Source organism: Acinonyx jubatus, chromosome C1, assembly GCF_027475565.1.
Source record: "Acinonyx jubatus isolate Ajub_Pintada_27869175 chromosome C1, VMU_Ajub_asm_v1.0, whole genome shotgun sequence".
Taxonomy (NCBI): domain Eukaryota; kingdom Metazoa; phylum Chordata; class Mammalia; order Carnivora; family Felidae; genus Acinonyx; species Acinonyx jubatus.
The window spans coordinates 143295695-143439873 of record NC_069381.1 but is presented as its reverse complement, the minus strand read 5'-3'; the positions used below and the strand labels follow the sequence as shown (position 1 = coordinate 143439873).

The following is a 144179-nucleotide window of genomic DNA, read 5'->3' as shown; positions in this document are numbered from 1 at the left end:
ATCAATAATGGAAAAGGTTCTCACAGGGACTATTGAAGACACTTCCTTAGGGAAAGGCTGAGGAGATGCCTGATGTTGGAAGCATCAGGCAAGCCTCTCAGATGGAATCACAGGGATAGAGAGGAATACTTGACTGCAGTCCAGGTTCGAAAAAGTATTGGGTGGGACCTCAGCCTCACGTGGCTGGCCTCCATTTCCTTTAGGTTCAAATCCCAGGTGGCTGTTGTCCAGTACCACTTTGCTCATTGATGTGTGAAGTAAACAAATGCCCTCCCTTCCAGCATCCAAGTGTTCACTAGTAGTTAGTGAAGGCTAGCATCACACATGAGGAATAAAGCTAAGCATATGCCCATGTTACATCTGCCCTCTAGTAGGAAGCTATGTTTTCTTAACATATATGCATACCATAGAGACTATGTTTACCTATAACAGCTAATAACACTATTAATATAATTATTAATACCAGTGGAAAAATAATTGAAAACAACCATAGTTAATATAGATTGAGTCACACATTATTAAAATGTGTTATCCTTGAAGTTTCACCACAGTTCTGTGCAAGTTGTTGGAATGTGTGCTATGTATCGGGAAGAAAGGGCACACCTGTGATGTGCTGTATTCTAGAGTCAGAGAATATAGTGGAGAATAGACAGATGAGGCTTCTACTGTCTTAGAGTTAACATTCAGAGTGATAGAAAACAAACCAACAAGATAAATATCAGATGGTTATAATTTCAGTGCAGAGAATTATAAAAGAATAATGGGATAGAGAACATTGGCGGCTACATTAGATTAGCTAGTTTAGCGTTTAATTTAAGATACAATGTTCAGAAAATTGAAAATGGCTGATATGTCTGAAGCATAGTGAAGAAGGAAGATAACATAGGAGAGGTCATCAAGAGAAGAGCATAGGGTCAGATTGTGTGGAATACTGGAAACAGCTATAAGATAAAGAGCATAATTCCATTTTTAGTATCATGGGGATTCATTGGAGGTTTTTAAACAAGAGAAGGACATAGCCCTACATTTTGGTTTGAAAAGCTGGGTGAGTGGCAGTCATCTTGACTGAGTGAGGACAACTCAGTTTGAGTGAAGAAGCAATTTTACCAAGAAAAATTAAAAATTATGTTTTACCATGTTAATTGGGTTCGACTGTTCAAGGGGCAGGATGAATAAAACAGCTGGATGTGAGTTTTGAGTTTTAGAGAGATAAAGACTGAACCTTAAAATCATTATGTAGAACTATGGGCCTGAATGAGAATCACCTAGGAGGAAAGTATAGAGAGGAAAGAGAAGGATATATAAGACAGAGTTCTGCAAGTCCTCAAAATTTAGACTGAAATCTGAGTAAGAAAATCCAGAAAATGACACCATCGAATGGCCATCTGTGGAGCAGAAACAAAACCAAGAATGTGGGCATGCTGAGGTCAAAAAAAGAAAATATTTTTAGAAAGATGACAAGGTCAACTCTGCAAATGCTCGTGAGGGCCTAAGTTAGATAAGAATGGACTGGATTATTGGATTTGAAAATATGGTGCCCTTAAAAGCAGTCTTAGTGATGCTGTGAGAATGAAAGTATGATTGAATTAGGTTGAGCTTAGAGCCATAGGAGAGAATGTGGAGAAGTTGAATACAGATCTTCATTTCAAGAAACATTGGTGTGATGGAAACGATAAAGAAGTGGGCTAGAAAGAGAGCTAGTTGTTTTCCTCCCTCTCCTCCTTCCTTCTTTCCTTTTTCCCTTCCTCCATCCCTCCCTCTTTCTTCTTTCCTTCCTTCACTCCTCCCCCTCTTCTTTCCTTCTCTTCTTCTTTTAATTGTGTGCTAATAGAAATGATATTATAGGAATAGAGAAACTGATAATATAAGAAGCATAGGACATAATTAGGAAGCAAAGTTGTCCTCAATGTAACGGGTGGGAAGAAGGAAGGATCCAGGGCAGAAGTGGAGTGGTTTGCCATTGACAGGCAGAAGGGCACTTCATACCTAGGAATAGGTGGGACAGGAGAGCCTGTGATGTTGACTGGTTGGTCATTTCGGTCAGGGGAAAATAAAGGAATTGTTGTGATGTAGATATTAGCAAAAGAGAGTGATTTTATTGAAGAAGAGAGTTCCTAACCTATTGACACAGAATGACAGAAACGAGGATGTAAGAACAAATTAAGTAGGAAAAACTAGAACTTACTTTTGCTTGGCTATCTCTTACAGGCACATTTGGAGTCTTTTAACGTGAAAGTTTCCAAAGACACCATTCATTTGAATAGTGATCACTGTCGGCAGATCCCTCCATCTTATTTGATACTTATGGCTAAATCAGCTTTTTTTGGGTACAAATGTCATATGTAAATGTGTTCTATCTAAAACCTCTGAAACCTCACACAGATTTTCCTTGGTTTCGTAGTGTTACAAATCATTTCTTCATGTATTTGCCAATCTCAGAATTCTATACTTGAGTTCGGGGACTCCTTACATTATTGGAATGTCAGTATTCCTGTGGAAGGCTATCTACTCGTACGCACCTTCTCCCTGTACCCCCAACTCCCTCATTGTCCTGAGTTTTTTTCCTGTAATGCTTTAGTCTGAACCATGTAATACCATGTTTGATTGTATATGGTCTGTCCTGTTATTTGATTTCTCAGATACACCTCTCAGTGAATTTTAAATTCTCAGGCCAAAGAGCCATCTGGCTGATTGCTAATCTCCCACTCCTTCTCTGGCGCCTTACCTAGTGTTTCAAGCATTGTCAGCGTCCAATATACGCTTGTTGAAAAGCAGGAGTGGATGTGGATCTAAGACGAGGATTCCTATTTTGACATACCTTTTTAATATTTTCTTTAGAAGAAATAACATGCCTATGTTACAAAAATTCAGTAAAAAATCAAAGTCACGGTAAATAGGTCTTTTTGCCCCATAACCTCTTGTGGCTCTGATTCTGCCCCCCAAAGGCCCAGCCACGTCCACGTCCCTTGCACCCCTCCTGGTGACATTCATCTTACCCTGCAGTGTTCTGGGTTGGCAGGCAGCCCTCTTTCTCTCCAGACGGGGTATGTGTGCATACCAAGAAAAGTTCTCTTTAAGTTGAGAGACTGGTTTATTTTTTAGCTGCTGTGAAATAATTAAAAATGAATGGATACGGTTGAATTGGAGGAAGCGTATTTGTTATTTGGCGTAGTTATAAAAAAAAATTCCTTGAAATTAAAAATCATACTTTGAACAGGTCGATTAGTCAGATTTAATTTTTCTTTCACTCTCTTATATTGGTGTAAATATTTTCATCTGTTATGCATAACCAAAAAGTATATTAAACTGTCAAAACATAAATGATTTCCTTTTGGCCACCATGGCTTGAGGGATTTATTTCAAGTCTGTTGTACTACTATTTGCCCCTAGGATGTGTAATCTATATTTTAGGGGAATGTGGCTTACTGCAAGACACCTGTATTATTTATATGTGATTAATATTTGCGTTACGGTGAATGAGGTCTTTTGGCCTTACTTTTCTCTCATAGTGACTTAATCATTTCTCACAAGAATGTAGTCATTGTAATAAAACATTCCACGTACCAGTTTGTTTTTCAGCAGTGACAAATGCAATTGTTGTAAAATGTGAATTTTCAGTTATTAAATATGGCATCATGAATGTAATTTACTGGGCTACATCTACAAGATGCTGCTCTGTGGCACCACTGAAGCTGAAACCAAGCCGATCCTTGTTTGTATGAATTTAAATATAAACACTGGTGAACGACATCTTTAAATCACAATGCTCAGGACACCAGACCTAATTTTGTGGTTCCGGAAATAAATCTGTAAACAGTACAACTAGTTGGTTATATGGATGCCCATTAAATTGGTCTCATTGTCGTTTGCAAATTTGCAACAAATTATGAAGATCCTTGATCATCCCTGACAGATAATATCATGTGCCAAATTAGGACGTATTTCAACGTTCCTTTCTGTGGGTTATAGGACATGACATTTTTCACAACTTCCCTTCAGAAAAAGCACTTATGTCAGGGGAGTGAGGAATTGTAAGAGTTCCAAAATCTCCAAGACTAAAATTCAATTAGATATTAATGTTACCTGCCAGAACGGTCTTCCTTCACAATGGTACAGTAAAACATATTGCTTTTAGCAGTTATTACACAGATTTGGTGGCATATGGATTATTCAACAAAAAAGGAATTCATCTGAACATGTCCACAACGAGTCTTTTAATCGTGTTTTGGTAAGCTTTGCCAAATGGCGAGAAAGGAGCTATAAACATAAAAGGTGATGTATTTATTGTTAGACAGCTTCTCTTTGTGAATACACGGAAGCAGTATTTTTGTTGCTGTGGCTTAATGTCATATTACTTCAAATTTGAAAAGATGCAAATTACTCAGAAATTGAGAAGTTCTTTTTCTTTGCACCTTGTCCGTTATGAGAGCTGTGGTTCGATTTTTACTCTGTAATGTTGCCAATGGTGAATATTTTTGAAAAAAATAAAACCTTCCGTACTTCAGAGAAGGGATTAGGATACGTGTCTACTAAAGGTGCAATAGAAGACCCTTCCGTGTACATGTTGGCACTGAGACACATGAAATACTTTTCAGGTATCCATTAAAATTGTAAAAGTGCGCAGACTTATCGAGCTTCCAGAGGAAGTCATCAAGAATATTAAAGAATGATGTTGATAATCACACTAAATTCAACCAGGATACGGTGGACAAGGGCTTTAAAACTTCAGAAACATCAATTAAAGCCCAAGTTGTGTGCAATAAGCATCAAAAATTGATAAAAACTCAAATTTAGGTTTTTAGAGTTAGTGTTTAAATCAATCAACTGCAAACAAGATTTAATTAAAGAATATTATTTCAAAGTGTAATTACCTACTGGGATTAGAATGAACCTCTATTGCCCATAATGTTCTCCTACTGTGATCCCACACTGAAAAATGTTGAGTTTTAGATTAATATGCATCTTGTAAGTACAAGTCCTAATCTCAATCTTAAAGGACATTTAAAACACACTTGGAACCTTCTATGCAATCAAGCCCAGTGTGACTACTCTGTCCACCATGCTAAATTTGTGATTACATTTTTTATGTGCATGATTTAAATCGCTTTAGCAGCAGTCCAGGGAGCATTTTACCCTGCATATTAATTACACAAAGGCTTTGTCATGTGAGGGTCTCAGTGGTCATGGTCTGTAATCCAGCTCATTTGAACTGTGAGTACAGTTTTTGAGCATGCTGTGCACATCAAGCCCAGCTTTAAAGCTAGAATAGGCTGAGATGGTTAACAGGTATGGTTCCTGCTTAAGGAATGAATGCCATTTATTTAGTGACATCTGCAAACTAATTGCTTAAAAATCCAAAAGTGAATATGTGTGCTCAGAAGGCTGTTATTAAAACATAAGGAGAGAGGCTCCATGTCACGGCATCCCAGTTCCTATTGTCTCAAGCTAGCATTATCCAAACAATCATTTGCTTCTTTATAAAATTCTTCATGTTACAGGAAAGGGCTTTTGGCGTCTCTAAATTTCAATACTTTTATCATCATCGGCATATTTACGTGTTTGGAACCATTAAAAAGTGTCATGATTTAAAGAGGAATTAAGTGTATGTTGTCAGCGTATTCATGTATCTTCAAATATCAATGAGTAAAAAATAAAAGTGAAAGCTCATTAAAAATCACAGCACCTCAACCAAAGAATTTCTAAATATCCAGGGCTTTCGAATGCATTGCTTTACTCTAACAGGGTGGTTCTAAAAAGATCAGAAAATTAATGTAGCCTTTGTTCCACATTTTAGAGGTTTAGCTATATACCATCAGTATACTGAATAGTTGAAAACTAAAATGGAAGCACTCACCTGATATGACCCTGGAGCCTTGATATCACAAGAGTCGCACTGGTTCTTAAGTATGAGGCAGAATAGGAATTATTTGAATGAATGCCACATATAGATACCCAGGACCCATGACAGAATTTTAAAAATCCAACTAATAAAGGATATGTTCATGTGCAAGTGTATTCTGAAAAAAGGCCCTGAGATTTCAGGACCACTGCTGGTTAGCTGAGCAATTTAATAGAAAATAGCTCTGCTTTAATCTCTGTCCAAAGAAATGTAATGACAGAAATACAAAAAAAAAAAAAAAAAAAAGACTATAATAAAAGAAAGGCAAATGTTTCAAGATTCATTTTGCTGGGAAACTCCATTGCATCTCTGCCAACTAATGATATAGCAAGCAATCTTTTAATTGACACATATTTCTGTATAATCACACTTGACTGGAAGAGTAAGAAAAGTGCAATATTTTTAAGTGTTAAATTATGTCTTAAAACATAAAATGGACAGGCGTAGTCAGACAAACTGAAATGCTCTATGAAGCCTAAATGTAAATAAAGTAAGAGTATTTAAGTTTAAACAGGTGTGGGATATCTATCACAACCACCAATATCTGAAGAAGGAAATAATCATTTCTCAGAAAGAATGACTATCTCTGTTTTAAAAAAGGTTTTTGCAATGATTTATGTGTAGCTTTTCTTATTCAAAGCAGTGTACCTGTTATTTTCGAGTCTCGGAATCCCAGATGCAGCTAAACTATTTGAAATTCTTGCAGAAACTCCTTGAGAAGTTCTATTCATTCAACATTCAATACAGGTATTTTCTGAGAACATGTTCTATGTACAAGGCAATATAAATGGTGTTGAGGAGAGAAAGATAGCCAAATTATGATATATGCCTTAGAAACTCCGAATCTATTGGAAGCAGTGACAAAAATAAATAAATAAAACGTAGTATGACAAGAACTTTATAAAAAATGAAGAACCTTATTCTTCTGAGGCTCTCAGTATTTTGTTGTCAGATTCATTTTTCTTCATGTGTATTTTGAAAATAAATTACTTGCCATATTCTTTGAAATAATTACTTTGGAACGAAAACAGAGGAAAGTTGTTATTAGCCTTCACCAGAGTATGCATTCTATAGATTTATTCTCATATAATCAGCCTAAAGTTCATAATTTGAATGAAGTAAGTTCATTCTGAACCAAAGCGGAGAACTTTAAAATGAGTTTTTGCTGCAGGAGGAATCGTGTGTAAGTTTAACATTAGGTTACGATATGCAAAGGGTATGTAAAGTTACAGATATATTTTTGTGTGTGGAATTGGCTCGAATTCATCCTATGGATTGAGTTGCATATTTGAAGGACTTTGTGATATGGTATTTGAGGAGTCAAATGCTGCGTCGACTTACACTTATGCATCATTGTATTATAAAAAGATCCAAGAGAAATTTGGCTATGCCATTTAGCAGGTCTGACAGCCTTTGTAGGAGTGTGAACACTCAAGAGGCCATGTAAAAATGCAGTGTCTATGTCTGAACATTTGTGCTCTCATACTGTTGGTTTGGGTTACAAAGGATGATGGTGTTTTTTAAAGGAACAGCATCAGTTCAATCAGTTTTAAATATTTCAGGATTCATGTCAATTTTGCCATAACTTCGGAATGAAGTTTCAGACAAAGATCCAGGGAATTCAAATTCTACAGGCACACTTAGCATCAGTTATCCGAACATCTTACTAAACCAGAATTATCATTAAGGTGACACTTGTTTCTGTTCTTCACTCCCCATTTGGCAACGTTGATGCCACGAATGATGACTATTTGGAAACATCCTCGGTGATTGAGTTTTTCACGTTTCTTACGGATGTTTAGCATCACACAGCAGTCGTCCTCACTGATTTCTGTACCCTTTACAATGATTTCCTCACAGAGAACTCTATTCCATGCAAGGCATATTTTAAGAGCCTATAACTGAAATCAGTTTGAATACTAAATCCTGATGTCATTCAATTTACATTTTATCAAAGAAACACAGCGTTTTCTTAAAATACTCTTAGTCTTCTAGTAACTGCCTAACACGATTCACAACACAGCATAACTCTTTCCAGACAAATTCACTGAAACCTATGCTTTTGTGATCATTTATTTAAACTCACCCATTCTCTCAGAAATGTCTTTCCTCCCTTAGAACTGGTCTGAAAGTTGGGTAATTCGAAGTTCAAATGCCCTTTCGGAGTTGATGACTTTTCTTTAATGTACTTTCTCTGGTTCACCTAATAGAGTTGTGCATTAATAAAAATCTATAGATTAAAGCTATGTGGTTATTTTTCTAATGAAAAGCCTCCCTAAATATCTGGCATTTGGGATCAAATTTTAATGTTTCCAGTTTTGAAATCTCAGCATAAAACTGTTGATGTGGGTCCCCTTTGATAAATTAGAAAGGTAAACTTTAATGAACATTGAATGGGATCACCTTTGCTACTTGGGGTAATAGAATAAAATAAAACAAGCAAACACATTTTTCTTACTGCCACATGCCTCTCCTTAATAATAACTTTTGTCTCTTCTGCAGAAATAGATGCTGTGTAAGTCTCATTAAATTACCTGACTGATGGAATAAATACACAGCCCATAGCTCGGCGGTCCATAGTAAACCGAGCAAGGGTCTTGATATCTCAGAGTTCTGCTTATTTACACATGCCTTGGACTCTTCTCACAGATATGTAAATTATTCTGGTTAAAACTAAATGCTAAAGTCTACACCATTAGTCTTCCACTTCATGATCTCCACATGGGGCTGTTAGAGGGATAATGTACCATACAATACACGGTTTACTTTTAATTAATAGAAAAAAAATGTGAAATGAATATTAAATGTAGCTTAATGTGAAAGAAAGCTCAAAGCAGTTTGGTTGTTATTTATTTATTTAAAAAAATATTCAGCCCTGCTTTATCATTAGAGAATAAGTAATGCCTTTGAGGACCAGGAGCCTTGCTGGAGGCTTTGGAAGAAAAAAGGGAGCTGGGAGAGGTCTTAACAAACCAGCTAATGGTACCAAGCCTGACACAGAGAGGGGGTGCTGGATGGAGAGGCTCAGGGGTCCTGCTCTGTGCCTTTTGGATCCTAGCAGAGCTTTTCCACTGGAGTCTCTGTATTCCCTGCTAAGATGGTCCCCTGCTCTATACCATACGAATTGTAGGATCTGGTATTAAATCTTAGACTAAAAAAGCTCATCAAATAGAGCATTTAATTAAAACACAAGATCTGTTTGTCTGTGTTATAATTCAACGTGTCAAAATTAATGCCTCTGTTTTTAATAAATAGAATTACCAATTCGCAAACGGTTTATCACACTGTTCCCAAGCACAGAATGGAATTTTAATTATATAACATTATTTATGGCAATGAAATGATCGTGTTTCATAATATTTGCCAACAGCACAAGTTAGGATTTAACAGGAAAAGCTCTATTAAATAATCACTTCCTCTAGTGGATTCCCTTTTGTCTCATTTGGCTCACCTAGGATCAGGTAAGGACCTTGGGAAAAGACAAAGAACATGAACGACTCTGGCTAGGCTTTAGGAGATCACAAAGTCCTCACTGAAGGCACTTATTTGCAAGATTAAAGGGTTTGAAGTAAAGCCTGAAATTAGTAACTTTTCATCTCCTTTTACCCAGACAGCCAGTGTTTTGTAATAAAATAAAGACCTTGCACTTTCCAACCTTCGTGCCAGACAGACTGTGAAACTGAATGCTACTCAACTTTAAATTATTCATACATTCTTAATTGTGATGTTATCCTTATAAATGATAGTAATGGTACCGTTGAAAACCTAAAAACCAGCAGGCACCTGCCAGTGAAACGGGTTCATTTAAAGCACAGCCATTGAATCCCTAATATGAGAGGCTATTGAGAAGACTCAGCTAGGAGAAAGTCACTAAGACATTTGATTTTACAGTTAGGAATTAGGTAGCTTGACGTGATTAGCAGAAGGGAAGTGAAATGCCAGTGCTTAATTTACAGAGAATTTACAGACCATTTGGAAAAATCACCCTGGGCTTGGAGAGTACCTGCAGAAAATTCTACTAACTCTCCTTATAAGAGCATTTGCTGCAAACACTTGTTTTCCTATTATTTAGCAGGGATCAGAATACATCGCCAGGCAAAAAAGATATGTGAGATCATGAGTAAAATGACTTGCTCACTTTAAAAAAAAAAAATGAGTGAGTGTGTGTGTGTGTGTGTGTACATCTGTGTGTGAGTGAGAATGCTTAAAAAATACGTTTTGAGAAAGATCCATGTAACTGTCCAAATAGTTCTTTTGAGTATTAAGAGAACTGAGTTAAGAGTCTGTAAAAACGAAGGTCTTTACGAGACATATATACCAAAATCATTTTACTTTCTCCAACATTTAAAAAAAATTGATGTTGCTTTGAATTCATTTTCAGAATCCTTTTAGTGATATCAACACTTGTCATGGTGTTGGGAGAAGAAATGTCTCTCTGAAATGTGGCCATATTCTTTTGGAATATACTTGTTAAAAAAAATAGTAACTTTTTGAGGTTGTGTCATTTTTAGATGGACATTTTTATATGCATCAATTTCTGTAACCTTTTAAGCAGTTTTTTTCTGCTCTTTTTTTTTTCTGTTGGTGATTTCACATTAAAAGTCTTTAATAGAAAAAAAAAGAATTTAGCTGTTAAATATTTTATTCAGCTCTCAGTTTTCAGACAGGCTAAATAAGTAAAGGAGATAAATAACAGATTTCTATGCATCCAACTTTGAGTCTGAGACATGAGTATCTCCAGGACTCTAAAGATACTGTTTCAGGTATCATTAAATGATTCTAGCCGTGCATATCATTAAAGGCTTAGAAGAATTGTTATTAGTGAACCACACTCGAATGCCCAGAAATTTGTTACGTATTTCTGAAGGCTTTTCTTGTATCTATCAAGAGAAGGTATTCTTATGTCCACAAGTCTCGAGTGACTAATATGAGATCTTAACACTATATTCCACAAAGCTTTAACCAAAAGGGTGTTTGTTATTATTGTTCTTTAGTTGTCTCTTAGATTGCTTGTGTCTGTTATGTGGCCTCAATGAGATGAATTGCTTTTCCTACATGCCCAAATACTGACAGTATTTATTTTTTAATTAGGGTAATAGACACAATGGTCAGATAGGAAACCTATCAGATTACACCATTAAAATAAGGTGTCTCAGATTTGAAATGTATCCTTTGCTTTGAATTTGAAATTTTAGAATTTCAGAAAACGTAGTTGACACATTTCAAGCATGTTTGCCTGATTGAGACTCCTTGGGTTAAAATCCAGGATCTGCTGGATTCCTTACATCTCGTGTGTCTTTTGACTTAATGGGGAAGAAGTAAAATCATACAATGAAAGCATTTGCTTCCTAGCAACTGTTCAATAGCTATGAACTAGTTTGAAGGTCAGTTTTTGGAATAACCAGCTTTGTACATTGTTCTTACAGCCTCACCAGCAAATGATGGGATCATTAGCATATTGAAGAAACAAAATGCAAGAAGACTGATAATGGAATCAGCTTTATTTGGTTGTCCAGCTGTCCTGTTAAATCTTTTTGTTGGGGGTGGGCAATTCTTGCCTTGCTTATTTTTCTTTTTAATGTTTACTTATTTATTTTGAGAGAGAGCGAGAGAGAGAGTGAGCTGGGGAGAGAGGCAGAGAGAAAGATTGAGAGAGAACATCCCAAGCAGGCTTCATGCTGTTAGCATGGAGCTGGATGCAGGGACTTGATCCCACGATCATGAGATCATGAGCTGAGCTGAAATCAAGAACCAGAAGCTAAACAGCCTGAGCCACCAAAGCACCCCTCTTAACTTGCTTCTTGACGAAAGTTCCAACAGGCCCCATGATTTCCTGATTATCTTCATGTTTGAAAATAAAGTGATCTCTTGCTTTCTTAAGTTCAACATTCAGTTTCAATTCTCTAATTACAAATATCCAGTTCCAAAAAATATTTAACCTAATTTAATTTTTTTCATAGTATTTATGTTTTTAATGTCTACCTATTTATTTTGAGAGAGAGAGAGAGAGAGACCGAGCAGGAGAGGGGCAGAGCGAGAGAATCCCAAGGAACAAATACACACAACTTGGATTAATCTCCCACAATGATGTTGAGTGAAAAAAGGCCAATCCTCCAAAGATTCCATACTGCATTATTTCATTTCTATAAAATACTTGAAATGACAAAATTACAGAAATGGGAAGGGGATGGGAGAGGGAATGTGTGTGGCCATAAAAGGACAAAGAAAGAAATACTTCTGATGATGGAACCATTCTGTGTCTTGACTGTATGGATATCCAGATCCAGATTATGGTATGATGTTACTATGGCGTTATGTCAGGTTACCACTGGGAAACTAGGAAAGGATACATGGAATCTCTCTATTATTTCTTACGATTGCATGCAAATCTATAATTTTTTTCAAGATAAAAAGTTTTGTAAAACATATGACATATGCATGGAGGGTACAATCGGTGTTATCTTTAGAAGATATGTGCAGACTTCATCCTGGTCTTTAGGACAAATTATTTATGTAGTAATTTCTGTTGAGAGAGTTGTCAATCAAAAGAAATGTCCAAATTTATATATATGTTTGTATGTGTGTATGTGTGTGTGTGTGTGTGTGTGTGTGTGTGTCTATCTATTGTGTGGGCATCTATACAGCCCATCTTCCCGCCTTCCATAAGATGCATTTAAACTTACTTGCCTATGTGTGAAGTATATAGCAGGACGAAAAATATTCTGACCAGAATTTTCTCAAAGTTTACTCTAATAGTTTTAACATCAAGAAAGGATGTGAGGCTAATTCTTCAAATCCAAAATTATAAATGGAATTTTTAAAATTAGTGAAATATTTGTATTCAACATAACAAAGATAGCTCATTATAGAGTTAATATACATAGCACTGTTACAGATGGGTATTTGCTGCTACATGGAATTCTGCAATTGAGAGAATCTGCCTGCTGGTCTCGTATACTAATGAGTAATTCATAAAAGTTTGGTAATCTCAATACATTCGGAAGCAGAAATGAAGCTCACAAGAAGAGGACTTAACAGTTGGTCACATTTATACTTCAAGTCACATATAGAAAGTATTTTTGATTAGCACCATAACTACAATGACATAAACAACACACATAGGTGAAAATGACTGAAAATAAATTTTTAACATGTGATTAGTGATCATGTTAGTAAGAATATGGCATATACATGACCTTCTTTCTGCATCATAGCAGACATTATAATCAATTATAATTGATACAATTGATTTGGCCAGACATGACCAAAAGCTCTTTTTCAACTCACTGCCTTGGAGTCATTACAAATCAGACAAATTTGGCAGTGAAATTAACATATTTTTCCTTCCTTTGTGAGAAATGTATTATGAGTTATGTTGTCGATTTTTAAAAACTTCTATGTAGTCTATTATATTTTCATAAATAAGTCTGTCACATATTAAGTAATTTAAAATTTTAAGCCAGCATCAGAAATATGCAAAGGAAATAAACTCCTTACCATAACAAAACTTGCCTAATGACAAATTTGCACTATCAAAATTAAAAGAATTAGCAGTTTAAATTTTCCAAGAAAGAATAATTCCAAATATGGAATACAGTGCCAGAATTGCTTCATAAACTAAAAACATCGCACACAAATACTTACATGCTGATTGTTAGAACAACAGAGGTCAAGTGGTTTCTAAGTGTAAATTATTACTCTGCTGAAAGTAAACATCAATTCAGTCTGACCAAATGCAATCGGATGGATGTCCTAATAAAGAAATATACAGACTGTCAAGGGAACATAAAACATAGACAGTTAGTCCTGACTGGAGAAATCAAGGAAAGCTATATGAAAACAGATAACAGTGAACTAGCCTGTTCTTAAAAAACAAAATAAAGTTCTTCAAGCATACAGATGAGGACATCCTAGAGAGAAATAATGCACAAGTAAAAGCATCATGTATAGAGTTTTCTTATCCCCCTACTCCCAGCCTCCACCTTTTGAACCTGACAGAATCAGAAACCTGGGTCAGCAACCTTGGGGGCTGAGGGCACCACTTGGTGGGGAAAGAGCAGACATCGATGTCCTTCCACTTCACAGGCCAGCCAATGTGCTGAAGTAGATTGAAGTAAGGACTGGGAAAAGATTTAACATTAAATTAGGTTGGGGGCACCTGGGTGGCTCAGTTGGTTAAGCGTCCAGCTCTTGAGTTCAGCTCAGGTCGCGATCTCACAGTACCTGATATTGAGCCCTGTGTCAATTTTGGTTCCTTTTTGGTGCTAAGCAGTATTCCAGGGTAGATATACCACAGTTTAGCCATATAACCATTGAACATGTCTGGGTTTGGTTTTTTTTTTTGTTTGTTTGTTTGTTTTTGTTTTTTTTTTCCATTTTCTGGCTTTTACAAATAAGCTGCTGTGAATATTTGTGGCCATTGTGAACATAAATCTTCATCTTTTTAAGATGAATACCTAAGAGTTCAATTGCTGGGTTATTTGGTAGTTGGTTGCACATTTAGTTTTACGAGAAACTGCCAAATATTTTCGAGAACAGCGTAGCAGTTTGCATTTTCACCAGAAATGTCTGAATGATCCAGCTTCTCCAAATTCTCACCAGCATTTGATGTTGCCATTATTATTTTTTTCTTGCCATTCTGATAGGTGTGTAGTGATAGCACATGGGTTTTAAACCACATTACCCTGATGGCTGATGATGCTGAATATCTTTTCATGTGCTTATTTGCCATCTGTCTAAACTTTCACTGAAATATCTTTTATGCATTTTGTCCATTTTCTAATTACTTTTTTTAAATTTCTGAATTTTGACAATTTTTTTAGTATATTCCAGAAATGAGTCCTTTATCAGATGGGTGGTTTGCAAATATTTTCTCCCATTCTGTATTGTTTACCCTCTTCAGGTGACCTTTAACAGAGAAAAATTTTAAATTCCAATGATATCCAATTTGTCAATTTCTCTTATGGATAGTGCTTTTGCTGTCAATTATAAAAACATTTTGCTAACGTAGATCCCAAAAATTTTCTCCTACTTTTTTCCCTAACTTTTTTTTCTTTAGCTTTTTCTAAATGTTTTAAATCAATGATTTATTAGGAGTTAAATTGTATACAGTGTGAGACTTAAGTTGAGGTTTATTTTGTCAATTATGGATATGCAATTTTTCCAAGCTTATTTGTGAAAAAGGCTAATTTTCCTCCATTGGAATTTTCTTGCATCTTTGTAAAATTTAGTTTGGCACATTTGTGTGAGTCTATTTATTTTTGGGGTCTCTGTTCTGTTCCACTGATCCTTGTGTCTAGCCTTCTATCTGTATCTCATAGTCTGTTTCTTTTTTTAAATTGTTTTAATGTTTATTTATTTTTAAGAGAGAGACAGAGACAGAGTATGAGCAGGGGAAGGGACAGAGAGAGAGGGAGACACAGAATATGAAGCAGGCTCCAGGCTCTGAGCTGTTAGTACAGAACCTGATGCGGGGCTCAAACCCATGAACTGTGAGATCATGACCCGAGCCACAGTTGGACTCTTAACCGACTGCGCCACCAGTGCACTTCTCATAGTCTTGATTATTGTAATTATCCAGCAGGCCTTGGTATCTAGTAGAGGGTTTCCTCCCACTTTTTCTTCTTGCCCATGATTGCTTTAGCTATTCTAGGGCTTGTAGCTTTCCATAGGAATTAAAAAAAATTTTTTTGAATGTTTATTTATTTTTGAAGGAGAGAGAGACAGAACATGAGCAGGGGAGGAACAGAGAGAGAGGGAGACACAGAATCCAAAGTGGGCTGTAGGCTCTGAGCTGTCGGTACAGAGCCCAACACGGGGCTCAAACTCACAAACCGTGAGATCATGACTTAAGCTGAAGTTGGACGCTAAACCGACTGAGCCACCCAGGAGCCCCTCCATAGAAATTTTAGAATAAGCTTGCCTACATCTACAGAAAATCTTTCTGGGATTTGGATAAGACTGCATTAAATCTACAGATCAATTTAGGAAGAACTGACATCTTTACCATGCTGAGTGTTCCCACTTGTGAACTTAGATTCCCCTTTAATCAGCATTGCATAATTTGAAACATAGAGATTACGTACATATATTGTTAGGTTTGTACTGAAGTGGTTAACTTTTTCGGAGTAATTATAAAATATTTTACGTTTTTAATTTCGATTAATGTTGTTTGAAATTCTTCAATTGTCTGGTGGTCCTTTTCTTTCTCACTTTCTATTTAATTGGAATGGGGACTCTAGGATCATTCATTTTTGGACTATGCTTAGGCTTCCTTACCCCAAGCGTTTCTTCCTTATCCTAAAAAGTTTATAACGCAAAACAGAAAGCAAAACCTAGCATGACTATTACTAGTAGAAATATATAATGCTTTCTAAGCCCATATATAGTCATATTGTTTGAGAGAGTGAGGCTAAAACAAATATGGAAGACATAAGCTATTGGACAGAATACAGGTTTATATGATGGCTGATAGCTTACATGTAATGTTAGCTTGTTAGAAACTGGCTTCCATATTTTGAGATGGTGCATTTATATCAGTATAACTTTTTTTTTTAACTTTTTTAACGTTTTTATTTATTTTTGAGACAGAGAGAGACAGAGCATGAACGGGGGAGGGGCAGAGAGAGAGGGAGACACAGAATCAGAAGCAGGCTCCAGGCTCTGAGCCGTCATCCCAGAGCCCGACGCGGGGCTTGAACTCATGGACCGCTAGATCGTGACCTGAGCTGAAGTCAGACGCTTAACCGACTGAGCCGCCCAGGCGCCCCTCAGTATAACTTTTTAAGCACCCCCATTACACACACACACACACACACACACACACACACACACAGAAAACATGTGGGTAATGGTACCTCAATGCATATTATGAAATAGGCACAAAGCATCTCAGAAATTTTTAACAGATGAGACAAACATAAATAGAAGTTTCACACTGGCTTTCTCTTATCTCAAAAGATCCTTTGCACACTCAAGAAATGTGTGCTTTGCACAGGTTTAATAGCCATGCCCTACAAGAGGGCAGTGTCCTCATCTCTCTTGTTGACTTTTCATGGCCAGGGCAGTAGGTTCTCACAGAGTGAGTGAATGGACACTGAAGAAATAGAACTTAAGAAAGAACAAAACTGGGATGTGTGTTTGGACCCATATTTGACTTCAAAAATTAATTGTATATAATTTCCTTCAAAGAGAGGATTTGCACTTTTTCTTGACTGTAAATTTGTATGAAGCAGCACTGCTGTGGCTGAAAAAGCAAGTAGAGAAGTATCCAGAGATACTTTTAGGTGATACCTTTAGTGCATTATGTTCTCATTAGACAATGCCTGAGGTACTGTGTTCCATTTAGGTGTCATATACATCTATATGCCTCGGGGGGTTGTTTTTCACTAAGGTGTAATTTGATTTCGATATAATTCACCCATTCTGCATGTAGTTTGACATGCTAATTTTATAAAATCATAAATACCACTACTATTAAGATAGAGAACAATTATTAGAGTGATCATTTAAGATCAATAGTTGAAGTGTATGTTAAAGAAAATCCTAAGACACTAGGGAGTGATTAGAACTTATGCATGATGGACATCAATGGAAGGGACTGAACATATTTTGACTTGGAGAAAATGCAGGAATGAGACATGGAAATGTCCTTCATATATCTGAAGGAACATTGTTTGAAAAAAAAAAGGATTAGATGACTTTTCTATGTCTTTAAGGAGCAGGGCAAGGACCAATATATGATGATTACAGATAAGTAGATTTTAGCCAAACTATGAGGAAGATGCTTTAGGAATCACTTCATTGCACGGTAATGAGCTTCCCCTAGGTGCAAGTATTTAACCAACAGTTAAGTATGTCAGGAATTTCATGGCAAAACTTCTTAAATTGCGTAGAGGTTAGAGAGGGTGATCTCTAAACTGGCTCTTACAAAATATTTGTTGAATGAGATCCTTGATTAGGAGGCGCCGGCAGTAGGGTACTCAGAGGAAAAATGGGATTTGAGTTGAAATAGGGAGGCCTTGGGGGTTTCAATGAGGTACAAAGGAACATACTCGAAGGTATATTCAGATGAAAAAGTATTAGAAAGGCAAAGGTATGCAACAACACATTTCCAATCAGTTTGGATTGTTCTAAATAAGCACTTGGGTTTTATGGATCACAGACCACTGAAACAGGAATAAAGAGAGCACTTTCTTACATTGCTTTCCTTACCCTCCTCTCTATTCCTAAAATGTAAGAGAGGAAAGATTTTTATCCACTTGCACGCAAACTCCCTGGTCTCTTAAGCAGGACTAATGATCTTAAATTTATAAATAGCATACAGCTACAAACAAATATATATTTTTCATTTAAAAACACCATGTAGGTTTGCTTTTCTTTCAGGCAGATAATGCGCCTTTTCCCCCTCATAGTTCAACTGACAAAGAATTGGTAGATTTTCTCTATAATTTGCTATTATCCTAAAACTCAACAGCAAACCCAAATGCCATCAGTGGTTATAAGCTGTGATGTGTTTGAAAATGGAAATTTGACCACTTCAAATAGCAAAATCTTCATTTCCATTAGAGTTTTATGAACGGTCTGATTGTAGATCACGATAAAACGTACACTATTCTGTAGCCTGCTACGATGCACCAGGCAAGATGATGAAAACAAAAGCAATTATTTGTACTAGAAATAGCATATTTCATTAAGTATTTCATGCATGAATATAGCCACAATGGTACACATTACTTTTTGTTGGATTTCTACCCTCACACTTAGAGAGAGGTCTTCTATTTTAGTTAAGGAGATTTGCCTCTGAACATCTGTTTTGTATATATCTTTTAAATGATGCATTTAAGCTACAATATTTTATAAACCACCAACATTTAATAAGCTAAGCGGTCAATTGCTTTGGTCATCATCTTTCCCTTCAACTCATGAAAGTTTACCCAATAAAAAAAAATAGGTTATTCCTAATTAACAAAAGAAGATCAGGATAAAATTGATTAAATTCTTTTTAGAGGATTAAACACAGGTAAAAAGCAAAGTTTAATAAATCTTTCAGAATTGACAAGAGTGATGAAATATTTTATTAAATATCAAAGGATACGGGGCACCTGGGTGGCTCAGTCGACTAAGCGTTCAACTCTTGATTTTGGCTTAGGTCATGATCTCACAGTTGGTGAAATTGGGCCCCATGTCAGGCTCTGCACTGATGGTATGAAGCCTGCTTGGGATTCTCTCTCTCCCTGACTCTCTCTGCCTCTCCCTCGCTCATTCTCTCTCTCTTCTCTCTCTCAAAATAAATAATATATACACTTAAAAAATAGAAGGATCTAAATATGGTTTTGAAAAATAATCAGAAAAATTGAAAAAGTCTTACTAAAAAAATGATGAAAACGTAATCACAAAATTATGGTTATCCAAGCGAGTTATCAAATCTGACAAAATCTAGGCTGTTTGTTTTTCCTATTGAGATAAAACAATGTGAATAGAAAGGCACAAGTTTTAGACTTTTGTTCTTTGTGAGGGAACTGACAACAGATATTCCTGAGTGGAATATAATTGCTTGTCCAGACTATTGGCATAAATGAACATTCTCAAAATGGGTCCACTGGAACATTTCTCCTTTTGTATAGTTCAGAAATACAAGATTTAAAACGATGAGATCTTTCTTTAGATCCAAGGTCTTCATATACTTCCATCTTGGATGTAGGAGCCTACATGGTGATTTTTATTGGCTGGGAATAGATTATCTGGATGTTGGTCATCTAGGCCTGCTGGTGGATTTGTGTTATTATTGTAAATTGAGATATCTTCATATCCGTGTAACCCCTAATGCTTTTTCTTGTGCAGTAGAGTTATAATATGTTAATTTGGGGCATATTTGGAGGTTGAATCTACCACTTTTTAGCTATGTTACTTTGGACATATTACTTAACTCTTCTGAGCTTCAGGTTTTCATCATAAAATTGGTTAATAAAACCCACCTGAGAAAGATGATGTGAAGATTAGAGAGCATGCATGTAAAGCACCTAGTGTAGTATTAGGTTTATAACACATAAAACAAAAATAAACTATTATATTTATTATTAAGAGAGATATAATTAGAAGATCATCATCATGTGTGGACAAAAAGAAAAAAAAATGTGACTCATTTGTTGGTTATTTGGTCAAACCTGAGAAGTACCATACTCAGCTATAGCCGGGACTTCAACACTCTTGGCTTCAAATATTCTTATCTTCATTCTTGTTAGTCATTCATTCACCAAGCATCTATTAAGTGCCCACTGTGTTTCAAGCACTACTCTCAATCTGATCCAATGAACTTTTACCTGTTACTACTGTATATGTGTTCATTAATGAAAATGGTCATTACTGATCCAAAAAATTTTTTGTCAGTTTCCCCTGAAATCTTTTGTTCTACGTAGGAAAAAATACATTTATAAAGTGATTTGAAGAGTCAAATACAGCTGTGATTTTGTGTCTATTTAAGTTTTCCTTCAAAAAACTTCTTTTGCTATTTATGGAATTATACTATGCAAATGTGTATGGTATATATGCATTTTCAAATAGTAAAATTAAATACTTGTGTCCCCCAAGCCTAGTTTAAGAAATAAAGTTTACCAAGATCTTTTAAAGTCACTGGTGCACCTTCCTATCACATTCTATCCCTGCACTAGTATGCAGAATTTTGCATGCCCCTTCCTTTATTCTCCAGAAGAATTTCGTAGTCTTGCAATTTCTTTGTTTAAGCTTTTCCCCCTGCCCCCATGCCAATTTAAGACAGGATTAAGATTTGTAGTGTCTACCCTATGTCTGATTGACATACATGAGAATATTCCCCAGTTGGTATTATAGCACAGAGTTGGTGAGGTGAAAGCACATTTTATGTTAGCACAGACTCAGAAATACTTGGAGCACTGGAATGCACATATGTTATCTTTGAACTCCTGCCAAATCATAAAAGAATGTAAAGAAATAGGAAAACTCCTATATAGAATGAGATATTGTCATTAAGATCATACATTCTTTGGTATCAGTCATTCATATTTTCTTTGAAACAATTTGAAAGAATTTTTATATTGTGACTACTGAGAGACTGTAAATATACTTTCCAAGGTCAATAGTAGCCATTTTCTAGGTCTTCTTTGACATACATTCTACATAAAATAGTTCTAGAAAGTCCTTTAAATAGTGCCCGGCACTGAATGAGTATGCAACCAATGCCAGCTCAAAGTGTTGCTGTTGGTATTATTTCTGTTGCCACCTCCGCTTTTCCAGTAATATACTACTTATTCTATGGAAAGAAATACAGTGGTGAGAGATGTTACTGTATAAATTTGAGGGAAATCTTGCTACATTAGTGGTAAAGCACTTACTTTCAATATTCTGATATTTTGCATGAAGGTGGAAATTCGGTGACCCCACAACTAAATTTTTGTGCAACCCTTCTCTTTCCATTCCCATCCGTGTAACAATCCCATATCAGGGCATCCTTTTTGTGTTGTTTAAAACATCAAAGCAGCAGTGATAGATGCTACTATGGCTTATCAATATTTATTTTCTTCCGGAGTCCTCGGAGCCAGCCCTGACATAGCTTTGGGGAGGGCCACATGACTGACTTGAGCCAATGAGGTGTGCCAGTTTTGGATGAAGGCAATAAAAAGCCTCTGCGTGGGATTCTCCAGTCTATTCCTTCAGCAGAAATCATGGAAATTGTGGGTTGAGAGGGCAGAGCAGCAGAATTAAAACACCTTAGGTTGTCAGGCTGCCACACACAGTACAGCGGCCCAGGAGGGTGACCTGACCTATACATGCATTTCATGAACGAGAAATAAATCATAGGTGCTAAGCCACTGAGACTTTGAGGTTGTTTGTTACCTAGTCTGTCTTGACTAGCACAAAATACTGCATTATTTTTCATGCACAAATAACACCGGCATTCTTAAAGAAAAAGAACACATTACTCATCTTAATGGACTATCAGTGTGCTTATACTAAAAGGATGAAAACTTGGGAGATAAATATTCATTACTTCTGGAATTCACTTGCTCTTTATTCAGTATTCTAATGGTTGTTTCCAGATATTTAGGAACGTAATACAAACTGACTAGCATTTTACCAGTTGAAGACATAATACTGATCATCAGAATAATTTATTGCCAGGATTAGTATTGGTTGTGAACACATATAGACAAACATATTAATCTCTAATCCTTGTGATATCACAAATGAGGTCGTCTAGATGATGATAGCCTTGCTATGACTTATGAGAATATTACCTCATTTTGTATCTAACATCAAACTCAACCAGGTTAGTTTGCGGACGGCAGATATTTATTTGTTGGAGGAAAATCTTTACCCAGAACTGAACAAACCACAACAAATACTGATTGGACAGAGTTTAGGGCAGACAGCTTAGACTAAATTATACTCCAGGAATAGCCTCAAAGCAAGGGGCTTACAACACGTTTACTACTCACTTGTACTAATATCCAGCCTGGGTTAACTATGACTCTCCTCTGAGTCATCTTCTTCCAGAGAACCAGGCTGAAGCAGCAGCTGCTGCCTGGGGCATTGCTGGTTTTGCGGCAGGGGGAATAGAAAATATTAGAATCCCTAGATCATTTCCCTTAGAAGTGTCACACCTATCCTTCGTCGAATTCGACAGGACAAAGCCAGTTTATATGGGCAAATCTGTTATCGATGGGGCAGGGGTAGATAATCTCCCACAAGAAAAGGCAACATGTATTTTGAACCGTAATACAATCTGGTCCAAGGTTTAGCGGGAATTATGTTAAGCTAAAGGTAGGATCAGAAGAAAAAGGAAAAGGAAAAGGAAAAGAAAAAAAGAAAAAAAAAAAGTCTTGGAGCACCTGGGTGGCTCAGTTGATGACTGGCTGACTTTGGCTCGGGTCATGATCTCTCAGTTCCTGAGTTCAAGCCCTGCATCGTGCTGTCTGCTTTGGATCCTCTGCCTCCCTCCCTCTCTCACCCTCCTCAGCTTTCTCTTTCTCTTTCTCTTTCTCTTTCTCTTTCTCTTTCTCTTTCTCTTTCCCTTTCTCTTTCTCAAAATAAATAAATTAACTTAAAATAAATAAGGAAAGAACAAAGCCTTTTGGCATTTCCAAGAGCACATGGTCAGTATCAGCAATGCTTGTAGAAAATTAGATAATTGAGAAGTAATGATGAATATAATCAAGGAGTCTGTTTGAGAACCTGATCTTTATCCCACGCTAAAATCAGAAAATAGGAAGCCCAGAAAAGTAAGACAGAAAAGAAAAACAAAAAAACAAAAAACAAAAAACAAAACACCAGGTACATATTGATGGGATTAAGACCAAAAAAATCTGAGGTAGATTTCCAGCTTCAAATAAGATTTTAATTAAAAACAAAATGCAAACTTTGGATTATATACTATTTCAAATATATCCACAGAGGGAATAATAATGAACCCCTTATACATTTATTGTTCGTATTTGACAATTATTAATGTATGGCCAATTTCATTTCATTGCTCTCATTCTCAGAATTCTGGTCAGATTACCTTGGATCAGTTATTGAACAACATTGCCAGTAGGTTGTATTTTCAGAAAACACCACAATACGTTCCACCACTCAATGAAAAGAATGTGGTAGAGTGGTTTCTGGTGGAGGTTATAGAAAGACATACACCTTCTGCTGACTTTCTCTCTTTCTCTCTCTCTCTTTCAAGATTCCTGCCTTGGGAGCTCTGAGCTGGCATATAAACTTGTCTTCCCTGAAGGTCTCAAGCTGGTGAGACCACACAGAGATAGAGACATGCCCAAGTTGTGCAAGCTGTTCCATCTCCTAGCTATTTCAGTCTTTCTAGTTGGCCACCAACTTCGAAATTTGTGAGGCTTCAGAAGATTCTAGCCCCCAGGCTCTGAGCCATCCTAGCTGACATTAAGTGGACAAAAGTGTTTCAAACCAAAAATAAATATGTTGCTGTCTTAAGTCACAAAGTTTTAAGGAGATTTATTACACAGCAATTGATAAGAACCATCAAGGAATTCAGTTCAGTTCAGTTCAGTTCGACAGGTATTTATAGATTTTCTACTATGTGCAAAGCATTGTAGAAGGGTATAGAGATTCAAAGTAATTAAAGCATGATTCCTGCCATCATGTAATTTACTCTTTAACAAAGTGAAATATAAGGGTCTCAATTTTCAAGGATCTATGAAGTAAAATATTAAATTTATAAATAAATATAAATGAATAAATAATAAAAAATATTTGCCATTTCTTACACATGCATCATACTGTCAGACATTATGTTAAATGTTTTACACAATTATTTCACTAAGCCTGAAGTGAATCTCATGAAATAAGCCTTAGGAGCCTCACTTTGCACTTGAACACCCTGAAATTTAGAGAAAAGAAGTAATGTGTGCAAGGTAACTCAGTAAGGGGTATAGCTAATTTCTATCTGGATATGCCTGTCTGTTGTGAATGCATACTGTTGTTCTTCTGTAATAGAATCTTTCAAATTTTTTGAAGAATCTGTTTCCATTGGGCAAGGCAAGCATTAGCCATTTCCACATTAATTCCACGCTTATCCTAAATGATATTTAAAGTGTATTCTTTCTTAGTTCACAGTGGCTGCATGGGGTTTGGGGGGCCCTCAGCAATGTCTCAAGTTCTAGCAGCTAGGGACCAGGGTAGGCAGTGACGGTGGCCCGAGACGGTTGCACGCACACACCCAGCAGTGAGGTCCAGCTGCAGGCGCTTGTGTAATGGTAGGGGCCAACTGCAGACACACATGTGGTCAGAGTCAGGGTCAGCAGTGCAGGTGCACCGACAGCCGTGCAGGTCCTGGCTGTCATGTATGCTCCTGTGGCTGCACAGTCTGGCCACAGGTACATGCACAGCCAAGGAAGTTGGTGATGAGAGTTTGGCTGGCAGGGTGTAAGTACATAGCCAGAGGGGCTAGTTGCAAGCAAGCCTGGGAGTGCAGGTCAGTGACAGGGGATAACCCGAGGCTAGACCTACAAGCAGCTGAGAGGTCCTGGTGGAGTTCACCACTGTGACTGCAGGGCTTCACCAACAGTGCATGGCGGGAAGGCCAGTGTCAGAAGTCAGGCCAGGGCCAGTGCAGGCACAGAGCTGGAGAAGCTGGCTATAGGTGAGCCCAGTGGTGAAGGCCAGTGACAGAAGATAGGGTTGCACCTGGGCTATCAGCGTGTACTTCTGTGGCTGCGGGATCTTGCCACTGATGCACACACAGCAGTGGAGGCCGGTGGCTGGGCTTCTGACGGTGTGCAGTGACACAGCTGGCATAGCTAGACCCAAATGCACGCACGCGGTGGGGTTAGGAGGGGGTCCCCTAGATCCCCTAGAGGGATCTAGGTCCGAGTCTTGCACTCCTGCTGCTGGTGCAGATCCCAGGTTTAGGCAAGGTGGAGGGAGAGAGCAGGGAGGGGTTCAGGGCTGGTGTCTACAAAGGCAAATATCTGTGGGCAGAACCTGGTGAAATCTACAGTTGGGTTGATTTCTTCAGTGGTGAAAGTTGCCGGGGTTCTTCCGCAGAGCAGGTCACGCTAAACCATGGTCTCCTGCTAGGTGGCTGATAATGACAGCCCCCACTCTTCTTTCTCATTCTTAGCTATCTCTACACATCTCAGCTTTGCCAGTCTCTGAGTAGGGTGAAACCAAAGCGGGTACTTCATGTGGTGCCCCAGAAGGCTGGCGAAGCTGGCTCCGTACCCCTCTCTCCCTTTCCCAGTGATAAGAACTCTTTCTAGCTGGGGTATTTTCTCTTGATACTAAGCAGTACTACCCTGGAGGATGGGATGATGCAGGGAACATGGAGCTGTTCTCCCTTCCCTTTTCAGTTATTCTCAAGGTTTTTGTTGTTGTTGTTGTTGTTGTTTCACTGCATTGCTGAAGTTTCTTAACTTGCTGAGCTCTCTCCGAACTATTTTTGTTTATAGATGCCTAATCGTTTTTATGGCCATGGATGCTCCTACTCACCCATTTGGGCCACTTTGCTGCTTTCTTGAAATGCTTTTCTTTATTTACCTCCAGGGATACCACAACATCATAATATTAATGACTTCACTGGCCTTTCCTTTCCGTCTCCTCTGTTTGCTTCCTCTGTTCTACCTTTATCATCAGCGGTCCCTCGGGGCACGGTTCTGCTCTCTTTTATCTTGTCTATCTATATGAACTCCTTAGGTGAGCTCTGTAGTCTCAGGGCTCCAAGGAATCTCAAATTTATCTCCAGTGCTAACTTGACATTCTCAAAGGCATTACTCTAAGACTGGGTAAGTCAAAAAATGGCCAAAGCACAATTTTCATTCTCCTTTTTCCAAAGAAGTGGTTTCTCCCGTAGTCTTGTCTGTCTGGGTAAATGAACTCACATCTACTTGTTGATCATCAAAAATCTTGGAATTATCCTATAATCTTCTTTCTCTTGGTTCTATTCCCACCTCTTCCGTAAGTATCTCCTATAAACTCTGCTTCTAAAATATATTCCAAATCCATCCAATTCCTTCCATTTCCACTACCTGTTCCCCATCCACACCACCAACTTCCCTTGCTTGGACTATTGCATCAGCCAACTAACAAGCTGTTTAAATCCTGATTCTTCAGTTCTTCCCACTGAAGCCTGGGGAAACTTCTAAAATCCAATGCTGTACACATATTTCCAAGCTTAAGAACGTCCAGGAACTTCTAATGGAACTGAGCTTATTTTTGCCTTTTGACCTTTTCGCTAACTCTTCCTTTTACTTGAAATGTTCTTCCCATAGATTTTATCACAGTTAGCTCCTTTGTGTCATTCAGATCTTCACATAAATATCACATCCTCAGAGAGATCTTCTTAAATCCTCAGTCTAAATTTGCATTCACTCTCACATGCACTCTTAATTTTCTGCCAAATACTTAGAACTACCTGAGAATCTCCTTGGTTATTTGTTTGTTGATAATCTGCCTCTTGTAGTGCAAGCTGCATGATAAAAATGACATTCTCTGCTTCTTTCTCCCTATGTCTGAGAATCTATATCTATTGCTGTAACCTAATGAGCACTCAGTATATCTTTTTTTATTAAGAGAAAATGATCGCACCTTCCAAGCAGACATATACAAAAGTTATAAAAATAAGTTAGGATAAATTTATCCTATCTGCACTAACAATCAATATATGGGGAACAGTATTCACATTCTAAAAACTGATGCTGTAGGATGAAAAGCAGCCACAAAGTTCTGTTCACTTCCGTAGCTGTGAAGTGGCAAGAACCTAGAAAAAAACAACGCAGAGAAGAAGCACGCCGGTTGCAAGGTTGGCAGAAACAAATCGATGTGGCCTGAAGTTCCACGCTAAAGTAAAAGTTTACAAAAAATTTGAGGCACATAAGCACATAAGCTTATTGTGTGAGGCACATAAGCAAATTTTATGAACAGCATTTATGAGTCACAAATAGCAGTGGATAGAAAGACAAGACACTAACCACAAGGTCAAATGTTGTCACTGAAGACAAGTTAAGAGTGATCTTGTTGTACTGGAACAACAATGGGAATTGACAGTGTAACATCATAAGAAGTGCATTATGTTGAGCTCAAGAAAAAGGCCAGATGAATAGAAAATATTGCACAAATAGCAAACAGATCACCACAGAAGAAAGTCACCTTCATTATTGGTCTTCCAGATGATTAGGTGATGCATTTTGATAGGCAAAGTTTATGGAATTAAATTCTCTCTACCCATACGGGGGCCACAGGAAACTAAACAAATATAATTTTTTTTTCTTTTTGTTAGTGGAAGCAAAGAAAGAACATCTTACTGGTTAATTTGACTGAACTGATTAACTAATTAATTAATTAGTATAGCCAGTGTCAGGGGCTCCGTTTAACAGACTCCTGAGATTTATAGTTCATCCATATAAAAATACTTACATGAATATTTAAGAGTTGGTTAAGAACTCAGCTTGCGAAACATTTTTTTTTTTTTTTTTTGGTCTATGTATTTTAAACCTGTTGGATTGTTGCAAAAGTATTCTGTGTTAAGTGTCATGAGATCCATTCCTTCCACCTCAAGCAGTGGAGATTGTGATGACTAAGCCTTGCCATTCTTCCTTAGCAGTGTGCCCACTCTTGAAAACAAAACAAAACAAAACAAAACAAAGCATTTCAATAGAAAGGTCCGGGAAAACAAGAAAAGCCACAACTCATCAACACTATTTAAGTAAATCCCCAGCCTTTAATATGACTAAATAGAACAGTTCTTGCAGTAATCAGAGGGTTCTTGACTGTTGGGGCCTGATTTGCATTGCAAAGGATGAAGTAGATAGAAGGGGTGTGTGCATGCAGGGAACAGAGTTCAGAGAGTCTGAGGAGAGGAAAAGATTATACTTAATAATGGATATATTTTTGAACTCCTTAGGAATGTTTTGTTGCCTCGTGACTGCAGAGCACTGTGGGATTTTGCTGTACTGTCTCCCTGGGGTCTTATCAGGAGATGGTTACCTAATTAGCACACAGCATATTCTTGCCTATGTTCTATTTGCACTGCAGATGCTTTCATTTCATACATCATTCACAACCTGCAGCAATTACAAAGTGGTAAATGACCTTATGCGATAATTACACTAATAGATCTGTATTGTTTCATTTGGAGAAGACTGGAGGAGTGGGGTGTTTCGTGTGTCTGAAGAGTGGTTGCAATTTTGATCTTTCCTTAAATCTGGAATGCAAAGCAAGAAAAAGATGACTTTTGATCGTAAAAGTTACATCATAAACTCAATCAGATGAATTCCTAGGTAGAGAGATTTCTCCTTGGAATGAATATAAACTCCTGGTCAATATCTCCAATGTACTTTTACTTGGACAAGCAGTACCTAGATTTATCAATTAGATGTGATATTTTAATAAATAATAGTATTCTGGACTGTTAAAATCAGGAAAAGAGAGAGAATGACTATTTTCCCCTAAAACTACTTAAAAAAAAAAGTCTTGTACTAATAGTTGTAAAGATTCGTAAGTAAATTATAATCCTAATCTTTAAAGTGGTTGCAGTTCAAACCAGTTGCCATTTTTGAAGGAAACATACACTCATAATAGATGAACGCCAATACAGAAGAAAAAAAGACAAAAATAAATAGTCGATGCTGGTTTCTTACCCACCTTCCCCCCCTTCTATACAATGAGGCACCTTACAAAGTTGCCTGGAGATGATTTCCAGAAAGAATTTGTATCATCTGAGCACATTAATTAAATAATCTAAATTTTTTATAGCTAATTATATACATAGAATTTCTAAATTTTAAATTTAGTCCACAGAAATATTCTCTACCCACACTCTCTGGATCTATGCTGACATATGTGAAACACTCTGAGGCTTACTCTATGAAATATCAATTAAAATGGAGTTTTATCAACTAATTAAATATAATATTTTCAGGGCAACTTTATATACAAGCCTAAAGTTCAGAAAATATGAGCTGTCTTCACTGATGAAATTCACAAAATATTGACTCAGTTTCAATTTTACTTTGTGCTGGCCAGAACCATAAAAGTGAGTGAAGGAAGCACTGTAGTATTTTTTCTGTAACTTTATTTGTCAATGGGTGAAAACAATAATTAAAATGATAAATATGATCGAGTGGAAAAAATAGTAGCTTAATAGTTACAAAAGATGTGTTCTAGCCCTTGTATAGCTTGTATTTCAGGATATTTGAAATAAATAAATAAATAAGAAAAGCTGAACTTGTAATAAGATTCCTCCAAACTTCCATCATATCCATGATCTGCTCCTTGGGAATTCTGTTGTTGGCTTGGATCTCAGTCTGGAAGTTTCTTGTCCAACAGAGGTGAGAATATAAGATGGATCATAGATTTTTTTTTTTTTTTTAATGTTTATTAAAGAGAGAGAGGGAGACACAGAATCTGAAACAGGCTCCAGGCTCTGAGCTGTCAGCACAGAGCCCGACGAGGGGCTCGAACTCACAGACCGTGAGATCATGACCTGAGCCGAAGTTGGACGCTTAACCGACTGAGCCACCCAGGTGCCCTGATTTTTTTTTTTTTAAATTTTTTTTTCAACGTTTTTAATTTATTTTTTTGGGACAGAGAGAGACAGAGCATGAACGGGGGAGGGGCAGAGATAGAGGGAGACACAGAATCGGAAACAGACTCCAGGCTCTGAGCCATCAGCCCAGAGCCCCACGCGGGGCTCGAACCCACGGACCGCGAGATCGTGACCTGGCTGAAGTCGGATGCTCAACCTACTGCGCCACCCAGGCGCCCCGATTTTTTTTTTTAATTTAAGTTTATTTATTTATTTTGAGTGAGAGAGCATACACGTGCCTAGCACAAGCAGGAGAGGGGCAGCGAGAGAGGGAGAGAGAGAGAATGCCAAGCAGGCTCCATGCTGTCAGTGCGAAGCCTGATGCGGGACTTGAACTCACGAACCATGAGATCATCACCTGAGCCGAAATCAGGAGGCTACTTAATTGACTGAGCCTCCCAGGTGTCCCATGATGGATCATAGATTTAACAATAGTTCTGTAGGGAGGCATATAATAAAAGAAGAGACATGGAAAGGAAAGGAAAGGAAAGGAAAGGAAAGGAAAGGAAGGAAGGAAGGAAGGAAGGAAGGAAGGAAGGAAGGAAGGAAGAAAGAAAGGAGGGAGGGCGGGAGGGAGGGTCGGAAGAATAAGAAAGGAAAGAAGATTTTAAGAAAATATATAGCCTTGTAAAATATATACTTTAAATATAAATGCACTCATATTTCAGAATTGTAAAAATGTGGACAAATAAATACATGATATATAATAAAGGGATTAAAAATCATTTTCCTGGCTATGGCACAGACACACTCACACCCTGTGAGAACACCTCTGACAGTGACTACACTAAGGTCATTGAAGAGTCATTTAATTTGTTTGCAGTTACAGTTTCTTCACCTAAAGGTGACTGAAGCAAGAGATCACAATTTTCTAACATGACTCTCACCTTCAGATAAATGATTTCATTCCATGCTCATGGAAGAGTAGATTTTCTTCTTTTGTGGAGCAAAATCTGGAATTCATATAGGTAGGATACCCACAAATCTCAGGGGCCACCAATCACATATTTCATTTCTATTAGCAAATGAAAAACACTTAAGTGACTCCACAGAGCTTTTGCTTGTTTTCTTTACTGCTCTGGTTTTGCTCCATGAGGTTTTCTGTTATACTTTTAATATGGTCACCATTAAGGTCAAGTTTGTTTTCAGGCTGCTTGGCAATTTCTTTTTGCCGCTCACCAGTCGTTCTCACAGACATTTTCTTCGAGTCTTTCTCATTTAGTCACCCAGTGCTTTGGTGACCCTCACTCCTACAGGGGAGGTTTAAACTTTGCTTCTTTTGTAATTGCAGGGTTTTTTTTAGATTCTGTTTTGGTAACATCATGGGACTTGCTCCCCCTCCTCGGTCCCCCACCCCAAACGAGCTGCCATCTAACAGAATCAGGGATTGCATTATTTCACTCTCTTCTCATCATCACTATTGTTATTTTATTTATTTATTTTTTAAACCACACATTGTTCTTTTCTGCTCAAAGCTTGGCATTCTGAACTCTGAGTAATATTTCAAACAGGATGAAATGAGGTAGTGGGCCATACTGTGCCAAAACGAAATGCCTGCCCCTTCTAATCCATGCAGTTAAATAAGACAGACTTTGTTGAATATCTTATTATAAAGCATTCCTAAGTACACATTTTACATGTAGCCGAGTGAGTAAACAATTGGAGTACTGTAAGTTGCTTCACAGCATAAAGCTGAATAACACATTGAAACAACCTCAAGTACCACAATTCTCTTTTTGAGAACTGTGTTTTTCTTCATTAGAAAAGCCTTTTTGATATGTCACATTTGGGGGAACTGGGAATCTTAATTTAGGCATTTTTCATTTGATGTTCCTTGCCCCTTTCTTTTGTTTGATGATCATAACCGAGGTAATCAATGACTCAAAGGGATTTCTATTAGCCTTGCTAATCATGCAGAGACCCTTTCTGAAGCCACCCTACATTTTTGAGGGCAATTTTCCCCTTGTTTGGTAGTGGGAGGGTAGAGGGAAGAACGAAGGAGGAAGGCAACTTGAAAGAAAATTGTAATGAAGGCAGTCTTGGTGATCTAGTTTATTGGGTACCCATGAGCTAGTTTCTGGTGGAGGTGGAAAACAGCCCAGGAATGCGTCAGAATTCATGTATGGGCTTAAGGGTTGGGTGAATCAATTCAATGTCCTGACTGCCATCTACTAGACTGATGATTTGGACCAAACCGCTCAACTTCTCTAAGTCTCAGATTCATCTTCTCTAAAATGGGATCATAAATAGTTCCTACTTCTCCAGATTGAGAACTTTAAGTGTTACTTTCTTGTATGTTCACATCTGCAACAGCCTACAAACGCACAATACTGGTTATTCCTCATTAGGGCTGCTGTTCTTGCTGTTGTATGGAGCTTTAAATATACATGATCAAAAAATGACAAGGACAGTTACATTACTTCAGCCAAGTCCAATTATCAGGCAGATGTTACTTCACTCAAAGAATTAACTGGAAGGAAATGCATTACTTCACACATTTGTTTCTTTACCTAGTATCCTCCTTCTTAATTTTGATGACAAATTTTTAAAAACAAATGGGTTAGCAATGCCTTTCTGGAAAATATAAACTTACAAAATGAAGCTTAAGCCCTGTCAGGAGAAGGAGAAATTCTTACAATTAAAGGTTTATGAAACATTGATTTTGACAAAATGTTTACTTTCTTTTTCTTTTTCTTTTTCTTTTTCTTTTTCTTTTTTTAAATGTATTTCAGTTTCTTCACTTGAGAAAATAATCCCAGTTATTTTTTGGCCTATGTTGAAATGTCATGAGTAGAATGGAACAGCATAATTTTTCTCCCCTGGGGTTCAAGAGTTTATTCCTTCTGATACAACAATAAATCAACTGACAAAATGGAATTTCTTTGCAATACATATGCAACAAGTTAGGTTGCATGGACAAGTTGAGTTTCAGTTTAAATATAGAAACTCTGGAACATTTTATTATAAAGGAATAGTGCTGGGAAACTCCTTAAAGAATGACTACAAAAGGAACTATGAGAAGAAGATAATAAGATTAACACTAGAGAACCTTGAAAAGTGATAGCAGCAGCTATGGAAACATCTGCTTGCCAAGCAGTGCTATATATATTGGGTGAGTATAAAATAATGCTGATTTAATGACTGTTTCTAACACTGTTATTTCCTTAGAATGGACAGGCTGGTAGAAAGAAATGTTATATGAATTAGCATAGTTTTGTTTTATGCTCAAAGAAAATTGAGTTTTTGGATCTTAGAGTCCAGGCTCAGTATCACCATACCTTTATGTCATCATGTGTTTGGAAACCCCCATAATCGGATCTGTCTCTTCAAGAGACAAAAGCCCACTTTGTAGTCATAGACAAGACACAAACGTTAAGCCAACTCATATTTTCCTATAGCTTCTCTTTCTAGTTAAGTCTGCAAACTAATTTGGATTAAACTAAAACAGACTTTTGCTCCAAGCATTTTGGAAGTTTAAAGAGTTTGGCTAATTTTGGTTGTCTTTTCAAAATATTTCTTATATGGCTTCATGTCTGCGTCCTGGAAGGGGACCAATATGTGCTTAAATCTTTTAAGAAGTTGCTCTTTTCTTCTGCCCAGGCTTCTGAAAGGCAGCAAATACGCTGAGGTTCTAAGGATTTCTGTCTGCTTTTATCAAACGGATGCTGGACAAAGTTCACTGCCACTAGTATTCAAAATCACTGGGGAAGAAATATAGAATATACATTTTAAATATACTATACTTTTTCTGATATTCTAACACTTAGTAGACATGTACAGCAATTTTTAAGAGAAATAAGAACAGAGCAGTAGGCTTCAAGTCCTTGTTCATCTTTGTTTCTCCCTCTTTCATATTCACTATGACTTTATTTCTTGCCAGTTGAACCTGAAAGCAGGTTATTTTCATTTCTACTTTAGATTCTGTGCTATCATTGGTACATGGTACTACATAAGAAATCTACTCTTCTAAAAAATCTTTGCCACTGATGCCACATACAAATACCGTATGGACTAGCTCTCAGAGCCAAGGCAGGAAAAATCGCCAAAGGGTAAAAATAGTTCTTGATATGATGATATGCTGCTAAAAGCCACATGGTGTTTGGGTGCAGCATTTCACAGTCAAACAATCATAATTTCATGCCTAAAATGTGCATGTTATTTCAGGAAAATACAAAATCTGAGCATTGCACATTTGCTACAGAATGACCAGTGAGTGTTGCTATAATGATTTGTTTTTCTTTTACAAATGAATATTTCTTGCTGAGCCTTTTCATGCCATATTGCCTGGGGCGGCAATGGGAGTAAGGACAGGCGGAGGTGAGAATAGGAGGGAGTATTGAATATATCTGGTCTTCTCTGCTAAATTCTTCCAATTCTGCAAACTAGGTAGGATATAAAATAAGCCTCCCGTCTTTCTCCTTTGAAATGTAGGTACTAGAGTCTTTATCTCAGAAAAAGTGAACTTTCTGAAGCTTCTCCCTGATGGTAGGGAGCTTTTCAGTAGGAAGGTTTATATTCTGTCCCTAGGAGTCCTAGACTTCTCATGTAATTATTAATAAATATTTATCACAATAAAACACACTCTCCCTTAAAGTTATAATGGGCTTGAGAGAGCTCAACTGGTCTGAGGCCATGGCCATTGCAATGTGGATGCAAGAACATAATGCCAGTTCCAGTAAAATACTCATCATATATTACTTAAGCTATAGGATTCTTCATACTCAGGTGACAGAAGCAGAAGGACAGTGAGGTACAAGGAGGAATTGACAGGGGACAAAACCTAGAAACAAAAAGGAAAAATAATTAGGGTGTGTTTTTGCTTTGTTTCATTTTGTTTTGGTAACAAAAACATTGCTTACTCAAAGACAAAAAGGAAGCCCAAAGTTGTTATTAAGCAAAAATTAAAAGTTTGTGGTATCTCACAAACCAGAGAAATTTTAAAGGCCTGGAGACAAAGGAATCTGTTGAAAGGTCATGGTACTTGTGAGGATGAATGATTAATCCAAGGGTCAAATCAGGATAAGTGGAAAAGGGTCTGATTCCCTTACCATAATAATAATTAATGGCATTATGTAAAGTTTAATGTGTGCCAACCACCGTAAGAAAATCAACTCACTTAATTCTCTGCAAAGAAACTTTGATAGGTATTATTGCTATCCCCATATTACAGATGAGAAAACTGAAGAAGAAGGTGTCACAAGCAGACCTCTAGAATATTGGTTAGTTGGTAAGCTGGCTAGCTTTAAGAATAGTTGAGAACTAAGGCTGAAGGTTCAGGCACACACTGTGTCCATATGAAGTCAACATGGAACTGAAACTGGGGGGGGGGGATTACCAATTATTAGGTTAATAAAAGAAGACTATATTAAAAGGAAATTATAATTTAAAAAGTGTTTCATATAATTGAGTGATGTTACTCTGTACATTTATCATCTACTTTAACTCAAGACTGTCTAGCCAAGCAAAAACATATTTTAAAGCCGGGGAGGAACTTACCAGTCATTTAATCAAGTGGAATTCAACAATCTTCTGAAAGATGGTCACCTGAAGGTCAACACTCACATGGAGAGCACACCCTGAAATGAAGAAGCTGAGGGCTGAAGAGATTAACTCAAGGCTTTGCAGTTAATTGAGGGTAGGGTGTGGTGAAGGATAAGACAGTAACTCCAAGATCATGTTGTGAAAATGGCTACTGAGAATATTTAGTGACTATCTAACATGTCTTAAGTGTTGTTACCATGCACAGATGTAATTCCAATCTTCATGTTTCCATAACTAGCAAAGGAGTTGGACATGTTGGACAAATTGGACAGTTGCAATACAATTGTAATTGGACAGTTGCAATACAGTGTTCACAGACCATGTAAAACAAATGCCAAATCTGGACTCACAGCTTTGAGGGAGGTTTCCCAGATGACTTCTGAAAAATGGATGAGATTTGGTCAAGTTTGGAATTAGAGGAAAATATATCTAGACAGACCTGAAGAAGAATTGTATGAGGGAACAATTGTATAAGGGAACAACTTATACAACTAAATTGTATAAGTTTTGTTTGACTTGAATGCAGAGTCTAATGGGGCATGGCTAAGGTGAGGCTGAAGGGATAAGCAGGGGCCAGGCAATAGAGTTTTCAATGCAATATTAAGCAGTATGAACTGTATCTCAAAGATCTTGAAAAGCATTTAAGAAGATAGTGATATTCGTCAGATTTAAATTGGAGCAAGATCGCCCAATTTGCAATGACAATAAACTCATGACAAAGAAACCAATGAAAGAGGCTATGTTAACAATCCAAGTAAGAAGGGAAGTGGCTTATACTTTCAGAAAGCCCATGATGATGGAGAAGAATAAATAGATTCAAGATGTTTAAGAGGTAGAATGGCAGGTACTGTACTGACAAAGTCTGGATGGTAAGAAAGCGAGACATAAAATCAAAGACAGTGCTAATTTTTTTAGCCTGAATTGTGTTCCCCTAAAATTCATATGTTGATGCCCTTACCCCCAATATGACTGTATTCTGACATAGGGACTTTATGGAGGTAACTGAGGTTAAACTAATTAAATGGGGTCATAAGCATGGGGCACTAATCTGTATAGAACTGTTGTCCTTGTAAGAAGAAAGGACGAGGGTGCCTGGTGGCTCAGTGGGTTAAGTGTCCAACTTTGGTTCAGGTCATGAACTCATGGCTCGTGGGTTCATGCTCCATGTCGGGCTCTGTGCTGACAACTAGGAGCCTGAATCCTGCTTCATATTCTGTCTCTGTCTCTCTTTCTGCCCCTCCCCTGCTTGTGCATTCTCTCTCTCTCTCAAATATAAATAAACATTTAAAAAAAATTTTTAAAAAGAGGAAGGTACATAAAAGCTCTCTCTCTCCATGCTTGCACAAAAGAAAAAAAAAAAAAGCCATGTGAGGATTCAGAGAGAAGGCGGCTATCTACAAACCAGGAAAAGAGCCATCACCAGGAACTCAACTGGCCAACACTTTGATCTGGGACTTTGAAGCCTCCAGATATGTAAAAAAAAAAAAAATTGTTTGTTTAAATCATCTACTTTATGACATATTGTTATGGTTGCCTAAACTGACTAATTTTTATAATTTGTCATTTATTTTATCAAACCTAGTACATAACAGTGACATTTGCCAATTTTGGAAACATGGGAAGTGAGTTTCAATTGTAATTCTCAGAGAAGGAACCTCACAAAAAAGAGGTTTAAGAGAAAAATTCTCAGTCCAGGGTCACAGAAGTCCAGAGAAGAGAACTTCAAGGAAGGAGTGGTCAACAGTGTCAAATGCAGCAGAAAGGACAAGAAAATTAAGGACTAGAAAGAGTTCATTGGTTTTGTCCATTGGAAGCTTGGATGAGAATGATTTAAATGGTGGGGTATGACTGTTGGTAAATTACAGGAGGCTGAGTGTGTTGTCAAGAAAATGTCCCACTTTAGTATTCTGCTTCAGGAACAGAACTGAATGATGGCTCCAGGCATTGTCCTTCTGGATTTACCACCATTTCAGCAGAGGCTGTAATTCCCATTGGCTGCTCACAGCCAATGACTGAGCAGAGAGGATATAATGTAGGTCCAGTCTTGAGAGACCTGGCATTCCTTAAATGGGTAACTTTGGTTTGAGGTGTCCTCATTTGCCAGGTTGACACTATCCTACAGTTATGCAACAGTCTGAGACTCTTCCTAATGAACCTGCATCCTTGAATGCTCTCTCTTTCAAGGGCTCATATCAGCATCACAGTCTGAAAGCTGTCCTCACCTTCTTGTACTCCCTTCCCTTTCTCCTCTGCAGGCATCCCTCAAGAAATCTCTTTTTGTGCACTTAATCTTTTTTAATAAAACATTTTCTCCTCTGAAAATGCAAACTGACTGTGGAGGATCAATAGGATGAAAACTCTAGACATTATTATGCAAATGACATTTTTCAGAAGTATGGCTACAAAGGAGTGAGGGTAGAATGGGTAGAGTGAGTACTGTGAGAAGTCATAAAGGGTAGAATGTAGTCCAGCAGGTAGGTAGCCTGAGAAAAAGGAGATCTCTTCTATTTTCTTTTTTTTCAAATGTTTATTTACTTTTGATAGAGAAGGCCAGAGTGTGAGTGGGGGAGGGACAGAGAGAGAGAGAGAGAGAGAGAGGGAGACACACAATCTGAAGCAGGCTCCAGGCTCTGAGCTGTCAGCACAGAGCCCCATGTGGGGCTTAAACTCACTTACAGTAAGATCATGACCTGAGCTGAAGTCGGACGCTCAACCGACTGAACCACCCAGGCTCCCCCCTGCTTTTTTTTAAATTTATTTTAAGTTTATTTATTTATTTTGAGAGAGGTTAGGAGAGGGGCAGAGAGAGAGGGACAGAGAGAGAGAAAATACCAAGCAGGCTCCACCCTATGCTTAACCGACTGAGCCATCAGGTGCCCCCCTTCTATTTTCACACAAAGTGGATGGAAAAAGGGATAAAGATGCAGGTAATTTTGTAGGTTTCATGGCAGGGTCTTAAGACAATCTTCGCTTTCTGGCTTCTTTGTGTTCTGTGAGTTAAGAGTAGAGTCTCCCCTGAGAGCAAAGGGGATGGTTAGGGGCTTGATGAAGGAAATCTGAAATAGACACCATGGTCCATGCAATGTAGAGCATTAGATAGAAAACAAAGTAAGGAAACACCACAGGACTTTGGGGCAGATACAAAGGCCAAGGTGGATTTAACTAATTGCTTTTCTCTTTTGAGATGAGCTCAGTAATTTTGTTATAGAGTGAGAGAAGGCCAAGAGTTGAATTTCAACTTCAACTTCCCTGTTTTCAGAGAGTGCTTCTGACTACACACATCCCTGGCACTCTGCTCTCTTGTTTGGTCAACTTGGATGAAAGTGTTTCTGAGATTTTGAACTAGAATGGCAGTTGAGTCAAGATCCTTTGCTCTTTACAGACCTTGAGAGAGAGTCCCTGTATCAGTACTAAAAAGATTCTTTGCCTTTGGTAGGAATAGTGCTACCTGAGTTCTAGTTCTTGACTCATACAATTCAAAATGCTAAAACAAAAACATTACCCTCAATCTCTTCCACCTTCCTGTGCATATGTCTTCTGAAGCATTTCATGTCTTCCTGATGGACCCACCATGTAGTCCTACCATTCCTAAATAATAGACCGCCCAAAGGGAACCCAGGAGGGATGATCTGTCACCTTATGGGTAGCCTAAAAATATATTGTGATACTTGTAATTGCAGTTCTGTAGCATCCTATTTGTAGTTTGGACAAAGGAATGAAGAGAACTGAATATTTAAAGTATCCTACAGCAAGGAAAAGCAATTATTAATAACAAACTGCTGATAATAGGAATCACAGATACTTATGAGTTTTATTTTATCTTATTTTATTTTTTTAATGTTTATTTTTGAGAGAGAGAGAGAACATGAGTTGGGGAAGGGCAGAGAGAGAGAGGGAGACACAGAATCTGAAGCAGGCTCCAGGCTTTTAGCTGTCAGCACAGAACCCAACATGGGGCTAGAACCCATGAACTGTGGCCACCAAGATGCCCCTTATTTTATCTTATTTTAAAATTTATTTATTTATTATTGGGGTGGGGGGGAGAACACACTAGCGGGGGAGGGGCAGAGAGAGAGGAGAGACAGAATCCCAAGCAGAGCCTGATGCAGTGTTCCAATTCATGGAACTGTGAGATCATGACCTGTGAGATCAAGAGTTGGCACTTAACCTACTGGCCACCTAAGTGCCCCTGAGTTTTAGTTTTTTAAGACATAAATGAAAAGGTGATAGGATTAGCTGTGATATTGACAGTGGATATTGTTATATTGCACACAGAAAAAGTGAATATCAGTTTCTTTATTGTATTCGTAAATCCCATTGGCAAAATTATCAGTAGATTGGGGGGTAAATAGAGAATTTGAGTACAAATGTACTTCTTACTGTTAATTATGCATATCATTTACTGAAAATTCCACTACCTGAAAGCATAATCAAATATGAAAAACAAAGACTTTGACCTGACCCCATAACAAAAAAAGAAAATGGATGAGGTGTTACAAGACAAAATAACAAAAGATAATAATGATTAGGAGATAAATCAATCCTAAATATGTTTATTATATTCCTAGAGACACTAAGTAAGAACTATCTATTAATGAAGCTTTAATAACCATAAGTGAGTACACATTCTATATTTTATATTCTTCCTTCCTTTGTATGACATTTATTTGGTTGCTACTACATTTATGAAAGTAAGGGATTTATGTAAGAGATTTAAGATAACACAAATTCACACTTGCTTCTTTGGGAAAAATGTGTGTTTATGCATACACTGAAGATTTAAGAATCATTGTATATTATATGAGATCATCATAAAATGCTGTAGAAAATAGGTATCCTTATTCTTTTCACGATCAACATATTTTGTTCATCCTGCCTTTATTTCAAAATGAAGAAGATGCCTTTACTATTTTCAATTTTTAACAAAAGAGATGCATACTTTTTTTAGTTTTTAATTTTAGCAAAGTCTTACCTAGTCACTGTGCAAATATAGGGTAATAAAATTCAGTAGAACTTTCCAGAATTGATTGAATTAGGTATGTGTGTGATACCAAGAAAATAAAATGAAATGAAAGATATTTTAAAAAGAAGTTTTCAAGGTAAAAAACAAATTTATCTTAATTATACAAACTAAGTTAGTGCTTGAAGATAGTCACGCATTTGAGATGCCATAAGATCATTAAAACTTTCTGGGTAATTTTTTTTAAACATTTATTAACTTTGGAGAGAGAGAGAGACAGAGCTCATGCAGGGGAGGGGCAGAGAGAGAGGGAGACACAGAATCTGAAACAGGCTTCAGGCTCTGAGCTGTCAGCACAGAGCCTGAGGTGGGGTTCAAACCTGAACCCTGAGGTGGGGCTCATGACCTGAACAGAAGTCAGACCCTTAACTGACTGAGCCACCCAGGTGGTGCCCTTGATTTTGTGAGCAATTTGGAAAAAAAAAAAAAAAAGAAATCTTAACGTTTAATATAGTGTTTGTGGGAAGCATAGGTTACTTCTTTCTTAATAATACATGCATGTTAACTTTTCTTTTTGGATATGTTAACTTTTAATTATCACATCATTTTCAAATTATTTCACTTAAATAGTTTATGCAATAATTTTAATTTTTTTTATTTTAAAAAGAGAAAGTGTATTTAAAATTTTCACAAACTGTTTTCAGATAGTAAATTGATATTTAATGTTAAAGGCTTAGTATGTAAATATCAGACATTTTTATAATAATGAGGATGATGTCTTTTCGATATTTACTTTAAATTCTCAAGAACAGTTATCCTATTACCACCAACCTAAAAATTTTATGTGTAAAGCGTGCAAATTGATGGTGGTTTGGAACAGCAAACAGAAAAACTTAGAAGTTCACAAGCCAGCTTTTATATTCATGACCTAAATTTATGTAGCTTATTTAACTTTTATAGGCTCCATTTTGATTCCTGTGATCCTTGACACATCTAATGTTGTTTGTTATGAGTAGATTCAACATTTTTATATCTTTCTTTAATATATGAACTAACTCATTTGCAGGCAAATTTAATACAATTATGAATAAACAAAATAGACACTCTCTCAAACACATAACCATGTAGTTACAACAGAAGCCTCACGCTACATGCTAAGGGAGTTTTTATACCTTTATTCTCTTTCTAATGACGTTGCCATGATGACAAAAATAAAAGAGGGTTGACCCCGAGTATTTGAGCATTGTCCCCGCCCCCCCCCCCCGGGGCCCCGCCCCGTGATTTCTTGATGAATCGGTCTCTACTTTGGACTCTGGCACTGTGTGTTTTTTATTTCCTTTTGAGAACATTTACTGGGAGTTTGTTGTTGTTGTTGTTGTTGTTTTTAACTCAGTGCAACTTCATGAGGAAATAACCTACGAAATCACTCTCAAAATTCAGAGTCACACCATTTTGAAATCAGATTTGAGAGTGACAGGCTAGCCCCTGGCAGGAACAGCCTCCGCAGAGGAGGAAGCGCCTGGGGCCCAACAGCTGAATGCCCCGGGCAATCTGTAAAGACACAACTGCTCTCTGACCTGGGAATGTACCTCACTGGACAGATTGGCTTGTTGGAGACTTTTTTTTTTTTCTGGTTTTGAATCAAGATAGAGAAATCATTTTGCCATGACATTAAAAAAAAAAAAAGTCAGACAGGACTTAACTCGTGAGGTGTATATTCTCTTCTGAGTCTGTGCCTGTAACTCCCACTGACAGCCATGGCAGTTAGGCAGGTGCATGCGGAAGAAAATAGACTCTTTTTAACATTAAGCATCAGATTTGGGTCTCCCCGGAGAATGCTGGTTACTGGAGTGGCTGTGAATGATGCATTCTCGTGGAATGTTTAAGCCATAAATCAATCCCGAATCATACTTTTCCTAGAGTTCTTTATGTCTTCTGAAATCCTAATGTGTCACGCACGCCCCGACTCTATTTCAGACTGAGCCTAAACACAGTTGCCAAAATAAGATTCAAATAATGAAATGTGACTTTTATAATTGTTTTCCTCTGAAGAACCAGAGCCTTAATCTGGCTCTGGTTAATCGTTTTAATTTGACTTATGATACAGTGTCAGTTTATTTAGTTGGAATTAGTTTTCCATTTCTCTCCTTTTTGTAAGCGCTGCCTGTTTACTTAACAATATTTGGCTTTGCCTAATGATATGTACAGAAGACAGTGCTAAGTGGAACATCAGCTGTTTACATCAGCTCTAACAATTAATGCATGTTAATTTTTAATTACACTGATTGTACTAGAGGCAGAATGTATGTTTCTTCACAGAACAGATGTACTAGTCAGCTTGGCTGGTGAACACGCATATCGATCAGATGTTGATTCTGCCAGCAATTCAGCAAAGTCTGCTGAGTGTCGGCTTCTAATGTACTTACAAGTTTACGGCTCGGAGTCCTGGTGGAGGCAATACAGCTCGATGCTATATCCTCTAATGTTTACAGATAATCACAATATGTCTGTTTTGTGGTTAGCATTCGACAGTGTATGACTAGAAGATTGAATAGGTATGAGGGGATCCAAAGGTGTCTTCACTTGTGGACTGCTTTCTCTACTCTTATTTTGAGGCAGTGTCTTCCAAGATTGTACTTTGCCAATAAGATTAAAAAGCAAACGAACGAACATGGTTCTTGTGTTAATGTTAGCTTGCCTGCCACAGGTGACCACTGTCAGTGCAAGGAGAAGTTGAAAAGATAATATAGTTACTGTACTTGGAAAGACAACCATTTTTTTTTTAATGGGCAAACAACTTCCACCAGGATCTAAAAGAAACTGTTAATTTGGCCGACATATGAAAAGATACTTGACATCATTAGTTATCATAGAAAGACAAATTACAAATTACAGAATGAGATACCACCATAGCACTACCAAAAGGGCTGAAATTAAAAGGGTCAAGAAACGCCAAAGGTTAGCCAGACTATGGAACAATTGAAACCCTCATTTATTGTTGATGGGAGTGCATATTGGGAAAATAATTTCAAGAAATTGGCAAATGCTACTAAAGGCAAACATATATATCCTATGACCAATGAATTCCATTTCTAGGGTTAGGCTAAGAACAAACACTTGTTTATGTCCACCCAACAAATGTCTGAAAAATTGTCAGAGGAGGTTTATTTATAATAGCTGAAGACCAGTAACATTCAAGAGGATAATGACTAATTAATGTATATTCATACCATGAAATATTGTTGCAGGATTTTTTACCTCAATAACGGGGATCTGTTGTCTCACCGCTTTGAAGAATGAAGAGGTGGACACAGAATAAAACGAGCCTCAGGCAAAAGTTCATTACAGCAGAAGATGAGAAAGTAAAAATAGTATGAAAGTGTTGTTTACTGAGAGGGGGCATTTGAAAGTGAACGCCTTCCCACTTGTTCCTACTCCCTTGTTTCCTCTCAGGTTCTACCCTTATTGGCTAGGTAACTCTAAATGCCTAGTCACCCCTTTTGATTGGCTCGTTTCCTTGGTATGAGGGGTGGTCTATGGCCATACCATTTCTTGTGGGTCATAACTTTTATGGTCTGTTGATTTTTCGTCAGGTCTTTTGTCAAATTCCTAAAGGGGAGTAGGTGGTTTCTGTTACATTCTTCAGAGGAACTTTGCTCCTGAGGGAGTTTGCTCGAGGTCAGACATTCCCCAGAAGAAATGTTTTCAAATACTGTGTTTTTCCCCACCCAGGGACCTTCAAGCCCTAGCCTCTCCCTTTCTGCATACTGAATCCTGTCTTTTCCTATCATAACATTACCTGCAGCAAAAAAGAAGAAACTACTTCTACTTGCAACAACACAGTGGTATCTCAGAGGCATAATATTGAGGGAAAGAACCAGACGTAACAAGAGTACATCCATATGATTCTATTTATATAGAATAGAATCTATTTATATTTTTGCAGTTAAAAAACAAGCAAATTGGGAGTTTTGCTTCTGGCACGACTGTATGAGGAGCTCTGCAATCCAGAAAAACTGGGGAAAATTATAAATAAAAATAACCATTTAAAGTTTCAGGGAATGGTCCTAAGGACATACAGCAAATGAAGAAACATTTAATCAAGAAAATCTACTATAACTCAGTAAGAACTGTGAGAATGTGTGGTATTTGAACAAAGACCCATGCCCTTCATCTCTCCCTCCTCCTAGTTCAAGAAGACATAAACCTCCATTTCACACTAGATGAGAAGGAGACCTGTCTCCTCCCTCCAGCAACCAGTTGAAGGTCCATCTGTCCTAAGGGTACAGAACATCAGCGTTTCTAATCTTGCTCCCAGCTAGATTTGCTGAGGCGAAGTTACAGGTGAGTGTGGCTGAGAGTTGGGGGCTCTCTTCATCTGTTTAGCCCCCACTCATGGGACAGAGGCTCTACCTTGGGCATGGTGCTGCTGAAAATACTGGAGACCCCAGTCGCCCTTATGCTGGCCCACTAGGTGGCGTTCCATGCCAAGAGCAAGAGAGGCAAACCAAAGATGCTGGCCCCTTCTTATCCATTGAGTGTTCAGCTCCTGAAGTAAGATGTCACTTAAAGAGAAGCTCTCCACTAACATCTGCTACCAGCTCCAAAGCCATGGCTTACCGATTTTGCTTGGGTGGGTCAAGCAAGCTACCGAACAGTGAACTCCAAATTCCTCTCTAAAGGAACTTGACTTTATGTGCAAGACTGAAGAAGTTAGGCCTAAGGGCACTCTCAAAAAATGATGGGCATTTTGGTGAGAGACAATTGATAAGAGATGAGGAGATTTATGGATATATGGGCTAAACTGTAGGACAGTTTACTGGAGAGAAATGGGACAATAGATGTCTGAAAGAGCTCTCTAGGGATCAGAACAAATCTTTGACCCTAGGAAGATAACTTCAAGTTCCCCAAATTTGTAAGAATAGTCTGGAAGGAATTTGTGCCCCAGGGCACTACGGAAAACAATAGAACAATGAGCCAGCATTTAGTGGGGCTTTAATACCAGAATGTGGTCAGGGAAAGAGACAATCCAAGAGTCCTGCCAAATACATTGTCATCAGAGGGCCTGTGTAAGCATACTGAAGGCTGTGACCTTGAAGAGTAACATCGGAGACTTCACAATGGGAGGTTTGAGGTCATGATCTCATGGTTCATGGGTTTTAGCCTCGCGTTGGGCTCTGTGCTGACAGCTCAGAGCCCGGAGCCTGCTTCAGATCCTGTGCCTTCCTTTCTCTCTGACCCTCCCTGGTTCATGCTCTATCTCTCTCTCTCAAAAATAAATAAACATTAAAAACTTTTTTTTTTTTTAAAGAATCAATATTGATCTAATCTTTCACCCTAAAGCACTGGAAGAATAAACCTAGAGCATGCGGGAGGAAGGGAATAATAAAGATTAGTATGGAAATTAATACAATTAAAAGAAAATTAGAGAACATCAAAACTAAATCCATTTTTGTTGTTGTTGTTCTTATTGTTAAAGAATAAAACATTGGCAAACCTTGAACTAGATTGACCAAGAAAAACTCAGATTACTAGAACCAGAAGTCAAAGTAAGAACATTACTAATGACCTCATACAGAAAATTGATTATAAGATATAGTACTGACAACTGCACACTAATAAATTTGATATCTCAGAGGAACTGGCCCAATTTCCAAAAACCCACAAGCCACTGAAGCTGAATCTAAAGGAAATAGAAAACTTGAGGATATTTATACCACCTAAAGAGATAGATGTCAAAACCAAAAAATTTACCACACGGAAAACTCCAGGCCAAAATAGCTTCACAGGTAAATTCCACTGAGCATTCAGAGAAACATTAATTTCAATTTTTCACAAGTTGTCCAAAAAAATAGAACAGGAGAGTACACTTCCCATCTCTTTCTCTGGAGCCAGGATTAACCTGATACCAAAACAAGACAAATATTTCACAAGGATAGAAAACTACAGACCAATATCTTTTATGAATATGGATGCAAAAATCTTCAACAGAATACCGGCCAACCTATTCAGCAACATATAGAAAGAATTATACACCACGACCAAGTGGGTTTTATCTCAAGAATGCAAACTTGGTTTAACATCTGAAAATCTATGAATGTAATAATATATCATATCAGGGGTGCCTGGGTGGCTCAGTCTGTTGAGCGGCTGACTTCTGCCTAGGTTATGATCTCACGGTTCATAGGTTAGAGCCCTCTGACAGCTCAGAGCCAGGAGCCTGCTTCATCGATTCTGTATCTCCCTCTCTCTCTGCTCCTCCCCCATTTATGCTCTGTCTCTCTCTCTCAAAATTATCAAATAAAAACATTAAAAAAAAGTAATATACCATATCAGAAAAGTAAAAAAACCACATTGATCTTACTAGACACACCATGCAAAAAAAAAAAAGAAGAAAAAAAAAAAAAAACACCAAAATGCAGAGAAAGCATTTGACAAAATCCAATGCTCTTTCATGATAAAAACATTCAACAAACTAAGAAGAGAAGGGACCTTCCTTAACCTGATAAAAGGTTAGTTAAAAAAACAAACAAAAAACCAACCCACAACTAACATGTAATAGTGAACGAGTGGATGTTTTCCTCTTAAATCAATAAAAAGGGAATGATGTTCATTCTCATCACTTCTCTTCAGCACTGTACTAGAGGTTCTAGCCAGGGTAATTAGGTAAAAAAAGAATTTGAAAGTAAGAAACAAAATTCATATGGAGTTGCAAGGAACTCAGAATAGGCGAAATAACCTTCAAAAAAGAAGCAAAACTATGGAAGACTCACACTTCCCAATCTCAGAAATGACTACAAAGCAACACGGTAAACAAGACATTGCGATACTGCCGTAAGAATAGTCATATAGACTTGAGAGTCCGAAAATAAATCCACGTGTTTATGGTCAACTGATTTTTGTCAAGGATACCAAGACCCTTTAATGCGGAAGCAGTTGTGTTTCAACAAATGGAATGGGAAACTGGATATTCACCTGCAAAAGAATGAAATTGCACCTTTATCACACCATATCCAAAAAGTACCTAAAAATTTTTCAAAGACCTAAATACTATCATACCATATACAAAAAGTAACTAAATTTTTTTTTAAAGACCTGAATACTAGAGACATATCTATAAAGGTCTTAGTAGAAATGTAAGGTAATTCTGTACTATTTTAGATTTGGCAACGGATTCTTGTTTATGACAACAAAATGTGAATAGCAAAAGAAAAAAATAAATTGAACTTCATCAAAATTAAAATCTATATTTCAAATGATACCAGTGACTGAACTGTTTGATGCTTTTAAAAATTTTTTTTAATGTTTATTTTTGAGATGGAGAGACAGAGAGTGGGGAAAGAGGGGCAGAGAGAGAAGGAGACACAGAATCCGAAGCAGGCTCCAGGCTCTGAGCTGTCAGCACAGAGCCTGACATGAAGCTTGAACCCATGAACTAGGAGGTCATGACCTGAGCCAAAGTCAGACGCTTAACTGACTGAGCCACCTAGGTGCCTCTGCAAGTAACATTTTAAGAACATAATTGTCTTTGGCTCTTCTTATTTTCTGCTTATCTACCTTTTAAAGATGGTAGAGAAAGTTAATTATAAATAGCTTAACAGAAGACTTGTAGCTAGTTTTGTCATAGAATGATTTTACTCTCTTTACTGAATCTTAAAACATATTAAATACCTTAAAAAGCAGCAATAACTAGAATTGCATTGTACTGGCACAAAGATCAAAGATCAAGAAGATCAATGAATTCATGGTCCAGAAATACATTCAAACACCTGTAAGAATCAGGTCTAGGACAGATAAATTTTTAAATAAAAAGTTGTTAGATCATTTTCGGGGGAAAAAAAACCCTTAAAGCCGGATCTCTAATTTATTACTTACAAAAAAAAAAATTCTTGGTGAGTTTCTAAATGTAAAACACTCAACCCAGGGACACCTGTGTGGCTCAGTTGGTTAAGCATCTGACTTCGGCTCAGGTCATGATCTCATGGTTCCTGAGTTCGAGCCTTGTGTCGGTCTCTGTGTTAACAGCTCAGATCCTGGAGCCTGCTTCAGATTCTGTGTCTCCCTCTCTCTGCCACTCCCTACTCATACTCTGTCTCTGTCTTTCTCTCAAAAAAAAAATAAATAAACATAAAAAAAAAAGTAAAAAAAAAAAAATCAAAACATTCAACCCAAACAGTCCTTGAAAAAATATAGGCCAATGTCAGGAAAAAAGCAGAAACCCTATTTTAGCCTTTACTCTAAAATAAATTACACATTTCATTATTTGTTTTGCTGTGCAAATTTTTAGCTTGACATAGTTTTCCTTGTTGATTTTTGCTTTTATTTCTTGTGTTTTTGGTGTTGTATCCAAAAACCCATTGTCAAGACCAATGTCGAGGAAGTTCATTCCTATGTTTTCTTATAGGAGTTTTATGGAATCAGGTTTTATGTTTGAGTCTTTAATCCATTTTGAGTTAATTTTTGTGAGTGTGCAAGATAAGGGTTCAATTTCATTTTTATGCATGTGGTTATCCACTTTTCCCACCACCATTTGTTGAGGACATTATCCTTTCCCCATTGGATGTTCTTGTCTCTCTTGTCAGGTACCAGTGACTTTTTATTTCTGTTCCATAGGTCTGTCTATTTTTATGCCAGTATCATACTGTTTTAACTGTATAGCTTTGTAGTATAGCTTTAAATCAGGAAATGTGATTCCTCATTCTTATTTCTCAGGACTGCTATAGCTATTTGGAGTCTTTTGTGGTTCCATACAAATATTAAGATTGCATTTTCTATTTCTGTGAAAAATGCGACTGGAATTTTGATAGGGATTGCATTGAATCTGTAGATGGTTTTGTATAATATGGACTTTATAACAAAATTAATCATTCTTACAGAGTAGAAGAACATATTTGCCAATCATATTGGATAAGGGATTAATATTCAAAACACATAAAGAGCTCATACAACTCAATAACTAAAAACCGCCAAATAATCCAGTTAAAAATGGCAAAGGAACCAAATGGACATTTTTCTGAAGAAGGCATCCAAATGGCCAACAGGTACATGAAAAGATGTTTAATATTACTAATCACCAAGGAAATGCAAATCAAAAACACAATAAGATATCACCTCATGCCTGTCAAAATAGCTATCATCAAGAAGACAAAATGTTGGTGAGATTGTGGAAAAAAGGGAACCCTTGTGCACTATTGGTGGGAATGTAAATGGGTTCAGCTATTATGAAAAACTCTATGGACACTCCTCAAAAAATTAAAAATAGAACAATATAATCCAGAGATCACACTTCTGGGTATAATGAAAACAGGATATCAAGGAGTGCCTGAGTGGCTAAGTAGATTAACTGTCTGACTCTTGATTTCGACTGAGGTCATGATCTTGTGGTTTGTGAGTTCAAGTCCCGCATCAGTGTCAGTGTGCACTGTCAGTGTGGAACCTGCTTTGGATTCTCTCTCTCTTCCTCTCTCTCTGCCCCTTCCCCCTCTCAAAATAAATAAATAAACTTAAAAATAAAAGAAAACAAGATATCAAAAAGATGGCTGGGCGTTCTTGGGTGGCCCAGTTTGTTGAGCGTCTGACTCGTTATTTTAGCTCAGGTCATGATACCAGGGTCATGGGATCAAGCTCCATGTTGGGCTCTGCGCTGAGTCTGGAGCCTGCTTAAGATTCTCTCTCTCTCTCTCTCTCTCTCTCTCTCTCTCTCTCTCTTTCTCTGCCCCTGTTCCCCACTCACAATGCTCTCTTTCTCTTAAAAAAAAAAAAAGTCTGCAGAAGAGGTATCTGCACTCTCATGTTTCTTGTAGCATTGTTCACAATAGGCATAGTATGGAAACAATCCAAGTGTCTGTCAATGGGTGAATGCATAAAGAATATGTCATGAAATATTATTTAGCCATAAGAAAGAAAGAATCTTGCCCTTTGTGATAACATGGATGGACTTTGAGGAGATTATGCCAAGCGAGACAAATTAAACACAGAAAGACAAATACTGTATGTTATCACTTAAATGTGGGACTATAAAAGCTAATGTCATAGAAACTTATAATCGAATGGTGGTTACCAGGGAGTAGAGGCATGAGGGGTGGGTGGGGTAACTGTGGAGATGTACCAGAGTATAAATTTGCAATTAGAAGAATAAGTTCTCAAGATCTAACGCACAGCGTAGTGATTATAGTCAACAATATTGTATTATATGCTTAAAGTTGAAAAGAGACTCAGTCTTCAATGTTGTCACCACAAAAAAGAAACGATAATTGTGTGACCTGTAGAATGCTACATCAGTCATCATATTGCAATATGTAAATGTATCAAATCAACATGTTTTACTCCTTAAACTCACACCATGTTTTATGTCAATTAGATCTCAATCCAAAAATAAATAAAAATAAGATAGATTGCATGTGATAAAATAGCTAATTAACATACAAAAATTTTAACTTCACTTTAAGAAGAAACTATATGTAAATTTTGTCTTTTTGCTCTTCAAGAAAGTAATTCATAAATAGTAAAATGCCCTGAAGCTTTATCTCTTACTTGATCTCTTGCAATATTCTCACAAATATTCTGTTTCAGCCTTTTTTCTCAACCTCTATAATCTTTTCTCTGTAGTGCAGGTAGAATGATTCTTTAACATTAAATCAGACACAGTGTTCAAAATCTCCCAATGGCTTTTCACATCATCGCCTATGATATTCTACCTGGTTTTATACCTGCCTCCTCTCTCACCTCATTTGTTTCTCTCTCCCTTTGATCATCTACTAAGCCTTTGGCCTCTGCCATTCTTCACACACATTCAGCACTATTCGACCTCACTCGCTGTTTCTCTGATTGGAGACCTATCCTGCACTTCCTTCTGGTGTCTGATTAAATGTCACCCTCTCAGAGAGGCCTTCCTCAACTCCTTTATGTAAATGAGCAGACCCATATCCCCCAACACTTTTTGATTCTATCTCCTGCTTATCCTTTGTACAACACATTTATACAATGTTTGTGTATCGCATTTCAACAGATTGTAAACATTTCTAATCCTTTTATATTTCTGGCTCCTAGAACACAGTCTGGCACAGTGTAGGTACCTAATGATAAACAGATAAGGAAAATAATTTTTAACTATATAAATCTTCAAAAAAATTAATAAGCAAAATAAGCAAAGTTGAAATGGAAGACCAACATTAAACTAGGTAAATTACTTTGGGGCTGCCTGAGTGGCTCAGTGGGTTAAGCATCTGACTCTTGATTTTGGCTTGGGTCATGATCTCATGGTTCATGGGATCAAGCCCCATGTCGGACTCTGCACTGAAAGCTTTGAACCTGCTTTGGATTCTCTGTCTCCCCCTCTCTCTGCCCCTTTCCTGCTCTCTCTCTCAAATATAAATAAAACATTTTTTAAAAAGCTATTAAAACTGGGGGAAATTACTTTCAACCTCTATCTAATTTATTACACAAAGCGCTCTTGCATATCCCTTGGGAAAACACCAATACAACATATGCAAAAACATAGTTAAATGAAAAAGTAATGATAAGAAAATGCAAAAATACATAAAGTTTGCAAACCCACCAGTACCTGAGGAAACGGAAGTAGAAATACCAGTTTTTCCCAGTAAGATTAAGAAACATTTAAAACATGTTTTAAATGTCTGCAGGGTTGATAGGTTGTTTGGGAGGATAGAAACACAGTCTTTGTGTCAAAGCATGGCAAACCACATTGGAAGACAATTTGGAAATATTTATTAGCATTTTTTTTTATTTAAAAAAAATTTTTTTTTAACATTTATTTATTTTTGAGACAGAGAGAGACACAGCATGAACGGGGGAGGAGCAGAGAGAGAGGGAGACACAGAATCGGAAGCAGGCTCCAGGCTCTTGAGCCATCAGCCCAGAGCCCGATGCGGGGCTTGAACTCGCGGACCGGGAGATCGTGACCCGAGCTGAAGTCGGACACTTAACCGACTGAGCCACCCAGGCGCCCCTTTATTAGCATTTTAAATGTGCATCTGTTGCACTTTTAGAACTCTTTATAACCAAAGCACTCGAAGAATTACACAGCCTTTACCTGGCAAAAGTCCATTTAGTTTCTTGAAATAGTAGCGACAGGGAACAAAGCCTACATGTCGTAAGGATAACTCCATTCCCTGGTATGGCATACCAGCACATTTATTCAAGAGTCTGTTCACATAGCTTCCACTGCTTCCTTGATCACCTCATCTAATGTATACTCCAGATTTTGTCTTGTGTCCCAATGGGTGAGGAGAATTCCAATATTTAGTAAAAGAAATCTATCAATACTGTCATGAAAGGATAGTCCTAATATGTTATCAAGCTTAAAAAACAAATCATAGAAACCTGCAAGAACATAAAGCAATCTATGAACAATGATTTCTTTAGAGGAGTGGAATGGGGACGTGGCCCTTTTACTTTATACTACACTTGGCTGCTTGATTTAATTTTTACCACGGCATGTGTTCTTACTCGACACTTTAAAATACCCAAGAACAACAAAATGTTGACATTATCTTTAAAATACATGGCTATTTGTAATTACTAATATCCTTCAACAGTTTCAAATTGAGGTTGGTGTTTGGAATCATAACTTTATTGCTTTACATTTTCTTTCTCTCAAGAATGAGGGCATGGGGGAGAGCATGTGTGTGAGCACAAGAGGGCAGGTAAGCATACGTAAGGGTGTCTGCATGTGAGATGTTCTTCTCACTTTATCTCCACTTGAGAGGTGTGGGGCATTTGGGGGCCAAACACAGAGGAATTGTGGTGTACACAAGAGAAAGGAGAACTCGAACTTTTTGTTTTTTACTCCTACAAAAAGCACCATGCTTCACCATGAAAACAGTATTTAAAATTTTTTTTAATGTTTATTTTTGAGAGACAGAGAGAGACAAATCATGAGCAGGGGAGGGGGCAGAGAGAGAGAGGGAGACACAGAATCTGAAGCAGGCTCCAGGCTCTGAGCTGTCAGCACAGAGCCCGACGCAGGGCTGGAACCCATCAACTGTGAGATCATGACCTGAGCCAAAGTCCAACGTTTAGCTGACTGAGCCACCCAGAACCCCCCTCCTGTTAATTTTTTTTTGTTTGTTTAATGTTCAGCATTTTTAATAGAGAAAATGGAAGTTGTTAGCACTTGTTCAGTATTCCCATGAGTCTCTGTTAGTGTAGGGAACTTGTATTATACTCCCTGTTTTGCTTGTTTGTTTTTTTGTTTTTCCATATTGTTAGTTTGGACTTATCTAGATGAAACTTATTTTGTACCAGTACATATTGTTTTTTAAAGACAGTTTTTTAATATAAAGGATTGAATGGAAAGTTTTCACCACCATTTATAGATACTCATGACATAGTATCTCAACTATTACTAGTATTAAGCAGGAGTTTTGGAATGTCCTTCTGGTATGGAGCAGGATTTGAAATCTATAACAAACATGAGGTTCAAAAAAATGGATAAGAACTCTACCACATCTGTTTCTAGTACTATGACTGTGACTAATCCTAATAATAGTCATTACTATTTCTAGCATTTATTGAGTGTTCAGATTTTACCAGAAACTATTCCAGGTGGTTTATACATGTGTAGACTCAATATATGTAAAGTATTTAGAAACGGGCTTGGTGCATATTAAATGCTCACAGGTATTAACTATTATTATTATATACAATAAGGTGGGAATTATTACAATTGTACATTGGAGAAAACCTGAGATACTAAGTTTAAGGAAATTTCCCAGGGCCATGCAGCCGACAAATAACATTATCAGGATTTGAACCAAGGCAGTCTGACTCCTGAGTCCATTCTCTTAATATTACCTACACAATTGTTTTCAGTGAAAGAAATCTAACATGTTACAATGTGTCATGTGAATGATTCATATTATTTGATCCTTAAATTAGGTGAAGGTACCAAGAACATTGCGAGAAATTGGTTCATTTGCCATCTTTTGCCAGAAAATTCCAAGGAAGTCAGAACTAGCCTCTCTAAACATTAGAAGAAATTATTTTAACTCAAACTTAAAAAGCATTCTTGTGTATGGTGTAAGAAAGTAGGCTTTAAGTATAATAGAGCTATGTTGCACAATAATCTGCGATTAAAAAGGAAAAGACTGGAGTTTTTTTAGGTTGGTAGATTGTAATTACCTAATTGGAATATTAATTCCGTTTGTCTTCCTTTGAAGGATGTTTCATCTTTTGTTTTACTCCTTGGTGGTACATCCAATTACTGAAAACAGGATGTGCCTGAAAAAAAAAAAAAATCCAATTCCCAGCATTGAGGAGCAAAAGCACATCTACTACTAATTGTTGTCATTGAAACTAAGTAGCACACAAAGCCAAACAACAAATGGTAATGCTAACAATTAAAGGAAGAAAAAGAACAGTCTCATTACATTGCGTAATAGGAAAAACAGGGAAAATGTGTTTCAGGATTTAGGCATGCTTCCCCACGATTGAGACTACTAAAAGGGGAGAAACTTTGGAATGAGTTAGTTGCACTTGTCAGTTTCATTTTGTCTTGTTTTGTGAAAAAGATACAGAGGTGGTACAGGGCTCATATATTTACTGGACACCGCTCCACTGAAAATGCTGAAATCCACATACCCACCGCTCATCTCAACTGCAACAGCATTATTCACAGTGGAAAACTTCTCCCTTTGGTTTGTTTCTATAATGATAACAGAATGCTTGGTTTAAAACTCAATGCACCTACAGCAGTCAGATGTCAAAGGAGGGGGGAAAAATATGCCATTTTAGTATTTTGCAATAAAGTGTTAAAAATCCTTCAGTAAAAAAAAAATCTATTATCTATCTATCTATCTATCTATCTCTCTATCACCTATCTATCCATTATCTATCTATCTATCTATCTACCTATCTGGTAGAATCAAGACTAAATGAGACCCTACCATGCTTTCAATCAGGTCTGTGTTTATATTCTACTGAACAGTAGAAACTATTCCCAATTACTTAATTTATATACAAGGAACTTCCAGAAGCTCTTTCATGAACTTCAATGATAAGATGTACAGGACAGATATTACTTACTAAATGTATTTATTGATGTTGTACAGTTCTACAAACTGTAGAGAGAACATTTTACTTTATCATTTGTATTGGGGTGCTGCCATTTAGAAGGAACTAGAGCTGTCTCAGGTGTTTTATTTAGGGTTCAACCCCACACGTAAACAAACAAAGGCTTTTATTAAGTAATTTTCTTTTGAGTTTGGCACACTTAGGTTCCATTCTGCAATTCCTTAGCCAAACCTTTTCTAAGCATTAGAGGATTCCGTTCCTTGAATGTCTTGGGATCGTGTATTTAACTATTTCAAATCTATGTCCTGTGTTTAGAGTGCATATAAGTTTCTTAGGTGTGGGATTTTCTATATGTAGGGATTGTGCCTGTTATCTTTTCTCTACAGAGGTCATGACAGTTGTTAAGTTGTGTTTTCTGATGCTGATGCTGAGGAAGATGACACCAGGTTAAGCATGGCCAAATATTTTCAGAATGAAAGATGGGTGCTTCAGCTCATGCTCCTCTCACATTTGGTGGAAGGAGCAACAGTTGATATCATGGTATACAAGTCAAGTAGCTGCAGTTGCCAAAGGTCAGGGCTGGACTTGGTAACAAAGACCCTACCTTTAATTTCATTTTAATTAATACTTGCTTGATTTACCCTTTGTAGATTTCCCAAGATCCTATATCTGAATTCTAGTGCTTTTGATAACCCTCTAAACTTTGTGCCATCTTGAAATTCAAAAGATATGTTTTCTTTACATCACCCACTGGAAAAAAAATATAAGTGAGAGGTTAACAGAGTAACATACTTCCCTTCCGAATGTTGTCAGCCCATTCTTCTGGACTCTTATTGAGTTATGATTGTTCAGTCAGTTATCCAACTAATTTCTCAGGTAACCAACCCTTATTGCTTCCACTTTACCAGTGGTTCCACTACCAGATGGGACTGACAATCCTAAAGGTCTCAGTGGCCATGTCAGGTTTCTACTGTTGGCTACCATTTACTACCATTCAGTGGCTCAAAACAGCATACATTATCTCACAGTGCAAATAGAGATCTCTTAATAAAGCAAAAGTTTTAATAAATCAACACTTTACCAGAGTCTTTTCCTGCAAACAAGAGGTTGGTCAGGCTGCATTCCATTTTAGAGGTTGAGCTCCTCTTCCAAGTTCATGTGGTTGTTAGCAGAATTCAATTCCTAGGATTGTTAACACTGTAGGCAGAGCTGTTCTCCTCTGAGTTGGTTAGGGGCTATGTTGAGGGCCTAGAGGCCTCACACAGTCTCTCGCCAAAGTATTGTTTTTTGGGCCATTCATACCAAAGCAGCTTTCATACTCAAGGCCAGAAAGAGTCCCTCCCCTGTAGTCTGTTAAGGCAGAGTCATTTACAGTGTAACATAGTCAAGGGTATGCCGTCCCCTCACCTTTGCCAGATAGCAGAACCTAATCAAGGGGTTGACTGTCCCCTCACCTTTGCGTATTCTATTAGTCAGAAACAAAATAAATAATTCTTGCACTCGAGGGATTATGCATGGGTGTGACTCATCAGGAGTCACTTTAGGCTGTGCATGCCACAGTGGTTTAACAAAATTAAGGGTTAATTTCCTATGCATTCAAAATTTGCTACAGTATTTTTGTTTTAAGTTTATCTATGTATTTTGACAAAGCCAGAGAGAGCACTAAAGCAGGGATGGGGAGGAGAGAGATGAGGACAGAGGATCCAAAGTAGGCTCTGTGCTGACGGCAGAGAGCCTGATGCAGAACTCGAACTCACAAACCATGAGATCATGACCTGAACTGAAGTCTGATAGTTAACTGACTGAGCCACCCAGGTGCCCCCAAATTTACTGCAGTTCTGAGTAAATATACAGGGAAGTTTTCCTCTGTGTGAAGATACAGTCACCCAAGCTGCCTCAATCTTGTGACAATTACAACTCAACTCAAGATCATGACCACCATGGCAAGGGGCACAATGATGGAGGGTCTCAAACCAACAGTTAAAATTATCACCTATAGCTACAGCACAAAGGCCAAAACTAGTCACGAGTCTCTACCTTTCTGCAAAAAGATAGGGCATGCAATCTTCCCAGAGAAGAGGGAGACCTGGTTTCTAACACAGTCATCTTAAGAAAACTTCCTTTCAATTTTTGATGGTATGTATATGAATTTATTTTATTATCAATATGCTTTTTATGGATTGAGTTGTGTCTTCAAAATTTATTTTACACTTCTAACTCCCAATGTGACTATACAAGACAGGCGTTTAAGTATGTAATTGAGATTAAATATGGTTCTAAGGGTAGGCCCCTAATCCAATGACTGGTGTCCTTATAAGAAGAGGAAGAGACTTTAGGAATGCACATGCATAGTGGAAAGACCGTGCGAGGACACAGCAAAAAAGTGGTCATCTGCAAGTGAAGGAGAGAGCCCTCAAGACAAACAAAACCTGTTGATACCTTGATCTTGGACTTCTAGGCTCCAGAACTGTGAGAGATACATTTCTATTTTTTGAGCCACACACTCTGTGATATTTTTTACTACAGCTTTAGCAAACTAATACAACACAAAAGAAAAAGAAATGTAATTAGCCTCATATTTAAAGCTTTATAACTCACTTTCACCTATTTGCTTATTGATTTGGGTAGCCATCTTGTGAATCATACATTAGTTTGTTTGTTTTTAATTCCCATACTATAGATCATTATTAGGCAGAGACTCTGGAGAGAAAATGTAACTTATGCAAAGTTACCTACCTAACTAGTGTATCAAACTCAATACAATGTTTACTTTGTGTTCTGGGGTAATTCAAATTTTCAGTAGTAAGTCCTATCAGCAAAACTGGTTATTTAAGTAGCCTGTAAAAACATTGGCTTTTGGGCATAAAAGGATATGGGACCTAAGCTTACTATCTTAAGTTTATTAAGATTTCCCCCATGGAAATGTCTATTTAATTGAACATTCCCATACAGCATTAATTTTAGCAACTATGGCTTTGAGTTTAACAATGCTTTAAAATTTTCTATAGTCTTAGAAAACAATATTTGAGGCAACTAATTGTAGCAACAATGTTTTCTAGTGCTATTACTAGGGGACATATGTTAACAGCCAAATCTCTATGAATGGAATATCCAGGGATCTCACTTTGGGTAGCTTTTATTAGTAGAATTGTAAATATGACTGGGGGAGTGAAGAGATTATTGTTTGAGTAATAAGGAAATTCCTCCCACCCCCATTAAATGTTTGGTCTTGTTAAGTGCACTCTTCCACAATGTGGGCAATCACGTTTCCTTGGTACATTTAACATAATTAATATATGCATTTGTATTTGGAAAGATCTTTCTTCTTTCCTCTTTGCTCATGACATGAACCTTACCTTTATACCTATTTTCTTTACTGGCTACTCTCATCTGTCCTTAAAATCTACTTTTGTTCACTGAATATTAGATTATCGAATTTGCTAAAATGCATAGAACTCATTTACGCCTCATAAACATTTTTTCCTCTATCTCTCTTTCTTATTGTCCAAAATAGTTTAAACTACTTGCTTAATTCCTTTTGTGTTAATACACATACTTAGTGCCACTTGACTACAGTTTTCATGAGATTTTTTAAATAACTTTAAAGCTTAACCATTCACATCCATCACTGCATCCCGATCTCATTTTCTATGAGACTTGCATCTGTTTTGTTTAATTATGACAGAAGTTCATTTTCTATTTCTCACCGCCATCATCCCCCATTAACATCCCAAGTCACTTTGGTGTCTATTTGAAGATTCAACCAGCTATACCCCATCCCCAAACATCGGCTGGGGCTGCAGTCCAGCCTCATGCTGGAACGCCCATCGAAACTCTTGCTTCACTCTGAGCCGATGATACTCTCAAAATTCAGAGGCACCTCAGGCCGACCCCAGGGACCTTCAGCAAGTGGTTAGCCACTATTTCCAGCCAAGTCTATGGGGGTTTGTGTGATGGAGGTTTGGCTTTAGGTTCACAGACTGCTGCCATGTTAATAAAAACATATGCAAAACTGCACACACAGTCTTTTTTTTTTCTTAAATAAGTGCCCATTAAAAATAACTATATGATAATTAATGAGGAAGGAAAGTAGTACAGTGTAGATGGTTTGTCAATATTGTAGTTAGGTCATTCATCTGTGGAGCAGTGATACTCACCTACTTTCTCCTTTGTTTCAGAGAGGTAGAGTTAATATTTCACTTCTTATTTTAGACACTCTCTCAAGCATTATTTTAAACAAGCAAACAGGGACCACTTCCAAGATAAAGAAAGTCGCCATTCTTCGATGATGAATTCATAATGAAGGGAATCCTCACTCCAAATGGACTTCTGTAAGGCACCATTCCCCTGAAACTCATGTTCCTAAGTATGTGAGGAGACCCAGTTAATGAATGTTAAATTAAGTTGTAGCATACTTAGAGACATGGGCAATGTTTATGTGACACTAGTTTACTTTAAAACACTCCCTATTGACCTTTACAAAAATAATACAATAGCAATTTGAGATGAATATTTACAGTGGGTGGAAATAGTTCGGAAGTGCTAATTCCCAAACCACTGTTTGTGAAACGTCCTGCTTCTTTGATCTATATTTTCTCAGGCTTCTTCAGGCAGAAACGGCAAAATTGCCAAGTTCCACGAGACAATTTCTTACAGGAGAACAGGCAGGACCCGCGGCCCTGAAAAGGTAGCAATGAAGCAGACCCGGTTGCTAAAATGAAATCGCTTAATTTGTCACGTGAGCGTGCCTACCCAGAAACTATTAGTTGCGTTGGAAGAAAGACTGAAAATACGTAAACTCTAAGAGAAGGTATCTTTTCAGCGAAAAATCTGACGTAGTAATTAATACCTGGCACTTTCATATCAAAAACGCTCTTTTAAACATTAGTTTTATTGGTTGATGAATATCTCTGCAGCGTGGCTCTCTCTATTCAGGCCTCATATATGTGTAAGTTGTGAGGGAAATATTTTAAATCAAAGCTGTAAAATAACCATAGTTAGAGAGCTAACGTGAGGATTTTTACTTCATTTACATTCATTACATATTATGAGTTTAATTACCTTCCTCAAATAATACCAGTATGAAGGAAAGATGCTGAAGAAGGCGTACTTCTGTGATGATTTTATTGATTGTGACTGATGGATGGCACCAACATTTCATAGTGAAGAATCATGGTTTTGTTACATCAGGAAAATTAAATTGGGAGAGTTATTTTCTTTCCCAGTGATAGTGGCAGTTAGAATATTTCACCTGTAATGAGATGTGTGCGTTATGTGCCATCGTGAACCACGGCTCAGCCATTAAATATATGTAAATGAAGAGAAACACAAGAGAGCCCGGGCATAATAACGTGCAGAACAGAGAAATGGATCCTGGAAAGTGATTAATTTATTTGATGATGCCTCAAGTGAGGAATTTTAGGTCACAAATGAAGTGACAGAATGACAAATTACCATTTTAAAGAATTTACTGGGCATCATTACTGAACAATTGTCAGGTAGTTTATGGTGGCTGAGAAGATGGTATAAATATAGATCTTTTCCTTATCTGAGATGAATTATTAATCACCTTTTTAAAAATCTCTGTGAGTGATGGTTGGCTGTCTGATTGGAAATAATGTGTTCTACAATTTTAACTAAATTCTAATATGATATGTAACAGGAATCTTTACAATTAAAGTCTCAGTGGAGAGTGGTAAGAGGTTTACAGTCAGTTGCGGTTTTAATGTGACAGAAGAGGATGAATCCACTCGCATATTTCAATAGATTTCCTTAGGTATATTATCCCTGCTGTGCTGTTATTCAAATGTTTACAGTTTATTTTCATTTGAAAAATGACATTCAGATACTTAAATTGTTTTCCCTGGTTTATTAGTTAATGAAAATGAAATTCTAGTAATTACTATAGTTTTGCAGCCTGCCACATTATTTAAAGCGAAGTGACTGCCTTTGTCAGCGGCATTATAAATGTCATCTTCCTGTGTTTCGTTCAATCTTTGTTTGCTTTGTCCGTGTTATGTCCCTTCTCTGTTATAGGTCACTGTGTCTAATACCAGTACCAACTGGAGTGTGGAAGACAAAGTTACAATGTGAAATAAAGACATTTTCTCAAGTTTGGGGGTGTTTTGGTGTATTTTGATAATTAAAGTACGCACCGACCTACTTTGTACATAGCACTAACCATTCCAAAAATAAAACCAAAATTCTCTATTACGAGGTACGCTGAAAAATCCAAACACATTTTAAGATGTCTGTGTCAGGCTGTTTAAACCAGAGTTTATACATCGATTCATGTCTGATCAGCTTCTTAGATCAAATGTATTTGCTGTTGCAAAGTGTTTTATTATTATTGTTGTTATTATTGATAAGGCCTAAAGGCAGCAGTTGTTTTTTAAACAGTGTATGCTAGTTATCTAACGGAGTAGAAATGTCTGGAAAAACTATGTTTGACAAGCTTGCTCTTAAAGCAAGCGGATAGCAGTCGCTATTTGAGAAGGTCCTAAAAGGCTAATCTTTCACCTGGAAGGAAGTCTGAGATTTTGCTCCTTTTTCCCCATTATGTGCACCTCCTCGTTTTAATCTTGATTCATTCTGAGAGTATATGAAAAATTTAAATAAGTATTCCCTGTGTTACCCATGACATCTTATATTGCTGAATTGGCAAGAAATTTAAATTTTGAATGTACATGCTACTTTTTAAAATCATTTTGCTTTTATCCTCCCCCAGCCCCCATAGTGGGTGGTAGAATTTTACAGAATCTTTCTGTCGGTAAAAGAAAAAAAAAAACCTAAAAGAATTGTTTGCTTTTAATTTCAGGTCCGGTCTCTACATGGCATGCTGAGTTTAGGGAAATCTGCATGCTGCTTTCCTTTCCCACAAAAGACGCTGAGGTGTCCCTGGTGTGCCTAACGGCACATTTCAGGTCAGTCCACTCTGGCGTTTTTCCATTAGAGATGACCTGCACCTTTCAGTTGTCTTTTATTCTTGCCTGCCGCAGAAAATATAAACATACAAACAAATGAGTGAGGGCATGCCCCTCTAAAGAAAATTCAAGTCCTGGATGAGGTGCTAGAGGGAGACTGGGCTTGTTTAACCCGGCACGGTTCAGAGTGAGCAAGAGTGTATCAGAGGGGAGAGTCACTGTTGTGCGTGAACTCAGCCCTTCTGCCACACTTTAAATACCTTTCGTCTTCTGCCAGCTTACATCAGCTGTCAGACAGAGTTGCAAAAATGCAGTGGAGATGCCGTTGACTCCAGTGTATTGAGAGAGCAAAAAAGATCCCTAGGTAAAATGGTGAAGAAGAGATTTTAAATGAACTTACAGACATGGAAGAGAGGATGCTTTGTGCAGTCATAAGACTGATGTTTTGCTACACTCATTTTATCACACATGTAACCATCCATCATCAATCCATCTGGTAATCTTTTTTTTTAAATTTTTTTTAACGTTTATTTATTTTTGAGACAGAGAGAGACAGAGCATGAATGGGGGGAGGGTCAGAGAGAGAGACACACACAGAATCAGAAGCAGGCTCCAGGTTCTGAGCTGTCAGCACAGAGCCCGACGCGGGGCTCGAACTCATGGACCGCGAGATCACGACCTGAGCCAAAGTCAGACACTTAACCGACTGAGCCACCCAGGCGCCCCCCATCTGGTAGTCTTTAAACATATTTCCAAGTAAGTTGCAGACATCATTACATTTCCCCTAAATACTTCAGCATGCCTATAGTTAACTATTATTTTTGTGGTTTGTTTTCTCTTGAACTAAATTTTACACACGATGGAATATATTCTTATTAAGTTTCAGTAAATGCACACATTTGTATAACACAGACCCTTATCAAGATATAGGACATCACTATCACCCCAGAAAATTCCCTCACCCTCTTTCTGATCAGTGTCCCACCTCCACTCTCATCAGAAGAAACTGCCATTCTGATTTTTTTTTATAATAAAAATTGGTTTTGCCAAGTTTTAGAACTTCCTATAAAATGGAGTCATACAACATGTTCTGCTATGTGTCTGGCTGCTTTCACTAAGGAATTCTTTTGAGATTCACCTACATTGCTGGTTTTCTTTTTATGGCTGAGTTGTGTTATATTCTCTGAATACAATGCAATTTGTCTACCTATGTTCCTACTAATGGACATTTGGGTTATTTCTAAAGTTTTGGGGTATTACGTTTTTTTTTTTTTAAATTTCTTTAATTGGGGTATTGTGAATAAAGCCACTATAGACATTCTTTTTATGAACATAGATTTTTGAATCTTTTGGATAAATATCTATATGTGGGATTGCTGGCTCATAGAGTGTATGGTTGTTTTAAGGAACTGATATATATATGTTTTTAACAATATCATTATGCCAGTGTATATTCCATCCACAATAACTAAAATTTTGGTCATTTTACTTCTTTGACAACATCTGGTGTTGTCAGTCTTTTTATTTAAGGCCATCTTTTGTTTTTACTTTTTTGTTTTCCTTTCATCTTTCATGTGTCTTCCATCACTCTCTTTCTTCAAGATGATGATTATGTCTTAATCAGCCTTCAAACATGCTCTGGTGTTCTACTCCTTACAAAACAAAGAACACAAAAAAATTTTGACCAAAAATCTCCCTCCAGCTACCAAATTATTTCTCTACGCTCCTTAACAACTCAGCTTCTGCACTTTATCAACTAAGCTGCTTCTACTTTATCACTTGAAACTTCCTGACTTCTGGATGTTGGGGTTGCTCTTTAGCCCTTGGTCCTAGACCTACCTACGTTCTGGTTATGCATCTTTTCCTTAAGAATTGTGTTTCCATGTTTAAACCAATCCCAATGCCAACAATTCTCAAACTTATATCTCTGGCCTGAACTTTCCTTTGAGTTTCACCTGCCTACTTTCCATTTCCATTTCCACATTTCTCTGATGCTGATAGCTCAAAGTCACCATACCTGATTTTGATCTTATGCTTTTCCAATTATGCTGTTCCTCCAGGATTCTCAGTCTTTGCCAGGATTCTGCATTTCTTCTTACTCTGAGATTTAAAAAATCTAATAATTTTTACATCTAGTTAAACACACTAAGACATATACTTTGGAAAAAGATTAAAATAATCTAAAAGAAGTACCTAAAATATCTGATGTCTAAAAAGAAATTAGTCAATACCTAGAATGAATTATACAGCTATTTACCAATACTTAGTGAATATAGCAAAAGTCATTCACAGTGAGTGGAAAATTTGCAGGCTAAAATATTTATTTCATAAAAGAAGAAGGATGAACATGGATGAGTTAATAGGTAATTCAGATAATAGAAAAGGAACAAAAGATAAATCTCAACTAAATGAATGATGAAATAAATGATGACCAGAAAAGAATACAATTGAACTCATATAAGAAATAAAACAAGTGGCATGATCAAAAAATGATTATAGGATGATCTTAACACTAAGTTGCATATTATGAGAAACTTAGTCTCTAGACTCATTCTAAAGGTGGAGGGATATTATAGAAAGTAGAGCTCTAATCTGATAGAACTGATGTCTTTATAAGCTGAGGGACAGACACCAGAGATGGTTCCCTCCACTTGTACACAAAGAAGAGGTCATGTGAGCACACAACAATATGGCAGCCACCTACAAGCCAAGAAAAGAAGCCTCAGCATCTTGTCAGCACCTTCATGTTGGACTTCTCAGCATCAAGAACTGTGAGAAATAAATTTCTATTGGGCAAACCAGCCAGCCAGTATCATTTTGTAATGGCAGCCCAAGCAACCAGTACAAAGAAGAAAGAGTGAGGTATTTTGCTATTCCTGAGTGAGGGAAGATGATTTAGGGATATAAAATGATTTTACTGCAGAGGAGAAGGAAAATATGAGAAAATCCCCTGGGATGATTTTTCCTGTCTAATATCTTCAACTAGGAAATAACTGAAAAGAGCCCTCTGAAATGTCTCTGAAACAGATAAGTCATAGTAAAATGATCTGACAGAGTTTGTACTCGATAGCTGCCAACAGCTACAAAAGGTGGTCACAAAATATTTGGAAGATTTTAGAGGGCGTGAATGGGAGAACCAGCTTAGCATTAATAAATGAGTTCCAAAGCATTGAGAGAGTTTCAGTGGGAAATGAACAAGGAGAAATAATCTAAGATGTCTATGTCCTAATCCTAAGAATCTTCTACCTTATGTGGCAAAAGAGGCTTTGCAGATATGATTAAGGTTGCAGACCTTGAGATAGGAGGACTATCCTGGATTATCCTGGGTGAGTCCTATCTAATCAAACGAGTCCTTAAAATGGAGAAACTTTCTTAACTATAGTCAGAGAAAGAGGTGTGATGACAGAAGTTCTTTGGAGATGAAGGAAGGGAACCATAAACCAAGGAATGAAGTGGCCTTTAAGAAGCCAGAAAAGTAAAGGAAACTGGTTCTTCCCTTGATTCTCCAGGAAAAATGTCAGTCCTGCTGACACCTTGATTTAGTGCAACCCATGTCAGAATTCTGTTTTTCAAAACTATAGGATAATGCATGTTGTTGTTTAAGCCAGCAAGTTTGTGGTCATTCCTTATGGCAGTAACAGAACACAAATACAAATTTTGTTCTACACCTTTGGACCAGAGCATAGAAAATAAAGAAACATGAACGTAGTTAAACATGCCAAAACTTGACATCGCACACAAAGAAAATATTTGTCCACCCACACTTCTACTATGAGGATGCTGTATACTAAAATACCTATTAGCTTATATAATTCATACTATGTATAAGAATGTAAGTGTGTACGCTTTGTATATACCCATATTTAGACAGAAACATACATATAAAGAGTGATCGGGTAGATTAGAGGAGTTTAATACTAGAAAATACTATCAGTCATTGCATTGCATCTCATAATGGTCACAAACCCATTTAGCACAATTTTATGTGACAGGTGCGTTAAGTGCTTTACACATATTAAGAATTTTAAATCTCACAACAGTCCTATGAGGTAAGTGGTTTATTTTTATCCCATTTTGCAGGTATGCAAACTAAGACCAAAAAAAAAAAGTTCAGCAAACTGGCCAAGGTCTACCAGCTTGGCGGGTGATAGAGGTGGAACTTAAATTTAGGTATTGTGGGTTTAGAGAAGCTGCTCTTAAACTGTACTGTGGAGACGCTGAAACACTAATAGATGTTGATGTATGTCAATGCCTTTACATATACGCGGTAGAATACAGATAAATTGAGATAACCTTTCAGCAATTAAAAACATCTAATACATGATCGGGGCGCCTAGGTGGCTCAGTAGGTTGAGCATCCGACTCTTGGTTTCAGCTCAGGTCATGATCTCACGGTTCGGGAGCTCGAGCCCCATGATGGGCTCTGCGCTGGCAGTATGGCATCTGTTTGGGATTCCCTCTCTCTCTTCTTTCTCTGCTCCTCCCCGGCTCATTCTCTCTCACGCTCTCTCTCTCAAAAATAAATACATAACATGAAAAAATCTAATACCTGACTGTGTATTACTAGTTAAAATGTATTACCAGTTAAAGTGTATAAAATAATCTATTATTTAAAAAAATATTATGTTCATAATAAGGTAATAGAGGCACTCCCATTAAAATCATAAACCAAGTAAGGAGAACTGGTCTCATAGTAACTTAACCTTCTTGTGCACTGTTTGTTTATTGCTCTAAGGCATAGTGAACTTAAAACATGAAAATACAATTATATGCTTATACAATATTAGAATTCTAAAAGGAAACTCCGCAGGTTAATGAGAATATTAAGAAGGTGGTGGAATAAAAATAAGTTTCAAATGTCAATACATTAGTTTCTATGCTACAAATACTGAGGATAGGAAAACAAAAAATCTCAAGTGTTATTTATCTATTTATTATTTATCTATTTATTTATCTATCTATTTATTTATTACTTTTTAATGTTTATTTATTTTTGAGAGACAGAGAGAGGCAGAGTATGAGCGGGTGAGGGACAGAGAGGAAGACACAGAATCCGAAGCAGGCTCCTGGCTCTGAGCTGTCAGCACAGAGCCTGATGCAGGGCTCGAACTCATTAATTGTGAGAGCACGACCTGAGCTGCAGTTAGCTGCTTAACCAACTGAGCCATCCAGGCGCCCCTTGAATTTGTTTTAATAGAACGGCATGATTGTTTTACTAAAATGTGGACAATGAAAATCTACATGCTAATTTTTGCTAATGCAATATGTACGAAACCTCACATAGAATACTAGCTAATTTCCTGCAACATGTTATTTTAAATAACCCAAAATGACCAAATATGTTCATTTTAGGAACACGAAGAATATTATAGTAGAAAATCTATTAATGTGACACAACACATTAATTACTTAGAGGAGATAAACCACATTATGCTCTCTAGAAATGCCAAAGTGGCATTTTGGATTTATTTAGCACACCCTCCTGAATTTTTCAAAGTATCATTTTATCCGAGGAGCTCCTTACTTCCCCAAAGCATATGCTGAACTTTCTAAGAACAGAGGTTTGTCCTCTGTTTGGATAGCATCTAAGTTTCTCCCCAAATGTTCACCTTCCAGTATTAGCATTTAAAATCGGTGAGAAAGAGGGGTCTTTGCTAATAAAGATTAGTGGAACAGTTGACTTAGCAATTTGGAAAATGCTAGAATTAACTGTCATATCAAACTTTTCCTCCAAGTAAGTCCCAGATATACTAAAGATACATTAATGAAATAGAATGTAAGTCATAACGTCAGTAGGAGGAAACCTTAGGCATTGCTAGGAAATAAAAATGTCTCATACAGAAGGATAAACAACTTTTTAAATAAACAAGGAAAGTGAAAAAATAAGTAAAAAATATTAGTAGCTGTAATGACAAGAACACAAAAAAGAGAGTGTATGTCCATACCTAAATTAAAAGGACAATGATAATGTAGGGAGATATTGCCGAATATTTGACACAAAAATTATTGATAACCTTAATATTGAAAAAGCTTCTACACCATCACTAATAGGAGTAAAACGTTTTCTGTGTGCAGGTAATTCATAAAAGACAGCTGGAGAGATACAAGTGGTCTATAAACGTGCAAAAAATATTTAAGAGTCTCCCCAGATACACATTGATATATGATTTTTCACCTCAAATTAACTAAGTTTAAGAAGAAAAAGAGAAAAGCTTCTCATATCTAGTGAAGTTTGCGTTAAGTAAGGATGCCAACTTAGGCACCCTCGATGGAGTGTAAATAATGCAGCATTCCTAGCCAGAGGAAAATTTGGAAGTGTGAACTAAAGAATCTTTAAAATTTCTCTTATTGCATTGACCAATTTTAATTAAGAAAAAAAAATTTCAACATATGTGGTAGTGATTTCAATTTTAGAAATGATCAAGATATATGACAACATCCAGTTATGAAAATTGTCACCAAAGCATAATCTACAAGAGTTAAAATTATATTTCTATACTCAATATCATATCCGTTAAATACACTGTGCAAGGTCTACAAAGGGATATTATAAAACAATTAAGTGTACTGTTTTACAAGAAACTTTAAAGTCTTGAGAAATTTTAGCAACAGGTGTTCACAAAAAAAATAATAACCCATTGGATTTATCACACAGTTATTGAGAATCAGGAAGATACGCATGTATTGTACATACACACAAACTCTGGCATGGAAAAGTCTTTCTTCCTTTGCTGCCATATGAGATTTCTACCTGATCTTCTCCTATGTGTCTCAGTTCTTCCTTTCTTCTCTTCCAGGTGAAAATCCCCTTTCCCTTTTCCCTCCACCCATGTCCTTACCTTCTCCTTAGCATCTCTCTTTCTTTCTCTTTTTCTCTCTCACTCTCTCTCTCTTTCTCAAACTATTGGGTACAAACTACGAATTCCTCTAATTCTTCAACGCAGAACAGTTCAGTCCTGCTTTGTTTTCTACTCCCTCTTTCAAGAACTTTGCCTTTTATACATAGACCGTGTTCCAGTAAATCTCCCACAAAGAGCCAACTTTTTGGTATAAGTTATACACTTTCCTAAATTTGAAAGGCAGATGCCAATGTCAGTCAGGGTTTTTTGAGAAAACATTTAATAGCATAGTTTTCTTATTGCTTCTACATAGAAAACTATGCTAAAGCACAAGTGACAAATGCAAAGAAATACTTATCTATAAAGATGTTCATCAGTGTTTTTTTTTTATATATTACTGTTTATAATATATATATTTTCCTTTTTTTCATGTTTATTCATTTTCTAAAGATACAGACAGAGCATGAGTCGGGGTGGGGAGGTGGAGAGAGGGAGACACAGAATCCAAAGCAGGGTCCAGGCTCTGAGCTGTCAGCACAGAGCCTGACACAGGGTTTGAACCCCTAAACCCACAAATGGACGCTTAACCAACTCAACCACCCAGGCATCCCTATAATACTTTTCTAAAAGAAGTAATGTAAATGTAATTGACTTAATTAATAGATGCATTTTACATCTGGTCATCATTTCGTTATATGTATATTATGTTATATATATATATATATATAATGATGTTATACAAAATTATATATAATATCAGTTAACATATAACTAACATATTAGTAGTATATATAACAACATTATTACCATATATAACAGTAGTATATAAATGCATACACATGGCATGCACGCATACACTGTCATGAGTTGATTCAAACAGATCAATCAATTGGTCTGGGATGAGTGTAAGAGTTTCTAAAATTTCTAATATTTAATATGATAATTATTATCATCAGCTAAGTTTGAAAAAATTAATTTAATAAGATTAACTTATATCAGGGGCATCTGGGTGGCTCAGTTGATTTAGCGACTGACTCTTGATCAGGTCATGAACTCATGGTTCAGGAGACTGAGCTCTGCACTGATGGTGTGGAGCCTCCTTGGGATTTGCTCTCTTTCTCTCTCTCTGACCATCCCCCATCCACACATGTGTGTGCACGCACACACATTCTCTCTCAAAATAAATAAACAAAAAAAAATAATAAGATTAACTTACATCTCGTATATAAATACAGATGAGCTGTTTGGAGAGAAAGAGAAGTAGTTTCCAAATTTGGAGGACAGGTAAGTAATTTTAGGTAAGTAATTTGAGATAGGACTGAGAAGTTGGGAAGTGACATAAGGCAATGTGAGCACATCAGGACTTTGAGAACAAAAAGAAAATTATACTTTGAAGTGGAATGGTGCAAAAGAGATAACCAAAAAAAAAAAAAAAGTGTACACTTTTAAACTTTTTCTTAGAATGGCACCGAGGCATCCTTTAATTTCCCTCTTATCCTCTCCTGTCTGTAATATCCAGATCTCAAATTAGTGTTTAAGATTTATAGATTAGTCCCATTTTAATTGAAATAATCTAGTGTGCGACATCCTGGTCTTATCTACAATTCTATGCAAAGTACATTGTAAAGTTTGAAGAGTTCTCTTATCAACATGTGAAGCATGGTCAAGTTTAAGTTGATACTCCTTTCCACTTAATTTTACCAATTTATTTTAACTATCCTTCCCCCCTCTCAAAATTTGGGAATATGTGAACAATGACCAGCTCTTCAGCATTCAACAAATATTTATGATCTTAATCTTAAGTGTCATAAAATGACATGATGTGTAACAGTATTTCCTTGTCATTTCTCTGATCAGCAGTGAAGTTATCTGAGTTTAACATCTCTTTCAATTCTACATTTCCTCAAGGGATACAATAGCCAATTGTAAAACATTATAAGGCCAAATGACTAAATTAGTAAGCATATAACAGAAGGTCATAAAATCTCGTGAAAATTTGCAAATTTGGACTTCCCATATAAAAGCAGAGTGAGCTCAAAACCTGAGTGTCTCAGGACCTGACAACAATTTGAATGAGCGTAATACTTCTCTGAAAGAAATGTAAGGCTGTGTTCAATTTAGATTTCTCTATGTTCCTGTACTGAGGAAGGCAACAATTGTGTTTTAAACTATATTCTTTTTTATCAGTGTTTATTCTAGTTTATATTACATGAGTGTCCCTATAACTTTAAGCAAACCGTGTAATTCCTTGTATTTTATCCTAAGGCTACAGGCAAATAGACAAATGCAACTTTACAAAATGTTCTTTGCAACAATCGTTAAAATGAGATAAAAAATACTATAAATATATGATCGTTTGCCCTCTCCACTAGTTTACCATAAACCACACTTGTATTTATTTAATTTAATTATTTAATTCATTATAAAATAATCTGTACACCCATTTATTAGCTCTCCTGAATAGTAGGGCATTAGTTATAACACAGTGATGATTCCAATTCTAGATCTTTGCTAATCTTTTCGGTGTGACATCGTATCTCACTTTGACGCTTAGCAACCTCCTGTGTGCTACTCTTTCTTTTTCTATTAATCCAAGAATAAAACTAGTATCAACTCTTTGTACTTATATAACATTAGGTGCTATTTACATAATTTTAAAAGGAGAATCATGGTGAGTTTGACCAAGAACTTTTTTATGACTTACACCTAGAAAATTTTCTTCTCAAATCTCTATTTGTAGAGAGTAATCCATTTTTGTCACTCGTTATCAGCACAGTGCTCCTGCTTCTTATGTATTTTATCCTTTTTTTTATACAAGAATTCTCAAAAATAAATATATTTGGGGGCGGGGGGCTCATTCACGAGAATGATAAAAATGGTTGTCATTGTCTTTTAATCTTCTATATATTAACCATATATATATATATGTATATAATATATGTCAAATGCCCTTTGTGTGGTTCACTTGTGTTTTTATTTGTTCTGTTCAATTCACCTCTATCTTTTATGTTATTGAAAACCGTATTAATTAGTTTAAAATCGTTCAATCCCTAAGCTACTTTCAATAGCTTAATGGTCCTCATTTCTGTGATAACTGCTTCTGAATCATTTCTTCCCCTCTTCAGATTAGATTTCTTTTGACATCATGTTACTTGCTCTTTTAGTTGTTATTTTTTGTTTGTTTCTTAACTTTCTCCCCCCCCCCGCCCCCAAAACTCTTCAGTTTGTTTGTAATTTCTCAAGTTAGTCTTCATGTGTTTAGTCTCATTCCTTGTCCTATCACTGCCTTCCACTCATTTTTTTTTCCCACGATGAAAGTTATCAATAAATATTGCTGGATTTTGTGGTGAAATCTTTTTCTTCTCATCATAAGACCCTTTTATCTCCTCTTAATTTTTTTTTAATGTTCATTTATTTTTGAGAGACAGAAAGACAGAGCCCGAGTGGGGAAGGGGCAGAGAGAGAGAGGGACATACAGAATCCAAGGCAGGATTCCAGGTTCTGAGCTGTCAGCACTGAGCCTGATGCAGGGCTCGAACCCACAAGCTGTGAGATGATGTCCTTAGCTGAAGTCAGACACTTAACCGACTGAGCCGCCGAGGCATTCCTTATTTCCTCTTTAATGGTCACAAATTCTACTCCCAAATCTCCCTCCCACTCTCTCTCTCACCCACCCATCCATGTTTTTCCTTAGGAGTTATGTACTTTATTCTGTAAAGTCAACTGATTTAAACATTTTCCACCTTTTGTCACCCTGGAAGAGAGATGTTGTCTGTCTATTCTGAAATGTTTCTATTTTTGTTCAGTCACACTGAGACACAAGCTGTATTATTACTTCAATTTTCCATATGAAGGATGTGATGATTTAGCAATTTGTTTCCAGTGGTATAGCTTGCTTATAACAGGCCTGAGGTGAAAACCTAATTTTAACCATTCTTAACTCAATGACTATGCTCCTATACATTTATTCTTATTTATTTTTTTGCTAATACAATAATTTGGAATTTGCTGTGGGATATTGAACAAACCATGTAACTTCTCTGGTTTAGTTTCTCTATCTATAAAATAAGGTAGGGTTACATTCCTTGGAAAAGGTCTACAAGCAGAGTGCCATTTCACTTATTTTATTTACACTTGTACCAATTTATACTGGGTCGGTTAATTGAAAGGACTCAAAAGATTTCACAGACTGTATTCACCAGAGGCTATAAGAAAGGGGAAGTGTATAGCGTACTACAGGAAAGAAAGGGCCAGCCATCACAGAGAGGTCTGGAAGCTTCCAGGCACAGCCCTTTGGTTTCTTCTCAGCCACACAGGACAAGCTGAACATTCGAATGAGGGAACACCAAGATCTGTGCCATGTGGCTCAGGGAGCTTAAGCACACAAGTTGCAGAGGGGAGTTTTGCCCTACTGATCTCACAGCTGAAAACAGTCTGGAAAACCTTTTAAGTACAAAACATCCATTTACATATCCACACCATAGATTTGATTCCCAGCCTCACCCATTATACAATTCCATCCTCTATCTCTTCCAACCAGGATGCCCACCTGCCTCCTTCCCAGGGCTGCTGTGAGGACGGAATGAGATGATGTATATTCATGACTTTGAAAACTCTAATGTAAGGTCTTATTTTCTCTTTGGGAAGCAAGAGGGATCACACTGAATCTAGACTATTAAACTACAGAGAAGAAAAGAATAATATATCTACCTGGCTGGATTTGCAGTCTTTCTTTAGATATGCCATTTCGAACAAACAAAAAATGAATCCAAAGGGGTGAGAAAGTGTAGCTGCAAATTGGGGAAAAAAAAGTGTTTTTCAAGAGCTGCAGTTTTTCACTGTAAGATGTGCAGGCTTATCATCCTGCAGAGGGAAACTTTCCAGGGGGGTGGAGAGAGAGTTTCCCACCTAGGGCTTTGGGTAAAAAGTATAAAGGGAAGCCTAGATACCATATGTCTAAATACTTAAAAGTTACATATCAAAGTAACAAGCTGTGAAATAAAATATGACTTAATCCCTTGAAAAAGTTACCTACAAAATGATCTGGATTTCTAGGTCATTTAGAACTCCCACTCCTGCAAATAACATGCCCCTAGTCAGGATTCTATGTTTCTCTTTCTACCTGAGGCTCCATCATCCTGCACAATGATGGGCTTTGCATGCATGTGTGTAGACACTACAAGCTTGGAAATCCAACTCCAGCTACTTAACCTAACCCTGCAAACAGCAACCCTGTGTACAGACCTCAGGCCTGGTGTCCCACAGGAGGAAATTCACCCTTGGGAAGTGAGACCTGGGGGAGGGGCTCACACTGCTCCTGCTCTAGATGCCTTAGTTGTGGTGGTGGGAGAAGTTTTAGCCGTGCACATTTATTATAGTCATTGATAGGTTTTGTCTCATATGTGATTTTATACTTTGCCACTGATCCATTTATTATATGTCTGCTATTACAGTCAATATTTTCTATTTATTTTTTTTCAATGTTTAATTTTTATTTTACTATGTTCTCCTGCTTTTTTCCTCCTGCTTTTTAAAATTGTTGTTCTTTTTCCTCTAGTGGTATACAGGATATGCATAGGATATGTATAAAGTTTAAGGTCATATTATAATCATCAAGCAAAACTTTCCTTCAAATAAGACAAAACTTTCCTCTTCAACTTGCCTACCGTCCATACCTTCTTTTTAATGTTTTGACATTGTTAATAAATATTTTCCATTTTATGGCCCTTTCTGTTTTAGGAATTTCCTTTTGAAAGAAAAATCACACAATGAGAACAGTAGCAAGCATTTTAATTATAAATTTTATGAGTGCTAATGCTAATAACTATTAGTTGATTATAAAAATATGTTTTTAAAATCATTTTCTTCAGAATTTCTTGGCTATTATTCTGTTGATCTTAGTGAGCTTTAGAAGGTAAGGCAACCAGAGAGAAAAGAGTAAATGCAAGCTAATGTAAAGAAATTGTGCAAGGGCTAAGTTCACTTGAATTTGGAACGGGAATGGACCAACTGACATATACAGGGAGTATCTATGAAAGGTACAGTGTAGCATCCTCTGAGAGGAGGAAGAAGAAGAAAGGGACAGCCGAAGAGAAATTTCAAAAGAAAACCAAAGAAAATAAAAGAACATATTGGAACATGTATCATCTTTTGAGTTATGGACAGTGATACAGATTTGGCAGTCATCAGTATATTGGAATCTAAATTTCAGGTGATGATTAAAGCCACGGATATGAAGGAAGGTTTGGGCAAAGTATATGTAGAGTGAAAAGAAAAGTTGCAAAAGTAAATTTTTATTTACGTAAAAAGACAGAGTGGGTGTGTAAGACAAGTCTGAGAAGACACAGGTGTTTTTTAGTGTGTGTGTGTGTGTGTGTGTGTGTGTGTGTGTGTTTTAGCCCACTGGAATAGAAATATAGAGTGGATGGTGTTATAAGGTAGGTGATTCACTCCAACTTTTCTTCTTGTACAAATACTCCTGAATATTAAAAAAATAATGTAAAACAATACTTACATTTTGTCATTGCATTGGTCTAATTTGCCAATATTAGACTAACAAGAAGAGAAGGCAAATGTGAGAGGAAAGCAAAATAAAAGTATCTTTACTTACATGTAAAATGTTGAGAACATTTAAAAAATAACCATTCCATGTTTCCAGTAGAATATTTGCTCTTAGAGTTTGCATAATTTCTGGATGTACCAATAGGTAAGATATATTGTTGTCAAAAATAAGTTGCTCTGTCTTTGAAAATTCATTAAAATTGTCTCAGTGTTAGTGCAGTTTGGGGAAAGTAATACCATCTTGAATGCCCTAAACTATTTGCTCCCTGGATTATTTTGTGGTGTGGTCATATTCTGAGAGCAGAGAGGAGAGAACTGGGAAAACATGATACCAGTTTGTCCCTTTTCAAAGTTTGTAAGGTGTTTAGGGACTTTAGAACTTGATTTTTTTGTGTGTGGGTTAGTTTACCTCAGAGAAGATGAACTGATGAACAGAGACGACAAACATACGATTAAGAATCATTTTATATTAAATCATGTCCCTGAGAATAGTCAGGAACTGAAGCTGCCCACATTTCTGTAGTTGTACGATACCTATAACTTTCCATTAAACTTTTGGGGTCTGTTTGTAAATTACTGCATGCTGTTATCACAGTTGACTGTGCGTTGTAGAAATGTTCAAGAAAGGTCTGGAGCCATGGTGTTCTGTTGATGTGACCCAGACCAAGTTATGTAACATCTTTGAGATCCAGCTGCCTCATCAGTACTCTGAGCATAGTAGCACTCATCTTATATTAATGTGAATTTTAAAAGGTCCCTAGCTCACACCTTAACATATAGTGTGCACACAGCAAGAGCTAGGCTTCCTCTCTGAGGTAGACCCTGGCTATGAACACAAGACAGTTAGCTGTTATCTCAGGGGAAGGTATTATCTTTGATATTACCCAAGATAGAAGATGAGAAGAGGGAAAAAGCAAAATGAATTGAAATGAACAACTGGAATAAACAGACATATCTTCTTCAGCAGGAGTTATTAAATTAATTAACTTTAAAAAGAACTAAATCCATGGTTAAGGAAGGAATTAAAGGTCAATATTTATGTCAACAATATATAAGTGGAATTAGAAATTAAAACAAACACTATTTAAATTAATAACCCTTCAAATGAAATACTTAGTCATGTCAAAAAATATCCATAAAATATGTACAAGCTGTAGATGAGGACAATTATGAAGCTCTAATGAAGGAGATCAAAGAACAAAGTAAATGAAAAGGTACTTTATGTTCATAATAGGGAGATTCAGTGTTGTCAAAATTTCAGTTTTTCCCAACTCGATTTATGGATTTCTCACCATACCAATCAAGATCACAACAAGTGATTTTAGGACAAACTGATTCTAAATCTTATATGGGGAGGCAACACAATATTGAAGGAAGAGAACAAAGTCGGAACACTGACAGGACCTGATGTCAAGTCTTTCTATAAAGCTACAGAAATCCAGACAGTGTGATATTGGCAAAAGAACACTCAAATAGATCAATAAAAAATAGAGAGCCCATAGAGAAGTGAAAAAATAAGGTAAGAAAAAAAAATAAATGTGTCTGTCAGAAAAGGAAGCCACTGAATTTTTGTACTCTTTTTCCTACTAGTTATCTAGCTATAAAATTCTCCTGTTCAAAACCATTGTGAAATTTTTAATGTAGTCGATAGAAAATATGTTATATGAGAGTATTCTTCAAACTTAGATCCTAGAAACTGTAAATGGGATGTTATATTTCATCTTCATTTTTCAAAGGATCATTGTCTATCAATGAAGAAGATAATTTTTAGTTACCATCAACTTTTTTTGCACAATGGTCTTGGCATAAAATAAATTAAAAACACAGTAATTGTGAATAAACATGCAATGCTTTTGTTTTCATGTAGAAATAGAAGATACCAGTCATGGAAAGCAACAATACCAAGCCATAGTAGGAACAAAGATAGAAACTGGAAAACTTGGGTCACACATAAAACTATAGGAATTTCTAGTATGTAAATGAACTGAGTAAATTAAAACAAAACAAAACAAAAGAACAACAACAAAACTAGAGAAAATGGGTTCAAAAACCTGATTGCAGATGGTCCTTGGGCAAAGGAAAACTAATTCACAGTTTCTCTAAAGTTGCTTTTTTCCTGCTGAGTTGAATGTTCATGGTTAAGCATCACCTGATAGAGTATATCAATCCTTAAGTATCTATCCTCCCAATTTGCTTGATCCTATTTGTCTTCTGGACCACTTGCCCCTATGAAGATTCCTGGGTGCCACTGCCCATGCCTCATCTCCTAACATTTTTGGCTGTGTAAGCCTGATCCTGGGTGAGTGTAAATCTCCATCAAGGCTTAATTTGTGCCTGCCATCATAGAGGTAGCAGAAGCAGTTCTGTATTGTAGATTTAACTGAACCAGGCCCCGAAGTTTCTGGAAATTCCCACCAATGTTGGACTCTGTTGAAGCATTCTACTACAGTACATGGCTTTCCTAATGGCTACTTGGAGGGGACAAGTAACCAACATGAAGAAAAAAAAAAGACATTGAATATTGACTAGATACAAGAGACAAGATGGAACCAGCAATGGCAATTCTGAAGCATTATGGTTCCATATGGCCAGTGCAGTAACGTTCATATTAGAGAACATGGGTTAAATTTTCTTGACTGGCTGGTCAAGTACCACCTTGGATTAGTTTTTCCTCTTTCTTTGTTTTACTCTCCTTTCCTCCTTATTCTTGTTGCAAGAATCTTGGGATTTCAAATTTCCCTCCTCTCTCTTTGCCAAAAATTTTAGCATATAAACTTTGCCTTAAAGTAGCAGAGCCTGGCTAAGACCACATGGCATATCTTTGCAATGGGTAAGGAAAACTAAATTGGATTACCATAAATGACCAGTTTCGTTATATATTAATAAGTGTAACTCAATAAGATGCTCTGCAGTCGATGATGTTTGGAAAATATTGAGTGAAGCAAGTGTAGTCAAGTTTCTGTACTTAATACTCTTGATTTATATTGCTTTTTTTTTCTCCTCTTTCTCAGAGCATCCACTGCGACTAAAATATCTGAAATGCATCATGGAAACAACATTTAGAGAGGAGAAATGGTAGAAAATGTAAAGTTCCATAGAATCCAGGGAGGTAATATAAGTAAATAAAACAGCCTGCTGGCGTCCTAAACTGGAGAGAGCTTGCACCAGCTAGACTGGAACACCTTCAGAAGATGGGTAACATATGTGAATGTGGGTTCTGAGTTACTGGACCTGCTGATCTTTCAGTATATGACAAAAATCTACATTTGCTAAAAAATATGGAATCTTCTGTTAAAAGTAGTGACATCTGATTCTAATTTTTAAAAGTCCTTGCATGGTCCAAAGACAACAGGACTGTAAGCTGGGCCAGAGCCAATAGTTTATAGCAATGGTGAGGTTACTCTTTGAGTACTCTGATAAGTCCACTGCCTTCTAAGCACTTCAGGGGGAAGGGGGAAAAAAAATCAAAGAAACATTTCTTACTTTCAAGGGACTCAGGAAGAGCAGGAATTTTCCTTATCATTTTATATCTAGTTTGTGTATGTATATACAATATATTTTCTCAGGTCATCCCAGAGTGGAAATCTATCTCAGAGGAAAATTTGATGTCCTTGTTCAGCCTGGAGCACAATTCTACGATGCATCAATTCTACTTCATAGCTCATTAAATTGCTGGTAAGTTGCTTACTCCTTTTTATCCTTCCATTTTGAAATTAGTGTGAGGATTTGACAAACATGTATACTTATATTTTATGCCTAGATATGTATCTTTGATTTAACTAAAGTAAATTCTTGGGTGAGTGATTTTGTTTCACAGAAAGGATTTTGTTTTAATTGAGTTGAAAATATCATTCTCTCCAACTATTACAATCTAGGGAAGTATCACAAAGATGATGATGACTATTGACAATACCTCTCAAAATCCATCCACTTGTGACATGATGGTATGTGATGAGTGATGCAAGAATTAAGTTACAACGTTATTATGAGTGAGCTACTGTGTTGTCAGCTCATTCATGAATTAATTATTGCTACAACTAAAATTTTTTAGTGGAGTAATAATGAGCATTATGCTTCCACTAAATATCAGTCTAATGTGATGATCAGTGGTATGTGTACAACAGTTGGCAGAATTCACAGATGGCTCCCCATGACCTCCACCCCCTGGTGTTATCATCATGAGTATGTTATATAGCAAAAGGGATTTTGCAGGTGTAATTGAGGTTATTAATCTGTTGAGATTAAGATAGTGAGATTATCCCAGTAGGCCTGACTGAATCACATGAGCCCTTTAAAAGAAGGGTATTTTTTTAAGCTGTCAGCAGAAGACAAAGTCAGATTCAAAGCTTGAAAGAGGTTGGCATGAAGGGGGGTTTGTTTTGCTGAGATGGAGGGGACCTTAAAGTGGCTGGTTGGACCTAAGATCCATTCCTGGCTGACAGCCAGCCAAAAACAAAAAAACAAAACAAAACAAAACAAAAACAAAAAAAAAACATTGGGGCATTATCTTAGAACCATAAAGGAATTGAATTCTGCCAATAAATAAGAAATGAAGAAATGAAGTATCTGCCTTGTATTTATTTTTCTTGTCTTATTACCTAAATAGGAGCACTGGTAAAACACTGAATATAGTTGATGATATGTGGTGTCATTGTCTTATTTCTGACTTAAATTTTTTTTAATTTTTAATTTTTTTTTAAAGTAGGCTTTACACCCAGGATAGAGCCCAGCATGGGCCCTGAACCCACAACCCTGAGATCAAGACCTGAGCTGAAATCAAGAGTCAGATGCTTGGGGCACCCGGGTGGCTCAGTCAGTTAAGCATCAGACTTCGGCTCAGGTCATGATCTCATTGTGAGTTTGAGCCCTGCATCAGGCACTCTGCTGTCAGCTCAGAGCCAGCTTGGGATCCTCTGTCCCCCTCTCTCACTGCCCCTCCCCAGCTCACACTCTTTCTCTCTCAAAAATAAATAAGCATTAAAAAAAAAAAAAAGTCAGATGCTTAACCAACTGAACCACCCAGGCATCCTTTATTTCTGACTTCAATTAGAAATGTTTCTAAGTTTCACCATTTTCTAGTATTTCTTTGTAGGCTGCTTTTAAATAAACTTTATTAGGTTAAAAAAGCTCCTTTCTTTTCCTAGATTCTTAATAGGGAAATTTTCTTTCTTTGTTTTGTGGGGAAAATGTTTTATAATTAAGGAGTATTCCTTATTTCTTAAAAGGCTTATAAAGTTTACTGTAATACTCTTTGTGCCTAGTGTCTTTTTGTAAGAAAGTTTAAATTACTGACTAAATTTATTAGCGTCATCCTGTTTATATTTCTGGGTGTTTATAAGTTAACTTGTGGCAATTTAGATTTTTCTAGAAAAATATGTATTCCATGGAAATTTTCAGCTATCCACATGGAATTGTACATGGCACTTTCTTATATTAAAAAAAAACACAATTAGTTGTACGTACTTCTGATTTTTGCTTCTAAATGTAAAGAGCTTGGAAATTACCAATTCTTTTCTGACAACAAGGGAAAAGGCTGAGCAAACTGAAAATCAATGACTTTTCTGGGCCCCGTGAAAGAATTGAGGTCACAGGGAAAATGATTACCCTGGGATCTGGGAAGAGGGGGAAATACAAAGAAGCAACACTGAGATCACCTTTCTGGAATGGAAGCCACTGGGGTCATAAACTGGTAGGAAGACTTAAATAGAAACTCGGATGAATTGCTGGAGACTGAGGGTGGGTTATTGGGGAGCGAAAAAGTTCTAGAGGATCAGAGTGAGGAGGTGCCCACACTTTCATGGGTTTTACTTCTGGGAACCACCAGGGACTCCCTGTGAAGAACAAAGGAAAAGCACCCTCAGTCACTGGCAGAGGAGGGCAAGAGGAAACATTTGAAATATGTCCGGTGAGTTTCACGTAACGAAGGCCTTTTCTCCTGTGAAAATAGTCTTATCTCACCCAGTCTGCAGAAGGGCAATTAACCGGCTGGGGCCAACTGTAGCTGGTCTCACCTCAGGGGAAGGAAAGAAAAACAAAAAAACAAACAAACAAAAAAAACTAAAGGGGAGGTCACAGCTCAGGGACTTAGGTCCACCAAAAAAACTGAGATTTAATCGTAATATTAAATAATCCTCTTCTCTACATCTTATCACCACGTCAGCAGGACTCCTGCGTGATAACAGTTGATCACAGCTGAAGAATCTACAATGTATGAGTTCTGTTTAAGAAGGAGTTCTTAGGAATACCCAAAGACAACAGGGGACCTAAAAGACAAGGGCATCAGAGGAATTTGACCACCCTGGAACCTACAGCTTTAGCAACCATTAATTACAGTCGGCCAGATGAACATAAAACTTCACAGTGAATTTATCAATGTATTTTCTGCTTTTTTGGAACAGGCTGGGGATGAGTTAACTGTGTTCAAATCTTGTATAGGTTACAACTTAATTTTGTCTGCTTGATCTAGAAGTTCCTGAAAAAGATGTATACAGACGATATACAGACAATTTATGTACCAGTGCAATGACAGATACTCTGGAAAATACAGTCTGGAGAAAGAACTAAAGGAGAAAGGGTGAGAGAAAGGAACCTGAGGTAGGAAATATGAATTGAAGCTAACTGATGGACTACCAAAATGGACACTACTTCATGACAAGCTCCAAAGAGAAACAGCTCAATGGATATGTCCACTCAGTATACAAGATTCTTCTGGATTTATTTGTTTGTTTGTTTGTTTATTTGTTTATTTTAAAGAAGCCCATAAGAGCAGGTACATGTTATGGATTAAATTCCATTCCCTCAAAATTCATATGTCATCCTAACTTGTAATATGACTGTATTCAGAAAAAGGCCGTTGAGGAAGTAATTAAGGTCAAATGAGGTCATAAGGGTGGGGCCCTAATTCTGATTGGATTAGTATCCTTAGAAGAAGAGGAAGAGGCTTCATGGGTATGTGTACGCAGAGGAAAGGCCATGTATGTAAGGACACAAAGAGAAGACAGCTGTCTGCACACAAAAGAAGGAGGTCTGAGGACACCCCAAACCTGCTGACACCTTGGTCCTTGACTCCTAGCCTCTGGGTCTATGAAAAAACAAACTGTTGCTATTTCAGCCACCTAATTGTACTCTGTTATGACAGTCCTAACAAACTAATATAGTAAAGAAGGGGAATCTCCCAGGCTTCCATCTCTCTTTAATCTATCGGGTCCCAATTCTAAAAGATTGCATCACCCCTTGGATGATGCAGTTCAGGATGCCGTACCTGATCTCTTTGGTACAGAGTTTAAGCCAAGTCTAGAAATGTCATTAAAGCTGGAAACTCTGGGTGTGTAGCTGGTTGGCTGAGATATGCAGGTGGCCAAAGGGAGGTGATTGGCACTTCCCAGGCAATGTGAATATTTGGTATTGCATGTGGCAGTGTGTTATAGGAAGTGAACCACATTATAAATTTCAGTGTATCCTCAAGATATGTGTCCTGTATAATAGGGGAAGTGGGGAAGCTAATATCTGAACTCAGAAGACCATCTTAACTGGAAGTCTTATAGACATTTATTATTCCCATTTCTCTTAAGTTTCATTTTACTTAAATGAATATACCTCACATTTAGATATACAATAAACTCTTTGGGTTATCTAGTTTAACACTCTCATGCTAAAAGTGAGAGAATTCCGGCTCACAAAAGTGATATTACTTGCTTAATTTGTAGATCCTAAGGGATTTGCTTTACCTAATTTGCTTAGTCTTAGAATTTGGTTCTCAACCCATTGTAAAATCCAAGGGACTTCCCATTATTTTATGCTTATGTTCTATGAGGATAGATCGATAAAAAATAGCATGATATGGCATGAGAGGCTGTAAAATTTCAAATGGCACACAAGTTGAACTATCTGGCTTTGTTTTCCAAATATGGTAGCTAATAAAACAGAACTTGAGCAGAATAAGGTGTTCAGTGTAAAAGGTAAAGCTGTGATGCTGACTTCAAAGTTAGCGGATGAAACCAATCACTTCTTTACACTGAACTGTAAAAGGTCAGTTACAAGAGAGAAAAATACTATTGGAGGCTTACATTTAGTGCAGCAATACGTCAGCTAGCATTGGGTAACCAGGTGAATAAACTTGCCTTAGTGGCTGTCTTTTGTCACTTGTTTTTTCTGAAAAAGCATATCAAATTGCAATATTTTTAATTAAGAGAAAATAATACGATTATTCGAAAAATATGGGAATCAGGAAGAATACGAAGATTATAAGGAATAAACAGTCGTTACAAATTGAAAACAGGAATGATGTATCACGTGTTCTAGGCATCTAAGTTGACAATATTGTGGGTCTATGATAAAATTTGGGGGGACCTGTTCTTTAAAATAAAAGTAATCAACATCATCTAATGTATATTCAGTGTTTGAGAATATAACAGGAGCAAAATGACAAAATCCACTCCGATTTTGTTCTTTACTTCCATTACAACTAGAAGCAAACATTACTGTTTCCTGGTTTGATGCTGAGTGAATAGGTGATAGCTGGCAGTTCATCCAGAATCGCTCATAAGTAATCAGTAGACGCTATGCCTTATGTGACAGCTCTTCATTTAGTTTAATTTACTGTAACTCACGTGTATTAATATCCTAGTAAGCTCCCTGGTGTCCCATTTCTGGCAGTGTGAGTGTCTCATTTTCTCTGTATGGGATTCCCTTGTGAAATATTTGGGAGCTCTAACACAGAAAGCATCAGGAAGGGAAGGATGCTGCTTGGAGGAATAGTTTTTTATGTGGTCGACTAAGTAATCTGTTACTCAAAAGGTGATAAAAACACGTAGTTTGGATAAATTGTTTTAACATTTATTGCAAAATTTATAATTGCATCGATTGCTGAAAATAATACCATTAAATAAATGTAGTAGTATTTGTTTTTCTTGCTGTGTTCCTTTCCTAAATTTTACAAATGTGTATTAAATTCATACTACGTGTAAGCCACGGTGGTATATGTTTATAGATCCAAAACTCATTGTTAGAAATTCCATTTTCACTAGTATGGATAAATAGATACCTCCCACTAAAAACAACTGTGAATGCTTTATAAACTATTTATAGTTCATTTATTTTTGTCTATTTATTTACTTATCTACATTAGGATGGCTCATATATTCTTATATGCAATAGACTGTGTTCCATTAATATAGTTACTCATGTCTGATGCTCAACATGTATCGTATTTGTTCAGCAGGATTCTCTTATATTCAGCTTTTGTGTCCTTTGGGTTTTTTTCCCATCATTCTTTGAATATTTTCTTATTGAAGGCAGTAGAAGACACTTCAGGTTTATTTTTTAATTTTCATACCCCAGCTTTGGAATTAGCTGTTTCTCCAAAAAAGCCTCACAACCTTTAGGTGGAAAAAGATATTTAGCAGCCAAGATCAGGGTGGTAAGTGTGCTCATTGCTACCTGTATTATTGGTCTTAGGCTCTTACTGGAAAAAGAAAGGACATGTGACATATATAATATCATTTTTTATATCTATTTATTTTTCTCTCTGTCTTAAAGACCATGAGTTCATACTGGTATTTCAAATTCCCAAGAGTGAGAAATTGGACTCTCATTACTATCAATACGTCCATTCATTTAATCAAGCCTAGAGCACACAGAAAGTAGTTTCACAGTTGCTAACTCATTACTACAAAAAAGAATTCTGTATTTGTTTACTGTATGTATGTGAAATACATAAACTTTTTTTCCCCAATTTTATCAAGACGCAATTGACATCCATCACTGTATAAGTTTAAGGCATACACCATGAAGGTTTGATTTACATATATTGTGAAATGATGAATGCATTCGATTCAGTTAACGTCTATCTTCTCATATGGATACAACAACAACAACACAAAAAAGAAAAAAAAAAGAGAAAACATTTTCTCTTTGTGATGAGAACTCTTAGGATCTACTCTCTTTAACAACTCCGTTTCCTATATATCATACAGAAGTGTTAGCTTTAGTCATCCTGTGTACATCACATCCTAGTACTAGCTTAAGCATTTAATTCATTTTCTCAAAAGCAGACATTCATGTAATCCCCACCCCTAACAAGAATAGAACATTTTTTTCAGTCTCCTTCCTAGTTGTTCTCCTCTCGTGCCAAATTACTTTCCTGAATTTTTATCATGAATATACCACAATCTGTTTGTACATTCTCCTGTTGGTGGGCATTTGAATTATTTCCATTTTTTAAGCTATTTTGAACAAAGTTTCTACAAGTATTCTTGGGCAAAATTTTTGTAGACATATTTTCATTTCTCTTGGGTAAATACCTAGGAGTGGAATTATTTGGATTACACAATGGGTACATGTTCAATTTTGTAAGAAACTGCCAAACTGTTTTGTAACTTATCGTTCCAGTTTACCTTCCCATATTCAATGTATGAACATTCCAGTGGCCCCACATCCTTGCTTACATTTGTTATCCATTATAATTGATAAGATATGGAATTTCTCATTATTTTTATAATTTTTATCTCCCTGATTTACTAATGCTAATTACTCTCTTATGTTGTCCATGTGTACTTAAAGACCTGCATTCTTATGTTTTTTTGAGACTGTTTCATTAATATGGATAAAGTCAGGATTGCTGACCATGTGTCTCATATCTTCTCCATCTTTGCTGATTTTCTCTCTATTTCTTAAGTATTATTGATAAAGGAGAGTTGAAATATCCATGTATAATCTCCTACCAGTAACGTTAGGTTTTGCTCCTCATGGTTTGAAGCTCCACGAATGCTTCACGGAATTATTATTACTTTTAAAAAATTTTTTAATGTCTATTCATTTTTGAGAGGGAGAGAGAGACAGAGTGTGAGTGAGAGAGGGGCAGAGAGAGGGAGACACAGAATCTGAAGCAGGCTCCAGGCTCTGAGCTGTCAGCACAGAGCCTGACGCCAGGTTCAAACTCACCAAGATCATGACCTGGGCTAAAGTCGGACACTTAACTGACTGAGCCACCCAGGTGCCCCATGAAATTATTTTTTAATGTATCTATTCACTATTTGGCTATATCTCTCTGTATATTTTCAATGATTTCCTTAGGTATTTTAACAAACATACCTTACATTTCGTGGCTCATTTAGAATTAGTAGTTTCTTTTTTACATAAAATGTAGGAAACCTTGTAATTATGCAGGTCACTTTACCTTTCCTCTTTTATGTTATTGTTTCGATATGTATGACTTCCACATATACTGAAAATCCCAGGAAGCAGTGTTATAAGTTTTCCTTCAGCAGTCATGTAGTTTATTTATTTATTTTTTAATGTTTATATTTATTTTGGAGACAGAGAGAGAGCATGAGCAGGGGAGAGGCAGAGAGAGAGAAACAAAATCCAAAGCAGGCTCCAGGCTCCGAGCTGTCAGCACAGAGCCCAATGTGGGGCTCCAACCCACAAATCGCGAGATCATGACCTGAGCCAAAGTGGGACGCTCAACCAACTGAGCCACCCAGGTGCCCCTAGTGATATATATTTTAAATAACTTGGAAGAAGAATATTATTTTAGTTTTTAAGTTTATTTACTTATTTGGAAAGAGACAGAGACAGAGCAAGTAGGAGAGGAGGAGAGAGAGAGGGAGACACAGAATCCCAAGCAGCCTCCACATCTTCAAGGCAGAGCCCAGTGTGAGGCTCAAACTCACGAAACTGTGAGATCATGACAGAGCTGAAACCAAGAGTTGGATACTTAACCAACTGAGCCACCCAGGTGTTCAGGAGAATAAATGTACCTAGATATTTACCATTTCTCTTGTTTTCCTTTCATTCCTGAAGTTCTAAGTTTCCTTCTGGTATCATTCTCCTTAAGCCTGAGGGACTTTATAATTTACTTTACAGAAGGTATTTTGGAAAGGAATTCTCTTAATTATCCTTCATTTATGGTGACTTCATTTTACCATCATTTCTGAATAACTTTTTTTACAGATATAAAACATTGGACTGACAATTTTTTTCAATATTTTAAATATATCTATCATTCCATTGTCTTCTGGCCTGTATGGTTTCTGATGAGCAGTCCACAGTCATTTAAAACAGTATAAATCTCTAGCAAGCCGTTTTCTCTGATTGCTTCTAATATTTTATTCTCCATTTTTGGTTATGATGTATGTGAGCATCACTTCCTTAAGTTTAGGTGGATTTGCTGAGTTTGTTACGTTTGTAAATGTATGCTTTTTGCAAACGGACAGCGTTTGGTCACCAGTTCATCAAATATGTTTTCTGAATGAATCTCTTTCTTTCTAAGACAAATGCTACATCCTTTGATATTGCCTCCCAAGTTTCTAAGCTTTGTGACTTGATTTTTCAATTATTTTTTGTTCTTGAGCTTGCCTGACTTTTATTGATCTATTTTTAAGTGCCTGAACTCTGTCCTGTCATCTTGATCCTATCAAATGAATATACTTTAATGGCAGATGCTGTATTTTTAGTACTAAATATTTCATTATTTAATATCACTTTTATTTATCTGAATACTTCTATCTTTCCATTTCAAAGCCTCTTTATTTCAGGCAGCACGGTGATGGCAAGTGTTTCAAAGTTCCAACATTTGGGCCATTTTGAAGTTGACATTAATTATCTTTTCTCTTTGGAATTTGTCATAGTTTTCTGGTTATTTTATGGCAGATGATTTGGGATTTATCTTGAAAAATTTAAAAATCATGTTTGAGTTTGTGTCTCCTGTTATCTTGTGGAGAGTGTTGATTTTTATTTGTTTTAGTAGACACTCAACTTGGTTAGGTAAAGACCTCAAATGTATGTCACATTTTGTGGCCAGTGGTTCTAATGTCGGTTCAGTTTTCATAGCTTTCTCCTAATGTCTCTGATCTATTTTGCCCATGTTCCTCTCAAAGCTTAGAGTCTAGGATGTGGGCTGAAGTTAATATTCTGATATAGTCCTCAGTATGTTCTGTGTTGCCTTGGTTTAATTTTGTGTCTATCTAGTTTGAAAAAAGTATGGGACTTTTACCAGCTCATACAGAGAATTAGGATATATTTTTTCTCCGGATCGTATATCTGAAATTTTTCTTGTATTATCTAGTTCTCAGGAACCCTTTCTCTTGGTTCTCTAGATAGAAAAACAAAGTTTCTCTCAGAAACTTAGTTTCCTACTGATAACTCAGTTCAACACTCCTGGTCACTCTCATGACAAAGCAGCAAAAGCAAAAAAAAAAAAAAAAAACAATTAACAGGGATTCCCCCCAAGGATTTGCTTTTCCTAGTTTCTCTGGACAGAAAAGTGAATTTTCTCTCAAAATGCTCCATCACTGTGATAATGGCACACAACATGCCCAATGCTGCCCTCAAAGCAGCGAGATGGGGAAAAATGGAAGACTTCCACAGTTTCCAGTTATTTTTTATTTTTTTGATCACCCTTGCTAAGACTTTATACGCACACACACACACACACACACACAACACTGGCCACAAAAAATTTTATATATTTATATTTATATGAGTAGTTGTAAATATTTTCAAAACAATAGCTTTTGTTTATTTTTGTTAATTTCTTGGAGTTTTTTTCTTTCAAAATGCTCTGCACTTGCTCTTGTTATTGTATAAACAATGCTTTATGCATCCTTAAAATATTGATGTGGTATATTTAAATATTATTTATTTCAAAATATTCATTTTCCTTATCATTTTTTCATGACTCACGATTTATCCAGGTATATGTTGTTTAATTTCTACATTTGAAGTATGTTCAGTATATTATGGTCATGATTTTTTAACTTAATTATTTTCATCTATATGAAAACATTTTCATATTTGCATTTTTTATGATTATATATTTCTTTATATTCTTGAACAGACTTATAATTGTTTTAAACATGTTAAATTGCAGGAGCTCCTGGGTGGCTCAGTCAGTTGAGTGTCTGACTTCAGCTCAGGTCATGAAATCACGGATCACGAGTTTGAGCCCTGCATTGGGCTTTGTGCTAACAGCTCAGAGTCTGAAGCCTGCTTCAGATTCTGTGTTTCATTCTCTCTCTGTTGCTCCCCTCTTGCTCTCTCTCTCTCTCAAAAATAAATAAAGATTAAAAAAAAATTTCAAAAACATGTTAAATTTCAAATTTGAGGCAGTTCTAGGTTCGTTTCTATTGGCTGCTTTTTCTGTTGAAATTCTCATGCATATTTGCATGTCTAGTCATTTGTCAATAATTATTGGGCATTTTAAATAATATATTGTAGGATCTCTGTGTCTTGTCTTCTTTGGAGGGGAATTATTTTTTATCTGCTATGCAGTTAGCTTAACTGAACTCAAACTCAATTCTCACTTACTTGAAAGAAAGTGAAAACTCTGCTCAGAGTTTAGCCTTCCAGCTATGTTACCTCACCTTGAAATCTTACTCAAGTGCCCACAGATTAGGGGTCAGGCAAGGATTTCAGTATCATTTATATGTAACTTTTATGACTTCTGTGGCTGTCTTCTTCCTGGGGTTTCTTCCTTCATTTTCCATGCATTTAAGAAACCTGAAATTATATCCTCTGTTTCCTTAAGGACTATCCCTTTCTACTTGAGCTTTAGCTATCCTGTACTGGGGACTGGAGAATACACTTAGGTGAAAAACTGTGTAAATTCAAGTATCATCCAATATAGTGCACCTCTTTCAAGGGTCAGACTCCCCTATTTCTGTCTGAATTTGGCTACTCTTTAGTGTCTCTAAATAGTTATTCTTTATATTTTGTGCAGAGCTTATAATTGTTATCTGCAAAAGCCTCAGTTTCCTAGTAGGCCCTCTGTCATTACTGAAATCTATACTGTTTCACAAATATGTGGAAGATATTTTAAATAATGTTTGTGAGGTAAATCTGACATATGTAGATAAGTGTATTTATATTACTTGATTTTATTAATTAAATCTTTATCATCATTTTTATTTTTGTTATTTTTTTGGATGGAGAGATTTTTAAATTTCTTATTATGATTTTTTTCCCTAAAATTATCTTTGTATTCTTACTTTCTCTTTCTCTCTCTTTTTTTTTTCTTTTTTTTATGATACAGTTTATTTCTATGTTATTCAGGGCATAAAATTTCACAATTTTTATACTTATTCTAATGTAATATGACATTTTTTTCCTGTTCATTATATTCTTCTTAAATTCAACCTCTGCATGATTTAATTTATTACATGATTTACCATTGCTCATTCTTTTTACTTTCTTTTCTTTTCTTTTTTTCTCATCTTTTTTTTTCTTTAAGAGAGAGAAAGAGAGAGAGAAAGTGCACAAGTCGAGGAGAAGGGCAGAGGGAGAGAGAATCATAAGCAGGGTCCTTGCCCATCGCTGAGCCCAACATGGAGCTCAATCTCACAACCCAGAGATAATGACTCGAACAGAAATCAAGCGTTGGACACTTAACTAACTGAGCCACCCAGGCGCCCCTACTTACCTTTTTTGAGAATGTATTATTTCTTGAGGATGAGTCTTTTTAATATGTTGATAGACAAGTTCCCATTTCCTAAACTTATGTGAATTGTATGGTGGTGGTAATTTATCGCTTAACTACTGGCTAAACACACACTAAGGGAAGTGAATTTTGCATAAGAGCAAGTAACATAAGTTATTTGCTTGAAAAATTTTACTGGGTCAAAATATTAGTTGCCTTTACTTTTCAAACGTGCTGGGGTCAAGTCAATGTATAATATTTCCTTCTCATTTCCACTAGTAAGTTTATAAGGATTTCATTATTACACTTCACATTATGATGAAACCTTTTATTTGTTTCATGTGTTGTTGTGTGTGTAACTTTCCATGAGTCATTTTCTTTAATGTGATTTTTCTAAACAAATGAACAAAAATACAGATGCTTTGTAGCAATTTATAGTTCACCAATTTTATAATCAAAGAGGCAACTAGACATTTTCTTCACTCTTGAATATTCAGCATATTTCAGTCTAAACAAGTTATTAGAAACTAAATTATATACAAATTTGAATTCCAAAATTGTAAAGAAGCTCTTTTTTTTTAAGTTTATTTATTTATTTTTGAGAGAAAGAGAATGTGCACAAGTAGGGTAGGGACAAAGAGAGAGAGGGAGACACAGAAGCGAAGGCTCTAGGCTCTGAGTTGTCAGCACAGAGCCCCATGCAGGGCTCAAACCTACGAGGGGTGAGATTGTGACCTGAGCCAAAGTTGGACGTTTGACTGACTGAGCCACCCAGGCACCCCTGTAAAGAAGCCTTTAATATGACTTATTTATGTTAATTTTTCTTAAGTATATTATAATTTAACATTCCTTGACACATTTTTTTCCTGAATTATTTTTTTAAATTTATTTACTTATTTTGAGAGGCACAAAGATAGTCCATGTGGGGGAGGAGCAGAGAGAGAGAGAGAGAGAGAGAGAGAAAGAGAGAGAGAGAGAAAGAGAGAGAGAGAGAGAGAGAGAGAATCCCAAACAGGCTCTACATTGCAATGCAGGGTCCTAACCCACGAAGCCATGAGATCGTGACCTGAGGTGAAACCAAGAGTCAACTTTTAACCAGCTGAGTCACCCTGGTGCCTCTTCCTGAATTAATTTTTAACATCCAGTAACAAATCAGTTTTAAAACCATAGTTGATACCAAATTGATTAAATATTAAAATAGACAACACCAAATTAAGTCTCGATACATAATTTTATTTCTGTATAAGTGATGAAATCTTCTGTAATAGATATTTTAGTTGGGATATGATTTCTTTCAGAGCATTTGTATATATTTATATAAATTAACAGTACATTTTTAAAGCAAATGAAAATTAGTTTTAGATTTTCGTATTTATTTTGAATTAGCAATTAAGTCAGGATATATTATTTTTTAAATTTGTTACATAGATCTCAGGCAATAACAAACAGGTGATATGAGTGTTAATTAAATAATTAGATTAGTTTGCCCATAAACCTCTGGCAGTCAACATTATCATAATTATTAGACAGTTAGGACCATTCACAGGAAGCACACCACTGTGTTTGAGTCTAATGGTTAATCAAACAAAAATCAGACTTTATCCTCTTAATATAGAAATAATAAAAAATAAAAAAGAAGAAGGAAAGCATAAAGCATGGCCATAAAGAGTAAGAAAAGTAAGAGAAGTCCACAAAGTGTTCTACATATGCATACTCTAAGTAAATTTTCATTAAATGAAAGAGACAAACTTTGCTTAGTATTGGAACTCAATGACTCAATTACTAAACTTAGAAAACCTAAATTCTACATGTCTCTGCCTTCTATGAAGAACGTGTTCTTAGAACAATCACTTAAAGATTTGAATTAAATCTGTAAGATAGGGGTAATAACATCTTTTCTGTCTTCCTCAGAGTTATTGTAAGAAGCAAGTCAAATAATTTTATACTTAAAAGCACTTTCTAAAAGTGCCAAGCAATATATAAAGATTGCTTTTATTTGTAGATATAGTAATTTTTACATATTCCTTTAAATTCTGTTTTCTTATTGTTTTAAGTGATTCTATATTTTTACTCTATTTTCTTTTGAATTTTATAAGAATATGGAAAAATATTAAAAGTCTTGCCATATTGCAGAGTTTTATCATAAGAAAAGAAATATGAGGTAAAAATAAAATAATGAGGAAGCAAGCAGAAACAGCTCTCCTCTTAGACTACACAGTTCTGATCTTTATCAATCAACAAAGATTTTATTATCTTCTATGTATTTATGAAAAAAAAACATTCATTTATGTTGTAAACTCAAAACATTGTCACAATATTTTGCCATTTCTTATTTAAAAATGTGGTTTAGAGGCTCCTGGGTGGCTCCGTCGGTTAAGCATCTGACTTCGGCTCAGGTCACAATCTCGTGGTTCATGAGTTCGAGCCCCACATTGGGCTCTGTGCTGACAGCTCAGAGCCTGGAGCCTGCTTGGGATTCTGTGTCTCCCTCTCTCTGCCCCTCCCCCACTTGCAGTGTCTCTGTGTCAAAAAATGAATAAATGTTAAAATTTTTTTTTTTTTAACGAAAACAATGGGAGAGCATGTGGAACAAAACTGAGCCAGGTCCAAATTCCAGATTAGTTAGTGAGGTTATCTTGAACATACCATCTCGGCTGTCCCTTGAGTGATAGCAATTCCAACAGAGGAATTATATAGCCAACCCTTAGCTTTGTGAGGAATAATAAATTATTAATGTTTTAAACCACTAAATTTTAAGTTGTTCTTTTACACTATAGATAAAATTTTCAAGGAGTAGGTAATATCTTGGTAAAATCTTATTATTTTCCCTATCTGTAGTTTTGACCACTTCTGACTGATGCAAAACCTTTTTGTACACTAAAATAAAACTTTGACAGTGCTCAGTTCATTGTTGGTTCTCAGTTAAGTGATGCAAATTAGTAATGATTGAATAATAATCAGCAGTTGTCCAATTGTGTGTATATGTTTTCAGGTTGAGTCCTGCTGATAAAATAACTATTTCTATCTCCCCCTTCAAGAGGAATAAGGGTCATTGTATTTATATAGATTTTTGTTCCCAGCAAAAGATTTTTGCTTTGTGTTCCCTTCTATGTGGTGTTCTGGTCTCAATCCTGTTAGAGATTATATCCTACTTCTCCTTTACTAAACTTTTCAGTGCAATCAATGCATTTCTTAGATGTTTAATTATTATGTTGATTTTATATCATCACAAATGTTTAAGGTGAGAGGAGTCTGCAATGAATAAGACATAACACTTTAAATTGGGGGAATTTTTTAAAAAAGTCTAAACTAATGGATTAATTGGTGTTGCTGCTATATTTAGGTTTGATATTTTATTATAATAATCACTTTAAAAAAATTTTTTTTACATTTATTTATTTTTGAGAGAAAGAGACAGAGCGTGAGCAGGAGAGGGGCAGAGAGAGAGGGAGACACAAAATCACAAGCAGGCTCCAGACTCTGAGCTGTCAGCACAGAGCCCGATACGGGGCTCAAACCCATGCGGGGTGAGATCACGATCTGAGCTGAAGTCATACTTAACTGATTGAGGCACCCAAGAACCCCAGTAATCATTATTATTCTATAACAAAGATATAAGATTACAAGAAGATATTTGTGTGGTTTTTTGAATAGAAATATAGTAGAATGGTATTAGTAGGTAAAATTTTCAAGGAATAACTCTCTGGTCAGTTTCTATAGTAAATGCCAAGAAGGAGTAGACAGACTGAAATAATATCCTGTGAATAAATGGGTCCATTTCTTTTTGCTAAATATTCATTTCTTAAGGATTAAGTAAATCACCTGTGTATCCTACCCTAAGGTTCCAAATTTGCCCATTTGCCAGGATTTAAATCTATAACCTTTCTAATGATACTTGGAGATGAATGATGACTCTTGAGAGAAGTTATTATGCTAGTCTGAAAATTCAGCCCACATTTGGAGAAAAGAAGAAAAGCACATATTGGAACCAGAATGCTATGCTTTGCTTGCCTCAGTACTTTGTCCCCTTTCATTTCAACGTCAACAAATATAATTTACCAGTTAGGGCATCTCAATCAGATGATGTCTGTAGTTCAAGTCATACTTAGGAGTTAGAGTAGGAGAGAAATCTTAGCTTCCTCATCTTTGACACTTAACATATTCTTCAAGAAGGATTTTTTTTTTAAGTTTGTTCATTGATTTTGAGAGAGAGAAACTGACCATGAGCAGGGAAGAGAAGCAGAGAGAGAGGTTGAGAGAGAATCCCAAACCAACTCCATGCTGTCAATGCAGAGCTCAATGCAGAGCTCAGTCCCACAAACTGTGAGATCATGACCTGAGCCCAAATCAAGAGTCAGACACTAAACCAAATGAGCCACCCAAGTGCCCCAAGAAGGATTCTTTAAAAACCACTTTCATAGTAACAAGATCTTTTGGGTTTCTGGATCCAATTCCAATATGGGTGTGTGGGAGAAAATGATTTCCCCCATACCACCAACAATTTGTCAGACACCAGCTGGGCGTCCTACAATTTAACTTAATTCTGGCACCATCTACCCAGAGACCACATCAGATTCCACAGGTTAAGGGTTGGGTCTTACCCTGCTGGCCCCTCCCCACCACACACACACCTCAGATGCCGATTGCAAGCTGAGGTTGTGACCTGTGCTTCTGACCAACTGGCTATAAATCATACGTTCCCATGACCCACCCTCGGGTTTGATTAATTAGCTAGAACAACTCGTATAACTTTGAGAAACATTTTGTTTACTAGATTACTGGTTTATTATAAAAGGAACAGGAACAGCTGGATGGAAGAGATACATATGGCCAGGTGTGGGGAAAGAGCACTGAGCTTCCCTGCCCTGTCCATGTCACTTAAATAATAGGACATTGGCAGTTGATTCAACCTCCAGGCCCCTTTTTCCCACTCCAGAGATTGAGGATGAGATTGAAAGCTCCAACCCTCTAACAGCCTGGTTGTTTCTTCTGGCAACCAGCCCCATCCATAGGTGTGATCAATAGTCACCTCATTGACATAACAGAAGGACACTATTATTGCTCTTATCACTGGGAAATTCAAAGAGTTTTAGGAGCTCTGTGCCAGAAATGGGTACAAAGGCTAAATATATATTTCTTATTATAAATCACAATAGGATACAAGCATATCTCTCCAGTACTTCTTTTAAATGATTATATTAAGATAGATTGGCTTGATTGGTAATTAATTAATGTCTGATGCAATGTGGCCAAACTGAAAGAAGTTTCAAAGTGCCTCAATTTGAGTTTTATACCATCCACACTCCAATTATTTAACAATCATTTGAAAGAATAATGCCTTCCATTTGGGAAAAGAAAAAATTACATTATGCAAATATAAACTTAAATAGATATAAACATTATTAAATTTCCATATAAATATGGATGAAGCAGTCCACTTGACTAGAAGCATTAGTAGTAATTCAGCTGTCTAGTGTTGAGTGGATAATGAAACCAGGAAGGAAGAATGTCCAGAGGGGTTAATTGCTAAATCTTAATAAAGTGCCTTAATTTCTAACGAAAGTTGGAACTCGATACTAATATTGATCCCTAACTTTGATGTCATTTCAAAGCCAATTATCTCTGAACATATCTGTACCGTATTACTGAGAATACTGCTGATGGGTTCCCCTACACCTGTCTTTTTACTATTTCCATCACTTTACCTTCTCCACAATGTCATAGAGTTGGAATCATACAGTATGTAATCTTTGGCTTCTTCCACTTAGTAATAATGTAAATTTAAGTTTCCTTCTTGTCTTTTCATGGTTAGATAGATCATTTCTTTTTTTGCACTCAATAATATTCCATTGTCTGGATGTACCACAATTTATTTATCCGTTCACTTTCCAAAGGATACCTTGGTTGCTTCCAAGTTTCAGCAATTGCAAACAAAACTGCTATAAACATTAGGGTGCAGGATTTTGTGTGGACTTAAATTTTCAAGTCATTTAGGTAAAAAAAAAAAAACAAAACAGGAGCACAATTGCTTCATTGTATGGTAAGAGTATGTTTAGTTTTGTGAGAAACCACCTGTCTTCCAAAGTGATGGCGATATTTTGCCTTCCTACCATTTCTACGAGAATGAGAGTTTCTGTTGTGCCATATGTATCCATGTCAGCATTTGATGTTGCCTGTTTGTTGAATTATGGCTATTCTAGTAGGCTTGTGCTGGTATCTCATTGTTATTTTAATTTGCATTTCCCTGATGACATATGATTGGAATATCTTTTCATATATTTATTTTCATCTGCATATCTTCATGGTGAGGTGTCTATTAAGATCTTTGACCTATTCTTAATTGGTTTATTTGTTTTCTTACTGAGTTCTAAGAATTCTTTGTACATTTTGGACAATGGTCCTTTCACAGATGTGTCTTTTGCAAATATTTCTCCCAATTTGTGGCTTATCTTCTCATTGTCTTGAAAGGGTCTTATAGAGAGCAGAAGTTTTTAATTTCAATAAAGACCAGCTTATCAATGATTTCTAAGATGTTGTTACTATAGCCGGGGTCACCTAGGTTTCTCCTATGTTATCTTTTAGGAGTGTTATAGTTTTGTGTTTTACAGTTAAGCCTATGATATTTATTTATTTATTTATTTATTTATTTATTTATTTTTGAGAGAGAGTGAGAGAGAGAGAGAGAGAGATAGAGAGAGAGAGAGAATGAGCAGGGGAGAGGCAGAGAGAGAGAGAGAATCCTAAGCAGGCTCTGCACATCAGCACAGAGCCCTACGCAAGGCTTGAACTCACAAACTGTGAGATCATTATCTGAGCCAAAATCGAGTCAGACAGTTAACTGACTGAGGCCACCCAGGCGCTCTGCCTGTGATCTATTTTTAGTTAATTTTTGAAAGGTATAATAAAGTCTCTGTCTCCATTTACTTTTTTTCACATGGATGGCCAGTTGCTTCAGCACCATTTGTTGAAAAGTCTTTGTTGAAAAGACTATCTTTACTCCATTGTATTGCCTTTGTACATTTTCTCAAAGATCAGTTGAGTATATTTATTTGGGACTGTTTCTGCGGTCTGTATTTTATTTCATTGATCTGTTTGTCTATTCTTTAGCTAATTCCATGCTGTCCTGATTACTGTCCCTTTATAATAAGTCATGAGGTCATGTAGCATCAATCTTCCAGCTCTGTTCTTCTTCTTCAATACTGTGTTGGGTATTCTGGATGCTTTCCATCTCCATATAAACATGGTATATCTTTTTAGGTTTGTCTTTTGTTAACTATTCCACAAGAATAAAATCTGTCTTTAACATATCAAAATTTTCTCTATGTATAGTACACATTCTGAATGCTTAAGAGTATTCTTTTTAAATCTTGAGTTTTTGCTCAGTATTTCACTATTTCTTCATTTGTTTTGACCTAACTCAGCTGGGTCCACTTCCACATGAATAAAGTTTAAAGAAGGACTTGACATTTTTTTCTGACCCCTTCTCCCTGTTTGTTTACTTCCCCTCACAGCCTTTCGTATCTTAGAGAGTGAGGCCCTTATGAACAAATCTTTCATACTTTTTAAATAATATCAAAGTGTTGTAAAGATCATAAATACATGGAGAAAAGTAGGAAGAAAAAAATAACTGCAATTATTAAAAATTAAAGATTAAAAGCAATTCTTTACTTTTATTTCAAAATTTCAAGTAACTGTTTTGTGTTTCCTCAGAATTCTCGTCACTATATTGAAATGTAGAAAATACAATAGATGGAAAATTCAAAACCTATTATAGCTTACAGGCCAATTGCTATTAGGTTAATTCTGTCAACATGATAATCTTTATTAAAATAAAACTATATATCTCTATGTAAATTTATTTTTAGAGTAGAAATTCTAAATTGTCAAATTGTATTTATGGTGTTAAATTGACTTAGAAATGAATTATGAATTAGGAGCATAAATTAGTTTCTATAAGATCCCTGTAGTAAATTTTGCTTCTATATTTTCATAATTAAAATTTGCTGTATAACTACTACAGACAACAGTCAGTGAATCTCAGCTTCATCAAACTAGAGGTTGGAAGTTCTTCATATGGGGATTATATTTAGAAATTTATTTGCCTTATGAACTGACAGGGTAAAGTTGATCGGCCTTCAGGCCTGGGATGTTGGGTCAGGCCATTGATAAAGTTCAGTGGCTAAGAAAGAGGGCAGTGATTACTATTTATAATTTGTTTTCTGATAATTTTATCATGCACATGTACTCAGAGGCCATGGGTTGCAGTTCATAAATTGAAACAAATGAATAAAAATATGTAAAACTGATTCTGTCAATTTTCAAAGACTAAGATATTTGTTATAGACATTTAAATGAGTATGACTTCATGCATTAACTATAAAGTACAGCTGGACAATAACAAAATATCATCCTGTGTATTCCCCTTTATGAATTTTCATATATGAATATTTATAAAAATGATATTGATGAAGAATTACAAGTCAACACAAAATATAAAGGGTAAATCTTTGCATGTGAATTTGTTTCACAATTCATCCCTATTTCCTTTTGTTCCTTAATGATTAAGAATTTGAACAAGTAATTTATTTCTTTTATATGCGTGATAAAATGTTCTATCTAAAATACATATATTTGTTTCTAGATTTGTCATTGGCAAGTACTGTCTTATTGTTTATCACATCTCTTTATTGGTAAATTTTGCCAAGATTTTACTGGGGCCAAAGGTTTGTTTATTTATTTATTTATTTATTTATTTTCCTGGCAATTTGATCGACATACAGAAAGTCTATATTTAATTTCCTATAGTTTTCTTAGCAAATTTTGTTTTTGGAACATTCTTAATACCTTGAAAATCACAGTATATAGATACAGTGTAAAATAATATTTTACTAAAAACAACTATAAACGTAAGATTTTATCTGCATACATACCATTAATTGAGTCAAATCTCATAAATATAAAATAAGACATTGGATTAATTCTGAAAATGTTTTTTGGTTGTTGTTCATTTGTATCTTCTTTTGCTTGATTTTCACGGGACTCTGTATTGATAGGGAAAACAGGGTCATTTCAAATGATGATGATTTCATAACTTCTGTCTAATCAAAATGGGATCACAAGGAGGCTGGAGAGTAGAAGGGTAGCTGTTCCTAACATGGCTCTACAATTCAGAGGACATAGGAAGGAAAGCTTCCCTTGGAATTGTGTTCTTGAAAAGCTAAAAGTAGATATCAGCACACAGGAAATGATAAACAATCTTCAGAGTATATATGTGACAACATAGGTCCATATTTATTGTCGAGTCTCAGGGACATCCATTACTGGGGGTCAATCGTTGCCGTGTTCCTTATGTTTTCATAAGGATAGGTCTATAACTGGCCTAAATAAGTGGGGTGTTTAAATGGTTAATTTTTTGATGCAATTTTATTTATTTAGTTAGTTACTTAGTTTATTTATTTACAGAGTGAGAGAGAGTGTGAGCGGGAGAGGGGCAGAGAGAGAGGGAGGGAGAAAGAATCTCAAGCAGGCTCTGCACTGTCAGCACAGAGCCTGATGTGGGGCTCAAATTCATGAACTGTGAGATCATGACCTGAGCCAAAGTTAAGAGTAGGATGCTTAATTGAGCCACCCAGGCACCCCAAAACATTCAATTTTAAAAGATACCTATTAAAATGTTTTATTGTCATGTAGAAGATGATCACATGATTGGGGATGAGGTATTGATTCCCCTCTTATATTAACATATAAATTAAACATAGAAATGACTAATTGATAAAGTGTTATTTTAAAAAAAGTGGTACTCTGAAGAAATGAGTGGAGCACATTTGATCACATGAGGTGATCAGCTTTACTTGGCATAAAGATCCACAGTAAGATAAATTGCTGTGTGCACATATTTGATGTGATCACTGTTAGTGGGAGGTTCAATTCTCTGTCAAAAACAAAAGTGTTGGGGGGTGCCTGGGTGGCTCAGTCGGTTAGGCGTCCGACTTCAGCTCAGGTCGTGATCTCGCGGTCGGTGAGTTCGAGCCCCGCATCGGGTTCTGGGCTGATGGCTCAGAGCCTGGAGCCTGTTTCCAATTCTGTGTCTCCCTCTCTCTCTGCCCCTCCCCCGTTCATGCTCTGTCTCTCTCTGTCTCAAAAATAAATAAATCTTAAAAAAAAATTAAAAAAAAAAGGTGTTAGAACTGGACGATGCCTATTCTCACTTTGGCTATAGCTCATCCTAGCTCTGTACTAACTATGGGGAGGTTACTTAAACTCCAATAACCCCAATTTCCTCATGTATAGATTTAAACTAATAAAGAAGTTGATGTGGGGATTAAAATAGATTGTGTGTACAAAATCCTTAGAACAGTGGCTGGCATACTGTTATGTTATATATATAACATATATGTTATATATGTTACATATATAACAGTATATGTTAGTATGGTGAGTGGTTTTTAGCATACTATAGGATAGACTGTTTCTATGCTCACTGCATAGAGATATTTTGCAGATATTCGCTGGAAATTAATGTTAGTTCTATCGCCAAACATAAGTTCTCCCTCAAGGGGAAGCAATATTTTCCATGGACCAGTCTGTAAAGTGACCCAGTGACCCATAAGCTACACCTTGGTGACAGCTGCTAGATTCACTTGCCACACTTTCATAAATACAGCTGGTGAGGGGACAATGAGCCCAAGTGAAAACTAAAATCTTATTACTCATGTAGCAGTTTTATAGACTCTTACAGAAACCTCCAGCTGTACTCTGAAATGGAGGCAAGGTAGACGTACCTGCATGCTGCTGAATCTAGGAACACAGATGATAAATGGTCGCGTGGAAATCTCCCATAAAATGTAGATGAGAAATTGTAGACAAGCGTAGTTTATCAGGATGTCTGCTCTTGGTCCAGGAGGAATTACAGGGCATTCCACCAAAACTGTGGTCAAGCATTGCCTATGTGATCTATGTGGTGACATGTGAAGTCTCCAGGATACCATAGTAGACCTATGTCACTACAAAGCCAGTTAGATCAAGAAGAGAACCAAAAGCTGGGGGCTATTATTGACTTGTTACAACTTCTTTAAGAGTTTCCCTAGTTAGAGGTCCATTGTTATAAATACAACATTACGGGGGTGCCTGGGTGGCTCAGTCAGTTGAGCTTCTGAATTCAGCTCAGGTCCATGATCTGTGGTTCATGAGTTCAAGCCCCACGTTGGGCTCTGTGCTGACGACTCGGAGCCTGGAGCCTGCTTTGGAATTTGTGACTCCCTGTCTTTCTGTCCTCTCCCCTGCTCATGTTTTGTCTCTCAAAAGTAAATAAATGTCAAAAAAAAAAAAATTAAACACATTATGGTGGCAGTGCTAAGAGATGGTGTTTCCAGAGTGTTAAGTGATTCATGAGAGTTTTTACATGGATTTTGTTAATTCATATGCATCATAGTCTTTCCTTTTCAGGGCTGGTGTCATGCAAAATCTAGGCAAGAACCAAGGTGTGGTATTGGGGAAAAATCATGAAGAGTGGATAGGTTAGACAAACAATTCAAGGTTTAGGGAAAAATACACTGATTTTCTCTGGAGTTGATGAGTCTTTTCAGCATTTATTTATTTTTAATTAGAAAAAAGTTTATAACTGAAGATTAAGACTGCCTCAGGTCTCCTTTTATAACAGGTCTTAAGTTAGGATATTTTGGATACAACACAATTTATCAGAGAATCTTAGCTATAAATAATGCAATTTTACTCAGCATGGTTCCACTGCATATTTTTCTCTAGGACCTGAGATTAAATAGGTACATGGGGATTTGGAGGAAGTTTTCACTGGGAGCATAAATACAAAGAATGAGATACCTCAAAATTGAAAAAAGTCTCGGTAGGATTGAGTTTCTTTTCTTCTCCTCCTCAAAACATGCATTCCTTCAATACTAAAATGCTAGTTTCCTCTTTTTTGTCAGACTTTTATTTATTTTATTTTATTTTATTTTATTTTATTTTATTTTATTTAGCAAGAGACAGAGAGAGAGAGAGAGAGAGCGCGCACAAGCATGAGTCAGGGAGGAGCAGAGAGAGAATGTGAGAGAAAATCCCAAGCAGGCTTCGTGCTGTCATCTAAGAGCCTGATGGGGGCTCAAACCCATGAACCATGAAATTGTGACCTGAGTGGAAACCAAGAGTCTAGCATTTAACAGACTGAGCTGCCCAGGTGCCTAAAATGCTACAGTTTCCCAGCATGCACACTTTCATGCACTTTTGGGCATGCTATTCTTCCTGCTCAGAATTAACCTTTTCCCAAACCCTATACATCTGATGAATGCTTATTTATCATTTAGAATTATCTTAAATTCATTAAGTATGTTCTTTTCTGCTTTCTCATCAGATAATCGTCACTCTCTTGTGCTTTGTATATATTTGTTATTATGTTTATAATACAAAACTGTGTTATTTCCCTTTATGTATTTATTTGTGGTTATTAACTATAATATCTTTGAGCTTCAGTTCATGGGTCATGGTTTTGCATCCTTGGTATAGAATTCTTTAAGTTTTTATTCAACTGAATTGAGTTGAATTTAATTAAATTTGTTTGTTGTGTGTTTTTCTATGAAACCATTCACACTCTTTCCTCATTCTCCTTCTGACCAATGGCAGGTATTTGAGAGATGGACAGGCTTAAGGACACAATCTTCTGAAATGGAGAAGAACAGTGTTAAATGAGCCACAAAGAGATCAATTCGTACAATTAGACCACAGAAGCCTAAAACTAAAACCAACAAGCTCACCATCTTTAGGACTATAATGAAGTCAGAAATAAAATTTCTCTTTCTTTCCTGTGGTTTGTTTCCAGACTTCTAGGAAACAGAAACTATTAAATTATAGTAAATTATTATTGGTAAAGTTATTCAACTATTTAGTGGAGAAGGTAAACTAATATGAATGAAATGTAATGTATTTAAAAGTCATAAAACAATTAAAAAATTTAAGACAACTAGAGTCAGATTGAAAATCATTAAAAATGTAAACTATTTCAAAGGAATTTTACAATATCTAATTTTTTATTTTCATACTAAAGTCATTCAGTTTAAAATGTTTATAAGTTATATTATCTCGTCATTTGAATTAGTAATAAATTGTCCTAAAAAGTCACCTGAATAAGGGTTATGGACTTTCTTTGTTCTATGAGATGCTTTCAAGGAAATAAGACTTTTTTACTTGTTTATCAAGAAAGTAAACAATTATCTCATAATAGAGCCTTGGAGGAATTAAGATTTTATGTTCTATATTTTACTTTGTATTTGTCACTGTAGCAATAAATTCAAAGATGGAGGTTTCTTATTTATTTATTTATTTAGAGAAAGAGAGAGAGATCACAAGCAGGGGAGAGGCAGAGAGAGAATCCCAAGCAGGTTCCACACTATGAGTGTGGAGCCTGATGAGGGGCTCAAACTTACAAACCACGAGATCATGACCTGAGCTAAAACTAAGGGTCAGACCCTTAACCTATTGAACAACCCAGGTGCTCCAAAGATGCAGTTTTTAATTTGGGCTGGTATTTTTTTTCTCAGGTGGATCAAGTTTTGGCTACGATTATTAGCCTAATGGATACTGTACCCTTCTACCAAGGTTTTTCTGAACTTGTCAGATAATAACAATCAGCTGAGATAACTCGTTATGCATGCAGATTATCAGGTCAATAAGATGAATTTGGGTAATAAGACTTCATGTCACAAATCCTTTAACATGGAGCCCAGGCGATTCTTCGGTTTCAATATACTTGGACAATTGCATCTCCATACTATCTCAATGAATGAAAAATTTTGGAACTTTTGCAGGTCTTTTTGGTCATTGAAACAGGCTCAGCACTGACAGCAGAGAGCCCAATGTGGGGCTCGAACTCACAAACTGAACTCACAAACTAAACTGTGAGATTGTGACTTGACCCGAAGTCGGATGCTTAACCAACTGAGCCACCCAGGCATCCCTGTATTCATTTATTTTAAATCTCCCCAAACAAGGGACCCCTGGGTGACTCAGTTGGTTAAGCATCCAACATTGGCTCAGGTAATGATCTTATGGTTCGTGGGTTTGAGGTCATGATCTCATGGTTCATGGGTTTGAGTCCCACGTCGGGTTTGGTGCTGACAGCTCAGAGCCTGGAGCCTGCATTTGGATTCTGTGTCTCCCTCTCTCTCTGCCTATCCCCTGCTCACGCTCTCTCTCTCTCTCTCTCTCTCTCTCTCTCTCTCAAAAAATAAACACTAAATCTCCCCAACTAGACCATGAGATTCTTGTGGTCAGGCAAACTACTAATTACTCTTCATGTTCCCAGATGAGCACATACCTGATATCTACAATAGATGTAAAAGAAAAAAAAATGTTTACCAAAGGAATGAAAAGTACAAATCCTTTAAGTCCTATGTTTAGGCTAGTTTTATATTAGTCAAGAGATCATTAACACAAAAAATTTAATTAACTAGTTTAAAAGTTATCAAAATAATACCTATATATGCAAATAGTGTAAGTTAATATAAATTAAGTGTTACCATCTCCAACTCACAACAAAAAAACGCTATTACTAGTTTCTTGTTTGTATTTCTAGAAATGTTAATATATATGAAGCATGCATACATATATACAGATGTCAGATATATTCATACATGCACAGATATACAAAGATCCCCATACATACATTTGTTTTCGTGTACACTTTTATACAAATAAGATAATACTTATTTGTTATAATGTTTATATCTTGGAGAAAATTTCGTATCAACTTATATAAATCCACCTCATTCTTTTTATTGGCCATTCTATTTCATGTATGCATCATGATATAGTTACTTAATCCCCTCCTACTGGAAGTTTGGGTTATGTTCATTTTTTCTCATTACAAACAATACTGCAGTGAATGTTTTTGCACATCAATGTTTGAGCAATTTTTCTTCACCATGGATTTTGTATAGATATTTCTCAATTAATCTTGAGAAAGATGGTTGCAATTTATATTTCCATAAAGAAGAGACTGTTTTTCCACACTCTCATTAATTTTATATTATATAATTTATATATTTGGGTGATCTCAGGTGTTTTAATTAGCATTTATTTCCATATGAGTGAACAGGAGTGTCATTACACGTATATTAAGATTTGTACTTCTGAAGCACATTGGCTTTGTGTTTTCTTCTATCTTAGATACTGTTATATCTGTTTTTCTCTGCTCTAAAACTCACCCAAAGTTTATTTTTTTCATGCTTTTGATCTCTAGATCTCTGCTTATTTCTGAAGCCCTAGTTTTTATTCCCTATAGTATCTTTTAAATAGGCTAAACTGTTCTATCTGAAACCTAATTTATGATGTAGGTAATGTCAGTTTCTAGGTTTGCCATGACACCCATTCTATAGTTTTGGTTTTCAATGCCTACCTACTTAGGGTTAATGATGCTTATTATCTCTCCCCCAAGTACAGAAAAAAAACCTTTAAAATTAAGAAAACTTCTAAATTTGAGGTACATGAAGAATATTTACAGTGGCAGGTACACACTTCTAGTCATGGAGTGAATAATTCAGGAGATGAAAGGCATAGCATAGGGAATAGAGTCAATGGCATTGTAATAGCGTTGTGTGGTGACAGATGGTGGCTACACTTGGGTGGAGCACAGTGTAACGTATGGCGTTGTCGAAAAACTTGTGATGTACACCTGAAACTTATGAAACATTATGGGTCAGCAGTACTTTAATAAAAAAGAACATTTACTCAAGAGTATGGCACGTTTCTTGACTTTGTGTGTCATCTCTGCACAGGGGTCACGCCAATGCACAGGGGTCACACCAATGTCCGTATCATTCTAGTCTTGGCAAACGTGCTGCTGAAGCGAGCACTGGACTTAGTGTTTCTGATCATAGAACTGTCTGTTCTGGTATAATCTGTGTATGTACGTGAGTCCTCGCATGTGTGTCCCAGTATTTCATTCAACTTGTTTTACTCCTGCCCAAGTGTTTTCTCTGGTAGAGCAGCACTTGATGAGAAGCCCTGAAATGATTTGCATTACAAGTTTTGGGTATGCTCTGTGTTTAGCACATTTCACCTACCTTTATGCAATTCTAAAACAATAAAGTTAAATTGGACACAACTTTTAATTATCCTGGGATTTTGATAACTTATTAACACTGAGTGTTACATGTATCTGAACATACTACATCAGTTGTCGTTAGATACCTCTTATCTCATTTGTAAAGTTTAGCATCTTGTTTTTACCAGCCTATTTTTCAAAATATGTTTTAAAATTTTGCATCGCAAGATATTGATGCTCATACATTAGCTTTCTTGAAATTATAGTTGAAAGAAATGTTTATGTTGGTTAACCTTTTGCATGGGTGTCTCTCTCTTTCCTTGTCTTTTTTTTCTCTCTCTCTCTCTAAGGAAGGCAGGAATAGAAAGCAAGAGGAGACAGGTAATTGACCCCTTGACCAAGTCATTCTGTTTGGTGAGGTTGAACCACATTGCCCTTGTGAGGTTTACAGTAAAAGCCGAGCAGAGGTCTGGAGTGGAGGGACTAACAGTGTTAGGATCAAAGGCCTAATTGTCTGTTTTCTTGAAGTTGGGGTTATTGGCAGCTGCCATTACACCATCCGTGCTCCTGTCACCCAACACAGCCAACCAGCATGCACTAATTGCAGTGGCCTTTTCATCAAGTAAGATCATCCCGCTAAACACAAAGAGCTGTCTTTCCATTAGCACAGACAGTAGCCAGCTAGATCAGCTGGGCTTCTTGAGTATGATTGGACTGTCATATTGTTATGATTTGTTCAAGTTTAGAGCATTTAGCAGATACCCTTTGCACCTCTCTTTGTACCTGAATACTATAACCTGCCTGCCCCTATCATTTAAGAGGGTACTATAGCTTTTCAAAGTTCAGCAACGCACAATTGCAGGCAGGCAACTGGTTTCTGACAAGAGATCAATACTGTCCTTCCAAACGCTGGAGTCAAGCTGCTGGGTCTGTCAGAGGGATGTGTGCTGTAATTGGATCATGGATGGGGAGAGTCATCTGAGTTTCCCTTCAGCTCTGTCACAGCTGTCAGATGTCATCCCTTTGTACAGCTGTCACCGCGGGAGGGTTGGGGCTCTCTCTCCGTTCTAACCCAATGCAAATGTCCACTTAGCAGATGAATATTGAAGATATTAGACACTTCTTTATGCCTTTATGCAAAATAAAGATCTGTGTCATCTGTGAATTTCATGGAAATAAGTTGCAATTTATTCACTGTAAGAAAAGTGAAGTGAAGCCTGTAAAAATGAGAAATTATTTGGTTCAGGCTATTAAAAAAAAGGAATATTTTACAGAATAAACAACAATATGCAGATATTCTTCTTGAGATGGGAAAACTAATAGTGTGAAGTATTTAAATGGTCACCTTAGATTTGGAAGTTATTTAAAAATATACATGTACTTTTACTTCATCCATATTCTTAGAAAAGGGACAGATCTTGAATAGACTTAGGTGCTTTTAAATCATTGAAATTTATGGAAAAATATAAACTCAATGTCTCTTAATGGAGCAATGTGACGAGATTTAAGGAATAGAGTTATATTTAGAATCAGGTCAAGGCATCTCAAGAAAGTTTTTAAGACAGAGAGGGCAACCCCGATAAAAATGAGTATGGCGTTTTGGCCACAAAATCCTCTTTTTCTAAATGATTACAACAGGTACAGAAGGACATGTCCATAGTGGGCAAGATAATTATGTAACTAGCGAGAGACTTCTATTAAGCTCAGTGACTTTTGCTTTTGTTGAAATTAAAAATAACGTTCAGACAAATGCATTTTATTTTACTCTACCTGCACTTATAACACCATTTTTAGAAAATGATGAATAGTTAACTCCTGGGATTGTATAGCTTGAGTCATGTACACTTGCAACCTATAATTAAAAAACAGAGAGAGAGATGTCACTAATATGGCGTTGGCAATCATCATCTTAATTCGGAAACTTTCATGATATTGTGATGGGTCCGTGAATTTCCCTGGACCATCCCAGAATAAAGTACAATCTTCATTTTTTTTCACCATTTTGTTTTCTGTGTCTCTAAGCTGAATGTCAGAATCATTTTTGGATGGCCGACAGAGTAATTTTTGATCTGGGTGGCTGACTTCCTTTTTCTTGTGGTCCAGACCACACACCACCTTCTCTGTCAAACAGGCAGCTTGCACTAGCCCTACTGACAGAGTAGCATGAACCTTATTTTCCAATATCTAACCTTCACGTCCTGTCATCACCAGGGGAATTACCCTCGGTCAGCCCCTCAGAATATCCCAATGGTTTACCTCCATCTGGCACGATGGAGTGACCTCCCCTCATCTGACGTGGCTCAAGTATTTTGGAGCCTAAAATCAGTGACTGGCAAAAATCAAAACATATATGTTTGGTCTACACTGTGGGGTGGGGCAGTGGGAAGAAAGGGAATCAACAACAAGCCAACACACCTAATGTTTTCATTTAAAAGACGATGTGTTTGACATAATTATTACACAGGCTAATGAGGAAGTCACCTTCCCCTGCCTCAGTTAGCATTTTTCTCTCAATGTGATTGCACTTTAACCAGAAGAACGCTAAAATCCCAGGAAATTAAAATGTTTTAATCCTAAGAGATGAATTCTTTCACAATCAAATCTTCGTTGACCATTGCTGGTATAGTAAAATGGTCTTTAATAGTTACTTGGGCAGAAAATATAAGAATTAGTGAAGTAAAAATTTTAAACTTAGTTTCTTAAGGTTATTCTTCTGTGATGATAACTGAACTTTATGTGCAACTCTAGTGACTCAAGTAGCCACTCTTTCTTTCTTTTCTTCTTCTTCTTCTTCTTTTTTTTTTTTTTTAACATGGTTTATGGCTAATTACATCAGAGGTCCAAAACACTCTTTTCTACATTTGCATTAATAAGGGTGTCACATGACCACATTGAAGGAGAAGTATACATCAAAGGTAGATTAAAGGTTGGTTAAGCATCAAACCATGTTCCATATGTAAATTTATAGCAATGATGTGCTGTAGAAAGATAGCTTACCCTCTATTTCTCTGCTACTAAATAAAATTAAAAATTCACAACTCTGGTTTATGGGATTTTAAATGAATTTGATCTCTCTTTTGGGCAGGGCAAATAAGTGTTTTGTGATGTATTATTTTATAAAAAAAAAAAAAAGACCATCGTTCTGGCTCATTTAATTTTGCGAGTGAATGATCTAAGATTAACTACAGACTAGTCAGTGCAGTTTAAAAGCTGAAAGCAATTTTCAGCCATAGATGGTAATGCCACATTCAGTCCACAACCGAATGACTCTAAATGACTAAGCTTCGAGGTCTTTGTATATGACCACAGGGCCTGATAAAGCCATAGGAACACAGTAAAAGCACAAAAATAGTTCCAATTTATTTGGTGCCATCACCTTAATGAGATTAATACAGACGTGTTCATGTGCCTAATTGGTGATTTTGTTTTAACTAGTAATGAAGGATTAAAACTTCAGGCAACAGGCTGCTTGCTGGAAAGGGGATTTGAGGGGAAAAAGTTTTTAATTATAAAAGGAAGACAGTGAAGTGTGCCACGGCAAAGTTAATAATCATTCTTAAAAAAAAAAAACAAAAAAACACAACACCCTGATTAAAATATGTACCTTGGATTGTTCTTGCTATTTGGGGACAAAGGGTGATTTTATGAGCAGTACCACATACGGCTTTTATTTACCAGTAGATCATTTGGCATACAAAAACCTATAGGACTGTTATTTCCAGTGAAAAAGTGTTAAAATGGAAAAGCATTGGCCTTCAGGCTACTGTGGAAATTCAAGTATGTGGTGTTATATTCTAATGTATTCTTTTAAAAAGTGACCGTGGCAGGAGAACCTGTGGCTGGCTGTCCGGAATCCCACAGCATCCCAGTAAACCACCTTGGAGGAATGTCACCTCTGCCTTGCAATGGGATTGTCCCCCAGCACGTCTGGTTGTAACCGTTTAAATGCGAACAGTATCAAGCCTGCTGCCAAAACACAAACACTCAGCCTCCGTCATTAAAATTTAATTGCAAGGGGGCAGCTGAGCCCAGTTTGAGTTTTGCATCTGAAAAATCTTGTAAAAAAAAAAAAAAACAACATACAAATGAAACCACCTACCGCACCTATTTGTATCTTTGCCCACTAGCCCAGTGAACTATATTTAAACAGACTCGTAGGTTTGATCAGAGTTCAGCAACGTGCTCACCCTCCCCACATTAAAACATATTTTGAGTATTGTTTTACCTCACTGTTGGTGGTGGTGAGTCGTAGAACTTGGGGCACGCGTATCTGTGCGCGCAGGCTAATTTTTTTTTTTCTTTCAGAACAAACGGTAAAATAAAGGAACTGTATCCCTACACTGTCAACTGAACAAAACATATTATGGAGGTAATTATCCCCGCCCCCCCCTCGGAAAAAAAAACTTTGCCCCAGTAGAAGTGTCATTTTGATTAGAGAAAAGGCCCTGAAATGCAAGAATTTTGTCTTTGATGCTCTATTATGAACCACTTTAAAAGGACTCGGGGTAGTGATACTGTGCAGTTTAAGATGCTACCTTCCCAGAGAATGAAGATAGAAATATATTTTACATTTCTTGTCAGATTGAACTTTAAGACATCCTGACTGCTTTCTCTATAATTTAAACATCACAGCCAAAATGGCAACATGCTTTGTTCAGTTCCAGTTGTGTGGAGTTTTAGTGCTTCATTGATTCAGAGGAAGTCGGAGCCTGGCACCAGGAGCAGGGCGTTGGAATCACACTCTCAGTGCAGCATGTCAAGCCATTATATCTGGGACCAGAATGTCACCGTGGTCTCAATGGTTCGTCAGCTGAAGGATATGGTTAACAAATGTAAAACCAAACTTCAGAGGAGTTGGTTTTCTGTGCTAAGTGATCTGTATTCCCTCTGAATTTACTTTCCCCTAACCCCGTGAAATTAACAGTACTTTCTGACATTCGACCCCCTGACCTCACACATAATAAGAATTTAAAAAGCACCATGCATGAGTGTACCTCTGTAATGCAAAACTGGAAAAAATGACCATGTCACCGTTTTATTATACAAAACCTTCTCAATCTCCATTGCATGCTTCATATATGAGTGCTCGGTTTAAAGTTATTATGAAGAAAAACACAATTTTAGGAGTAATAATTCACTGTTCGTGACTTTTATAGACAATAAATTGTAGCAAATACATATTGCTACCCAAAAGCTTTGTACTCCATTAATGCAGATATTTACCAAGATAAGTGTTAAAAATAGTCCGCTGCCAGACTCTGATGGTTCAAAGGCAGGGGCTTCCTGGGAGCCGGTTGCCAAGGGTGCAAGTGCCTGCACAATGTGGAGGTCTCAAGGTTTAAGAGGCAGAAGCAGGCAAGTGTTATGTGGAAATGATTTTGTGTTATCAGGCTCAGGGGATGACAGCATACAAGAGTAAGAACAAGGTGCTATGTGGCTTTTTCTTCACTGTGAAGTAAAGATTGGCAGCTGGAAGTAAGGCTTACAGACAGACCTGCACACAGGACCTCTTCACCTAGGACTCATAATCACTACTCAAAGGAAAACGCATTTACCAGGGAAAAGCGGCTGTAGCCATCAGAAGTGTGCTTAAAACACCACTTAAATATCACTTTATACGCTATTACTTGCAAACTGTGGCTTCGTATTAAATTATACTTGCATAGGCTTTTGCTTAGGTGCTGATAATGCTTTTGAGGTTGCATTGGTGAAGAAGAATTTAGGCTGCTTTACAAGAGACGTGACCAGAATAGTCCATGCAGCTGACAGTGACAGGGTGAAAAATTGCAGAACTGTACTTTCTCTCCCCATATAGATTGTAATTTTAATTGTCATTGTGGCCCTTCTGTTTTAATTATGGGACTTCTTTGATATATACCAGGACATCGTATTGAATGAAAATATGGTGCTATAATAGTCTCTTTATAATTAATGACCACATGTAGATCTTGGTGCATAAAAGAGAAGGAATAAATGAACAATTTATTTAACTAGGTTTTGGATTTCTTTCTGTCTTCCAGTGAATATAAAATGATCCCAGGGCTTCTGAGCATGTTTGATGTAAGAACTGCACAGAATATCTAATAAAATTACTTTAGGCTAGATTACAAAACATATTAAGTTTTAAAACGTTCTCCCCACAGATGATAAAATTTTTTCTATTTACCATATTATTCTCTTAACATTGTATCTCAAACAAAAAAAGGATCTTCTAAATTTATTTGCAAATGTATTTAAATGTGCCTTCTGAAACAGATTTTACTTGTGATATAATTAATTTTTACAGGTAAAATATGGGTTCAGGAAAGAGACTTTCAGAGCTTGATCTATCCAATTGCAAAAAAAAAAAAAAAAAAAAGATTCTCTCTGAACTTTTGCTTTCAAAATACAATAGATCTGTGCTGCATTTTTTTTTTCTCTGAAGGAAGAATAAATTTTTCTCGGTTACCACTACTAACCAGAAGCTGTTTTTCTACAAATCAAAAATAAGTAGTCTATTCATAGGCGATTTAAAACCCTTAAAATCTGTGAAAAGGAAATGGGGTATTCAGCAAAGGCTTAACATTGTTCTCAAACTATCATGTAACAAGCTTACCATATAGAATAGTGTGGCTTAAATATGCTGGGCTCATATACATTTCAAGAGAGCCAGACCTCTGTGGATTTCTGGAAAGCAGACCTATTTGTCCAGAGTCTGTCACCGTAAAGCAGGAAAATACCCCCTGACAAGCTTCTGCTAATTTTATTGTGGCGTGGAGTCCTATGCATACATCCTCCACAGTATGACTGCAGTTCAATTGCAGAGCACGATGAAATTGGATCGGCAGGGACAGGGACTACCCCGGGGTCAGCTGTGACCATGCCACTTCCATGTGATGTCTAGTTGGGGTGATGGTGTGTAAATAAACGTAGAGAATTGCAAATCTTGTCATGGCCACGCAGAACAGCTCAAGCATTTAAAGATGGTTGCCCGCAAACCTAACTGGAAGGTGGTTGCTCTGTGTGGTGGCTGAGGAAATACTCAATCCTTTGCCCGAGTCGTCGTCCTGACATATATCTGAAAGTACTGACCCAGCATTATGTTGCTGAAGGGATTAATCACTAAATTGTTTTTCACTGTAGTGGAAAGTAAAGAAACAAACCACGCGTGTTTGAATTTGGTGCTTTTAAAGCTATTATGCTGATAAAAAGACACTTTTTATTTATATTATTCTACTTTGATTTATTTGGTTTTTTTTTTAAACGAGGTGAAGCATCTTAATATCCTACTGTTTATTGAATTTAGCACATTAAAGATCTATGAGGTCTTGTCATTATTATGAACTTTCCTAATGTTAGAAAATAAAATATTATAGAATTCACATTTTCTGCTTATGAATCTAATTTTATTTAAATACTACTTACAGTACTCATTAAAATATACTTAGGTTTTCCTACCTTCAACCAATAAGATGTATTTTTTTTTACCAGTTTTGCATTTACACATATCTGTTTTTCTGTTACTTTTCCCACATGACAATTACCTTTCATTACAAATTTATAAAATCATTTACATTTTAGCAGTTTAAATGTTTCTGCTGACATTTTGTAACTATTACCCTCTTCTAGAATGGCATATGTTCAGGCAGTTAATAAAAAATTAAATGGAATAGCACTAGACAAGGTGAAGCTTTGTATCAGAGTGTTCTTCACATTTCTGAAAATACCATCTTTGTGTTGCAAACTGTGAAGTGAGGTTAGGGCTGTGCCAATATGTGTATTTGTCACAACTGTCACAGGGACCGCGAACTAGCCAATCACACAGCCCTTAATTAGACAGTTATATTTTGCTTTTTAGAAATTGTCCTCATGTAAAATGGTGTCTATGATTCAAGAAAGGTGCTGAGAGTTAAGAGGGCAAAGAATGCCAGCAGAAAAACACTTTAATTTTTTTTAAAGAAGATTTATTAACTGCTGCATGATTTCTTAAATACAGAGATGAAATATGCAATGTAACAAATTTAGCAGGAAAGAAAGGTGTTATAAGGATTATTGAAATAGCGATAGGCTGAATTACCATGGTGTCGTGTGTTGTCATATGGATTTTGAAATTATAAATTGAAAAATGCATAAAACGAGCATTCAAACAGTGAAGAGACCATAGGTGTTTTCAAAATCTTTATATAGGTTCACAATTATGACATTGACTTCCTTTGGAGATACCACTTAAATTATTTGTTGCTGAAGGTAAATTGTATATCCTTGTCAAAGATTATTTATGCTTTTATATCCTCTTGAATTCTAGAAACATCTATAGAGCATAATTTTATATTTAAAAAAATGAATTCAGGTTCTTCCTTCTCAGAGTTAAAGGTATTGAGTACCTTGCCATATTTGAAAACAGGCTTTTAACTTTCATAATATATTTCTATACAATTATGAAGTCTCATAGAGAATGAAGCAGACAAAAATGTATCAGTAAAATCGTGCCTGTGCAGTAACTGTATCTTTATATGTATTTTCCTTTCTTGTAAAAACACACACTAATATACCTTTTTACTCATGTTATCTCCATCCGTTTTTACATTTTGAAGATTGGAAATTGAAATTGCATTTATCTTTTAAGTAATAAATCACCAACACACTTGGTAATGTTTGCCAGCGATATTGCCTTTGGATGAAAATGTGATGAATTTTATAATCTTGCATATAAGTAAAAGTAAATCAGCATGATTTCAAAAATATCATAAAACTTATTACAACCCTTTTCTTTTATGCGATTTCTGAGGTCTTAAAGTTTTTAAGCTAATTCCAAGCAGAGCACAAACATTTTGAATTCCTGGAACCTGAGGGTGGGAAGCCCTAAAAATCCCAGTAAATGAAAACTATACGATATCACAAAGAGTCCTTTTGAAGAAATTAATAACAAACCCCACTATAAATGAAAGAAATTTGGCTTATTTGTTGTTTGTTTTTAACAGTGAAAATTTCGTGTATTTTATGAGCAAAAAAAAAAAAAACAATTTGGGGTAACTTGCATGGTTCATCCCATTTTAAATCTTTATTCAATAGGCGTATCATAGAAGTTTTAACAGTCATAGCAGATTAACCTTGCCTGTGCTTTTGGAGGCTAGTCATCTGATGAATTTACATGCAGCTGGATGAAAATGCTATTTGGAGAGAGATTGAGAGTTTATTTGATTAAATCCCTTTCTCCACTACCTTGACCTCTTTCTTGTGAAATAATCAGAACTGTTTAGCAAGAATATTCAGGCATTAATAATGAATTGCTTTTGAGCTGGTTTCTTCTGCGTGCAACAAACCCATTGATGTCTCTGCTTTTTTTTTTCCTTTTTTCTCTTCTCTTTTTCATAGTGCTTTATTTAATGAATACTATGATTAGAAAGAGTAAGGGACACATCTTGGAGGAGTTTTGTTTTATAATGGGTCGGCCATTTTGCTATTTGTAGTACTAATTGCTGTGGTGTTACCCTCCTCTTCTCCCAAAGACAGTCTCCCCACGATCTGTATAAAGATGGGATGTGTTAGGCCAGGCCAAATGCCTCAGGGTGATTGGATTGCAGTTACATGGTTTCTCCTCACCAACTACATGGATGGTTTTGAGAGTTCACAGAATAGTATGATCTTAAATAGCATCATTGTTCATGATTCCATTGTTTGTATACTTGTATACTTTTCTTCCATAGACCCTTGGTTCTTAACAGTTTTGTTGCTCCATATAATCAGTTCACAGTTGTTTTTCTGAGTAATTAATTATTAGATCATATTTCATAGAATCTTTTAAGAGATTTTAGAGATCATTTGGTGCTGGCTATTTTTTAGAGAAAGAAAATTATCTGTGAGATTCAATCTATTTCCCATTTTTCTACAGCAAGTTACAGACAGATTTGGGTTGATTCCACATCCACTCTGGGCTAGGAAAAAGCAGTGCAAGATATGGCTATTGTGCTCATCTACTTGAAATGCAGTTGAAAGACAAGATGTTCGTATGTAAAAAACTAATCGGCAATTAACACTAGTTACAGATGAATGAAACAGGGACTTCCTGTCCTGAAAGTTGAAAGGCAGAATTTGCCTCCTTCACATCTCCTTGGAATATTACTGGATGAAACGCAGGCTTTATTTGGCAAACGACATCGGTCAGTGTTTGGAAGCTAAGGTAACTTTCAAGAGTAACTCTGCCATGAAGTAATGGGGGCAAGGGGAAATCTTTAAAAGTATAATGCTATCACTCCTGGCGTATTTAGCGCTCTTGACCGCTAGCTTTTTCAGCAGGTGACATATTTGCTATATACATACCCTACTGTACTGTCATCCATTATACAGCTATAGTATCTTGTCTCCATACTACATTAAGCTTCATTATAATTTGTTTCTTAATGACACGCACTTCACTGTAATATGTAAAATGCTTGGCTTTCATGAACAACTCCATGGAAAAGCTGTACAGTACCTCATTTGCATTTGGAAATTATATTACATTACGATATACTAAGCTGCAGAAAATCTAATCTAACAATTTGAAATAATAATTTCCAGTGCTTTACAAGGAGGATACAAGTCAGATTACAAGAACACATTGCACTATTTCTCTGTTGAGTAAAACAGAATTGGTTCATTATTTTTTTACCTCAAAAGTAGCCAAGAAAGATTTAATTCTTTAATAATGAAAATAGCATTATATTGAGAGGGAAAGACCATTTAGATTGTGCATAGGTAGATAAAAGTTATCTTTCTTAATCATAAATTAGTTATTTCTAAAAATCTAATCATATCGTTAATATGCTAAGTTTAGGGGAAAGGTTTCATGAGACTCAAAAGACGTGATAATGATTCTATTGCAAAGACTATATATCTGATTTCCAGTGTGTTTATATTTTTAATTATGAATGCATCATTCAAGATTTAAAAATTCATGTTCAAAAAATAACAGAGAACATCTAAAATAAAATTAATTTTATAGTGACATAAAATATATCTACTCTAAAACTTCTGTTCTATTTTTGATGTTTCGGATCTTATAAAGATCGTATGATGTTTCAAACATGATGGATCTCAGGGGGAGTTTTTAATGTTGATACATTTTTTTGAAGATTTCTGAAAAATATGAAATTCATTTAACAAATATTCGAGTGTGTATGATACAATTTATTCTAGGGTATGTCAGAAAATACAATCTCCCCACCGCCAAGTATTTTATGATGTATATTGGGAGTAATATTTTTGTTTTTTAGTATAATTTTAATATAAGAGTATAATTAGTGGCATAAAAGAATGAAAACCTCAGCACTTAAGAAAAGAAGTCATATTTAATAGAGAATCAGAAAATGTTTGATGGAGAAAGTTATATTTCAGAAGAGGATGAGCTTAAATTCAATTAAATCCAACAAGCATTTATTATTATCAACTACGGTATGACCTCTGCTCTGAAGGAGTTTACAATCTTGTTGCAATAAGAAGACACTGGAAGGGACAACCAATTCTGCTGAGCCATTAGGGAAAGCCTCATAAAAGAAATCACATTTGACCAAGTTTTTAATTAAGTCAGAGGTAAGTGGGTGGAGGAAGAGCCATTCTGGGATGAACGAAGGCATAAGAAAAGAAGAAAGTATTAAGGTGTGTGTTAAAAGGCAAGTATCTTCTGGAAAGATAGCTAATCATGGGAAGGTGGAACATTGTGACAGCTGATGAAACAAAATAGAAACAAAGCTTGAAGCCTCTTGTTAAGTCGGACCAGAAGAATGACCACAAATGTCCAAACTTCTTTTCTGTTTCTATTCATTTTTTTCTTTTATAAATTTTTAAAAAAATGCTTATTTTTGAGAGAGAGAGAGAGGGAGAGTATGAGCAGGGGAGGGGCAGAGAGAGAGAGGGAAACACAGAACTCGAAGCAGGATCCAGGCTCTGAGCTGTCAGCACTGAGCCTGATGTGGGGCTTGAACCCACAAACTATGAGATCATGCCCTGAGCTGAAGTTGGGTGCTTAACCAACTGAGCCACCTAGGTGCCCCGTATTCACTTTTTTTTGTTTTCCTCTCTAGTTTTCTTTCTTCTTCTAGAAATCAACCAGAAAGAAGTCAACCAGTTTTGCAAGAGCAGGAGAGAAAAGAGAAATAGAGAAATTTCACTAGAGATAAGCTGAATTACCTTAATTTCTGAAATAATATTATGTCTCTATGTTTGTGTTTAAGAATTTTAGTTTATTCCTTACTTGATACCATTTTAGAAGACTATAATATGAAGTAGAGACCATAAGTAAGAAATTTGGACAACAATCCTTGCAGCTAAGAAAATCAACATTTCCATTCCCAAATCATGCAAATTAATTGTAGAACAAATTCAATTCCTGGGGTTATTGCTCAGTCTTCTCTCTGCTATATTCCATGAACAAAAGTTTACTGACCAAGAAGTAAGTAGATTCCTTTTATAAGACTTGACTTTCTGGCTCCTCCTGCACAATTCTAAACAAACCAGATGGCAAGTATCATGTACTATCGATTTTCTTTATAACACGAAGAAGAAACCATAGCAAATGAAATTAATTTTATCCAAGTTTATATTCTTAAAAAACTGTTAATTTTATTTTTGTGTTTGTTTGCTTGTTTCTTTTGCAAATAAGCTTTTCTTAGATTCTAAAATTAGTAAAATGTGCCATTTTCAAAAAAATATTAAAAAAATGATATTTACTGTTTATACACTTCATGCTTATGCCAGAGACAAATATTTAGAATTTAAAGCAATGCTTTTTATCACTCAGAAAAAATGTGAGGTACATCTTAATCAAGGAACTAGATAAAGCAGTGAGTCTAGAACAATCATATTGGGATATAATATGTTTTTGCTACTTATTATTTCGTATTACTCAATTCTATCCCTTCCCTAGGTAGTCTGCAAGAATATGATACTGGGGGGATGTGACCAAGGAACTAGTGTAAAAGAGTAAAATGAAAGAGATAAAAAATATATGCATTACCAACAATCTCTACTTATTTCTCATTACTAAATACTATAATGCCAAGTGAACTTTGATTTTACGACTAAATTCTAATGAAGGCTGAAATTGAATAAATAATTACATCAGCAAAGAAGTTAGATGATCTGACTAAAGATGGGATAAACAAGCTGATGTCTATAATGCTCAAAATATTGAAATGTTTTAAAGAATATTTTATCTATATTGTTTGCAACTTGGATGCGATTGGCATGACGATTTAGTACATTGCTTTATCTAAAAATTGTACTCTAACTATATCCTAAAAATTTAATTGACTGTTTTTCCAAACTCTAAAATGGAGTTAAAAAAAAAAAAAAAGAAAAGAAAAAGGAAAGCCCATTGTCTTAACCAAACAGCTCTTCTGATATACAACCTGGTTGACCAGCATGGTGTTCACATCATCTAACCCAAATCCTTCTAACAAAGTTGAAAGTTCGCATTCAGTTCCACATATTTTGCTTTATGATAAAAGGTATGCAACACAGTAGGTGACCCTCCTATAGAGAGAGATGTGGAAACTAGAATGAACATCAAAGATAAGGGCCATATTCTAAAACTGAGTTTGCCCTGAGAATGTGCCACATAGGCAAGCATGTAAGTTCATTCCTTTAGGGTCCACTCCTCATTTTTCCTAGAAAGCCTTCATTGTACAGAGCAAAACATAATGACAAGTTTCAAACAATATATCCTCTAAGTCCAGAGTGGCAAACTTTCATTGGAACAGGAGAAACTCCATCCTTAGTCTGTGGCTCCTTCTCATTGAAGTTAAGTCTCAATGTCTCTTGGCAGTCATACATTGGCTACCTCATCGTAATTCTTGAAGTTTCTTTCCCAGATTTTCCGTGCTTTCTTCAGGAGAATAACTACATTCCTCCATGAAATGGGGGTGGAGTCTCCTAATTTTGTTCATAGGTTGGTCATAGAACCTGGTCAAGGAAGAAAGAGTAAGGAAAAATGATGAATCCAAGACAGCTCTGAGAAATTGAGAGGATAGTGGTGAGGATCCCACAACTGGAGAGGATACCACAAAATTAAGATATCAGGAAGACAGCATGTTTGAAGAATATAGTGAATAATAGAGTATGATTCTATTTTATTTTGAAACTTATGGCCAGATGATTTGCTAAACTTAAGAACAATTTGGCACCATGATGAGAAGAAATCCACATTTCAGGAGTGTAAAAATCAGTAGATCATGAGACGTGCAGCAGAAATACTAGCAGACAATCAAAACATTTGACAAGAAAGGAAAAACCAAAGGTAAGGTTATGTCTTGAAAAAGATAAGGGAAGACATTTTCTAGGGCAGACACATTATGTCTAGATTTGAAGGCTGTGGGGAGGGGCACCTGGGTGGCTCAATGGGTTAAGCATCTGACTTCAGCTCAGGTCATGATCTCATGGTTTGTGAGTTTGAGCCCCGCATCTGGGCTTTCTGCTATCAGCATGGAGCCTCCTTCAGATCCTCTGCCTGTCCCCCTCTCTCTGTCCCTCCCCTTCTCTCTCTCTCTCTCTCTCTCTCAAAAATAAATAAAAAAATAAAAGTAAAGGCTATAAGGAAATAAAGGGTGATAAATTCAAATGAAAGAAGTACTACGTTATTGAATAAAGAAAGTAAAGACAAAGAAAAGAAGTTGAGGTGCTGAAATACAAGGGGGTCCTCGCAGCAGATAAACTCCATCTTCTTATGCAATAGTAGCCACGGCAATTTGTACAAGGTAAGTAGATCATTCTCTTGACCAAGGTAGAGACTGTTTCACAGAATTACAGTTGAGAAAAATAACGAAATGCCCCTCTTTAAACCCCTCCCCACCAAAAGTGAAAAGAATCCTGAGAAGCAGTGGGAGCCTGGCTATGGTTTTGTAGAATTAGTTTACATTTATACCTCCCAAATACCCTAACTACTAGAGTGGGGTTACAGTTTCTAATTGGTTCCTCCATTTATGGATGTTTATCCTTATAATAAAATTGTAGACATTGTCAGGATAAATGTTTCAGAAGCTATCCTGTACCCTCTTTGTGAAAACTTTCCTCATCATAAACTGAAACTTTCTTGCCTATAGCTCTGGTGCTAAATTATCACAAAAAAATAAAAATAAAAAAAATAAAATAAAACCAAAAAACTACTCCCTCAGGAGGACTGCTTGCCAAAAGCTACCATGCCCTTCTTTGCTTTCAAGACTCTAAACACTTTAAAAATAATAATTTCTAATATTATTGAATCTCTTTCCTCAATGAAGAGAAAAATGCACATTATTTTGAGGCAGAGAACCGTGTATATATTTAGAAATAACTCATAGCTCAAATAATGATATATATGATTGCAAATAAAGACCTACTGCATGACTTATTTTTTTGTTTTATGCATATTTATATGAAAACTATTTTGTTTCTATTGAACTCTCCACTATCAATTTACTAGCATTTCTGAAGATACAGTGTCATGAGGATACCATGGTGGCAAAGGTATCAGGAATAAGCTTTGAAAAAAAAAACATTAAGAAAATATGCAAATATTTTTATTTTTTGGAATTTTTATTCTTGATATTGTGATCAAATAGATTGCATATTAATCTCCAGTGAGTAAATCTGTTGCTGGGGCACCTGGATGGCTCAGTTGGTTAAGCCACCGAGTCTTGCATTCGGCTCAGGTAATGTGATCTCACACTTCATGACCTTGAGCCCTGTGTTGGGCTCTGTGCTGACAGTGCATAAGTCTGCTTGGGATTCTCTCTCCATCTCTCTCTGCCCCTCCCTGTACGTGCTCTCTGTCTCTCTCTCAAAACAAATAAACTTAAAAAAAAATTCTCCCTGAGGTGTGGTTGGAATGCTTTAGATTACAAGTGGGTATTGCTTGCCTTCATTGCATTTTTTCCAGAACATAAGAAAATAATGGGAACATTACTTTTTATGGTTGATAGCCTGGCTTTATCAGTTTTTTTTCAACATTGTAGAATAAGTCCGTATGTTTATGACCATTTCCTTTATTGTGAGTACCTATATTAATTAAAAACAAAATATCCCTCATTAAGTTATACTCTTCACACCATGTCTAGGAAAGGTTAATTTACTTAAACAATATGATAATGTTATTCTTCATAGATTGCTTTCTTTATTGACCATGATGTAGATCCATTAGTTATTGATATACATGATCAAATGTGGGAACATTCTAATATGTTATAGAACTGCTTTTCTTTGAGAATTAATGTAACTCAGAAAATAACCCTCAAAGAATATAAGAGTATGTATAATGTCAATTATCCTTCAATAGTAAAAATTAAAAAAAAAAGAGTTTGTATATAAAAATTCTTTGTGTAATATTAGCTTTGAAATCATTGTAACTGGCTTAGAAATGTTGGCAAAACTACAAAGCTACATACTGGTTGAGTCAATAAAATAGTTCATACCCAGTATTCAGTCCATTTTCTACATTAAAGTTAGTCTAAATATTAATGAAAATTGCAACAGAGAGAATTGCATTAGTTTCTGACAAGATTATAGACTGCAAAAGGAAATTTACAATCACTTGTCATAGCCAGGGCCAATTCAGAATCTAGATACCCTCTGTCTTGTCAAGGGTTTTACCTTAGGCCATATATACCCTTCCCACCTGCCACATTTGCAGTAGGAATTTTCAGAACAGATTTATTAATCCTTCAAAAGCTTCCACACTGGTATAGTCTACACTGATTATCTCAGAATGCTTTGAAGAAATTAACCATTAGTGGAGTGAATTTTTCCTCCTTTCTTTCTTTCCCCTCCCTAACAGGGAGGGGGGAGTAAATGGGGAACCCGATCTTTTATGCTTCCCTCTTCCAAAAGAAAATCAAACTACTGTATCCAGAAACTTTAAACGGGTTCTAGAAAATATAATATTAAGACGGTGATTTATTTTGTGTTCCAAAAATGCAAATTTAATCTGAATTTTCTCTTTAGAGTACCAGGAATGTAATGCATATTTAAATATCTGATTAATTTGAAACCACATGTTATAGAAATTCCAATCATTCATTTGATTGACATTCTGTCACATTTTCATCTCTTTCTCTATATTTTTCTTCACTTTTCTTATCAATGGTCTTTTTGAATATATCTACCCCCAAATTAAAAATTCTTAAATTCCACATAGCCATTGCAATTTTAGTTTTTCTTATATTTTTGAGATGCAAAATGAAATTTTCATTAGTTCTTCCAATTGCAGATTGATATTGCTTAAAATGACCTAACATACACTTACTGTGTGTTAAGGATTACTCTCAATTCTTTGTATAAATAATCGCTATAATTCTAAGAACAAGCCTATGTAGTATTATTAGCATCATAATTTCATGTTTAGAGATGGGAAACTGTGGGATAGGGAGTATATGTGGTTTACTCAAAATCAAAGAGCTAGTTGACGGTAAAGATACAAATTTTAAGTTGTGTAGGTTCTGGATTCCATACCCTTAGCCATGGGCCCTACTGGATTATCATAAAGTATGAATTCCGCCAGATACAAAACTTTATTCCCAAATCAGGCCAATTATTCCGTCTTTTTGTGAAATTCATTCTTATGCATAGTGGTTATAGAATACAAGATTTTGAGAAGTCATTTAGAGAAAGACCATCAACTTTGAAGTCAGGTAAACTGAACTGGAAGTCTCACTTTTCTAGTTAGCTTGTTGTGTGGCTGATTTTGGTTATTTTACTTAATTTCTCCGATCTCACTTCTTCAGGATTATGAGAATTAAAAGAGTTACAAACATAAAGGGACTAGCACAAAGCCTGGCTTACTGTAGGTTTCCTTCCTTTTTTTCTTAGAAGAAAAAAATAGTCTATTTTCTTTTGTCTATTTTCCATAAAGGTGAGGCCCAAAGGAACAAACAGTTCATACCCTTCAGTCTAGGCTGCAAAGAAATTGGGCATTTTATATATTGATTTGCAATATTTAAGCGCTTAAGCAGGCTATTTTTCTGTCTATTAATTAATTAGCTTGTGCCATAATATATTGAAACTCTCAAACCCCACTGCTCCATGGTGTTTTACTCTGCCTTCAACGAAGGGGCATCTTGATTTACAGATGTCACTAGAACCACACATGAAAGAGGGAGAAACACTCTCCACCATTTCACAAACAACTACTGCTTGCCAAATCATATTTTGTGTAAGTTTGTTCTTCTCTTGCGGCAAATATAAGTAGCAGGATCAAGTTTCATGTGCTTTGTGAAATGCTTAAACAAACTCATTTAACATTGGAGATTATGTCTCTTGATAGAACAGTCTGGTGACTATTTCCTTGAAGACTGGATTACATTTTTTTTTTCTTAACTCATTTGCCTTTTCAGATATACCTTTACGAAACCTATGGAACTTTTGAGAATGAAGAAAAGTCCTATTGTGCACTGGGAATGCATTTCGAGCATTAACATATGTGATCAGTTTGAAGTATAATATCTGTTGTTTATCAGGACTTTGTTTTTAGTGTCAATTTGAGGCACTATATATAGTACCTATATATAAGTACTATATATATGAGGCCATATATAGTTTAATACACTGAATGTTATTAACAGTATGTCTCAGTATAAGAAAGGCACTTGCTATCTTGTTAATAGGACAGAAGATTCAGGTAAAGCTGAACTTACAGTAAAAATGGATAAATGGAAAGAATAAGTCAGTTATAAGGTTGGTTTTTATTTAATACTTTCTAAGGTATTTGTCAAAAATGAGATGTATCTAGAATGGAAATATTACTTTGCTAAACGTTTGTATATTGCTGGGAAGTTATTCAAGTATCTGTATGCACTTTGGAAGTATTTGAATTGCATGTGAAATTCAGGTTAGTTATGTGTTAATAACATAAATGATTATCAGCAAGGGCTGTTAGGGAAACCCAGTAAGAGGGCAGATGTTACAATTGCCTCATGCAATATTCTTGCTGTTTCTCTTTCTAGCACATGCAAGTTTCAAAACAAGTCCAAAATCATTGAAATGATTCAAAGAACATATACTATTACCAGGGGAAAACTGAACATATGCAAATTAAAATAGACCTGGAGAATCTTTCCTTTTCTGAAAAATTTACATACTAATACTTAGGGCTGATGCTAGGATAGATTTTAAGAGGTTGATGGCATTATCAGCTATTTACAATAACCATGTTTGGGTTTGATTTGTATAAAACAAATTCCCCAAATAGCTCCTCTGAAATTTAAAGTTCACTACCATTTATGATATATGAAAACGAGTTGTTTTTAGCCAGTATCTTTCCCCCCCATATTTTATTTTACATTTCATTCACTCAGTCTCACTGTCTGGGCGATGATCATCTATGTAATATATGTTAGGAATTTTCACTTGAAGGACCATGTATCTTTAAATGTCTTCTTTTTATTCGTCCTAGTTCTAACACATGTAATTTCCCCTTTAATTTGACATCATTTAACGGCACATTACACGTCAATGATGTGATCTGTGAATATTTACAATGTTCATGTCATTTTTATTTTCTAATCCAATTTAAGTAGCTCTGCTTTTTATGACATCATGAATTCTTCAGTCTTTTTGGTCTTTTTGGGACTAATTATTCCATTAGTTCCTTTGAACTAGCTCTGTGTTGTCAGTCATTTCTTCCCTTTCGATCATAAGACCTTTGCTGCCCTCCTTTGCATGTACAATCAGTCTTAGGTTTTTGCAACCAAGCTAAGAAGCGAGTGCAGTCCTCATTCCTGCAAACTGCTAGTCACAATCGTTGCTGTTCCCAAGGCAGTCTGAAGGTAAATCTTCCAGTTGTGAAACCATGGCATTTGAGGTTCCTACTCACTGAAAACAAATTTGGATACATTTAATGATCATACATATAATAATAAAATAATGCTTTATATAAAGTACTTACACTTGCAAAGACAGAGATTTAAGGAAAACAATAACAAGGAGTAAGAAAAATAACCAGATAAAAAACAGACTAAATTCACTTGTCACAACATTACATGACACATAGTCTATGTTTATTGTTTAATACTGGTTTGGTCGTGATTACAAAATGTCTTAGACTCAACTTCTGAAAGAATCTAGGCTTTCCTGGTATTTTCCGCATCCATTTGGCTCTTAACTTATATGAAAGTTTATAGATGTGATTAATTTTAAGCAGCATAAAGGCAAAAGGAAATTTGGAGTGATTAAAGCATGACTTTGTCTTTAACCCTCTTGTTTACTAGGAACTTTTAACATTTCCTCTGTGATGCTAAGGAGCTGTGCTGTCTGTTGCTGCCCTCTGTAGTGATGAAGAAGAGAGCACAAGATCAGCTTTGTTAAATGCAATAGAACTTGACTCTAAAAATTTTCTCCAGAATGCAAATGAAGCCTGTGTGAGATTCACATAGTCTTTGAAAATAAAAAGCCAATAGGATATTTTTGCAGCTGACATGTTCTTCCCCAGGTAGTAGACACTGAGGAACACAACCAGACTGCCTGTTTAGGTGTCATTTTTATAAACTGCAGTACAACTAATTCAGACTGATAAAAAATACCACCAAGAATATTTAGATATAGAGTAAAATTAAAATAGTCTATTTAAAAAGTGATTTATGATTTAAGGTTTCAGATTGGATAGCAATGACTAAGAATGGTTCAAAATTTCTCCTTTTATAAGCCAAACAATCTTAAATGATTAGTTCTCCATAAGGCTAAGTTTTTTGTTGTTGTTGCTTGTTTGTTTGTTTGTTGTTGTTGTTTTTAACCAAATGGGGATAATTATTGTAAAGCTAAGCTTTGACAAAGATTGCGGTTTGTAAACTATCAAGTCCTACCCAAATAGCAAACGTTTTTATTTCTTTATCTTGATTTAGTCTGACTTAACTATGAAATAGTTAAAATCCCTTCCTCCCTTCTCTTTCTACTCTTTAAATATATATATATATTTTTTTTATTTATTTTTGAGAGCAAGAGAGACAGAGCATGAGCAGGGAAGGGGCAGAGAGAGGGAGACACAGAATCCAAAACAGGTTCCAGGCTCTGAGCTGTCAGCACAGAGCCCAATACGGAGCTTCAACTCATGAGCCATGAGATCATGACCTGAGCCAAAGTCAGATGCTTAACTGAACCACACAGGCACCCCCCTTCTCATTCTACTCTTAAACATTGATCCCACTGCCCCATCTTCAGAAAATAAGGTTCAAGAGGTTTCGTCCAAGTGACAGGCAGTTGTTGAACTTAAGGGGAACTTACTAGGACCTGGATAGTGTCTAAGGAGAGAGACAACTGAAATGTGTCCTCTCCAAAGGAAGTCTGACAGAAGCAAGACAAGGCTTAGGGACCTAGCCAAGTGGACTGGGGCTCAGAGCAAGGAATTCTCGGCAGAAAAATTGAAACCTAAGCCCTACTGTGGCCATAAGGCTATCTTCACTGGAGTTAGGGTCAGACCAGAATATGGTGCCCCTTTGGAAACACAGCTAATTTCAGACATCATCTGAAATAGTACTCTTTTTAAAACCCTGTGTTTTATATGATAAAGTTAACAAATGTGAGTTTGGGTACCAGCTCTACTATTTACAGGCTGGGCGGCCATACCATGGCCATGTTCTTCAATTTCTCTGAGCCTCAGTTTCTTCATTGGTAAAATTGAGTGTAATCGTGAAATAATATTGGTGAAGCTCCTGATATAATGTCTATTTTCGAAATAACAGGTATTTAATAAAAGTTAATTGATTATAAATCTGGTCAGGATGAAAGCAGAAATTAGATAAGTCAACGTGTAGGTAATATCAGTGACTATATTTTAAAAGGGCCTTGAGAGGCACCTGGGTGGCTCAGTCCGTTAGGTCCTGACTTTGGCTCAAGTCACGATCTCACAGTTGGTGAGTTTGAGCCCTACGTTGGGTTCTGTGATGACAGCTCAAAACCTGGAGCCTGCTTCAGATTCTGTATCTCTCTCTCGCTGTTGCTCCTCCACTCATGTCTCTGTCTGTCTCTCATGATAAATAAATACAAACATTAAAAAAATTAAAAAAAAAAGAGGTTAAACTCTTTTCTGAATTTCAGAAATTATATGACATAGGTGATTGCCTATTCTGTATATTTGCATAGTAGAGAACCCTGACTCACTGTAGGAGGTTGACAGGAGGTCAGGGTTCAGCTCTTATACCGTACTTTCTATGAATCCATTGTCACGTTCATGCTTATATTGACTTATACTTTGACTTTTCAAAGACACCATTCCTGAAGTGTAAGTTCTGCCTAAGTCTCAGTGAGACTCCAGGACATGTGTCTACAGTTTGTGGAGATAGTTCAAATGATTAAGTCTTCAATATTAAGAACCAATTTGCCTAAAGGATTCGTGGTGTAATTAATTTTGACTGTTTTTTTTTTTTCATCTAGTGACATTGCCATTGGGAATTTTTATACAGATCATATTTAACCCTTTCAATGTGTTGGGGGAACATTTGCAAAAAAAAATAAATGGTTATATAATGGACCATGCATCCTTTCTCTCTCTTTTAGCTTAAAAATAGAAGTGATCAGTTCTATTTAACTTTAACATAGTCACCACATAAGGGGCTGGATGAAGAAAAGTTGGGGCTTGGGAGATGATTATAAAGCCTCTGTCTACTGGTCTTTGTACATTCTCTCCATTTTCTTTTGAAAACAAGAGAAAACGTTAATAATTTAAATATATGTGATATATAATAAGTATGTATCTTATATACTTATATAATATACTTATATACTTATACAATAAGTATATATATATATAATAAGTATGTAAGTATATATATATATATATATATATATATATATATATGAAATGATCATTTTTCTTAACATTGTTTTAAGTGAACTTTGGAACTGGTAAAAGTTATGATGTGAGCCCTGGAGCCAGAATAATTGGATTTGAAAGCCGTATTCGCTACCTTAGCCATGTGAACCTTGGCAAATTCCTACACCTGTTTGTGATTCAGTTTTCTCCACTTTAAATGGGACTAAGTATAGTACTCACAATATTTTTTCATGAGGAGTATACAAATTAATAGTTGCGAAGTATCCATCTATATTTCCAGGTCTATAATACGATGTAAATCCATGGTTTAGAGACTGTTACGGTTTTAACAAAACAATATAGGCTTTGAAAATAGTTGCCCAGGTATAGAGAATTATTGAATCACTGTATTATACACCTGAAACAAATATACAAGTACAAAATATACTTGAAAATATACTGAAACAAATATACTGTACAAGACTTCTATTAGAATTGAAAAAAAATAATAATAAATAGTTGCCCAGTGAGATAAGTTTTCCTTAAATATCTATAATAAAGCTATATGTTATGCAAAGCCCATAGCATGGTAATGTTAATTAGAAATCTCTGAAGTTTCTCAAGAAAACGTTGAGTCACAGAATGCGGGCAACATTCTCCATTACTTTGAGTTCAGGTTGCTCCTGGACAGACATATTGTTCTTCAGACAAGTATTCAGCGGCTTGATGAAGAGCATTTCCCTTTTCTAGGTGTATTTTGTACAATATGCATTTCAAAGTCTTGTGCATGTTATATTATTGGTGACTGGATGCTTGTAAAAAGTGAAGACGGTTGTTGGTAGTCAGGCTCTTTGGTGATGCCTCCTATTTTTAGTGCCCTCTTTTGTAGCGTGCAATTTAATCAATGTTTTAACTGTGAGTCAAAAGTACATATTTTATGAATTCTCCTTAAAGGTTTACGATTTTTTCTTTTACTACTAATATACAAAATGACCATTTTATGTCTCTAATGATTGTGTCTCAATAGCCCAATACAATTACTAATAGAGAACTACATGGTCTGAAATGAGCTCTAATATAATTATTTCTGTCCCTGGGTTGTGGGTAATTCAATATTCAGTGCTGATGTACTCAGTTAAACATAGTGGATTTACATACCGACAGTCATAGGTATGTATCGAAAGAGGCCAACTAGTATCATGAATAATAATCATTTCATTTTGCTATTTATCTAGTGAAAATCTGGATTCTGAAAGCCTTACATGATTTTTCTCAGGTGCTCAATATTAATGAAGGAGAAGAAATTTCTATGAATTACTTACGCTTATAGGTAATTGAAACAGAGTCTGCCAAAAGTAGAAATGGAACTTCAAAGTTTGTGTTTGAAAATTTATTTTTTCCAAATGAATTTATGGAAATTATACTTTTCAAAAAAATTTTACAGATAGCTAACATTTGTTCTTTACTGTACTGAAATTTGTACTACACTATATATTCTTGGTAAGGTAAGTACGAAAATATATATTACGTAAATGACAGAAAAAGGATAATGATGATATGATTTGATCTTGTTTAAATAGTTATTCTGTAGGTACAGTTTAAGTAGCCTTCTACTCATTTTTATACTACTCTACAGTCTCAAGAATTTAGCATATTAAATTGGCTCTGCTGCTAAAGGAAAATTTTGGATTGACTGCTATGTTTACACATATGTTTAACACCAAGGTTGCCAAACCACCAGGGCTACAGAAAACAGAATGAATTATGAAGAGTATTAATTGAGCTTTTCCTACCAAAAAGCATCTATCCAGTAAGTATAGTGCAAAGTCTTATAGATCCAACTGGCTTAGAATATTTTTTCTACTTTCTGCTATAGTGCCTGAAATGTCTATAATTAGAGATATTCCTTTGGGTTCAGGCAATATCACAATTGTTATCTGGAAGTTTAAACTGTTACTGCACATTGGCCCAGGGACACACATGATCTTGCCCAATATGTAGCTTAAACAGTATTTGAAAAAGGGGGGGAAAGTAAATTAGAATGGGAAAATCTCAGTTCATGGATTATTCTGGAGAAAGTAATTAAAAAAAAAATTAATGTTTATTTGAGAAACAGAGAGAAAGCATGAGTGGGGAGGGCCAAAGAGAGAGGGAGACACAGAATCTGAAGCAGGCTCCAGGCTCTGAGCTGTCAGCACAGAGCCCATTGCGGGACTTGAACCCACGAACCAGGAGATCATGACCTGAGCTGGAGTCTGACATTTAACCGACTGAGCCACCCAGGTGCCCCTGGAAAGAGTAATTTTGGGTGGCATAAACAATGTAAGGTTTAGCTCTGATATAAAAAGTTATTATGTGGGGCGTCTGGGTGGCTCAGTCAGTTGAGCGTCCGACTTCAGCTCAGGTCACGATCTCGCGGTCCGTGAGTTCGAGCCCCGCATCAGGCTCTGGGCTGATGGCTCGGAGCCTGGAGCCTGCTTCCGATTCTGTGTCTCCCTCTCTCTGTGTCCCTCCCCCATTCATGCTCTGTCTCTCTCTGTCTCAAAAATAAATAAACGTTAAAAAAAATTAAAAAAAAGTTATTATGATTCTAATTTGCTTGCTTTTCAGCCCAAGTCCTCATCCTTTATGGAAAAATAAACAATAAAGATATTTCTTAATGTAAAATTAAAAATATATGACTTCTTTGGATTTCATTCTTATACAACCTTTATCATTTCAAACTTATTCATATGTTTTTCTCATATTATAATTTTTGGCCTAATCTTTAAAAGCTTTGTATTTAACAAAAAGGTTACTTTCGAGTCCCAAATTAATGATTTGTGACCAGAGACAGAATGAACCATAAATATATTATTTTAGGTTTAAAATTTTTCCCCAATAGACATTATTGATGTGCTCTAGTTTGGTTTTCCTTGTGACCAATGACTCATATTTAGGAAATGGTTTGACCAGTAGAAATAGAATTCATTATGAAATTAGGCTGCTCATTTTTTTAAGTTTTAAATTCATTTTCAAAAAAAGACGCTTATCTTATATACTCAATAGTACAACATTCTTAGTTTTGTGGCATTCATTGTTTTAATTAAGTTATTTACCAAATACTTATTAACATTTCTTTTGGCCACTGGCTATGTACAAATTCATTATTAGGGTTGGTGTAAGGGATAGGATGACTTAGAGATGAAAAGAATATGGCTTCTAGTCTTTAACATATTTTCAGTTTAAAGGAAGAGACAGTTTGTACACAATTAGCAGTGGAAAATAATTGAAGTAAGAAGATGAGACTCTTCAGTAAGGAAGTTAAAGCCACATTTCAATTGGAAGCCAAGAATACTAATTGGAATGTTGGCTTTCAAACTTTTTTTCCAGAAAGTGGTAGGGAAATGTAGTAGAGGTGGCTATTTTTAAAATAAACAAAACAAACGCAAAAACAGTTATCTTTCTTATAAAAAATTCTTTCCTAAAAATAAGACAAAATTTAAAAAGAAGCCTGTAATCCTACACTGTAAACAACTGCAAATTCATCAATACTTTTCCCACCACGTAGACATATATATTTTTTTCTTTTAAACTAGGGTCACACCAGAAACTATTTTGTAACCTATGTTTTAACTTAATGTATCATAAGCTATTTTCAACGGTTATAAGTTATCTTGTATAGCATTTGCATATTCATCATTTGTTTACTCATCTAATTAAAAAAATAGTGAGAATTTACTATATTCTAGGCACAGTCATTGTCCAAGGATGCAATTACACATTTCAAAGTTTGTGTTGCTGATGAAACCAAATCATAATAGAATTCAGTGCAAAAGAATGGGTTAGGTAGAGAAAGACAAGAAAAAAAATAATTATTTCCTCTTTATTTAGTCATTGTTGAGGATGTTAACTAAGTATTCGGGTAACAGATGTATTCGGTGAACCTCAAGGCAAAGTTACTGAGAATTACTTAAGTTTGTTCTGCTTACAAAACAGAAGATATGTCTATTTATTATAAACATAGACAGGGATATACAATAAACACTTGAAGGCATAAAAGGGAACTATACGTTTATAAGTTAAACTCCTCGCTCCATCACCCAGAACCTATATGACCTTCGGTAGGTCAATTACTAAGAATTGGTTGAAGACTTTCCCTTCATTATTGGCCTGGTCCTAGTATTCTGTTCAAAGGACTCCAGAGTAGGTAAAGAAAATGATATTTTCTGTGTCTACATGATTGTGATCATCTAAAACAGGAAAGCATAAATGGAATGCAGGTAGAACTCACAGAGGGCTACACTGTTTTTTACTAAAGTTTTATGCTTTCAACCTATAATAGTTACAGTTTTTATAAACATGTTTTTGTCATACATCCATTTATCTATCTCTCCCTCCATCCATCCATCCATTGTAGACGCCCAGGAGAGGCTGCCTCAGGATGGCCCACTTTGACCCTAAGATTATCTTGAATTAAAAGTAGTCTAAATCCGGCAGATGCAAGAAAAGTCTCCATCTCCCCAGAATTACCTAAAATTGCCTTAGAAAGGAGAACCTATGCCAGGAAGAAAGCTATTAACAGTGACTCTTTTTACCTAAGAACCTTATCTACATATTAGAACAACTTTTGTTTTTCCGAATATCTCCTTTCACCTTCTTGCTGATGGTCTTTCTCACCTTTGTATCCTCAGACCCTACACTTTTCCTTAGCTCAGATAAACTTCCCATTGCCTCATTGTCTTTGGCATTTCATGTCTGTGTAGATTCCCCAAACATATGCCTATTAAATTTTATTTCCTCCTGTTAATCTGTCTCATGTCAATTTGATTCTAAATCCAGCTAGAAGGACCATAGGGCAGAGGAAGATTTTCCTCTTCAACACATCCATCCATCTCTCTCTCTGTCTCTCTCTCTCTCCATCTATTATCTAATTAACATTACAATGTTATTCTTAGATAAAGGGATGTAGATTTTGAATGCATTGCAGAAAGAGACAGAGAGAAAGGAAATATTCTTTTCATAAATATAAGAGCAAATATGTATTAAAATATGTGCTTATATACATTTATGTGTGTATCCAGTCCCAATTTTTTTTCAAAATGTTTTCCTGTGCAGTTCTTGTTGACTTACTTGCGTTTTGTTTTTTTTCTACCTAACCAAACATTAACGCACCAGAAAGCTTCTTAAGTGGAAGAGGGTATGCTCTCCAGTTGGGTGGGACTGGTCCATATGTATAAAAAAACTAAAGGGAAATAGAGAGCTCTCCACTTAAAATTAGTGTTCAAAACAGAGAATAATTAGGTTTCAAAGAAAACTCACTTAAAGTTGTTATGTGACTACACTATTAGAATTAAGAGGTAACTGAGATTTCCCAAGTGATAACAGATAATTTGCCATTTAGCTTGTAATGAGGTTTGAAAAAAGATGCTCAACAAGATACCAGCCGTAACTAGAAAGGCATTTCTTAGAAGGTCCACCCAGTGTGCATTTACTCGTTTATCCTTATAAAAGAGACAAATTGTCTAATGCATTGTACTCTCAGTAGTCATCATTAGTGCCCCCAAAAAGATTTCTGTTGACCCTAACCATCTCTACTGACTATTTCCTCCTCACTGGCTTTTCTTAGTTTTCTGCTGAGTATTCTGTCATAAGCCATCAGAGCCAGATGTGGTGGGATTGTACAGAGAAATAGAAATCATAACATTCAACGTTGTAGTAATTACATTTTTACTTGAAATATCCAGAGAAATATGATGCAATCTTTAAATGCATATGCAAATCATGTGCAAATTATATGCTAATACATGTGTGGCCCGCCTAACTATTACATATAACTGAATGCAGCCCTTGGGAAAATCTTATTGGAGATCATTGGTCTAATGAAAATTGCTGCTGCACGCTAATTATAGTGACATGTGTGCTACTGTATTGCCCCTTAGTGGTGAGGGGGATGACAGAGGTTAGTTGAAGTTAGGTGACTGACAGAATTATGTCTGTGATCATAGAAGTAAATAGAAAATATCTTTATTCTCCAAAATCCCATATTTATGGCTTTGCATCTAAATTAAAATGTAATATTGGATAACTACTGACAATGTTCAGAAGGACAATAGTCTAGAAGACAAAAGACACAAATTACCACCTTGACTCAGTATAATCTTTCTCTGCTACAGTGTTTTCATGAATTTTTAATTTTTTTACCAGCTTACTAATTCACTGGAAATATACAGATTATAAAAATATACTCCACATTTAGAGAAGTAATTCTACATTTGCATCCCCCAAATAAGCCAAATGCTAAAAGGATTTAATAATTTCTTTGAAACAGGCAAATCCAAGCTCTGCAGTGTTCATGCTGTATGACCTTGCATAAGTCTCTTAACATATCTGAATCCTTAGTTGCTTACCTATGAAAATACAATAATAGTACATACTTCTTTGGCTAGATAAAGAATCACATGAAATACTATTTTGCAGAGTCTAGAATATTGTGGTAGGAAAAGATAGGATAAAATAGGCATAGAGGAAAAGATTAGGAGCTGAGGTCCCTGGGTGAGGGAAAAACACAGATTTTGGAACAACGCTGGGAGTGTCTGACCACAGCAAAGCCCCTCAGGGTAAGGGTCTTTAGAATGTAACAGACACCACCTACTCCCCCTCACGTTTCCCTCAGGAATTTGACAAAAGACCTGACTAAAAACAAGTAGACCATAAAGCCTATTACCCACAAGGAAGGGTTTGGCCATAGACCACCCATCATACAATGGAAATGAGCCAATCAGGAATGGACAACCCAGCGCCTAGAAGTATCAAGCCAATGAGAGTAGGACCTGAGAAGGAATACGGGGGAAGGGAAGCAGGGGCTGACCAGAACAAGAACCAGATAAGAACCCTTGCCTGTAGTCCTCGGGCATTCTATCAAATGTCCCCTCACTGTAAAGAGAGCTTTCATAGTATTCTACCTTTTTGATCTTATACTCTAATAAACTTTTGCCTGCTACTCATTTTATTTTGGGTCCACCTCTTCATTCTTTAAAGAGGTGAGACAACGAATCCCGGGTATTGAGGTAAAAAAAATCCTACAACAATAGGAAAGGTAAGTGGTCATGAGTCCATTACTTTATTTAAAATGAGTGATTATTAAAATTATTTTTTATACCTATGTATCTTTTCTAGTCCAGACTAATTTTTAATTTATGATATTTACATTTCCTAATTAGAGAGATACTCAATATTGGAGAGGTGGCCCATTTTTATTTAAGCTATAAACTAAGAGAAAAACAAAAAAAAATACTTCCAATTATGATGTAGAATATTAAACAGGAGTATAATGTGTATGTAGGAGTTCTAATACCACCGTTTGAGACTTATGACTAAGAGATGAAGAGGTTGAATTGTGGGGGGAGAATGAGAGAATTACCTTAATTATTCATTAACCTAATTAGCTTAATTAATTTAAGCAGTTTCCCTGCTTGAAAGAAGTACTTTCCTGAACTTGTTCAGAAATTACATCTACCTTCATTAAAGCCAAAATAGGCATAAAATGTTTAGTGGTTAGCTTATGATAAAGTTCAGGAATCAAAGGATTTGCTGATCGTGTTCCTCAGGAAATAGCTCCTGGAAAGGATCCCTTGATTTCTGAGATGTATCGATTCTTGCCAGTCTTCTTCATATGTCTTGTTTAAACGATAGTATTTTGCCATTTCTAGAACTATTCCAAGTTGCGGAATTAAGCATGTCTGAGAGCTTCACGAAGCTTTGGCTAAAACCAAGGATATTAAGATTGTGGAGGAAAAGTCACTGGATTTCTAGCTGTAGAATATGCAATTATTTCTAAGTTTCAAAGAGGAGGCAATTTAGGTCTTATTGCATTAAATAACTATGCATTTAAATAACTGTATATGCCTGCCTTACACTAGGCATAAGCTAGGTGGTTGAATATCTCTCTGCGCGTTCTCCTGTAGACCCACAGTGGATAAGGAAATAGAAGGGATATCCAGCTCTTTATAAATACGAACAAAGAAAGATTTGGGAAATAAGCGTATGTTAGATCTTGATCCATAGAGTTATTTTATATATAGTGTGTGCTTATTATCAGTAGTTAATGCTGTCAGGTTCATCTTCAGCAATGGATGGTTTTCTCAACGTACAAGCAGCCTTAAGAACAGTCCTTCTGAAGTGCTTTTCTGTTATGAGGATAATGACAGCAAATACAGTTTTTTTGGTGTTACCCTTTTACTGAGGGTGTTCTATTTGACATCTTAAAAATTAAATATAGGGCTGTATCACGATGGACACCAAGTTGCCTTAAATCTAATGTCACATTTTCCCTCATGCAGATAACTTAATTACTAAAAATAAAGTCACTGTCCAGTTCTTAATGACTTAATTATTTGGAAGCAAATTGATTTATCCCTTTTTATCTCAATAAACTCTTCACTTTCTGTGTTAAGCAGAAGGAGGACGTATGTTATGCAATAAAATTGAAGGTTTCAATATGTTTGATCACAGTTTTCTCCTACTATAAAATGTGTGAAGCCAACAGATTCAGCACTTTTAGCTTCGGGAAATGCTTGACTCTCTGGAAGGCACGTAATTGAGTGTACCTGTGGTACAGGGCTATGTCTAATCAGTCGACTGTGTAGCTGGGTAGAGTCGAGTGCCATTCATCTGCCTCCCCTGAGATTTGTGGAAACAAGAAGGAGGAGCAGGCTCAAGACAAAGATATAGAACCATGTTGACCACTGAAGTTCATGGTTAACAACTTAATTATCTAAGTTCAGCTATCACTCAGAAACAAACTTGTGCAATTTATGCACATTTTATAATTTACAATAGAAATAGCATAATGCTAAGGACAGTGCTGCTAAAATTAGAATCCACATTAAGTGTGTTTAATTTAATTTTTCTAATTATATTTCTAATAGCTTAAATATCTGCACTGATAAAACGGTTAACCACCTGCATTTGAATGCCACCTGATGCGTTTATTTTGGAACAGTAACAGATTGGTATAATTTGAGCTCAAGTTCCTCTGAAAATTTTTCTATTAATGGTCCTAAATTAATCTTTGTGCCTGATCTGCAGATGATGTTATAAGGCAACAATCATTGTGAGAATTGCCATTACATGATAATATCCTGAGATTTTTTTTTTTTTTCAGTTCAAACTTGGATCAGTGGATAGTTAAATTAAAAATAGAAATTTGCACTGGCATTTCCATTTTCCTATAGAACCTCAATGTTGGAATAGTGCCTGGTTTAAAAAAAAAATCAATTCAGTGAAATGTTTGCATAGCACTATGTGAGGAAGGTTAGGTGATATGCACTACACCTACTGTACCAAGTGAGCAAACATATGTAGAATGCCTCTATTTGCATATAGTTTCTATATGTCCCATATATTTGGGGCTGATGATATAAAGTGTAATGTAACTTAAACTAATTCTTTGTCCAAGCAGTACAAAAATCTAACCTTTTGAAAATCTGATGAATGATACAGATCCTTTCCTCCTTTCTCAAAAAAGAATTTAAAAAAAATGCACAAAGAAGGCATCAGCATTTTATCAAGACAGTCAAATGAAAGTACTCTATTTCCTCTTGTTTAGAAATGAACCTAGGCCCAGCAAAGCGCAGAGAAGCGAGAAGATCACATAGGCCATCTTGCCCATCCTTAGACACACGATTATATTTGAAAACGTTAAGTCTTAAGATACTGAAAATAAAGATTTCTGAAGCTCTGAGTCTAGTGAGGCCAGTCTCTCACTGAACCAGTGTATAATCTGTGCTGAAAATGCTGTTATTCAAGGAAGCCTGCAATAACGCAACCGTGGGGAATAATACGGTCATCCCACAGAAGTTTCGGTGCTAACTAGAGGTATGATTTCAATTAACAGTGGTGATAATAATAATGATGACTATTACTATAAAATCTATTATAATCTTTTTAGTTGAATACGATACAGAATAGAGTTGAACTAGGAATCCTTAGTGTAGGTGTTGGTGCTAGCTGGCCTTAATATAAATATGTGACCTTGATTAATTCATTCAACCAATACATTACAGGTTTTGCATCTGTAAAGTGTGTGGAAGTTAAACAGGATGATCCTGAAGCTTTAAATTTCTGTATTGGACACAGTGTTCTGCAGACAACAAAATATGAGCTTTGGAGACCATAAGACCGGGGTTAATATTTAGACTATAATCACTTATTATCGAATGTGACTGCTCGAGAACAACCTGTCCCATCCTCACTTTTTTTTCCCCCACTGAATACATTTGACATAATTAAACTGATCTAACAGAGCTGAAATCAAAATTAAAGGGTAATAGGCTTTGGCTCATAGTAGGTTCATTTGGTTTCGTTATGACTATTGCTTTACATGACTGGGAATGTGGCAGTAGGGGCAGAAGCCATGTCTGGAGGCAGTGATGATGTGATTAGAAAAATATGTATGGGTTTATAGTAGCAACTCCTTCCAGGACTGTCACAGTGGCCTTTGTCCCACATGTCACAGAGCGAATTGACTGTGTTCTGAAACCGAAATCCTTAATTTGAAAGCTTGTCTGATGTGTCAGACAGACTTGTGAGCTCAGGAAGGAACTGCAGATCGCTAAAGCAATGGCTCTACTCTGGGGAAATTCATAGGGACTTTTGTTGCTCTGTCCACAACCGTACTCTCAAGAAGGTCTGCATGGCAAGGCTGCAGATGGTCCATTGTCAAGGGCCTTTTTTGTAGAACTCTGTGGGACTGCAAGTTGGAGCAAACACTGTATCTTTTATGATAATCTCCAAGCAAATGTAAAATGGTTGATGGATTACTTTTCCTACATGGTCTGAGTTCTTTCCTCTCTCTGGCAGAAAGAATTGAGCTCACTATGACTTCTGAAATATATAATTATGGGAAATCATGTTTTGGATTGACAGTGGGGAAGGAAAAGGCATGCACGACTCCTGTTTGGACAGGGGAGACTATTGGAGAGGAAGTCAACCTTGAATGGCACTGAGGAGCAGGATAATGAAGCATGAATTGACAGGTGATGGGATAGATCTAAAACATTTGAACATTGTATAATAAAATGAGTGAAATAGGTTGACTCGATCAAGGGCCATTATGGGAAAGTATGTCTTTACTGTACTATTTGTTTCTGTGATAAATGAAGAACTCTATTTCCTTGACTTAGGTTTAAGGTCTTTTCCATGTATAATTTCTTCCAAATCTACTTTGGAAAAAAAAAAAGATTCATTTGTAAAGTATTATTATATTTGTCTCCTGGTCCAAACTATGTATGTCATTTTGTGCTACCCAAGATGAATATTGTGGTAATGATGGTCTTATTTTCTTTCCCCAGTAGGGAAGAAAAACAATTCCAAGTAATGGTCAGTTTTGAGACCATCAGAAATAGCCAGTATACATCAAAAACAAATCTGCAAAAATTACTTAAGAATTTCTTCAGTGATAAATGAATAGGGTAAAAAAAGCATGCCAATTTGGATTCAAGTCATTCTTGACATCAAGGAGCAATGATGCTTCTTTACTCTTTCCAATACTTTTACTTTCAACCAGTAGCATATTATGGTTCACGACTTGCCAATGGAGTAGCAGTGCATGTGTCTCATTCAACACAAGGGTTACTACTCTTCCGAGAAGAAAAGTTGCTTTTAATTTCCTTGAAGGCTTGATATCATTGAGTGGAGAACAGCAGTGGCGAGGTAGAGAGATATCAGAAGGGCTGAACTGCTGACAAAGGACTACCTGAGGGTAGTCTGCCAATTACTCTCCTACCCCAGCCGGAAAAAGGCCAGACCACCAAGGGACATGTGTCAGGAATCAGCTAATAGGTCTACTTGTTGAGATTTCAAAATTGACTGGTAAAAACAACTTGTTTGCAGGCACTTTGTCTATGTGAGAAGTGACCTATTTGCTCTATTTAACTGTGTGAAAATAGAAATGGTCATTCAAATCCAATTGACATTTGGATACACTTTTAAAGCACTATAAAGATGAATGCTCCTGCCATTTGGAAAAGCTTAATCAATAAAATAATGAAATTTATTGAAAATGTTGAAATCACTATGTCCCCCAAACCTGTAGCTCATTCCTATTCATTGCTCTCATGATAAAACCTGAATCTTCATTGACTTCTCCCTTTCATATCAGCCATTCCCCAACTGGTTCACCGTGTGCTGTCACTTCTTCACAGGTGTCTCCCAAATCTGGCTGCTTCTTGCTAGTCTCACTCTTGCTGTCTTAGTTCAGAATCTTAGCAACTTCTCTAGGAATAGTCTCTTATTGTGCCTTACTGCTTCAATTTCTGTCTGAAGGGCATCTTTCACCCTGCTTCTGCTGTCTAAAGGACCTTACTGCCTGGACGTAGCTCACTTGGGTCCAGATCTGGGGGTGGAGAGGCAAGTGCGTCCTAGAAACAAATGGATTATCATGGAGGAGTCAAGTCAAGTTGGAGATGAAGGAAGATGGTAAATGCTTCCCTTTGGTCTTATCGAAAAACATCGTCTGTTTTATCTAAGAATATACACAATTGCTTTTCTGAAAAAAAAATATTTTAATTCATTGAGAGGAGAGATTGTCTAAGAGTCATTCTTTTTTAATAAAATAAATATTTTTTATATTAAATAACTTCTTTATCTTTTCTTTGTGCAAAGGATCGGTATGTATAATGGAGACTGTGGAATCAGAAATTAAGCTTACAGCTTGTCCACTTAAAGCACTTAACTAGCTACGGGACCTCAGTTTCTGACCTATGCCTATTGACCTCTCTAGGCTTATTTAATGCTACTGTCCAGTTACACTGAATTTGTTGCTAACTCTGGATCAAGTCACGTGTTCTTCTCCCTCTAGCCTTCACACATGTTTCCTGTGTCTGGAAGATTCTTCCATAATTTGCCTTTAACCAGCTACTTCCCACCTCCACATACCTACACTAACTTCTCACCATCCTTCTGGCCTTGGCTTAAATGACAGCTCCTAGAGGAAGCCGCCTTTGACACCTAATTGAAGTTAAACCCTGTATCCACTGATTCCCATGCGACCCTATACTTCTTCCGTCATGAGGCATCTTAACTGAACGATGCATTTATGTCTTCCCAGCAAGACCGGCAGCTCTGAAAACAAAGGTCTGTCCCTCTTTCTCCCCACTCCATCCTTAGCCCCTAACCAAGCCCCTGGGAACCGAGAAGTCACTCAGCGAATATTTGTGGGATGACACACCCAAATGTGTTTTGCTGTTGATCGGAGCCACATATCCCAAATCCCATCAGTTGTGCTGAATAACAGCAGGGGCTGGCCCGCAGTAGCCACTCATAAACATCTATTCAAAGAACGATGATACAAATGAATGACAAGTGAATGAGTGAATGAAGCGGTGAGAAGAACACAGAAGTCCTTCTGTCTAAGACATCTCTTCGTAAAACTTGAAGTCCTGAATAATGTTGTTTGTTGCATAGCCATCAATTCCCCATCCCAGCGGCCAGGCCCTGGGAGAACGAAAGGGAAAGTGACAGGAAGCTAAGCGTGTTCCAGTTTGAAGACAGGTCATTGGAACCCTAGGAAAAAAACTCATGAAGACCCCAGGAAACTAAAGAGTAGAGGAGGAAGGAGGAAGGGAAAGAAAAAGAATGAAACCACCTGCTTGTATTCATGACTTGACTCCCAGTTGTGGCAAGTGAGACATTGCTTTTCCTTACTTCCCAGGCAAACATTTGGGGAGGCTTCTGCAGCAAGGATCACAAAAACAAAGGAGACGCATGCAAGCTCAAGAAAATGAAATCAGTGTTTAATTACTAAATAATCTACCTCTAAAATTAAAGAAAAAAAAAGCTTAAATAATTCAGTTTGATTTGGTCTCATTAGTCTGATTTCCTAGTATTTAGCCTTAATTATGTGATACATAAGCCCTAATTATGTGGTACATATACAGTGTGCTCTCTAAAGTTAAAGATCAGAACGGATACTGACTTAAAGGATAAAATATGTTAAATTATTAATGATAATTAATCTTACAAAATAGGCATAATTAGTTTAAGTACCTTAGATATTATTCTTAATAGCATTACAAATAATATGACACAGTTTGATCATTTTAAAAATAATTTGTTGGGAAGAAAGGCTATGTAAGCAGTGTGTTTTACTCAGGACGGCCAAAGGGATTGC

At 36.3% G+C, this 144179-nt stretch overlaps 1 long non-coding RNA gene across 2 annotated transcripts; it reads left to right on the top strand.

The window, feature by feature from the left end:
* Positions 1-32865: 32865 nt before the first annotated feature.
* Positions 32866-111698, top strand: LOC106979109 (uncharacterized). 2 transcript variants are annotated; one of them, XR_008295363.1, is made up of 6 exons: positions 32866-33087; positions 55898-56049; positions 60110-60319; positions 62327-62432; positions 79399-79507; positions 111604-111698. It is a non-coding gene; the product is annotated as an uncharacterized LOC106979109 (long non-coding RNA). The 2 variants fall into 2 exon arrangements; XR_008295362.1 differs by lacking the exon at positions 111604-111698 and adding an exon at positions 81993-86276.
* The last annotated feature ends 32481 nt before the right edge of the window (positions 111699-144179 follow it).